The sequence below is a fragment of the Cydia pomonella genome, chromosome 5, assembly GCF_033807575.1.
Source record: "Cydia pomonella isolate Wapato2018A chromosome 5, ilCydPomo1, whole genome shotgun sequence".
NCBI classification, from domain to species: Eukaryota; Metazoa; Arthropoda; class Insecta; order Lepidoptera; family Tortricidae; genus Cydia; species Cydia pomonella.
In genome coordinates this window covers 7,600,202-7,733,861 of record NC_084707.1, presented here as the reverse complement: position 1 = coordinate 7,733,861, position 133,660 = coordinate 7,600,202, and the positions used below count along the sequence as shown (strand labels likewise).

The window sequence follows — 133,660 nt, the reverse complement described above, 5'->3', positions numbered from 1 at the left end:
TCTTAATATCTCACAACTTTCTTGCTCAACCGGCCCCTAAATTTCATTCCCTATCGCCCCCCTTTTTCGAATTACAGTCCACTCTCTCGCTATTGAACAATAATAAAATAATAATAAATAATTCAGCCTATATACGTCCCACTGCTGGGCACAGGCCTCCTCTCATGTGCGAGAGGGCTCGGGCTATAGTCCCCACGATAGCCCAATGCGGATTGGGGACTTCACATACACCTTTGAATTTCTTCGCAGATGTATGCAGGTTTCCTCACGATGTTTTCCTTCACCGAATAGCTAGTAGTGAATATCAAATAATATTCCGTACACAAGTTTTGAAAAACTCATTGGTACGAGACAGGATTTGAACCCGAGACCTCCTGATTGAAAGTCGGACGCAAAGAGTATAATATAATTTTATATGTGGTCGGACGTCATATCCGCTACATATTATGTTTACTATTAGAACCATAACTTTTTAAAGTTCGATCCGCTTTTCTATTGCGTGGATGGAAAGCCAGTGGTGGGTTATTTTTGGAATCTACGCTATTAGGAACTAGAAGCGTGTTTTAGACCAATTAATTGCTGCCATTTTGGGGTAATTAACTTCCTTACTCAAATCAGAAAACCCGTTTTTTTACTCAGGGAATTACGGTAATTACTTATTTTTCAGTTAAATAATGTTACATAGAAAAAATCTCTTGAGTTGAGGAAAATTATAGGCAGCTTATGATAGGCAGGGTTGTCATACGTCCCGTATACACGGGACTGTTCACATACTTAAGTGTCACGTCCCGAATTTTTACCTGTTCCGTTATTGTCCCGTAGGCCGTAAGTATATCAGTACCGCTGTAGAATATGATCACAATAAAATAATTCGGCGCTATACATGTACTTACTACTTAGTTTACTCTTTGATGGGGGCGCTTTTTACAAACTGGTGATACTTATAGATCTCTAAGAGTAAATAATATATTTATAGCGCCGCCATCCCTATATGTATACCTATTAGATACGAATAATTATGGCAACCCTAATGATAGGGGAACTAGATGGCGATTGATGCTGCACGGCCATACGTTTTGTGATAGTAGATCAAAGAGCATATAATCACTACGTGTAGTATATTATCCAACCTAAGAACTTAACAATGCTCAGCGCCATCTAGTTGGCAGCCAAATATAGGCCTACAATATTCTGTACGTTGTTCATCGATTTTATGTTTTCATTTTCTGATGATTTCACTTTCTAACAACTCGTATTTGTTAGAGAAAAAAACTGACAGCAACTACAAGTAGGTACTTATCGTAAATGATAAACAGTTTCTCTGAAAGTGCATATTCATATTCTATGCTATAGCCACCAACTTGTTTGGCAATTAATCTAATCCGAATATGTGTAGGAAGTAGCTCGTCCTCCTTTCTTCTGTTTGCACAATGCAACTTTAGGTGGTTCTGGTTATCAACTTATCACATTGGCGTCGCATCCGTGATTACACCGTGTGGAGAACTTCGTAGCTTTAGAATAGCACCTAAATAATATACATAAATAAAAACTATTTTACATGCACAAGTTAAGTATACTACGTAGGTAAATGCCGTTGTTGGGTCACATCGGCCTGTCTCAGTTGTCCTAGCATTTTTTCATACATTTATCATAATAATATTAATAATCTACTTTCAAATATCAAATCATTTATTTGCTAGAACACAGTCAAGTGTACAGAAGGTGGAGGTAAGGAAAACGATCATCGGACCCGACATCGGGACTGACTTCAGGCCCGATATTGGGAAGTGAGGATGTAATTGGCCCTTTATTACACTCATGGCCAAAGAATATAATACTCACTAGGAGCTCATGGCAGTAACTTTGGCAGTAACTGCCTTCGAACCAACTTCGAACGGTGAACGATCGGCCGCGACGTCGGCCCCGATATCGGGCCAAAGGATTGTTTTACGTTTCACGAACTATTTGTACATGGTTTACGGTCAACTGCAAAAATATCAAACATTAAACGTTTTTGGCAATTCGAGATAATTCGGTGCTGACGTCCGCCACGATCGTAAGGCCCGACTGCAGGATAAATGTAAAAAGCCCGTATGTAGCTAGGTCTGCTAGATACAACGCAGCTGATTAATTCCATCACCATGTTTCTAGATAATAAAATCGTTTACGTCTGGGATAGTGCAATACCGCGCAACTAACAAAGTCGTCAGATTTCGAAATTCAAACAATTTACAAGGTAATTGAACCTTACTGCATTTGTTAGTTCCGCGGTATTGCACTATCCCCGACGTTATGTGTTTGATATTTCTTGTAGCCTTGATTATTTATGCTCTTTGTCTAAGTTGGTGAACTCGATTTCTACCGCAATGATTTGATGTTTATATAACAGGCACCAGTTGCTTGTACGTCCAGCAATACATTTTTTTATTAGATTTCATGTTGGCCAACATAAGCAATCTATTTTTTTACAATACTTGAGAATCCAATACGCTAAGAAGTCTAAGAACCATACGATTATAAATGAAAAATATTATTTGTTGAACAAATATTAATAATTAATAACGTTAATCTCTATTTTTTTTGGCTGTGTTATAAACGTAAACAGCAAAGTTAAAATTATTCATAAATTGTGAACGTGGCTATAACAGTGTTGCTGCTAGAATTAATGTAATGAAAATGACAAGTGAAAAATATATTTTTTCTCTCAGGCAATACTCATTATGACATGAAAGCAAGATGGCGAGTTCATCTCCGGTTGGATAGTTCTTTCTATGTTATTTAACGTATTCGGTGTCATTTTCGATCTTCCCTTTTCTAGTAATTCGATAAATAAATTATTTATATAAATCTGTGAGTAGTGTAACTGTGTTTAAAGCCTTGTAAGTGGATAAAAAAAATATCGGTGTGCATCTAACCCACCTGAGGAATGCTGGATCTTTCAGTGATTTGTGATTTGGTCAGGTGTTTTCGTTTTAGTCAAAATTAAAATTTTGTTCTTGCGCAGTGAGTGCAGTTGCTGAGTTCAGATGTATTTCTGCCGTGGGGATGTTAGATGTCGGGACTGTTTCCAATGTTGGGAAACAAAAGCGTGAACTATTTGTTTTGGTGACTGTGATCAAATAAATTTAAGAAGGTTGGCCTGCGAGAGCCCCCGGCCACAGTGATGGCCTTCAGTGAGGTGAGTGTCTTGAAAAAATATGATAATAAATTCATTTTCTGTATAAGCTTTATACACTTTAACTTTGAAATCTAATTTATTTTTGGCTAAATATTTTGATTATTTTCTCTATATTTGGTGAAGACTGTCCTACTTAATGGTGTTAAGAAATGAATACTTCGTTCTGATTGCTTGCAAAATTTTAAATTTAAATACATTTCCATCTGACCCAAATGACTCCTCAGCTTTACTTAATTTATAATTGTATAGTGCAGTTAATTCCTTTTTTATAGAACAGGTTTACAGTAATATTCAAACTATTATTTCTAAGCAATGTAGTAGAATGAAATGGATGAGGTTAAGCAAATTAAAATACAGTTTACAGTATTATTAGTGCAAATAAGATTTACAGATTTCATTATGTATTATTTGCTGTGCTTTGTGAGTCTTTTCCTAAACCTGTTCTAACATAAACATGTGTGAGTACAAATAATAACAATGATGATGTTGACATGGCATTGATTTAGACTGTATTCGTTTTTTATCATGAAATAAATCTTTGTAATGACCATACCCGGAGAGACGGGGGCAATTTACAAATGTTTTGACAATAGTGCAAAGGCAAATGAAAGTTGAAAATCAGGCAGATATGTCTGCAAATCAAATCAATCATAATAAGTTAAATAATAATGCAGAATCAAACCCTAAATTGCCCAATCTGTCCTGGGTATGTTAAACACTGTCACATTTGAAGATGCTTTAGTGATTCTTATTAATTCATTTTAAAAGCATTAAATACTTTCCTTAATCCTTTCTGACCCATTAAATACAATTGTGCATTAGACTTAATATTGAATATTGATTAGCAATTTTTCAACCTGTTTGAGATATGTTGTTGTTGTGAAAAAGTATTTCATTACCTTGAACTAATTGCATTTACTTAAGATGTAGATTTGAGAATCTAGTTGAATTTATTTCTTAACTCATTTACTACCAGCTCTAGCTACACGCTACAAGCTTAGTTGATAATATGGTTTTTTTCCTATTCATAGCGAGAAGAACTCACCTAGCGGGTTGTTAACAGTCAATGTGTTAGTTTTCTCTTACAATATAATTGGTCATCAGCCGCCGCCGCTGCTTGCAGTTTTGTTGATATTATATGCATATTTATGTATATAATATACACATTTATGTCTATCTGCAATCCATTCCATATATTAGTATGGACTAGCGACCCACCCGGCTTCGCACGGGTATGTACTATACATATAAACCTTCCTCTTGAATCACTCTATCTATTAAAAAAACCATATCAAAATCCATTGCGTAGTTTTAAAGATCTAAGCATACATAGGGACAGACAGACAGCAAAACGTGACTTCGTTGTATGAATTAAGCATGCATGCATTCTGGCAGTCTGAAAGAGCTTAAACTTTTATTATAATGGAGATATGCACACATAATATTTTACCACAATCCCAATCCAATAAACTATCTAATATGTATATGAGGTATCTACCTTGGTCAGTTTTATTTCAAAATGATTTATTTAAATACTTTGTTTTATTTATATATATATAGGTCATGGCAATACTTTTTTATTTATTGACAATAAATACTTTTACAATTATATCTGTTTTCACATGAAATAGACTCTCCCCTAACACCTAATTTTCAACAATATTCACTGGAGATATGAATACTAGCCAGTAAATGAATAATCACATGTTTATTTGCTGAAATCTGTATCGATCGAAATTTTAACATTTATGTCATGCCACATTTTTATGTAAGCAATACCTCTTAACTTGTAATGACCCAAACATATATATACATGCAACAAATAGCGGCTTTATACTTTTTTGTCTATAGTAAATTATCTCAAAACATTTTAATAAGATCATGTTTAGTGGGGATCCAGAAGTAGGATGGGAAGCCACTGTACAAATTGAATAAAGGTTCACAGTTTAAAGTTTTTTAACTTAGACTAAGTCCTAATAGATAAGATAATAGGATAGATAGACATCATTAGGAATACTTAATAAATATATAGATACCTATTGAAAAGCCCAAAAAAAACGTACCTACATTTGCTAGGTACAAAATATATTGCAAGAAGTACTGATCACATCATTAAAGTCATGTCACTTATCTAAGATTTTTTCTTAGTCTATGGAACATTAAACCCTGCTACAAAGTACAAAGATGAAAAAAATATATTTCTTTCATAATTTACCATTAGGTGTGTAAAATTTGTAAAGCAAAATATTAGATTACATTGCGTTAGAACCCCTGTTTGAATCCCAAGGAGCCCTCCTTGGGATTCAAACCATTTATTATGGCATGCATAGTTGGAAACATACTGTTCCTACCTGTTGGGAGGTACCAACCTCAAAACATGTGTCGACTATGCCAAACCTTTAAAATATTCGGACCTACAGCTCAAAGCTTTCATAGGGTGATCAAAAAAACCCTGTAACTATCGTGCATTTTGCCAATCTTGTTTTATTAACTACCAATTTCGCTCGCCGCATTGTCATAAGGGCTCACGGCGTCCGACGGCGGCAGGGCAGGTTCAACATCCTCCGGGGGTATTGCACGTCTGCGTCGACTGCGCTTTGTATGCAATCTTTATCGCCGATCGCTAATCCGTTACAGCTCTTTTGGACGTCTTTCCCGTCAATGTTGCTTTAGAACCTGACTTGCATGAAACAAAGAAAACCGTTGATTGCTTTTTCAAAGACTGTTGTTGCGTGCGATTGTGGCGCCGTAGTGGCTATATGACATGATAGTTATTTGACAGTTTACATCTGTCCAATCAAATAAGTAGTTATTATATGTATGAGTTTGAAAATTGAAATATGGACCCACGAAAGCTCACATGTTTCTCACGTTGTGTGTCACTTGATTTTAATTATTCTACCCATTTTGCACATACATATCCTGTACTGGCATACAATATTGATATGTGGGTCAAAATTCTTTCCGTGGTCTTGTTTTTTGTCCCCAAAAAATGTGACGGTGTGTAGCTTTTTGTATGAGATGACTTTTTTTTTTCATGTGAATTAATCTTCAGCTAGAAAGACATTTAATAACACTCTACTTTATTTATGTATTTTATAGAAGACACAAATACAAGCGCGACAGAGTGGGCAGAAACAACCCAACGAAAAACATTTTGACACATAGTTATCAATTTCGGATATTATTTTTATGGAAAAGAATAAGAATTTATTTGGAATGGAATATTATATGGAATAGAATAAGAATATTAGTGATGTTTAAACTATTTAGGCCCTCAAAAACTGTTGTGTATAGAAAACATGGCGCTGACTTTGGTCTCCGAGTCAATGAGACTATCAAGTTCGTGACGGGACAAAAACATCACGCGTTTAGACAAAGTTACCAGTAAACTGTTACAAAAAAACCAAATATTGCTTAGCGGTAACGCAGGTGGAAACGGGTTTCTAAGCTTAGTTTTGACCTCACTCACCACTCGGCAATCCGACATCTCGGGTGCAAAATAAACCTCAATGGAGAATTCTCAGCATTTAATTACATGCCATTTAATTTCATGTAAACTTCCTCTTTGCACAGATAATAAAAGATTGCACAACCGGTTCAGTTTGGGATCGCGTCACGCAGCATGTCAGCAGTCATCGTCTGACGCAACAACCGTTATCAATTCACACGGTCTGTTTATTATTATGCAGCGACTACTTAGTGAGGTTATTTAGCTTTAGGTGAAACATCCTCGGCTTTCATAAGAATCGTTTAAGCCAGGTTCCCACGGTGCGATTGTTATTCCGGGCGAGTTGGGCGCTTCGTGCGTTGAGCGTTAGCCGTTTATTCCTATTGCTCGAGCGTACACGACTTGATCATTCAGGCAAACCGCTGTACATTTGCTTTCCGATTACGCAAAATTGTTACAGATCTCGAGGTAACAGTTGTACAGGTATGCGTTAGCTTTAGACTCGCCCGTGCTTTAAAAGCAATATGAATATTATAGGCTAACGTTACGTGAGTTGTGACGTTTTCGGAAGTCATCGTGACGGTAGATGGCAGCGATAGTCGGAGATCCTATGGGATATCAACCACTGTCAACCTGAAAAATGACAATAAGTTAAATAGGTCAATCAACTTTTATCTTGTTGTTGTTTCACCTTTGTCAACAATTTTGACGTGGTTTCTTAGAAGAATAGTTGTCATAAATTCTGCTACGCAGATAAGCATGTCCACTTCTACTTAAGTTATCTGTTAAGGTCCAATATGACGCGGAAACAGCTGTCCCGTTCCTTTTTATGAAGTGTTAGCGAGAGATAACGTACACGTACAGTAACTATCGCCTCGACACTTTGGAGTGCGAACTCTCCACTCGATTTACATAATCTAGACAAAGTATTCCATTTAACCCCGATAGTGACGGTCTGAGTTATTAAAAAAATCATATATTGTATTTTAATTTCAAATGATAATATCAGGTTATTTTTATTAAAGCGAACTTTAAGTGGAAAAGTAGCCGTGGTACCTACCGCAGTGCAGGCCCCGCTAATAACATATTTACCAAGCGTGCCAGTAATAGAGTTTAATAGCGCATCTTGTACTACATGTAGTCTGTTATTGATTGTATAGTACAATTATATCGACGGAGTAGCTAGTTCGTTTTCTGATTTATTTTTATTGCTATTTTTTACGAGTGTCTGTTGGGAAACCGAATTATGGGCAGTAAACGTTCTTTGGATAATAAAGGGCCGATCCGGATCCGAAACAATAAATAGGATCAAAGCAATCAGTAATTGGCAATTAAGAGAAGCGGCCGAGGCAGTAAGTAGACGGGCACATAAAAACCCTGCCTATACCATTGATATAAGTAAAAGGGGTAGATATGTGACGTTAATAGTTGACAAAACTAAAATCTGGTCCAGCACCCATACATTTGCAAATACTACACACCATTATAATGTACATGTGCACAACGAGCAACAAGGATAACCAAATATAGTTAACAGTGCTGCGCAAGCGAGACCCCTATATTTTGCGTATTCCTCGAGGTGCAACAGAGAAAAACTAATAACATTATACAAATGTGTAGGCGAGACGTACATACTTCTTACATTGTCGTCTTAAAGTGATATTAAGTCATTTCGATTTTTAAAAAATATCAATGATTTGATATTACCTAATCTTAGACCGTCTCTCTCAAGCAAATATCTGAGCGAGCGAGTTACACTGAGATTAATATCAAATTATTGACTATCATATTTTTAAAGCATGAAATTGACCCTCGTTTTTTACTTCTGAAACCCTGGTCGACTATTCACTATGTTCAACTAACGTGTCGCCTCGAGAAAACCAGTATAACGATATGATCTCAGTTGATAGGGATCTCGAGGTTTCAGGGTTTCACTTCTGATGGTTTTTCGGAAAAGACAGGTACGCTTGACAAGAGCCAATATTGTAATCACTGGTAATTCGTAGTTACTCCTGGTATTTTTATATTCCAATCGTTCACCGAGCGCACGACTCAAGAGACCAATATAAAAGTGTGAACCTTGTTTATTCATAGCTACGATACGTATACGGATTCACTTATATTGGACAAGTTGTAAGTCATGGGAATAAGCGCCTTCAACGTCGGTCTTTATTAGGTAGCGTCAGGAAACAAATATTTATAGAATATATACGAAATTAAAATAAATAGGCACTTTATTTATTTTATGGAAAACAATTATTTTTTCGCTAACACACTAAATAAAATATGTAAAACCGTATGTATTTTATATGTAAGACCGATAGTTTATCTATACAATTAAAAAAAAATATGCGTAGAGGGCGGTATAAAAAGGAAAATTATAATGTATGGAGAGAAAAAAATTGTATCAAAAACGAAACCGAACATCATTTTTAATTTTCACAATTCAACGCTAGGCATTTCCACTGCTGCAGCTCGTTTTAAAATAGAAACAAGTTAAAGTTTTTTCTCTAAACATAATAGTTTTAATTTTTTTAACGTTCATACTCATTTTTAGTTAAAAAAATTGCAAAAAGTTATATTTTTTTTAAATCATTCCCTATCGAAGGCGAAATTAGCAATGTCCCACTTTTCTCGATTTGAGACGGCAGCGTGCCCTTACATTAGAATGTTCAATTTAAAGTATTCGTTCTGATTTTCATCGTTTTCATTTTCATCACCTTAGTTGCTCTACAAAGAGGACAAATTAAAACAAATAGTCAAACGGTAAATACGTAGTTAGGGAGTTTCGTTCTGTTCATCATCAGCAGTTCCACTACACTAATTGCCAGTTTTTGGATGAAAATGCTTAATTTGTAGACAAAAACTACAAAAATCACTATATGTGTATAGTTTCTATTTTTCTCCTTGAGCTTCTACGGTTTATCGTCATATCTATTGTTTAAAAACCGCAAAGGCGCGTGCGACTATGAAAAAATGGTCAGGCCGCATAGGTAGCGTTTATTGAATTACTACTCTATTGAGCACGGAATAAGATTCATTATGAACTAATACAGAATTCTAACAGAATAGCTGTCTGATCTCTATTGGTGCGTCTAAGGTAGGCGACTAAACGCTCTCAAACCAGCTTAACTTGTGACACTGCGATCCGAAACAAAGATACGTATTCGAAGACCGCTTTCTCTGGTAATGCGAGCGCACGGCTAGCTAGCGCGAAGGAAGCAATGTTATGTTTCTCGAAGAGCAGGTAAAAAACAGCGCCGGATTTTCACTTTCCCATTGTTTTATTGTTTATTTAGAATTAGCCTGTTTAAAGTTTAAAATTAGCAAACAACTGTTTAAACAGTTGATTATAAAAATGAGTATATCTCGTTATTATTGTAATAACACAAACCCATTCTGTTAGATGTGTACCTACTATTTAAATAGTGTTATGTTTTATCTCTTTAAATTAAAGAACGTAAAACCACCTAAATATATTTGTGTGAAAATCCGGCCCTGTTTTTTACCTGCACTTCGAGAAACATAACATTGCTTCCTTGGCGCTAGCAAGCCGTGCGCTCGCATTACCAGTGCAAGCAAGGTCTTCGAATACGTATCTTTGTTTCGGATCGCAGTGTCACAAGTTAAGCTGGTTTGAGAGCGTTTAGTCGCCTACCTTAGACGCACCAATAGAGATCGGACAGCTATTCTGTTAGAATTCTGTATTAGTTCATAATGAATCTTATTCCGTGCTCAATAGAGTAGTAATTCAATAAACGCTACCTACGCGGCCTGACCATTTTTTCATAGTGGCACGCCCCTTTGCGGTTTTTAAACAATAGATAAGACGATAATCCGTAGAAGCTCACGGAGAAAAATAGAAACTATACCTATAAGATTTTAGGTAGTCCCTCAATTCTTCATGGATTCCATCATCAGACCTTTGAACCCGGGACGGGACCATCGGCTTCATAGGCAGGGTCACTGCCCACTAGGCCAGACCAGTCGTCAAACATTTTACTTGACAAATAGAGATGATTATTATTTATTTCTTTTGTTTATGATAAAAGGAAGTAAATAAATAAGTTAAATTTGATTGATTTAATATCTGTACTAAATATTTTTTACACAGTTTTCAACATACATAAATACATCTTAAAACTACACTATAACTCGCATATTAAAATTGTAAATCCAAGCTCTGGTTAAAAATGCTGTCCATAGTTTTCCTATTGTTGTTTGTACAATAGTCCATCAAAAATTACTAAATAGTACTTGTGTACACAATACTATTTAGTAATTTTTGATGGACTATTCCCGATGTTTGGGTTTCAAGTTAATGCAAGATATTGTTTTAAAAATACTATCAGAAAAACTGGATTTTTGGTTAACAACCGGTTATTCGTATATTAAAATAAAAACCGGTTACATTCTATAGTTTCAAGGAATAGGAGCACATGATTTAAAAAGTTGCATATTTATAAAAAATTTGCTGACTCTACAATGCATGAAGTGGGCATGCCTACTTGACACTCGGATAAACGTGTTTCTCACATGGGTAATACATTATTTAGCTGTCGCGCTCACTCATTAACAAGGAAATTTTAAATATTATTTAGTAAAAATTATGTTTTCAAATGTTATAACAGTACTTACGAATGAAAAGTGATACCGTGAGCTTTGTTTTTGTGCTTGGAGCTATTGAAGCACTGGAAAAAGGCGCAACACGGCATTCTTTGGCAATATTTTATCGAATTTGATGACAATGTTGACACTTCAGCGTCACCCGTACGACTAATTCAATATAGGTCCCGGAACCTATATTTTGTGGCTCACGATCGAGCGCCTGGTACCTCATCTACCCCTATTACGTACATCAATGGCCTATACTTACTTATTGACATTTCAAAAATAACTCTACGTAGGTACACACTTTGTTCGCCGATATTTATTCCATGCCATCGAGTACGCTCAATATACCGTGGTTTTATTGTCAGTATCTCTGATAAAACTAATTAGATTTTTACTGTGTGTACTTCCACTAAAAGCATCGGCATCACTATGTTAATAAACAAGTGATTGGACTCTTTCTAGTTCTTTTATAAAAAAAAAAACAAGACCCAGCTTAATCTGTGTAATGAAACTAAACACGTACCAGGTATACTTAGTTTCTAATTTCATTAAACTCCATTCACTCTATTGAGTTTATTTCTATTTATTGAAACTATTGGGAAAGCAATTGCCTAATTACAATGGAACCAATGGCAATGATAGAACAAGTGAGCAATTGGGTTGGGAATACAGAGGATACAATATTCAGTAGGTTTACTGTGTAGTAGCGTTTACTTGAAGTATTGCAGTATGCGGCAGTTATCTAAATGGGTCGTGGTTTCCTTGTAGGGCCTGTCACACGCTAGTGAGAGTGCTTCCGATATCAGTTGTAGCGTGAGACTAGATATTCAATATCAATTATACTAGTTCTTCCTTAGTACTCTATATTGAAGAGGGACTGTAGCCCAAAACGAAAGGAGCATGAGCTTAGCGTTTTTTTAAGGCGGGACTCTACCAGTGTGCGGCACAAGCCTTTTTGTACTGAATATGCTTGCGCTTACGCGTCTCTTACGCTTACGCGCCGTGTGCTGAGGGCCTTGCGCGTCTCTTACGCTTACGCTCCGTGTGATGAGGGCCGTTATACTCTTCCTTTATAATTTGCCACAAATACCTATTTACCTATGGTAACTACCCACATCCAGGCTTTAATTTGGAACATAAACACGCTAACTGAATGCGGGCCCGCCTCGAATGTTTGCATTGTGGGTACTAAACTTTAATGAAATTCCAAGTATTTAAACTCCGTATTTGAGAATTTGCCAAAGGCATTCCTTGCAAAGTGAACTTTACAGCTGGTTCGATGTTTAATCAATATTAAAATTCCAAAATACCTCCGACGTTGTTTCGTTAAATATTCTTTGTTCATGCTTACAACCCTTTGTTCAAACAACAGCGACGGTGATATACGCAACATGGTTTAGTTCGTACTAAAACCACAAAATTATGATTAATTTTCAATAATGCCAGCTTCCACACATTTCTATACTTCATGCTTCTTCATGCTTCAGACAGGTTTGCAATCTTAATAACTGGTACTAAACTCCCATTTTTAATTCTGTGGAATTCTGGCAGCTGACGTTACAGGGATAGTAAACATTTTTTACTGTACATTTTGTTGTCCATTATTTATTTAACTGAGAAACACATTAGCATGTTCAAGTTGAAATTGTTGAAAGCCGAACGAGTCATGACGTTAGCAGTTTTGCAGTTTGTTTGGGGGGATATTTGACAGCTGACGGTTAGAACTGAGTTTCTTTTTACAAAATTGCAACACTGGATTTATTATTCGCTGTACAAATATATATATATTAAATATATGTATATTAGCCATTTATTTCATCAAGCTGAAATTGCTGAGACGGGATAGTACAAAGCATAAAAAATATAATTTTAGACCAAAGGTTTATGATAATATATGAAAGTCATTAGAATGATACCTGTAAAAATTATTTTTTACCCCAGATATACTGTGATATATATTTATGTGTTTTTTTCCATAGGTGTACCTTGACAACTACTTATTGAAAAGAGCTGTCAAAAAAATCTCAGACATTTTAATCATATTTTTTTCAGGGAATTAAATATTAAATAAATCAGAGTTATACTCCTACTCATTCTTTGTAGCTATGATTTGGTTTGATTGCTCTACCTTATATAGTTTAGGAGAAAAACGACTTTGAAAAATGTGTCCATAAAATGACGTTTTTGACATTATCTCGGTGACGGTTCAAGATAGGGGGCTGAAAGTTAAGGTGTTTCTATATTATAAGATAGCCAACAAATGGCATTATAAAATCCGATATTCGTCACGGAATCCACTTCTCCTTCCTTAGCCTGCTAGAGCCTTTAAGGAATATTATTTACATCACCAGGAAACGTCAGAATTCATCGGAATTAAAAACGAGAGTTTAAGTCAATTAAAAACGTACGGCAACTCACTGACAGTGATAAGGTATCTTATCGATCTGGAAAGAATGCAAAGGCAAATACAAGAGACTGTAGAAAAATACAAAATCATAACTTATGTTGCGCCTTATCACATTTAGGCTATTTGTCGATTCAACATGAATCAAATCTTATTAAAAAAGGTATTATCAACCGCTTCCATTCTTGAAAGAAAATGTAAGTAAAGTTTCTCTTTTTATGATATTAAAAATATTTTTCCTGTGCCATCTCGACTTCAGTTTCATCGAAGTTGTTCCCGTCATTTTGTCGGTTACAAGAAAATCCCAGTTAGTCAGTCGTGCGCGCAAGGTCGTCGACCCGGACTTATCAACATCAAACTTGTAGTTAAGGTTCTCGCCCGTTTACTAACGTATTTGCATAGGAACCGCTCTTAGTTTTAAATATAAAAACAAACTAGATATTTAGATTTGGCTCTATGTATTTCGTTTGCGCTGCGCCGTTACGTTTCATTTAACTTTGGAGAGTATGTACATCTGGAGCATTCCACGGGCTGTCCCGTACGGACGCATTTATTTCCTGTGTTGCGACTTTTTTCGGCGTTTAAAGCAGGCGATTCTTTTTCTGTGCATATTTTTGACCATTAGTCAAAAGGAAGCTCTTGTACCTTCTTCAGGACATTCGCGTTTGTACGGGACAACGGTAGAAAATTTCGTGAAAATCTCATGTGCTATTTTTTCTTTTAATATACTTATGTTTAAATTAATGTTTATTAAAACAAAATGTAATATGTCCCTCTTATATTCTCATTCAAGTCCATAGCGGTCTGGCCCACTCCTTAAGCAACATAATACTCGTACTTATTAGGTTGTTTTTTGCTTTATAAATAATAAATAATGGGCATTCGTACACTCATTGACTAAACCTAGTAAGCTCAAGAAGGCTTGGGTTGTAATATCAGAATATATCTAGTACTTACTCGTACGGTTATTAAATACAAAAATATAATAAAATTGTACCAGCCTAATAGTCTGAAATATCAGAATTAAATAGATTGTTATAGTGATAGCTAAAGTGTTGAAATGCGAGTATATGTAATATAGTTTTGGATCTTTATAATTTATTTGATGCTGACATTGCTGACTGTGCGACTGTGAGTTCTAAAGAACTACTTAACTGTAACGTGACGTAACCTACCCACACAAGAACTTGATGTCGAGTCAACTCATAAGGAGTTGGATAATTCCAAAGAAACTGTTACGCATGTTTGTTTTACGTCGCGTCGGTAAATAATACTTCAGAAGTACAACCTTAATGTTGACTCTCCAGATAAAACATTTTTTCAAACAGCATGTTTGTTCTGTCTGTCGTTGGATTTTAAAGCCGTTATGTATATGTATGTATGCTTTATACAAAATATTCTTAAATATACATTCAATCAAGTAATACATATCTGTTCTGAAATCGGCATCAATTAATCTAGATACGCTAGATATTGTTTTCTAAATTTGTTGGTGGTACCAAAGCGAGGAGTTTATCATTTTCGTATCTAGAAAATTATGAGTGTACTCTAAAATCAAGTTATAAAAGGCCAGACCACCTATGGCCATAACATATAATTACGTCGAAGGGGTGCTGACCTGCAGCGAATGTGGCCGCACATTCGCTGCTAAGATTGGCTACGTCAGTCACCTGAGAGCGCACCAGCGACACTCTCAGCGGTAGAAAGCAGTTGCTGTGGCCGAAAACGGCTAGGAGACGATGATGTTATATTATAATTAAGAAAACATTTTAAATGTTAATTACATCGTGGGCTAATGTTTTTTAAATGGGCTTACTGCCCATGACAAAAATATTCTACAAATTCCATCTCCGTTCGTTGGCGGTGTTGATACTATTGATGCTATACAAATTGCTAATATTGAAATTAATGTAAGCATATCAGGCGGTGTACGCTGCAGTACCGCACAAGTAGCTCATATAATTGTATCGTTGATCTAACTGACAATCTATTACATTACCAACAAGGGGATTGTTTGTTTGCAATATAGAGATCAAATAATCACCTCTGACCTCGCTTCGTGATCTATGTGAACTGCGGGTCCGAGTGAAAGGAGTGGGCCAGTATCACCCAGCTAATAGCTAGGTTGTTAGAGTTAGAGCTACTATTGTGATGACGTACTACAAAATAAATGTTTCAAAGCATGTTTATACTACATATACAACACATACTAACTAACAACTATTTAAAATTAAAATACCAGAGTTATTAATCTATTTTTTTTTATCAGGACGTGTGATTGCAACGGTAAAAATGTTGATCTTCAAAGTAGCAAATACTGAGCTTACTTATTGGGAGCGTGCACGACTGTCACGCAACCTAGTGTCCGCAATTCTAGGGGAAAACGTCAATTCACTACATCTTATAAAACTACTCCAAAACTAAAAACTACTGAACGGATTTTCATACGACTTTCATCTATCAATAGAGTGATTCTTGAGGAAGGTTTAAGTATATAACTTGTTAAGGATTTGTGTAGATTGTTTGAAATATAACGATGTTGTCGGAAAAAATCACGCTGGCTAGGAGCTTTAATCGAAAACGCTGCCTAATCCGTTTGAGCTATAACAATACAATGTATGGTGGGGTTGTTGCTCATTCATAGGTCTACAAAAATGTCCGCGATGTTAAATGTCTATCTTTTAAGGATAACTTACAATATCAATTCTTAACTTCTAGAAAAAGATCACGTAATATGTGGCATTTGCAAAGCTATTTACATGGATACATTATTAACAATTATCAAAATAAATACGTTAGTTATATTAAGCTTTTCATACAGATTACAATGGTCCCTTACACCATACAATTTAAACAAATATTTCAGGAGTAATCGTAAATCAAAGTTTCATTTCGAGCCATATAATTGTACGAAATGTTAAAGACGCTATCCGCAGTTAGTTCAAATTTTTACCATCTTATGCGCTGGGATCGCTTTACTTACCCCCACCATGCACTTCGCACGGTCCCAATAACTCTTCTAAGCTAAAATTGTCAAACACAGCCGGTGGATTCAAGTTACCCAGGGCCCAAAGTAAACTTTGGCCCATGTGTTCACTACTAACTTTTGAGGTAGGTGAGGTTTGACGGTTTGAAACTGAGTGAGACCAACCTAAACCCGTAAACGGTGAAACATGAGTTAATAGGTAAAATTGCAAATATTAGACTAATATGGTTTTAAGGGGACCTAGTTACGTCTAATACAGGCACAGGGCAAAGGGGACCGACAGAATGATAAATGAAGCCAAATTATGCTTGATATGAGAGCCAAGCGAAGGGGAGGGCCAGACTGCTATGGTATTGAAATAGAATACAAAAGGAAAACATTATATCTTGTTGTAAATATTGTAATACCTTCAAATAGCAAAGATTTGATGATTTTGATAATATTTGCATAACGTATTATAGATATGAGTGAGTAGCCTTCCCTCCATGTGTTGCTTGGGAGAGGGAGTCAATATCCATTTTTATTGCTCTCCACTTCGCTTCGTTTTTGATATCTTTTTCAGAATGTATTATATACTTATTAAGCTTTCCAACTTTTCCAACGTACCTCATTTCGTGCCCAAGGTCCAGATCGGAGATCCAGAGGTATAGATATATATAGCCTCTGAATCTGAATCTTCGACCGAAATCGCTGACGTGACGTGAAAATACAATTTAAATTAATGCAAATATGATATTATAAAAATATGAATGCTATGCGGTAGACCTAAATACCACTGTGTTTATTCGGTTTGGACATTTTAATTTGTAAAATAGTAACGTTTCTATTTCGACACGCTTATAGCCAAATGTTTTATAAATAAACACGCGTCAACAAAATAAGGGCCAAATACTGTGAATTTTGTTATTGTGGCCAGGAGTTATTTGAATTCCAACTTAATGATAAGAGTATATATTTATGTCATGAAAAGATTTACGAATTTATTTACTTTCACGATTTACGAAAAACAAATCGTGTTGAAGTGATAACGTTTTGCGTTCGGTTGTTAAGTCGAATACGTTTAATTTGTTGTTTGTGAATGATTTTTCTGGCGATCAAAATAAGTACGAAACTTAACCGGATTTAACAGTAATCAAATATCATTAGATTAAGGATGTGCTGGCATAATTTTAATGGCTTTTTCTCAAAACTGTAAGTTTTCAGTAATGTCAAGCGATATGTTCTTAAAATCAAAATGCACAGCAATAATGATATGCTTCAAAAGCATGTTAGGTACTTACCTACAGAAAGTACGTCTCATGAATAAGGTTTTAAAGTGTTGAGAGAAATGAAGTATCATTGAAAAAAAAAAAAACATTTTTGATTTCAGAAGAGGTTTTTTTTTTGGGAAGGACGTTTAAATTAAGTACTATCACCTGCAATAACATGTTACTCTTCGAAGGCCGCAAAAATATGTGACACGCTATTAAGGCTCTACAAATAAGATCGTGTCAGATATATTCGCGGCCTTCGTTGTGTAACATATTATTGCAGCGTTAGCGAGCACTAAAAGCTTGCAAAGATTGATTTTGCTACACACAGTTAAAATTATTTCTTGATAGCAACTAAAGTAAACCAGAATTCATGCATCATTACTTTCCGAAGTAAACAAAAATGTTGCTTACGTGTTTTCCCCTAAGATGTGCAAGCTTCGTACCGGCTAAGAACGCTCGTTATTTCTCAGCGCTTTTAAGGAGTTCAGAAGTCTTTCATGTAAACGTTAATATTTTCACCCGAGTGATACCTAGCGGAAAGAGTATTTGCCTTGACAAAAGTTAAACGATCGTTCGCCATGACACGAGGCATCTAAGAAATGCCAAGCGAGGCAAGGCACTATCGACGTTGCCCTTAAATATTCATACACGACTGCTGAGGCCGCTCCATCAATATTAATAACCTACCGACGGTGATAGAAATGTGCTTCACTAATAAATTGCCCCCGTAACGGTTATATAATTTTATTTTAATCGTGTTCTCCTTAACTAATCGACGTGTGAGACATACTTATTTATTATAATTATATTTCAGCCCCCACCACTCTAACTAATTCTTGATTACATTAAATAGCTTTTTGAGAAGTATTTTCAATGGACAGTCAATATTTACTTATCATGCTTAGAATAAAAAGGTAATAGATGGATTGCCAGTGTATAGTGAAGGAATTTACGATTCGAAATCAAATGCTTCGATAAAAATGTCAAACCACTAAAATCTAAAAGTGATGGTCTAATCGTACTTATCAGAGTAACAATCAATACGTCGCTTTGAATACTCTTCCGTATACAATTTTATTTATTGGTAGATTATATTCGGATAACTTAATACTGATGCAACGACTAACTGTATTTGTAAGTGCAGGTTGTATTTAAAAGGTTATTATAGAGAAGGTCAAAAAGAACATTTACACTATCTGATATCTTATTTCTTTTCATAGATATTATCGTACCGATGCATGTGAACAAGATTATGCTATTAAAGACGATTAAACACATTCACATTCCTGACGTCGACAGATCGATAAGTAAGACTCGTATAACCGTGATATGAATCAACGTTACTCGATGATTCGCTTCCTCACTAATTAAGTAAATGTACCTACAACCTTCCTCAAACGGTAATAAAAACTTTGACCTTTAATGAAACAGCGTGCCGTGATTTATGGTGGCACTGATATTTATTTATAAGAGAGAATTTCCATAAATGCTGGTGTCGGTTTCATTCACATGCCTATGCGCCTTGTTAACGCAAGTGTTATATGAGTGGCATACACGAGTCCAACAATTACGCGAACCAAAAGCGGATTTCGAACTTACATAGAAATGTTTGTATAGTACATATTAAATATTGTTGGTGTTCTATAGAAAACATTTTAGTGTCGGCAGGAGTTGCATGTTTTAGTTCCACTTTTCCTATTCTATCACCAAATCTCCAGGTGCAAGCGTGAGGAGCGAATGCATCTTTTCACTTCCATGCTTCGGTATACTATTTATTCGCACAAAGCGATTTGCATGGCCTTTCTGAATACGAACTCTTATGAATTTTCCTTGACACCAGGATCTAGGTCTCTTCATAAATTATTACTAAATGTCAAACTAGGATCAATAATTGTTCAGTTGAAAAGCAAATATAAAATGTAACTTTGTAATAAAATGTTATAAAAACTTCACGGATCTTGAGAGCACAGTGAAACTAGTCACCGTGATCGCTTGACTTGCCAGCGTTGAGAATGCACGGCCTGAAACTGGCTTAACCATAGCCTGCGAGCCATAATGACGTTAGCAGCTAGGAACATGATCGATAATGTTTCGTCATTATGGGTAAACTTGGCACGAGAACTCGTCTCCGCGCGCGCTTGCTAAATAACTATTGCGACTTTGACGTCAGTGAAGCTTAGTATTAAAAAGCCATTTGTGGCCTGTCAAGTAATCGCTTAGCTAATGCGATCGGCTCGTGCTTGTTAAACTGCAATTATATTATCACTGAATAAACCAAGTCGTAGTTATACATTTGTTAGGGGAACGCCGTGAAGAGGTGGTTGAGGCGGTAAAGGTCCTCGAGCAGGAAGCAACCAAGATAGGTCTCAGGATCAATCAAGCAAAAACCGTATACCTTCACATGAAACGGTACAAAAACACGCGAGTTCGCCGTGACAGCCTTCATGTGGAGGGTTCCGTCTATCAGGGTGTTGACAAGTTCCGCTACCTCGGATGTACAGTCACCGATACAAACACCCGGGAGGAGGAGATTGCACTGCGTATTCAAAACGCACTACGATGTAGAGCAGTCCTCCATAAAGTGTTGGTGTCCAGGCTTCTCAGTAAGAGTACAAAACTAAGAATCTATAAAACCGTCATTCGGCCTATTCTCATGTACGGCTGTGAGGCCTGGACACTAACTCAAAAAGAGGAAAGTCAGCTCCTGATGGCGGAAAGAAAAGTGCTCAGGAAGATCCTGGGACCTGTCCGAAGTGACGACGGCTCCTGGAGGATCCGGAAAAATGCCGAGATCGAAGAGTTGGTGGCTGAGCCCAATATCATAGGCGTAACTAAATCCCACAGACTTCGCTGGCTCGGTCACCTACTCAGAATGGGGAAGGATCGCGTAGTCAAGGAAGCGTACTTGGGGCGACCAACCGGCCGTCGTCCGATCGGGCGCCCCAGGTACCGCTGGTGTGATGTCGTGGAGGCGGACCTGCGTCGGCTGAATGCCAATTCATGGCAGGAAACCGCGCTGGATCGGGACAGGTGGCGTTCTCTCGTTTCGGAGGCCAAGATTATTTTTGGATCGCTGAGCCAAAGCAGTTAGTTAGTTAGTAGTTATACATGGTGACATAATCAGAAGTAACAAGACGCGACGAAGAAGGAAAGCGACATCTAAAGTCGGTGTTAAATTTTGCAGCTCAAATGTAAAAACAAATAAATCCGAACACGTTACTTTATACTGATCGATCGACATTGTGTCAATCTCACTCCCCGTAGTCCCCGAACACGTGTACAGTGTAGTTCGCAGTGTTAATACTAACCGTTTATTTCGTAAACAAAAAACACGCTATACGACTAAATAAATAATGGTGCGGAAGTCATAGGGTAATTTTAAATTAATTAATATCGTTTTAACTAAATTATTCTAATGACAAACTTCTTTTGTTTCAGGTAATAATTGCAGATTAAAATGGCAATGGTTTAAAAATGACACCGACACTACACGCGTCTTAAACAACGACTTGGGAATGACAGGCTTGGATTTCTGTAATAGACATGACGACTGATTGATACCTGTAATTATCACGTAGAGATAATTGTGTTGCGTGTCCTTTAGGCCTTGGTCTTGGTACCTATTGTTTAGGTGTCTTGCACGCAACTTAGTACTTAGTTACTGTGTCCGACGGCTCTCGGGGCGTGGAATCGTTTCATTATAGTAAGAGTATTTCAGGTTATTAATTGAGGTATTTAGCTAACTAACAGAGACAAGTATAAGTTTCGTTCTTTCGGACTGGAGTTTGTTGTAGACTCGAGCACTTTATCAGTTCAAAATATATGATATAATTATAAACCCTTGAGGTGAATAAAATATTAATTTTTAATTAATTTTTATTTAATTTTTAATTACCGTCATAATCACAACCCGTATAAAAGGTAATATAAAATTAAATGGCCCTGAGATTTCACACTTTCCGTTACACAACAATCGCTTCATTTCCAAGCATCGCACATATTCAACTTACGAGTCTATTAGTTACTTACTCATCTCTGTAACTAAATATTACGTCGCTAGCTAGCTAAAACTGAACAATTAACTTGTAACTGCAATTAATACATTTTGCAAATGCTTTCATTAACACTAAGTAAGTGGCAACGATTCAAGTTTCCCTTTCGAATATTTATTATTTGCAACTCTGTTTCATCACGGCGTGGGTTTTAGACGTAATGTATGCTTATGACAGTATGGGTGTAAATTCACGCTGATTACAAGCAATGAGACGTCTATTCCAACCACTTACAGAGTGTACACGAGTCGTCACTGGAAGACCAGTATAAAACGCTCTCTGATAGCAAATAATAGTAAGTAATAGTAGTAAGGATAAGTTCGCCTTTGTTTGTACTAATGATGATTGTTTTTTGTCTGTTTTGTTTTCATTTTTGTACAAATATCTGGGAGATCGAGCTTTGCTCGGAAAACATATTGAAACTCAAAAATGCGCGTTTTCCTAGAGATAAGACCTAGCTAGATCGATTTTTCGCCCCCGAAAACCCCCACATAGCAAATTTCATCGAAATCGTTAGAGCTGTTTCCTAGATCCCCGAAATATACACACAAGAATTGCTCGTTAAAAGATATAAGATAATTTTTGTACAATAATGTGTTTTACTACTACCAAAGAGAATTTGAAATGGAGGTGTATTGTCAAAGAAAACTTTGTAATGACGGAAATTTAACAACAACCAAATAACAGCAATTATTGTAACTCATGGAATCATTTTATACATATGTTTAACTCGGAAGAAATAAATCATAATAAGTTATCTAAATATATCTCAACCAGTTTTGGAAATATAAATTAAGTTTTCAGCACTATCAGCGAATGAATGTTCCTTATTGGATAATCAGTTGTCACTGATATTGTTGCTAGATCAATAACTTTCTCTCCACAAAAAAATCATGTAACATTTAAGATAAGATAAGATAATCTTTGTAAGAGTCAAATACTCGTACAATTTTGTACAACAAACATACAAATTCCACATTACGTATGTAATTGGAATATAGGGACTGACCTTGGATATGCGAAACATTAATTATTTGCGATTTAGACGATTTTAACACTAAAAGTTAGAAAATACCATTTCCCTATGAGTGTGCGTATTTATACTACAATACTGGTTTTCCAGTGCATTCAACTCACCCGCTTTTGGCGATTTTAATAAATATCCAGCTCGTGTCGGTGGCAATATTGACATGTGTATTAACACTGCTTACTCGAAGTAAACACATGAAAACATACAAAATATTTTAGGTGCCATACTGTCCAGGCACCCTGTAGTGATTTAAACCCATTAAGCTCAGCGTGGTTTTTGCGTTTCATATGGAAATGTAGAACGCATTAAATAGAGTGAGTTGTAGTAGCAATCTGTAGTATTATTTTTACCTAGTCACATTTTCTTGTTCATAATAAAACCAGATTTACTATAACTACTGTTTAATCTTGTAGAAAGATACAATTGAGTTTGAGCGCAAGTACAGTCAGCAAAGTTGAGTTGGTAGTACCAAACGACTTCAAACATGTCACTTCCTAGAGCATATAAAAGGGATATTTTATTATTTTATCCTTTTTGAGTCGGTGTCTCTTTTTTCTTTTAAGTAATTTTTGGAACGAAATTCCTTAGTGGTCGGTGCGGACTTGGCAGCTAGGCGAAAATTATGGGATTTTTCTGTCACGGAAACTCGTCACGACCCTTTCTTAAATTCGCCTCAACGATTGAGAATGAGAAAGAATGAGAATGCGGATGAGGAAGACGGACACGAACAAAAACATGAAAATGATTTCCTCATATGTAGGGATTGCAAACCGGATTGATTTTCAATCCGGCCGGATCCGGCTGGATTTTGGCCATAATCCGGCCTGATCCGACCGGACCGGATCCGGTTTGGTATAGGGATATCAAAATTAATTAAATGACATATTTTTCTAGTTTTTTGCGTAATACGTATTCCTAAATCTATAATTTGAAGGTAATAAATAACTTCTTAACAATAAAATAACCCTTAGTAGTAAAAAGTGTGACCTTGTCAATATCACTTAAAAACCCAAATATGAAATCGGTCATTTATTATATATTCACAAGTGCTCAAATTTTCGTTTACATTTATAAATTTGATTAGTTTCCAAAGCCCGGTAATGGGATGTGGGGTGGGAATTGGAACTCCTTGAAATGACAAGTTTTCGTAACTGGTCCTTGATTGAATTCTTTGTAACGTTGACATCCATTCTAGTAAGAAAATAAGATATTTTACTATTAACCAAAATGATATTAAATTTTCCCTCATTTTTTGCCCAAGAAAGTAGTACTTTAGTACTTTTTTTTATTTACAGAAAAGTATATTGGTCAAATTATAGGGAATGGAACACGACTTACACGACACGACGATCTCATGTGAAAAATAATAGAGTGTAGAATTGGAATCCATCGCGGAAAGGGACTCCTTAAGAAAAGTTACATGGATGAAATAAAGAATTGGCTAGACGTAGAGTAGCATGTACCATTAAGGAAATTGCATAAGATTGGATGAAATTGTAAATACAAAAGATTCTCTCTCAAATTTGAATAGAAAATAAACAATATTTTATCATATATATATATAAACTCGAAGTAAACTAAAGATTATCAATGTTATCATTTCATTTCATACATTCATTTTCAATACAAACTTACAATCTTATATTCATTCACACATGTAACACATATTGATTAGCCCAGCTCTAGTCGGTTGAGTACTGCCGACTTAATCCTGCTCATTTGTTTATTTTTAATCTCCTATCACAACATTATGACACTCTTTTCTTCTCTTTAGCATAAATTACAAATGCCTTCCGTGGTATCTCCATCGTTTAATTTTTCCTTCTATTACAGTATTTATGTAATCGTCGTATCGTGCCACCAACATGAAAGGCAACTTCTGTTCCTAGTCATCGTCATAATAAATATATTTGTATTTAACTAAATTTAAACGTTTTCATTCGTTTTATGCTCTGTTCAAGTTCATACCTCTCATCCGTCGCCTTTTCCTCATCTAAACCGCACAGTGCGTGCTGTATTTAGGCGTTTTTTTTATTTGACCGGATCCGGTCCGGATCCGGTGATTTTTACCGGATCCGGTAGCTCCTGAAAAGTGCCGGATCCGGCCGGATTACCGGATCCGCCGGACCGGATTGCAATCCCTACTCATATGTGATGTGAAGAAGAAAAGTATGTGTCAACTTCTTTTCTTAACATCGTTCAACCGAGTGTTCCACGACACTCGCGCATGTTTTTGCCAAATAATATATATTTTTTTGTAGTTTTAGTAACTATTAAATTTAATGACAATAACCCATCAAGGGGCTTCTAATTAAACAAATTAACTGACGTGCAGTGATTAACCAGATTGACTAATTAGTTGCTTGTCATTACGCCATTAAACATGATTGAGTCAATCAAGGATCACGCGTGACGCCCCAGCCACTTTCCAAAATTGAGTTAATTTACCGACGCCATGGCGCGCCAGGGAATCCGCCTCGTAGATGAAAGATACAATAAGTTAATTCATTAACAAAGCAACCAAGGCTCGAGTGGTTCGAGTATCGCTTAAACAATTACGGGGCACTTGAATGGTCCGCGTTTATATGAGAGGTGAGTCTTGTGTCTCTGAGTTTTTGTTTTTACTTAATTGACTGTATAAACCTGTAAACGATAAAAAAATAGGTAATATAGGGACAAAGTGAAAATACAATGAATAATCTATGTACAATATTTAGGTAGATATTATATTCTTGCTATGATCAACTCATGTGTTACTTGCATAAAAACTTACGCTAATATATGATAGATAACTTACGGGTAATCTTTTAAAATATTATTCGGTGTATTTTTTTAATGTACACCGAGCTGCAAAATTGCATGGCCATTTTATTAATGGAATCCATTCATCAGGTGCATGTACTTATGCAGCTCGCTATTCAATATAACAAGCAACGAGGTGGTTCTAAGTAAAATATCCTTATTAGCGAATGAAGTGCAATTCATAGTCATAACATAACATATCAGATTATTATATTCTTGGCTGTCTAAAGGTATTATTGAATCGCCACCAGCACTAAGCGCTTAATAGTCAGTTGGCCTGAATTGAAAGAGATTTGATAGCTCGAAAGCAGGCTTATAACCGTCCATTAAAGTTATCTCTAATTGCCGTTGCTACCTGACCAGCCACGTTAAATGGGTCTCTTTTGCATAATAGCATCACATGATGCATGCGCAGTCATTATTCAGCTTTCAAGTGCAAGGTTAGTTGTCCTGTTACAAACATTTACATAACATGATCCGATATCTTTTATTTGAATACTTTTAGACTTTCGTCGCAGATAGAGTAGTATAAAGAAAACTTCCTGTTTGTCACCTATAGATAATTAGTTTGTGGTAGATCGACCATGAAGCACCTCATACAAGTAGTATAAGCACAGCCAGGTAGATATTCCTCTTCGGAAATATATTTCACTAACCCTTTCGTGTCGATCATGATATGAAAGAGCTGCTTTGATTCAAATATTTCAACAACTGTTCTTTCTTCACTATTTCAGTCAAAACAATAAAATAATTTGCCCTAACCACGCGCTCACGCACCCAGCGAGGTCAGGTTACACTGCAAACGCAATAATGTTTACTATGAAAACGTGATGTTTTCGCGTCGCCACCTCCGTGACGTAATATCCGCATTATTTATTTTGTACATTTTACTTTACAGCATGTTGCATTGTAGGTAAATACTGATTTTCTTTTAACTGTTTTAAAATATGTCTACCTCAATTACACTTTTTGCGTCACTTACAATGTGATGTCACGGGTCCAATTGGCAACTTGTAAATTCAAGATTTGACATATCCACTAGTTTTTGCGGGGGCGATTGTCGCGTGACGTGAAATAATTGTTTTAGTTTAGTTCATTGTATGTATGATCTAGGAAAAAAAATCCAGCTTTTATATTTACTTGTTTATATACAAAAATATACAAAGTTGCCGAATGGCAACAGTATGCGTTTAGTTAAAATTCTATTATTTCATGTTTATAAGAAGATAGTTACGATTTTATCTAAATACATTGGTTCACAGCCTATGGGAAAAGTATATTTCTGTGGCCCTAGTGAAAAAGGGTACAAGTCTCTGGCAGCGCTTATACACCTAAACTGCCAGAGACTTGTACCCTTTTTCACTAGGGCCACAGATTTATAACAAAGAAATAACGTTTTTTCACTGAAGAAATATATATAATACCGCTCCGCTAACTTTAGCAAAAACTACGTTACCGCCAACTCAAATGTCAATTTAAAAAAAAATGCGCAGATTTTAGTGTTGCCAGTTATTATTTTCCAAGACTACTACTTGAAGTTTGGTATAAAGGTGCGTTCAAGAACGTTAGACATTTGGCAACACTATGCATTTTAGGGTTAACGGCTCCAACACAACTTTCCTATTTAATGGTTGGGGAGCCCAAGAGCGGATTTTTGTAGTTACTCGAGCGCGTCAGATTAAGATGTTAGTGATGTCTTGCTACCCCGTGGAGTCTACCTTACCCACTTTTATTCATCTATGTTGATTCGTTGGTTGGTGGGGTTCAACAAATCCTTAAGCAGATTGTGGATTTGGTAATTTTAGTCCAAATTAATGCTGTTTATGTGCTATTACTAAATCGGACAATTATTTGTACGCATTTCCTTAATCTGACTGTTACAAAGAACATCGATCGTAGAACTTCTTGTCAGATTAAGGAAATGCGTATAATAATATAATAATAATTTTCAAATTAAGTTATAGAAAAATTAAAACATTAACTTTGGACGAAAAGTACAAATCCACAATCTACTTAACGATTTTGTAACCCTCCACCAACCCCCCGAAATGTAAAAAAAAATCTTTTCGTTTTCGGTTTCGTTTTCTGCTCGCTGCTCGCTTTAATTCCACTAGGTCTTTACAACGCTCAAGTAACTACACCTTCAGCATCGCCGGTGCCCAAGCTATAACGTATTTTTATTGATTGCTGAGTCAGTAGAGAGAACAACAGACAGTTTTTATCTACGAAAACACGAACTTGTTGGCTTATCCGTCGTAGCTAAAATTTATGTATTTGTATAGAATCATAAACTTTGTAATGAGCACACTGTCTTTTTTAAACAGTTTATTATGATCATACTTAGATACAAATTACGGTATTGTAAGTAAAATGTAATTAGGTAATGTAACCACTACATATGTAACCACTCATATGTAAAACTTTTATTTACGGCTGTTGTTGTCCTAAATATCAAAAAATAAATAAAAAATATGGAATTCTCTAAATAGAAAAGTTGAGTCATGAAATGCTGGGAGAGATAACTTATTCTCATTGTATGACGAGTATTTCTCGTTTCTGCTTCCAACCGCAGCCACTGTACTCGTAATACTTTACACGTCCATTTCAGCTGTAATACGTTTAAAGAATCCATTTTAAAGGTACCTTGTTCTAGCTGGAGTTGGAATCGTTTCTCACGTAGCTTCTTTTAGTTCCCTGGAAAACTTTCCTAACAAATATATCCTGTAGACGGAGGTCGTGAGTACGTAAGTTGCGGCAACCGATTTTCTTTTTCTCTTAGAAATAGCTCTTTTCAGAACATTGACACTTGCATTCGCTCCATACATGCTTGTTCACACTGAATAATCGAGGGCTCTTTACCCCGAACGTATTGGAAGAAGCAAAATTTTATTGCCATTCCGTTCTGTGATAGGGCTTTTCAGAGAGGGAATTTGCTGTATGGGATTTCACACTCCCACGTCAAAGCTTATTTTATCCTGCACGGTGCAACTTCTGTTTGAAATGTTGCGTGTGAGCGTGTCTTTTTTGCGTGTGCAAAAAACGTATAGCGTCCCATGACTTTTCAATTAAAGAAGAAACAGCATATCAAAATTCCGTTCGTTGTTCATATTTTTTCTTATAGCTCGTTTTCTATGCACACATAATATTGCTAAATAATACAACAAAAGCCTAAATATAATTATAATATTAATAAAAACAAAACATCAAAATTTCGAATGTATGTATAAACTAATGTCCCATTGCAAAATTTTAAATATTTTCACATTGTCAGAGAACGGATGTGCATTCTTTTAAATCTATGTCTGTTAGTATTAAGATTCATTTTAGTTTGATATCGTTTACTCAACACCAGTAATATTGTAGAAATTAATTTTAGAAGCGCGTTCAATTTAAAATTGACTTTTATATACAAAAATGAATTATCTCGTTCTTCCTATTCATTGTGGGTATAAAAAAGAAAAAATATGTTTATTCTCAGTTGAAGCTTGAATATATCTAAAGACGGTGACGTACGTTGGTAACATATTAGGTACGTAACTTACAAATGACTCATACCATTCTCAGTTTTACGATCAGACTATACTAGTATACTACCTTGTTTAGTTCCGTGACGTCGAACACAACCATAATCTTTGTCACATGCCGTTTTGCTAGCTCCGTAAATCTCCTCTTATAATACAGCCAGGGTCCTTTAATACGGGTAACCATTCTAACAAATGGACTGACACTATTCCAGTGTAAATGTGCCAGCGGGGAATATAAAGCTCGTGGAGTATTTCAGCGCATTGCCGTTGCTGAAAGTTTTCGCAATTTATTTGGCGGCAGCTTAGAAATAATTTTGGTTAATTGGGATTGGAACTTGAAACGGTATAAAATAGAGTAGGTAATTGAGTTGACTAGATAGATTTCTCGATGGAAAAAGCTTTTCCATTCGGTTCCATTATAAAGGTAGGGAACGCCATACCTAATATTACATATTCAAATGACGAATTTCCTTCTACAAAACAACCTCGGAGCAAAAGGTATCTTGAGGACCAATTAAAATTGATATATGAAGAGTTACTTTACTTAACGTCAAATTTGTATTCTTATCTGCTTAAGGAACGCTTCGCGTTCCATTTTCATTTACATCCGCGAGGGACGGGACAGGGTTGTTTCAAGAAGGTGAAAAGGGAAAGACCCTTATTATTCTGAATTATTTAATTAGGAGATCTTTGTAAAATACGCTACTTTTCAAATAAATTGTATATCTGCGCAAGTGAAATCTCTATCAAATTAGCAGACATTTCTGAAAGAATCATCATAAACATCCTTAACGGAGGAAATGTTCTCTCTGGAAAAACAGTTCATATTTTCTTCTTTCTTCCATGTTCTACTTTTCCGTCTATTAATGGTTAAAAAAATCTCTGTGTTATGTTTTGCAAAAAGTCCAATCCTTATTCTTTATTAAAAAAGGCTATTATTATTCCAGGCAATTGCCTGAACTGTCATGACAGAATGTCCATATTTGATCCTCCCATTTGTTTTATTTATTAAAAAATAGTTTCCTCAATTTAGTCAGTTGAAAATGTCCGCATAGAGTGGCACTACCGGTGCTGCGCCGGTCGGATATTGCGCTGTTATGGCGTCGTCGGCTCGCTTAATGCGTTTCCGATGTGACGCAAATGGGATGTTTTGCACGCCCTTGGACCATTCGGTTCCGTGCACAGGTGTATTAACTGCTAATCTCTTTGATACAAATGATACATAAACGTTTGGTGCGGTATTGTTATCTACTCCCGAATGCCTCCATTATTTCCCAGTGACAAGTAGTTTAGTGTCTAAATCCAACATGCATTTCTAAATAATAGATTTAGACTTAATTAATTTGATTAATTTGAGAAGGGTGTTTGGTATCTTGAAGGGAATAACGGAATTTCAACTCGCTGTAATTCAGAGAAGCATTACCACTGTCATGGTTTAAATATCCTGATTGTAAATCAAGTTTTGACGAAACCAAACGTCTACAAAGCCAAAAAATTTACAAAGTAGTAACGAAATCAAAAGAACAAAGTAGACTGCTTCTTGATTTAATTTCGTAGATCCGCATTGGTCCCATCTGATGCTGGTGCTCCCAATGCTTGAGTTGTATAACCAGTAATGGGATAGTGGGTTTATCTCCGTGAATAGCGAATTTTAAACCGAAGCTATAAATCCTAGACCCAATGCGTTTAGAGGATTTATGCGCCGTTGCTAGCACTCGCGGTAGCCACTAGTTGTGTTTACGTAGAGCTGATTCATGTCTGTTCAATACTGCGGTAGACATGCAAACGTTTTACATGCTTACTGTAAATTGATAGATAGATAAGGTCAGTCGGGGCAATCGCAACTACGTATTAGATAATTGTAACTACTTAAGAGGCCGTTATCGATTTTAGTCGCAAAAATGTCAAATTTATAGATTTAGTCGATGAAATTGTACACCTTTTGTTAACTATTAGAAATAACAAGTATTAGTTTCTATTCGCACGTCTTGTTATCTTTCATTTTAATGAAAAAATATTTTTTTTAAAACAGATCACTTAATTAGTAGGTAATGATTTTTTTCTGATGGACGTTTAGGACTCGCGTAAAGCTCCTGATTATAAAGTACTGATTTTAAAGCTCTTATTTGTAAATTTCGTTAAGTTTGGACTGCTAAAAATGGTGATTTTGTATTACGCTTATCCTGTACTTCAACTTTAATAAACTACATTTTTGTTATTATAAATTTGAAGTAGTGCAAATGAAAGTTAGACGAAATAAATTTTCTCCAGAAATTACTTCAAAATAAATGACTACTTCTCTGAAAAATCGACTTAATTTTAACGTAATTTTGATACTTAAACAATCAATTACATTTGCTGAACCTGTTCTTATACATCATTTTGTATAATTTACCACTATAATGTTTTGGTGAATTTTTAAAAATTGTCCCTTCTCGGCACATATTACCGGGGACACATGCTTGCGACCTCATTACTAAAAGGCAAGATGAAAAGACGTGATAGAAACCAATACTTGTTATTTAGATATTACGTAACAAAAGGTGTACAATTTCAACGACTAAATCTATCAATTTTACATTTTGCTCTAAAATCGTTACCGGGCTCTTAAGAAATATAGTTAGCGAATAAATCTGTAGTTGCAGTTGCCCTGGCTGACCCTACTATGACATTTATTTTAAACTTATTTCAACATTCATACGGTTGCGTGGTATATGAGAATGCCAACGCCCGCTGTGTCTGCTTTCTTATCAACCGCTACGCTACGTTAGATATACAAAATAATGTAGCAATGCAATATATCGTTCTTGTTTGACCCAGCCTGGCATAAATTCATTTAAAGTATTGTAAAGCATAATAATTAGCTATGCAAAGATAATGCGACAGGATAAAGTGTCACTACAGGTTGGGACAGTCATTGCTATGTAAGCTATGTTAAATAGTTTCAGATTTAATTTGAATCGCTTGAAAGTCCTTTTGTCTCAGTCCAGTCAAAGAACCAATCTTTGTTCTTACATATATTGTCTTGTCCCCGTTCTTTACACCTATTGTCGGCATTCGTTCGTCGTCGATTTTAGTCACGCGTAGGCATCGTCGCCTGTCGGTCGGATGGCTTTGTTTTTAATGCCACTTGGTCCTTGACATAAGCATAAAGTGAGAACGTTAAAAACCGTGTGATAGTGCTTTTATTCTGTACAAATGGTTGGAATATTTAAAAAGCAAGTGAATCGGGCCACCGCGCGTTTCACTTTAGGCTATAATCATAATTTGTCTTCGAATTGTATCTGGTACATTTCCACCTTAGCGTTAACCACTTGAGATACTTATCTCTCGATGCGACGGTGCAGAATGCGGAATAAAAGACACGGGCATACCACGCAGAATTCCTAAGTGAAACCCACGCAGACTTGCACACCTGTTGCGCACATTCGGAAGACGGCTCAATCCAGTGTATTTAACGTATTACATTTAATTTCTATTCCCCCTTTACAAAGGTAGTTTTGCGGGTCTCTGTATAAATATATAGGTTCCGTGTGATCGGTGCTTTTTAGTATTACAGGTTAAGCCCATAGAAGGATCTAACGGTCTATAAACTAAATGTATTTTTGTACGTGTTTTGCATCGAAAAATGACGCGCGGTTATGGCAGCGCGAGGTGTTGCCATATAGGCGTGGAATGTCAATGCTCCAGAAGGGCCGTATTCAGCGCACGGCGTAGAGAGGACGCGGACTCCTCAGGACACTCCACCCTGCTGTCGTCGCCGCTGTGTTCTACCTCGAATACTAATACGCCTTCCATTGTGCGTCAAATCCAAACGTTCGCCTTCGCGGCCCAACGAAAGTTTTGTAACGCCTTTGTCTTGCTGACTTTCGCGATCGCTAACTGGAACATTCTTTTGACGGATTGCCTGTAGCGTTCCGAATGAGTTTTTTGTGGAGACTCTTGACAGTTATTGATACCAACTTTTTTCGAACAAATAGTTTTACAAAGCTAGCAAAACCTCTATTCATGAGTACCTTGTCAAAAAGTTCGTAAGTACAGTACGTTCCCAGATATTTTATTCAGTAGAAGTATATTTAGCCGCTATGCGGAACGATGGCGCTGCCGGGGTTCGCTCGAATTTGCATAATTTGTAGATCGCTGGCGTGTGCGAGATGGCAAGGCAATAGGAATGCGTTGCGTTGCCATGAATATGCACTGCTGTTGTCAGAGCCGCGAGTTTCGATGGGTTGTGCGGCAGCGGCCGGCACCGCAGGCGGCTCGGCGGCTGGCTTCATATTATTCCCATTGATTACTAATCACAGACAAAGCAAACACTCATGAGAACCGGTATAACTGTGACTTGTAGATCATTAATAAATATGCGTAGTCGGGGAAAGCGGTTACACTGGTTCTTTTAAACCTTCAACTCGCCTGCACTCGATTAGCGATTTGAACAACACCTCTGCTGCACGCTCCGCTGGCGACCACGCCGCCCGCGCACTTCGACTGCCCCCGCGTTCCCTTGCGAAAAAATCATAATGCAATCACCAGGACGGCCGGTGTGGAACGCTCAACAACCACTCGCACCCAGCCAGTCTGCAATTCAATGCGTCGAAACTCACACGCCGTCCATCACGATGATGGCTTAGTCGGACCGGGAAACTGATTTCTCTTCAGGTGGCCGCTGAAGTGGAAATTGTCCGCGTGGTTATCGCCCCTGAAAACCGTTGGATACTCGACTTCAGTGACGTGTACTTTTACTTTTTGATCGTTTTGTACCGCCGCTTCGAAAACACTGGCTTGCACTTTCTCGCTTTACTGCTAATGTTAACATTTGCGTAATGCGATGTTCCACAATCGCCAAGGTTCGTTGTACTTATCGCGAAATATGTAAAACGGACCATAATACGGTGATTCGTTGACCGAGATTCTCCCAGAAAGTAATTTGTATAATAGTTGGCCAAATCACCTGGAGTTCATTAGCGGCCTTTATTGTTGGGACAATTGTCCATCAAAAACCAATTAATTCTTTACGCGTCTTGCCCGTGTCCGGTGGAGGTTGCTTTCGAGTGTTGTTGTTTTCGAGGTGTCTTTCTATCGCGAACAGTGGCCTGGTTCACTCGTTGCCCTATCGCCAATTGATGGTAGCCGATTACTGTGCGTTATCATTTAAGTGTTGATTTTATAAATGGAATTGTGTTGCTCAATTATCATCCATTAGTGATAACAAGCTAAATGAAATTTTAGGTTTTTAAAATAGATATTAGTGTGAATTCGTTGCCAGTGTGATGAGGTGATCTGTGTTTAGTGCTACCACTGTGCAAGTGAGACCTAGAAGTGTTTCTGAATATGTGGGGGGCGGCGGTATCCAATCCGCCGCATTATCATTATGTCCAGGGGCCGGGCGGGCCCATACCTCAGGGTGGACCGAATGGCCCCATGCTGCTGGGGCCCAATGGTTCCATGATGGCAGGCCCTAACGGACCAATGTTAGGACCTAGGCATTTGAGACCGCAATCCTCATACTCTCTACCTCATGGCAGCAATGGGCCTGGTCGGTGGGGTTGGTCGGGTAGTCATGCCTCGTCCTTCGACCGCAGGCAACTAAAAGTGCCTCCCCAACCTGCTAGACCAGCGCCCGTGCGCCCTGCTCAGGCTAGGCAAGGAACTGCTAACAATGTAAGTAGTCAATTATAACCACTACGAAACAGATTTCTTGTAAACTATGATAATTTCTAAAGTGTTTCACTTGACTGCAGCTATCTATTGCATTAATGTAGACTGCGTTACTGCGTATCGTGTCCTCGCACATGGCACTATATGCGTGCGCTGTGCTGTTTCGTATTGCCTTAATTTATTTCCTCGTCTCTCGCAACGCGTGTCGGATGTCTGCGCGTCACCCGACACGAACAAGTTTCTCTATTATCGATAAGTTACTTACTCAACTTCTTATCTTGCTTCTCGATTGTTTATTAATGTGCATTTTATTACAGCCGCTACAAGGCTGCTGTTACAATGATCACAGGTTTAATACAAATACAAATACAAATAATTTTATTGTTTGAATGTGAGTGGTTATAAATGGTGGTAGGGTTAGTATTTTGTTACATCACAATCAGCCAGAATTTGGCGTACAATACTTGGACTCTCAGTATGCATGTCATTAAAACCAATTAAGAATAAAAGTATAACAATGTCAGAATAAATAAATAAAAGTATTATATAAAAAAAATGCAATAATAATTATAAAAAAGAATAATAATAATAATAATAGGCAAATGTCATGCATATAGAAAAGTATCAAACAATTCATAATATTTAAATGTCAATAGCACTCAATAGTAATAAAATGGAATAACATTTTTTTTAAGCATTGGTGGATACAAAGTGTTCATTGACTGTGTAGAACATTTTTTGTAAACACCACTTAAATAATTTGCTTTTAAATCCTTGACAATCCAGGGATTTTAGGTCATTTGGCAAGTGGTTAAAGATTTTGACAGATATGAAAAGAACAGATTTTTTCAAAATGAGCAGAGTTATGACATGGGTAACTGATATTGAGTCCATGGAATTTAGAAGTTGACCTAGGGTTAGATTTCATAATTTTGTACTGACTAATATGAGTTTTCACAAAGAGACATGTTTCGTAAATGTACAACGTTGGCAAAGGAAGGACTTTTAATTTTTTGAACAACGGTCTACAAGAATCCATCGTTTTGGCGCCACAGACTGCTCTAACGCATTTTTTTTGTAATACGAACGCTTGTTGGGCAAGTTTGCTTGTTTAAGAGCGATCCGAGCTTTCTAAGGTTAACTGCAGATATTCAATCAAGGCATGCGGCTTCTGTATAACTACTATTATAAATAAATCAAGTGCGCTGAAGGCCGCAGCTATTTGCGATGAAAAATCCAAAGGTGTCCCGTGTATCACCAAGTAATTATCACGACTTTCATTACGATCAAAATTCGCGACATTCGCGTGCAGTTTAACTTTAGTCGCTTTAATTTTAATAGAACTGCCTTGTTAGAGTTTCTCACGAATCCCGTGCTTGTCCTCGTCAGCTTCAATGTTTACTTATTTACGTAATTCTTACAGAGGCTCGACAAAAAAAAACATGTATTCGTTGAGCACATTCCAATAGCCCTTTTATAGCGAGCCGGCGTAAGACGATTTCCTATATAGGGTAGGATCTAATGAATAGCAAATGCAGTCGTAACCGAGGCTGTTCTCTTTACGGAAAACGAATAAGCACAACTGAACACAAGGCGATTGAACTAAATATTGCCTTTCGTAGTCTACTATAAAGCACCTGACCAACTATGGAATTACATATTATTATCATAACTCTTGTTCTCACTGATGAAAATATTATATGTCAAAAAAATAAAAATCGGTCAATATTTAGAAGTGCACAACATCAGCAAATCAATCAATCAATCTCATATAACCTACAACTAACTCTACAACGGAGGGTAATAGAAAGAGGTTTAAGCGGCTAACATCAAAGTGGAGAGTAGTGTGTTACTAGAGATGGGTAGGGGTGAGTAACTACTGAGTATTTATTCAGTATTTACTCAAAACACCCGCGATAAATACTAGTATTTACTCATTTAGTTAAGTACAAACGATTGCTAATAAAATATTAAAAAAGTGAGATTTAAGAACTAATTTTTTTTTTAATGAAGAGTGTTAATGTATATTAACAATATTTACATAATAAAAGCATCTAGGACGCTTACTTTTTGAAAAAAAGTGTAATCATCACTGAGAGGCAATTTGTGATAATGCGTAGTTAACAATTTTGTTTTTAACAAGAAGGTATTTACTTTAAAAATATGGGAGTTCTATCGATGTTCTAGATACCTGCATGTCGCGCAAAAGTGCGTGTTTACGCTGCACTTACGACGTTATATAAACGGTTTTTTTTTTAAGAAAACTCAAAAATGGCTCTACTGATCATGCTCAAAAGTATTTTTAGTACTCTATTCTACGGCTAATCTCCCGATATTATTTCATATTTTTTGAACTTTGGTTTGCAAGTTAAATAAGGATAAACATTATTTCGGCCTTTAGAAACGGGTTTTGTCCTAAAGTATTTAATATATCCAAAAAAGTTTTTAGAAACTTTCAAGTTATTTTTGAGACCCATTTGATGACAATTAGTTACATGTATGGAGTGCCTATTTCTCACAATTTTGAGTACTTAATCCAGTAGCGGTTTACAAAATACACCTATATTTCGAATTTATATGCTCCTTTCTGCACTCTAAATAGTTTATACCCACCAATTTGGGTATAAACGAGTAAATACTGCTAAATTGATTAAATACTGACTGAGTATTTACTTGGTATTTATTCGTGAGTATTTACTCACTACCCATTAATACATTTTAAAATTAGTAGTTAACTAGGAATTTGGTCTTTTGATAAATGTTCTAAATAAGATTTTTCAGTAATTTTACCTGTTTCCAAAGGAAAAGTGCTTTTTCCACGTTTTAGACGCATAATCCAGTTTTGAAGAAACTCATCACAGACATTCGATTTTAGTATCAGTTCATTACATTTTGTTATTTTACATAACATAGTTAATTTTCGCGCAATGTATCGAGTTCCCACTTTACCTTTCAAATTTGTGCAATCTCTAAACGTAATTCGATTCCTTTGAAATTTGGAATAGATAGTTTTTAGTTTTGGGATACTCGATTGGTGAGCGAAGCCATGCAGGAAAAATATCACAACTTTTTTTTTATCCACACAGAAGTGAAACATTAACCAGTACCCCTAGTGTAAGTAATTTCGATTTCGAAACGTGACGTACGCGTTTGCGTTAAGTCTCATTTTGTATGGGTTTTTGAACAGCGCGCCAAGCGGGACGTTTTGGAAAGTCAAAAATCTCATACAAAATGACACTTAACGCAAACGCGTACGTCACGTTTCGCTGTCGAAAATATTTACACTAGGGGTACTGTATAGTTTTCATCTTGATTTTTTCTTACTGTTAGGTAAACTGTGCGTCGTGTTAAGGTCTATCATAACAAATCAAACCAAATTTTTACAGCTTGTAAAATTCTTAAGTAATATAATAGTTTTATAAAACTTTATACGTCTTCCTATATCATATGATAAAATGGATCTACATGGTAGAAGAGCCGACTGCAAAATTTCGTACCGACTTGATACCGCGATGAGATGCACAATGGTTTCTCATAAGTGATGCTAAGTCCGAATTCGATAGTCTGTCACGATAGAATTAGCATCATTTTTATGGGAAACCATTGTGCATTTCATCGCGGTATCAAGTCGGTACGAAATGTTGGGGTCAGCTCTCGAACCAATAGTAAAACTTCCGCCTTGCGCAACTATATTTACTTTATTAAGGATATGTGGATTTATATTAAATTAATGTTGGTAAGCCGACAAGATATCTTAATCTGGCTAATCCTACTTTAAATAATTGTAGGGCTCACAAACATTATTTTACTCAATCCGTATAGATTCTTGTTGGATGAAGTTGTTTATCTAGTCAGTGACGCACTGGATGTATAGATAAAGTTCTTATCCTTTATGGTTGTTGATTTTGTGATTGGCGATAAAATAAAACGTTACGCGACAGTAAATCAATAACCTTCTGAATAATGAAGTGTTGTGATATATTTAGCATGCATTGCATGAGAAAAAAATATATTGAGTATAGATTCATTTTTCTGTACTGAATTTATTCACATCCTATTTAACGTAAGATCTATACACCGTGTAATACAAGAAGAGTTGTCTTAATTCAACATAAAAAGTCACATAAACTGACGATACACGCTGAAACCGCACTGCTAAATTAGGAATGAGCAGTTACTGATGCCGAGATATGAATGTCAAACGTGTATTCCTAACCTTTCGCACATGACGTAGCTGTCTTTATCTTTAGCTAGAACTTGCGGTGCTATGCCAAAAAAATGAGGACCTTTCATTATTTTATAGACATGTCTTTTTCGTTACCAGTTTATATGGCTAACCATTTTACATCTGACTGTGGTTATACTAGTTAGTCAGTTGCGGTAATCTGACAGAGGGCTTATCGTACAAAAATAGGAACTTTATCGCACGCCTCTTATCTGACAATTAGATGGATACGCGTGGATTAGCAATATCGTGCATTCCGTTGCGATATTTCATTATAACCGTGGAATATTTACATTTGCTACATATTTTATGATATTATCGTACGTACGTTTACGTAGGTATGTTTTTTTGCTTTATTTCAGACGGGTAGAAACAATGTAAAAGCCCCTATCAACAACAAAAACAAGTGTCAATTTAGTGGCTCAGCGATACCTGACCTGATGCGTGTTTAAATACTCCATCTCTATATTATCCGTTTTGTTCAAAATAAACACTGCAAGTGCTCTATGCATATTATTCTGTAGTCATGTCCGCCTTTTCTGCGTGTTGTATGCCATTATTTCAATTGGCTTATCCTCTTATTAAATCATAACTGCCTACTTGAGTGGTGTGATTAATCGACCTTTTAACGTGAACAAATCGACTCGGTAGGTACCTATCTGTTTGCGTAACTTATTAATTCATTAATTTTATCTGTCACCGCACTGCAATTACTTCACGCACGATTACCTTTCTGCCGATTCGCAAATGTCAAATACTGCGAAATACCTAGTCGGGCCCAAATGTTATGGACCCATTTAAGCAAACTTTTTTGTATTGTTAAGATATTTTATTTTCAAGCTCTCTCTTATTGCTGTTAATATAAAAGTTTTCTTATTAAACTTATGAAAAACGAAACTGAGAGACCGAACGTTTTCGTCGCCATCTATATTCATCGATTAACATTTTTGTAATTCCACTCGCAAAATGTTCACAATTTTATGGTTTCCGTATTTAAATTTTGCTTCGTGCTAAATTCCCTTATCTAAAGGTTGTGCCTACGGAATTAGCTGCGACTTTTTGTAGCCCTCTCTAAAATTGCTCTCCCAAACTCAATAAGCCTTTTTGTTCGCGCCGCGATGAGCCGTTCACTTTATCATCCCCTTTAGGACCCTTTACGCGCGGAATTTTTAAGAGGATGTAATGATGTTACGTCCTTTCTCTTATATTATGCCCATTTTGCGCTCGGTCTACCCTCTGATTAAATTCTATCCCACTTCTATATTTTGACAAGCTTTCAACTATTGCTAAAGCTAACTTAACTATAAGTGAAATTCTACTGCGGGTGGACCACCACTTACGTGTTATGTCAAGGTTTTTATTTAAATTCTTCGTTAAGTTAAAGTTGTTACACTTGTTACCTCACAGCAAGATGTTTCTCATATTCTCATAATTATTGGCGTAGAGTTTTTAGAACGTCATATGATTGAAGAAGAATAACAATATGTTTTGTGCACTTGTAACAGGTTTTAGAGCAGAATTGGAAAGCAGAACATTCATGAAGTGACTGTGATGGATATTTGTTACGGACGATTTAAAAAGTAGAAAAACTGTTTTAACTTGCCTCAGCTAAGGAGGAATGCTTATTGATCATTCAGTTCGGTATTACCGTGCGTAATAGCGAATGCATGAGCTTGTTTTGTATTGTTGTTATAATCTAAAAATTATCGTTTACGGATTTTTTTTTATCTACTTATTGTCTGATTATATGCTTCCGTTTTTATGATAGAAAAGCTTCGGTTCCACATTTGCGTAATTTGAGAAATTATATGCGCCTCAGAAGTTTGGTTAAATATATTTTAGAGAGTTGCAAAGTGGAACTCAGCAAAATGGAACCCTGACCCCACCAAGGAACCATGTTGAATTAACAAATAGAAAGAGATTTTATACAATTAAGCCTTACTTTGTCGTAGGTCAAAGGTAGGTCAGGGTTTTATTTAGGCGGGTGAACTGTCAGTGAACATTTTATGGACTCTAGTTTTATTATTTTCGCCGCCATGCCGTTACGTGCTGCATCTAAATCAGTATGCGGCATCGGACTACGCGATTTAAAAGGCCAAAGATTCACGCCTCAATATGCACTAGCTGCATCCTCATCACCAGTCCGGTCACGTCTCCGCAACTGTGTCTCGTGCCTCTATCTCTATGCGCGCTCTATCTCGAAGCAATCTCGAAGCTACACGTGCTATGCCAACACTCTTTCAATAAGACAAAACAATATAATTTGCCCGGTTTGCTATAGGTAAATTTTATTATATTCGTTCGCACTTCGCAGTACACGATGCCAAGCTCTAACTTATATTATGGTTGTTTAGTTTCAATCATTATCATTTAGAAAAGGGGTTGGATTTAGAACATCAAGTTGTCACGTCTTTATGTTTTAGTATAATCCATATTTAGTAACAAATAGCTTTCTAGTTTAAGAAAGAGTAACTTTTGTGACCGTTACGCGACAACATTAGCGGCATTAGCCTATACATGAGTCGCAATCTATTATTTTCTATTTCGTTAACCTTATAAGGAAGTGTTTCGTTTTCTATTATACCAATCACTTATAGGAAACATTGAATTGAGTTAGTAACTTGAATATGTTATTGGGCTCATGCACGTATAGTTGTCTACATGTAGTGTTTACTACTTCTATTCTCGCGTGTCCTATTAATTCCGAGGAATGTTCACTTTCTACACTGCGCGTTCAATCAGCTTATCACTAGTACTTTTATGGGGTCTATTACCTTGTCGTGCGCGGACACTACAGTATACACATTTAATATGATTTTTCGTGCTATACACCTTGGTATAAGGATATTTTGCGTTCGGGACGCAAAATATCCTAGGGCTTAGTTTTTATCTCAAAAGTCATCCTTTCATCCCGTTTCATTTCACACCTTTGTGTAAAGTGGGGTGTGGGGGGAAGTCAGCTTCTTCGCTGAAGCTGAATTCCTGGTGTTAATACTGTTTAACTTTAGGTTTGAAGTCATGTTTGGTATTATTGTCAACGAAATCAAAGATGTAGACCATCCCAAATTTCATCTAAATCGGTTCACTGGTTATTGATTCCTCATTACAAACTTCCACCCCACTTTTCACACCCTTAAAATATGATTTCGATTATAAAACTGTCCATCCTATGTTCTGTCCTGGGACTCGAACAATCTTTATACCAAATTTCAATGAAATCGGATATCGAAAAACTTGACCACAAATTGAATCAACTTTCATTTTGTACTAAGTGGCCATGTCACTAAGACGCATAGTTTCCGAGATATAATGAAAAAATCTAAATATCGGACCTTCAAACCCGCCTTTCCCCCCGGCTCAAGAACTACGGTCGGGGACTTTTGATATATTCACCTCCTAACTATTTCAAACAAAGTTACGAAGTCAAAAATTGTGTTCCAAGCATTTCTCTATAACTTTTTGAGCATTCGTTGCCTGGCCTAGTTTTTTTCCACTTTCCACTTTCTATCCAGTTGTGCAGTGATTTTGTCAGTGTTGTAACTGTATCCATTTTTTTGTTGTATATTTATCATTAATTTCATTCTAATAAATAAACCTAGAATTATTAAAACATTTAATTGAAATATACTCGTAAACCTAAATTATATATTTGCATTATGATGTCATCCTTATTACTGTGTTCGTGAATAATGCATGATTTTCAAGTAGTTAAGTTGATAAATATCACGCAATTAATATCGACAAAATGATAACTGAATATTTTTGATACCAAACATATGAATATACATTTGTAGGCTCCTTTATTTTTCCTCCTAAAATGTTAATATATTGATAAGAGGCGCTTTCCTGTTTCCTGTATATTAAATATTGATAGGAGATCGAATGCCTATTTCAAACATTTGTCGCTATTCGTCGTTCGTTGTTCGACCTTTTTATTTCTAGACTGATGAGCGATTAACCCTATATTCTAAGTTGATGAAAAACGACGACAGCCTAAGATGTACATCACTGTTTAAGTAACAGCCCCTCCACTCACAGTCTTTCCAATCAGTACACTCTCTTCTATAATTTACCACGCCATAAACAATTTAACACAGATTAGTGTAGTGTGTAGTGTGCATTTGCATTAGAATGTACGTGGGATGTGCATGTGTTTACGTAAAAGCATCACGTAGACTAACGTTCGGCTGCATTGGCGCGCGGGCGCGGCAAAGCCTGAGACGTATCACTATTTCCCGCTGGATGGAGCATATAAGACTTCTCGCTCTCACTTAAATATTCAGGCTGCTAAAGAAACCTCGAAAATACAAAAAAAAAGTAAGTCTCATAGAAATTCAATATCAAGATCATCAGCCAAAATCATAGAACTAATAATCATTTTCCTTATTAGGATCAGACGTTAAAAAACACTATGAATCAATATGTGTGCATAGTTATAGTCGGTCTGTTTTTCAAGTAAGTTTCAAGATCAAGTACGCCATAGTAATTATATGGCGAACTCTTAAACTCAGAAATCGGACCGGCTATATCTATGCATAATAATAGGCCGCGAGGCGGATCGCTGCGTTCTACTCTGTTTTATTCTCCTATAGCTCAATCATTGTTCTTAAAGCTAAATATCAGTAGCCGTCGTATATTCTTCTTAGTGCATGGTCTAGCGGCAGGTAATGGATGTTCGGAGCCTTGACTCGTGCGGCAATGTCAGCTAAATGCCAAGAGGTCTCGCATTCAACTTTATGAGAATCTATATGACGCGATAGAGTAAAAATACACTGTGGAAACGACGGCTTATTCAGGAAAATACCAGCACTAGCGTCAGTTTTACTAAGCATGAAATGTTACTTACTAGCGAGCTAGCCACCCACTCCGACTTCGCACGAGTAACGCAAAACCTTAACATTTTATACACCTAAACCTACCTCAAGAATCACTTTATTGATAGGTGAAAACCACATGAAAATCCGTTCAGCAGTTTTTAAGTTTATCGCGATACATAGAGTCAGACCAAGCTAAGTGGGCAACGATTGTGATAGCCCAGCCTGTGCAAGTGTTAAGTAAACGTCATAACTTCATAGAAGTTTGACGTTTAAAATAGCCCTTTCACTGTCTGGACTGTCAAAATCGCTGCCAACTTATCTTGGTCTGACGTTACAGACAGACGCGGCGGGTGACTTTGTTTTATAGGCTATAGTGATTCCAGTAATTAGAGTAATACAATTCATAATTTTTTTTCGGACAAGGGCAAATTTTTTCAAATATGTTTGAAGTTTAGGCACTTTTATGCTTAAGTTATACCAAAATTAAATTATGTCCGATCTGATATATATATAGGTACGTCTAGTTCTACATCGGACTTACGTGACTATTAATTAATTTTAAGTAAAATGTCGCTTTATAAAAATTTCGGTCTAGATCGAGTACAAAATTATCTATAGTTGTATCAAACTTTAATACAAGTTAATTCACTAAAATTGATGGGGACCACAATAGGTATTTCACTTACATTGACATACAAAAATATGTGAAATATCCTGAAGGATTCCTGTTAAGAAGGGTAAAGATCAATCAGTTTATTTGGGATAAGAAAACTGTAAAGGCCTTCAATTATGTACTCTTACATTGAATGCAATGAAAGCTAGTTCTCTTTGTATAGAAAATATATAAAATTTATTCTAGTATTTGATATGTGTATGGATCAGTGATTATTGGGTACTTGGGTAGGTATTTATTAATCCATGTTTATAGCTTCCATCTCGTAATGTACACAAAATACACATTCATGTAAAAAGTTTTCGCATACCCTTTGATATGTTTCGCTTCAAAAAAAAAAACTCTCAATTATCCGCTTTGTCGTGTGTATGAATATTTAATACCGCTCCATGAATAAATCAATCACCGCTTCGAGCATCCTATTACGTAGAAAGAACCGTTACATGTACCAGTACGCGAGTGTTTATTGTATTCAACTCGAAGACAATTCAATAATGAAGATTGTCAATCTCCATACAAATCGCGTTCCTTGTCATTCTAGATGATGTCACCATTCCCCCGCCCATCGCTTTTTATGTTTTGCATTGCGCTTTGATCTCTGGTGGCCAATTCAACCTTACAATTTGATGTCATTTTGTCATGCCTGTGCCAATACAGCATGTACGGCCAAGTGCAAACGAAATGCACGTGGATTTAAGATGTTCAGCCCCTCCTCACCCCTGTCAAAGCGTCTTACTAAATTTGTATATTTGACCGAGCATTATCGAACGTCGCCGTTTCAGCTTAGGCAAAAATGCTTTCGTATGTCCGATGTTCTCTACAGGTCGCATTTCTAAACCGATTCTCGTGAATTTTTTTAAGCAGGTTCTATAGTTTCATAGATTTTTTTGTCAGTTCGTTTTTTGCAGTGTGGAAATAATAAGGTGGAAGTCAAAATAGTGGAAATTGGTACAAAGTACTTACGCTTTTAGGGGTCCATGGCGCTTGAGACTATTGTGGGTTCTCTGTAGTTTTCGTTTTTTAACTTATTTTTTATTAAGCTTATCGCGTGGTCTATTGCTTATAGAGCCACTAGTTATATATATATGTCTGCAGCAAAGATTAAGGACGTAGGTTTGTATTTAGACTACCAGTCTTTGTTATTTACGTGTCTCTGATTGAACTGCAAATGACTTAGCATTTGTTTAATTACGACGCATGATTTGCGTTGTGGCTTGTCTTGGTTGGAAATAAGCTTTGGATCTAATTGAAAATTAGTACCAATTTTCTTAGAATACACAATGCATAACGCTAACAAATTGCTGTGTTGGTTGTAATTTAATTTTCAACAAACTGTTATGCCAGTATGCGACCTAAATGTATTGAAGGTATCGCTGTCTGTTGCACCGCGCTCGGAACCCACACTAAATACATTATCTGCAGAAAGCTAATCTGTGGTAAACGTAGTCATGGCGTATATTCATAGAAACAACGATCAACACAATCACAAGGATACATTCGAAAGGTTTGCGTTTGCTAAGACGGTTTCTAGTCATTTAGGTGCTGGTTTAGTAAGCTCGGTAATAACATCAACGCAATCCTCTTACCTGACCCTGACACACTTCTGCCTTCTTATGTGTTAATTCTGTTTGTTTGAATGGATAGTTTAACAAATTCAATCAATTCAATTTCTTGTTTCCTTTCAGAAGGTCGATCCCGAGCTGATCTTCACGAAACAAGAGAAGATCGGCAAGGGCTCATTCGGCGAGGTGTTCAAAGGCGTCGACAACAGGACGCAGCAGGTGGTCGCCATAAAAATAATTGACTTGGAAGAAGCCGAAGATGAAATCGAAGACATACAGCAGGAAATCATGGTGCTGTCGCAGTGCGATAGCCCGTACGTCACTAAATACTATGGATCCTACTTGAAGGTAAGCCTAGCAAACTACTTATTCCTTATAACTATGATCTGCGTAAATCTTATCTGCTTTGCTTAAAGGTTGACTGGTAGATAATTAATTAACATTAAGTTAGTCTTTTGTACAATATGTTTTCCTATAAGAGGCTCTCTTAAATAAGAGTCGTATGGGCACTGTGAATGTCATCTCGCTTTGTGTGGTAGGTAAGGCACAGGACAGCGCATGTCATATCAGATCTAAAGCAGAGTCCAACTGGAGAAGTAGGTACCTCCACCTTACAGAAAACCGCAGTCAAAAAACACTAGAGCCTACTCATAGTGTTGTGTTCCTGCCGGTGAGTAAGGTTGCCACAGCTCAACGTGGGCGCGGAGTGTTAATAGGGTTGGCAACGCGCATGTAACTCCTCCGGAGTGGCATCAGGCATACATAGGCTACGGGGACTGCTTACTATCAGGCAGGCCCTATGCTTGTTGGCCACCGACGTAGTTTAAAAATAAATAAATAAGAAATTTGCCCTCAAGAGCAGTGATCAATTGGTTCAATTACACAAATTCTATCCTTTTCGAATATTCTATGCCATAGAGTCCGTCTAGGTTTTGCAGTCTTTGCACCGACTTTCGGCCTGACTCGAATAATGAGTTACGATAACGATACGTTCTGGTTTATATAGTTCTCATTTAGATATCGTTTGTACTCGTATGTCGTATAATTGACACAAGCAGCTCGATTCGGGCAACCAATGTCACTTTGACGTTAGAAATATCGTAGATAGATCTTATTGGGATCACAGCGGAATCGAAATAAACGTCAATTTTGACATGTCGTTTAGTATCGATCTTTTAAAAATCTTTCCATGATCTTAAACGTGTCTTAATCAATCCTCGAATCGGACACGATACAGTGTGGAAGTGTTATACTTAACGTCAAACTTTCATAGATATTTGATGTTAGTGGTGACACAAATATGTCATTGAAAAATCTGTGCGGACCTACCCTAGTTCGATTCTTTTTCGTCACACTATTGGTTCTGGGGTGTATTAGGGATACCGTTTACCTTTTCAGTCCAGCCAGCGCCTAGGAGAGCGATTCAGAGATTTGCTTGCACCATCGTAAACTCTTTAACTACCACTGTTTCGATATGCCCTTCACATCAATAACTAATTCGTTTTCTAAAACTGACTAAAGATTTGGTGTTTTATGTTACTTTTCCTAGTTTACGTGCCTATGAAATGGAAGTAGGTTTCCGTGTCTAGTGAAGTACATCGGATATTCAAAGTCCGTACCCGTGTTCATGGAGTCCGATAACATGTAAGTCTAGATTGCATCGCGAGACAAACCGCGTGGAATACATCAGGACTGTAATTTCCACAGTTTACTACTCAGAGATGAATCAGCATAATGCGGACTGCGTTTACGCGTAGTTTTTATGGATTTCGTGGTCACAGTTACTCTGGTTTAATTCATTTTAACCTGGTTTAAATAAGCAATGGGAATATGGAAGGCGTTATCGTGACGGTCTCGCTGCGTGCGGTATCAATCATTGTCTGGATAATGGGGTTGTATACGTTGAGGAACTAGCACTGATCAAACGTTCCGAATACGTCAATTTACGACCATTCGGGTTTGATGGGCTGTTTAAAGTAAGTATATGTACAACGCGTTTCGCTAGTATTGTGTATGCGCTATTTATTCCAATCAATACTACTGGTATTTTTTATGTATGAGACATAAACACATTACATCTGGTCAAACATACGGTACGTACTCGTATCGAGAAACTCCGTGGAGTGGAAATTCCTGTCCGTTTTCATTCAAGTGGTTTGTATTCTTTTTTTACTAATAATTACCAAATCGGTACGGTTGGTATTATCTATTGATCCATTTCAAGGATTAAACAATAAGTAATAGAAAATACGTGTCATCTAATTTGCATAGCTGTTGTTCATGACATTGTATCGCCTACTTTTGTGTTTGAAGAGCAACCTTGTTTAAGCATAGTTATTTTACTTATGCAACTTAATGTGTTTTTGACGTCTTTGTGATTTAAGACGATTTTTTTTTACCTGTATGCGTGCGTATGAAACGTGCGTGTATGATGTCCATTTCATAATAGTTTAAAGAACTTAACAACAAATAATAATTTAACTAAACAAAATTACTTTAGGTAGCCAATGAGAAGGCTCGTTAGTTAGTAAGATTTGCATATGACCTAAAATGTACACAGTTCCGTTTACGTCGGCACAATGCTGCCATAACGTAAACGTAACGATCCATTTGATTGCCAAGAAATTTGTAGCCAAGTTACCTCTGAGAACGTTCACCCGAACGCGTTTTCGTTTGCGTGCCATACTGGTGGAGTAAAACGGTGTCCGTCACGAACTCTTCGGGGTCAGAACACGACACAAACATGAACCGGTTGGACGTTTAGACCAACTACATTCACAAGGTGGGCTGCTATGTGCAATAGTCTACCGAGGTACTAAGCTTGCGCCTGAGGAGTACCAGAATAAGTCACGTAGTAAAATGTGTAACATTGATTTATAAAAGGGAATATACCTAAAAAAAAGATACAATTTTCTCTTTGATACATTTGAGTACCAAAATAATTTAAATATCTGGTGTATAAATAAATAATGCGTTGTTAAACGCAATTTAAAATAATACAACTCGCCGTAGAAATTTACAACATGACAGTCTTTGCTCCTCGAGTATGGTTTTAGGTTTTTAGACTTTTAGTAACATAGACATAGCCATAACATAGACCTGCCTCCTAGCGAAATTGAATGGACTGATTAAATGGTCAAAAAAACTTACAAATTTGGTACAATACTGGTTCGCTTACGTGTTCGATAAGCGATGAGAATAACAACTCTTGAGTTTACTAGATATACGTTTATCGCCAAATCTTACTAAGAAACATTTTGATGGGATAATTAGTTGGCTAATTTGGCTAATCGACTTTTAAGTAGACATTTCATTTATTTGAATGGTACATCACTTTGTGTAGACGGTAGGAGGAAATAATAATTATAACTCGCAATACTTGATCGTTATCCTGTATTTTGTGGTATCAAATTAATATATTGTGAAATATTCATGGAACTATTAAGTATTGTTACAGCTAATTAGTCACTTGGTAGCAACGAAGTTAACCAAGTGGCTCATTAGATGCATTCTTTTGAAATTTCAGACGTTTATTTTCGATTCACACAAAGGTAACTCCAGGAAGGTTAGGTTAGCCCATCAGCACAAGCTCGATGTGGTTACGTTTTCTACGGACTACATCAGAAATCAGCACCATGATACTGAATTTACGAATTTAATACCAAGTTTCAGTTCGGTCGCACACCGCGAGATGGTTAAAAGGGTCTAGCCGCAATCCTATAGTGAAACTGCCCCTGGCTTAAATGTATACCTTTCTTAGAAGCGTTAATTGGTCTTATTATAAGATATCATTTTACAATATTTCAAGCCTGGAATCCCCTTGGTTTGGATAAAAAAACAAAAATATATAAAATCTTTTTTAATTTTTCTAAGCTAAACTAATGGTTAGATTTCTTTGAAATTCGGATTATACATGGCACTAATAGCAATACATTTTCAAAAAAAAAATCAAGGTTCTAACTTATTTACAAAGCCCTAAAAAAATATTTTTTTTTGTTTAAAATTTTTTTTTTATTATTTACAAGAGGGCGACAACCTCAATTTTTAGGTATTTAATGCACAATACAATATTGTATGAAATATATTTTTTTCATAAAAATCCATTTGTGGCAACAAGGTTAAAATGTCTTACTAATGCAGGCCATTCGACTTAAGGCGTCTGTAGGTTACACATTGGGCCAACGTACTTGGCTCATTGTGTACTTCCGCCTTTACAACCATTTAGTAGGTATTAACGAGCAGCAGCTAGTCGAGCAGAAAAATTGTTTACACTAAGTATATATTTTTTAATGCAGTATTGCGTATTTCATAATTGGAATGTTTACGTAATAGTTGTTTACGTACAGCAATGGTAGATTACATACCGAGGCCAATAAAATAAGAAATGTCTCAGAACACATCGGACTCGCCCATGAAGGGTTCCCTACCATTTATGACGTATTAAAAAAACTACTTACTAGATCTCGTTCAACATTTTACCACTTTGGAAGTGTCTCTCGCACAAACTATTCAGTTTAGAAAAAAATGATATTACAAACCTCAATATCATTTTTGAAGACCTATCCATAGATACCCCACACGTATGGGTTTGATGGAGAAAAAAAAATATTTTATGACGTATGAAAAAAACTACTTACTAGATCTCGTTCAAACCAATTTTCGGTGGAAGTTTGCATGGTAATGTATGTCATATATTTTTTTTAGGTTTTTCATTCTGTTATTTTAGAAGTTACAGGGGGGGGGGACACATTTTTTCACTTTGGAAGTGTCTCTCGCGCAAACTATTCAGTTTAGAAAAAAATTATATTAGAAACCTAAATATCATTTTTGAAGACCTATCCGAGATGTCTATCGCCTATACCTCACACGTATGGGTGTGATGAAATTTTTGTTTTTTTAATTTAATGTCGTATTAAAAAAAACTACTTACTAGATCTCGTTCAAATCAATTTTCGGTGGAAGTTTGCATGGCAATGTATATCATATATTTTTTTTAGATTTTTCATTCTGTTATTTTAGAAGTTACGGGGGGGGGGACACATTTTACCACTTTGGAAGTGTCTCTCGCGCAAACTATTCATTTTAGAAAAAAATTATATTAGAAACCTCTATATCATTTTTGAAGACCTATCCATAGATACCCCACACGTATGGGTTTGATGAAAAAAGATTTTTTGAGTTTCAGTTCTAAGTATGGGGAACCCCCAAAATTTATTGTTTTTTTTTTCTATTTTTGTGTGAAAATCTTAATGCGGTTCATAGAATACATCTACTTACCAAGTTTGAACAGTATAGCTCTTATAGTTTCGGAAAAAAGTGGCTGTGACATAATCGGACAGACAGACGGACATGACGAATCTATAAGGGTTCCGTTTTTTGCCATTTGGCTACGGAACCCTAAAAATAAATCAAGGTTCTAACTTATTTACAAAGGCCTAAAAAATTTTTTTTTTTGTTTAAATTTTTTTTTTACTTATTTACAAGAGGGCGACAACCCCAATTTTTAGGTATTTAATGCACAATACAATATTGTATGAAAAATATTTTTTTCATAAAAATCCATCTGTGGCAACAAGATAAAAATGTCTTACTAATGCAGGCCATTCGACTTACGACCATTAATCATAAAATATAGATACATTCTCGGCATATGTCTAAGAAGGTATATAGATGCTTCATAAAGTATGATGGCGAAAAGAGGGGCATTTTTACCTTGTTGCCACAAATGGATTTTTATGAAAAAAAAATATTTCATACAATATTGTATTGTGCATTAAATACCTAAAAATTGAGGTTGTCGCCCTCTTCTAAATAATAATAAAAAAATTTAAACAAAAAAAAATATTTTTTTAGGCCTTTGTAAATAAGTTAGAACCTTGATTTTTTTTTTTGAAAATGTATTGCTATTAGTGCCATGTATAATCCGAATTTCAAAAAAATCTAACCATTAGTTTAGCTTAGAAAAATTAAAAAAGATTTTTTATATTTTTGTTTTTTTATCCAAACCAAGGGGATTCCAGGCTTGAAATATTGTAAAATGATATCTTATAATAAGACTAATTAACTCTTCTAAGAAAGGTATACATTTCAGCCAGGGGCAGTTTCACTATAGGATTGCGGCTAGACCCTTTAGCTAACATTCTAAATTCAAATTAAATAAATACGAGTTGTACAGTTGCCATCAGATACCTGTTCATATATTTGTTATAGCACCTTGGTCGCTCTGATACATCTGATGGCGACTGCACAACCGTAACTCTGTAAACATTTTAGACATATGGATTGTAATTAAGAAATCGACGGTTGTTAAGCAAACCTGATCATACCTAAACTTATGGAGTTCAGTTGGAAGCGGGACACCGACAACACATTAATCATACTCCGTTTTCATTCTTCATGCTTGACAAGATGAGTAAAGGCTCGTGGGCGGTAACGCAAACGAATTTACTAACAACAACACTGTCTAATAGCTACTTCAATTGTTTTCTGCTGATGTTTAGTTTTTCGCAGGCCATTCAAAAAAAATATTCATATTCCATTTATAGAGTTGAGAAAGAAATACGGGAACAATGAAAGCGATAAGAATTCAATTTCCGAAAGTACTATGTCATATTACATTTAAAAACCGAGAGTCTAGAATGTGTGGCGTTCTGCCGGGACAGATTGTCTGAACACTTATGATCAATGCCGGATTTAGAGGTCTGGAGGCCTCGGGCAATAAAGGACTGGAGGCCCCCTGGCCCCAAATTATTTTCCAAATAAAATAGTAAATTTTAAAAAGTCTATTGTGGGGGCCCCTCTTTTGTGGCGGCCCGGGGCTGTAGCCCCGGTTGCCCTCCCCTAAATCCGGCCCTGCTTATGATCGATACTCAGTTCTATATTATCCCACACTCTGAACAACACAAAGCTACGATTGTTTTGCGTTCGCTTACATCAGCAACGGACCAGTAAAGGATACAAAGAAAATTACTCCTTTGTCCTACTGATGAAAACTGGTATTCATTTTGTTCATTGTTTTTAATTACTTTTCATTTATTTTTCTTTTGCAACGGATACAAAATGAAGCCACCGCTATTATCATGGTGATCAAATGCAGTTATATTTACTTTCAGTGCCATTTTACTTGGAAATATTTCTCTGAGTAGAATTTCATTTCAAACACTTAAATTCTTTCGCGTACCGCTGTGCACTGTTTATAGTTCTGTTTAACTTTAATGCTTTTCTCTTTTATTCTTTTATGAATTTACAATTCTAAGAGGAACATGTTCAATATCCAAACTGTCTTTTTCGTTATTGGTTGCTATTTACCTACTCGTATGTTACAATTAGCCCCTACCAACTTTCAAAATTGCCTTTGTCCTAAAAATTTAACACACTAATCTAATTTAACATTTATTTCGTTTATTTTACCCAATGTATGAAGGAAAGATTGTCTGGAAGAGTTCGCTTCTTAGCGATAAGACCGCCTTTTAAGTGTTTTTTCATTTCCTGTCTATTTTTATCTGTATGGTGCACAATAAAGAATATTTACTTACTTATGAACCTGATCCCACGCCTGCTCGCGCAAGTGAATTAACACAGAAAAAAAAACAACAAAAAAAGTTGTGACAGTTTCGCTTTGATATGCGGAGCCAACTACTAAGCGTAATGGTTTGATGTGTTGCATTTCCCCGCTTTGTGCACCGGCGGCACTGCAAGTTGCTATTGCAATCTTGACATACTTTCCAATGATGTTGTTATGCGTACCTTGCAAAATACAATCTAGCATTTTAATGCCGTATCTACCTAAATTTGCAACATCTATACCTATGTATAATTTATTTATAGGTACCTAAAATTTTCATTATTAGGATCATTTGTGAAGGACAACGTGGCAATGATTGTTCCGTTCAGCCAAATAATCATAAAAGATTCTGAGTGATGTATTGTGATATTACATGATATTTAAATGAAATAAATATTATTTTTATTTCGTTATATAGGTAAAACATTTCAATTTTAAATTATTCTCCCTTACTTTTAGTTCTCACGACTTATATCGGCGTAGGATTCGTAGGAATAATGTGTAGGTGATACAAATTAATTGTCCGCAGAAAACTCGACCGAATTTCACCTTCCCATGCAAATGGAGTTTAGTTCTAATTTTTAAACTATGTGTTGGATTGTAATGAAACTTTGTACATACAATGACATGTCAATATCTAGTCGTGTAATTAGTTTATATAGCTCTGGTTTATAAAACAAACGAAATAGAGCAAAAACAAGTAGTAACCGACAAGCAGCAAGCAAATTCGTATTGTACGAAGGGTCGGCCTGAAAACCAGCGGTGTAGTAGGTAAGCCTGCTGCAACACATGCTGCGGTTCGCTCCTTTTTAGCATCATAATTTTAAAAGTTTTTTATATCTACATGTAAACATTAATTTGTGCCTATTTAAGTTTCATTTTAAGGCTTGTAATGTTTTGTAGCATTGCCTGTAAACATTTTTCAATGTGGTGTTAAATAAAAAAATACTATGTCTATGTCTAAGTTTTGTATGAAAAACTTAAATTCGCTGTATTTTTTAACTATGGTATCTGAAGCTACATAAACTAATTACACGACTATATACCTTATCCTATTGTCAGTAAAGTTTCAGAGCAATATAAATAGTCGTTTCAAAATGAGAGCGTAACTACGTTTGTATGGAGAACCGAGCTTCCTGGGGACCCTTAAGAGGCTCATTTTTGGGTACCTACGAATCGAAAATAAATACGTCGGCGTATTAGTGCGTTGATACACAAGTTAATAACAGATGGGGTGTGGGTCTCAGCGTCGGCTCACGATCATGTTTTTGGACTTTCCCTTCTTCAAATAGGCCAACTTGGCACATTTGTCACCTAAAATTAGCTTTACTGCAGAACTTTGTTGATAAACATTAGCGGTTGCAATGTAGACCCTAACTTTGAGTATAATGTAATATCCTGTTTGTGTTCCGTGAGCTTGTATTTGTTATAATAATTCCGGAACTGCTTTAGCAAAAGTACCTACACGACGAAGCTTTTCGTATTCAGTATAGTACGAAGTTTGAACAAATTGAGGTTTTTATGCGAAACTATAATGCCGTTTGCTTGAGTCATATGCCAAATAAATGCATTGTACATTTACGAAACTGGTAAAATTGTAACCAACATGGTATAAATTCTCTCATGTCGCATATCTATTGTATGCATGTGCGTCGATGACGAGTTGCGTGCCGTGATACAGATGTATGTGAACCAAGGACCTACGACAGGCCTTCGCAAGTTGTGTGCAGATAGCTTTATGTATGACCATGACTTCTGCATGACATTGTTTTAACGGCGGCTACTCGGGGCCGCTGCGCCCTTGGCGTGTGGTGTGTTTATTGGAATATAAAACTGATTAGACCATTTTCTGTTTGATCGGACTTACTATTTTTTGGACTGGCTATTTGGTTTGATGACATTTTAATGGTATTTCATGTCGATCTGAATTCAAATACCCCGACGGAGGTTACGCCGCTATAGGTATAACGTTTTAAAGCTACTTTACTATTTGTTAGAATTACCTTTATGCTGTAAATTTCAGCATTAGCAATTTGTTCCACGGGGAAAGTATTATGTACACTGAAAAAAATTTTTGATCATTTTAACTAAGATCTTGTTTATTAAAATCATGTATCTTGTCTCCATATGAGCCTGTCAAGATCATGACTACTGTGACAAAGAGAATTTAGTTAAAATGTTCTTAGTTCCGGCTATCAAGTACTGTTGTAGAATTAATAAACACTGATTAGTTAGTTTCATTAATTATCTTGTCCAGTATAAGCATTAAACCTTAATATATTAATAAAGTTCATTTGTAGATTCAAGTAATCGCACAGTTGTATTCAATTAGATAATAGTTAGATTTAACCAAGACGCTTAGTTGAGTTTATCTAAATAATGCTTGCTTTAAAGAAGGCCACTTGTTTACGTCAATTATTATGTTGTTATACGCAAGCATTAATCTTTATTATAACAACAAAATAATTTATAGAATCACTCAAGATCCTATAGCTTAATCAACTAAGATAAGAGTTATCCGAATAATGAAAGTGGTCCAATGTGTCAAGTAATCGCAGTTGTATTTAATGAGATAATAGTTGATTTAACCAAGACGCTTAGTTGAGTCTATCTAAATAATGCTTGCTTCAAAGAAGGCCACTTGTTTATGTCAATTATTATGTTGTTATACGTAAGCATTAAACTTTATAATAACAACAAAATAATTTATAGAATCACTCAAGATCCTATAGCTTCATCAACTAAGATAAAAGTTCATTCAACTAAGATCTAGGCTAGTTTGACTTTGAGGTTTGTTTGAATCTATTAAGAATGATTTGTTGATGTAGTCACGACAGGAAATAGATTCAATTAAGATCTTTTTCAAGGTAGTTGGTAGGTACTCATGACTACCTAACCGTCGTATGTACTAGGTGTATGCGAATCCATGTAACTTACATAGATATTTACTAAGTGTACACACAGTACACTATGCACTTAGTAAATGCCTATGTATGTTACATGAATTCGCTTACACTTGATAAAAACGACGATTTAGGTAGTCACCAATATACTACCTACCTTGAAAAAGTTCTTAATTGAATCCTTGTACCTAGGAAATTATAAAAAAAAATACATTACATAATTATTTCTTTATTTTTCTTTCTTTACAATACTTACTTACATTAATACCTAATAGGAGGACTCAACCTTAATGTTGTTTATTGTCATAAAAACCTTAGTTGTTTACCAACTAAGGTTTTTATGACAATAAATTTATTCTTTATTCTTGGCATTGGTCTTGGTGATAAAGAAGATGGTCCTGGGCTTTCTTCTCTGTTTCTTTTTTTTGTTGTCAAGGATCCTAATTGTTGGAACCGCCTCCTTCTGTTCAGTACCTTGAATAATAAAAAACACTGTGTGTCAGGCAAGCACAGAGTAAACTTTCGTTTAAGCACATGCTACGTAAGCACTTTTTGGATAAGCTTCGTGATTGATTTTTAGTAGGTATGATATTTTCTACAGGTACATAGAGAGTGAATATGTATATGTAAGTTTATTATACAACCTATTTAAGTTTATTTAACATAATATGTATAACATAGAATATTGTTGTTTTATTTCAATAATCTCTCTCACGTATTGTTCTTTAAAGCACCTTTAATTACTGTTTCTATTTAGTCCAATGGTTGACTGGTAGAGAATGCCTAAAGGCATTAAGTCCGCCGTTTGTACATTATTTGTAATACTTGTGCAATAAAGTTTAAATAAATAAATAAATAAATAAATAAGTATCTGGGACATTAGATACTGAAGCTTAGATTTATTTAATTGAGAACAAAATTAGATGAGTTTGGAGAACAAAATTAAAATTGACAAATTATTAATATATAACTACTATTTGCCTACTAATAAAATGGATAAAAATTAAAATTAACTAATTGTGAATTAAAACTAAACTCTAAAATAAATGTAAAAAGTAGGTACTTAAGTACATTAATTTTCAAGGACACAGGAACACTACCATGGTACAAAATATGCTTGAAAATCAGTGGTCATCCACCTACCTGATGTACGAGTTTGCCTCTTGCTTGAAGAACTGCGCCAGACGCAGTAGTACATGCAGGGATATAATACGTTGTGGTCCTTTCACCCGGAAAGAGTTCACTTATCAATTTTGTCCACTTGAAATAAATTTGACCAACTATTGGTGAATTTTTGTTCTCATTTAATATTTCTTTGGCAATCACAGACGCTAATAAATTTCTAGTAGCATCTCCATCTAAGCTACCGCCTTTATAAATCAGAAGTGAAGAAGTTTCGAGTGATTGTTTCAATAAATTTTCAAGTATCTGAAAGAAAATATTAGTAGGTAAGTAGGTACATAGGTATAAATTCAAAACAGAGATGGAATATTTTTTCACCTGTAGGTATGTAAACCTGTAATAAATCTATGTAGATAGATACATAATCCTATCCTACCCTATTAGGTAACTATTATTTTTTTTAAATTTAATATTATAAATGCAAAAGTTCCAACTAAGACGGGGACGGAGGCTAAAAGCTAATTATTAAAAGTATATCTGTACTACTTAAATGATCTGCTTAATATTTTATCATACATACCCCAGTTTGAGTTCCTTTTCCTAATTGTTGATGACTTGTTGTACTTGCAGTATTTTCTTTTGTCTCAGGGTTGTCTAATGGTATTACCTCTACAACACATTCAGATAGTTCGTCAGTTTCCTTCAAGCAATCAAACTGCAAGTTTGACAAATCCAGGCCCTGTAAACAATAATTCATAATAATAATTTGACTTAAGTCTAATAATACAATCCTAGTCTCACAGTCTCTGCCCCACTGCTGGGCAAAGTCCTCCCTCCCTCCTCATATTGATACCTACTTATTCTACATATCTAAGTAGGTAGCTATGTAAGCTACCGCCAAGTAGGTACCTAGTAGGTCAAAACAAACCAACAATCTGTTGCATGGTTGCGCTGGATAAGATGCTGACTGTACCTATCTAGATACCACCTAACTAATAGGTAAGTTGTCAATATAACATTTTACAAATAGGTACTTAGGTACCCAAACAAAATCACATAAAAAACTTACCGAAAAAGATGGTATACTAGTATCGTTTATTGGCAAAAACTCATTTTTCCACGAACGCCAACACCTTGTAAATAGCACCCTTGGTCCTGCCTGCGGAATAAGGTCCTTCAAGTCCTCTCGAGTCAGAGCCGATAACGCCTGGATTGTCATCCGCTGTTCTAAAAGCAAGTTTCATCATTTAACTTATGCTTTTACGTCAGTAAGTAAGTGCAAGTGGATGTGTGAAATGTATCGTAACAGAACAAGGTAGGTACATTTCATGAGTTACATTATGCCTGTTAAAACAACTTTTGATTTGGATCGTCACATATTTCTATGGTACTTACCTGTAAAAATTGGTACTAAGTCGTGTAGCTCCCAGGTCTTCAAAAGTTCGGCAACGTCATCCATTTCTGACTGGACCACAACAACACAAAATCACTATCAATACGTAAGTATCAGTAAGCGGATCACTAAATAGAGGCTTCAGGCTGCGCTCGCGTTGCCAGAGGCAGAACTCCACTTCACAATGCTCAGAGCTGTGGCGCTATTGAAGCGTCGCCGGAAAATGCGCGTGGCGGCAGACGGCAAGTCGAGACGCGCCGCGCGCGGGGGAAGGGAGACGCGTGGGGGGACTCGCTCTTATTAGTTTCAGTCAAATCTTATTTGAATCTACTAAGAAGATTGTTAGGTATAACGTACCTAGTTGAACACAACTATCACTTTATATGATTAAAATAACTTATTATAATTTGTAAATGCTATCATTATGTTTATTCAAACAATAACTTAATTATGTTTAATTTTATAATCAACATTGTTTATATACCACATAAATTATTTGCAGTAACATTGTAAATAATTAATACGACTAAATACTAAATAATTGGTGCTACTAAAGAAAATGGTAGATATTACATTTTGTCTTGTTTTGTTCTACTTCATAGCGTCTTTAATGTAACATATCCAGTTATTATTTTAACTTTGCGCCTCGTTAATATAATAGACATAAATGGTTAATGCATGCACAGAGTCTTTGCAAGTGTAAATTATAGAAAATAACTAATTTAACGAGTGTAGTGTATGAATTCAAAAAAGTATTAGTTGTGTTTATAAAAAGTTTTTATTACATCAACAATTTACTTGTGTGTAACTTCAAACATATTCAGGTTTCTGTTACAACTACATGGTTTTGGTTTCAGTAAACAATAATAAGGTCATTTCAATTATTTTAACGCCAACTAAGAGAAAATGCTACTTAGTTGGAGTTCATTTTTTTCAGTGTAAGGTTGCGGTAGTAGCGTAATCGAAATTAGGCTTGCGGTTAGATACAACTTTGTTTTTGTTCTTATATTACCATTTGCCGACAGCTATGCTCTCAAATCCATGCTTAGGTATGCCAAATCGGTTCATTTTAATGATAACAGCAGTGCCAGCACAAACTAATGCTGGTGCCAGTGGTGCCGTAGACTCGTAGGTACCTAACTTGCTGCTACGTCGTTAACGATATATTAGCCGGTTTATTACTTTGCGTGTTACGTTCGTAATCGAACTACTCTTACTATATCGAAGTTAGTCGATAATGAACGTCTTTGTATTATAATAGCGGGAAACTTCCGTCTATTGACGTCGCACCTTTATATGAACTTCATTTGCCGTTCCTGTCCCTGTCCCATTGTGACCCACCTCGACATCATTTGTTTTTTCTTGCAGAAATATTCCGTATTGTAAGTTACCTATTGTCTTTATTGCGTTTGTCATCACTTTCAATATTTTTTTTAACCAATTAACCTAAAAACCTCTAAATATTGGTTACACCATTAATTGTTATTTCACAATATTAAACAAAACAATGAATGTCGTAACAATTAATTTGCTTACATAAAATTCTAAACAGAGATCACTGCGGTCAAGTGAGTCACGTCTGAAAATATCGATACGGACAAAGTGCCAAAAATATGTATACACTACCTTAATATATGGGCAATAAGGTCATGTATATGTATGTACATAATACAAAATATTGGTACGAAGAAAGTGCCATAAATATGTATTTATGGCACTTTCTTCGTACCGATATTTTGAGACGTGACTGTAAATGATGACTGAAAACATTCATTGCGCCAAGATATGGTTTCATTTATTAAATGTAAAATGTTAGTCTGGACCCGGGTATGTCCTTAAACTACGTCCAAAAGAGAGATATGGACACTGTGAATGTCATCTCGCTTTGTGTAGTAGGGCACAGCACAGCGGAGGTCATTCCAGATCTAGAGCAGAGCCCAACTGGGGAAGTACTCCATAAAACCGCAGGAAAATAACACTAGCCCCTACTCGTAGTGTTGTGTTCCTGCCGGTGAGTAAGGTTGCCAGAGCTCAACAAGGGTGTGGAGTGTTAGGGTCGGCAAACCGCATGTAATTCTTCTGGAGTTGCCTGCGTCCATAGGCTACGGAGACTGCTTACCATCAGGAGGGCCGTATGCTTGTTTGCCACCGACGTAGTATAATAAAAACACAACAAACATAAATATAACACACACATACCTTAGATAAGTAACTAATACATAAGAAAGAAATCAAGGCAACTAACGATTTAACGCTTAACTAACTATAGAGAGATTATATACTAAAACCTTTTCCAAGTTAAGCCCATAAACGCTTGAATGAATTTCAACCAGTCTTAAATAACAAGAGCTTTTAGTGGGTAAAATTCTGAATGCGGATCCGCACAGAGGTGAAGGACGCTGGTGACTCACTAGGGTAGAGTCTCTACTTACTTTCATAAACTCCTATCTTGAAACTTGTATAGTTACAACAGCTACCTTGATTTGTGCTGCATAAAGTTCATATTTAATAACTTCGTGGACAACATATACGATTCTGGAAAAGTTGTAGGCCGGAATGCCGCGAATGCCTACATTTCCACGACGCTGCGTGACGCGACTCGAGTGTTCAACTACAAAACGCTAGATGCAATCCTTGGTATTTTATTAACAACATGCTACGTTTTTACCTCCATATATGCCTACAATTTTATTTTTGTGAGTCATCTCCGGTAATCTAAATTTAGATTAAAGATATGTTTGAATTTAATAAAAGGTATATTTAGTCCAATTTATCTTTTGCTGACCAAGATTATCAAGTCGAAGCATACTTAATTGAAATGAAACCGGTCAATGAACACATAATTAGATTAGGTTTGTGAACCACAATTTGTGCAATTCACGGTCACGTATTTGTACGATCACTAGGCCGCGTACAAGCTACAAAACACGGGAACTTTTGCGTAAACAAACGCATTAATTATACGGCCCATTTCCGTTAATTGCTTGGGATTTATTGAGGAAATAAATCGCCTTCTAGTTTTGTAATATTAGCGAAATTTATTATTTTGTCTCCTTACAAATTTCCTTTAGGTGAATGTCCCGGTGAAATAAATATTACCGCCGAGCGTTTGTGATTGTAACTGAAAATAACAACAGCTACTTTCATTAAAACGAATGTGGCATTTTATTTTCTATACACGAGATTTACGGTAAATGACCCTTTAGGGTCCTGCGATGACCATAAATTGCGCAAGGCCATAGCAGTAAACGCATTAGGGCTACCTTGACCTCCGCCTCTATGAACACCATCTATCAAGGTTCTGCCTTATTGATGTTCACAGCCATCCCATTACGCTGGGGCTCTATAATTGCGCCGGCGTAAACGGCGATTGTCTTCCTCCAATATTAAAGATAAAACAGATTACTTTTCGCCTTGAACAAGCTTTTTCTCTCCTTTCTTTGATCTGACTTACGGTATTCAGATAGCAGTAAATACATAATCTTTGTATAAGATCAAGGGATTTTTGGAAGAGTTTGGTTGACACGGGTTCAGTAATCTGGTGCTTTATTCCTTGGCTTGCCTGCAATGCGGGCCGGGACACGACCTGGGTGGGGCGGGTCCGCTTGTGAACTTGGAAGGTCAAGTTCCAAAAGTTCACGTTCCGCTTATTGGGTGTCTACGACAAACTCCTTTATTAAGTCAAAACTTTGTTCATATGTAATGGACGAGAACGTTAAAGAGTTTTATTCGAGCTAACTTTCTTGTTTGCTGTAAATTTGCTTATATGCAATTGCTAAAACTATAATGTTCCTTATCATGATATAAAATGCTTTTTTTAAGCTTATTAGTTATGTAGAATAGAGTACAAGTACCTACATTAAGTAATAAAACCACACATGACAATGTTTTGAAATTCTATGATAAAAAACATTCGAGATAATATTGTTTGAACAGAAATATTTCGATGTTATCTTGTGAATCTCTTCAAACGAGGTCACCTGATAGTAAATTCTTTGTTTTGAAAAACATCGCTACTTTAAAACGCAGCGCGGTTTTTCATTAATAGTATTGTATTATCCAGTGTTCATATGCGAACGGAGTCGGACTTTTAATTGGCCCTTATATCCGCGTGCAACGCCTCGCTACACATCCGATTCGTATACGAATCGCGCTTTACCTACATTATTATTTTATTTTCCTCCTTCCCTTTTGTGATAAATTAGCCATATATAAAATATTTGTTGTTTTCCTCGTGGGCTCGAGCCACGATTTTCTTCATTTGATTATTATTTTGTTCGTTCACAAGTGGTCAAGTCAAGAAGACACTTGAAGATTTTAGGGAGAATTGAGGAGATCTCGAAGGTATTTTCATTTCAAGTCAAATATTACATGATAATGAATTCAGACATCAGTTGTTATTGTACCTCGTAACGCTACCTGCAAAATCTTGTTAACCTCTTCTGAAACTATGCAAATGAGTGTTAACAAGTTGATTGACTCGAAGAGGGAAATTTCTAAACAGATGCACCCCTCGAGTCACCTGCCTTATCTTTATATTAAATCCATTATCACAATGATCGCTTCAACTCAAGGTTTTCGCCAAATTGGAGTCGACTCGACTCGCTCACCGCTTTTTATCAAATTACGTTTTGATTCAATCTCACCCTCCTCGTGAAAAGTGGTTTTTTTAATTTAAGAGATAGATATAAATGATTTTTTTTCGCTTGCCCGTCAAGCATTACGCATTTTTGGTTATCATAGTTTTACTCAAGAACCAGAATGCAGTAACTTTTGCAATAAATTGAAATGTATGTAATAATAATGTACCTATTAGTATAACCTTATTTCAGATAGAAAGAAGAAGAGAAAATTAAAAGCGATCGGCCCTAGGTCACTATATTCGGGCAAAAATCCCAACAGCCGAAGCGTACGGTACCCGAAAGGACAAGTGCCTCCCACTCCCACTTGATGATATCGAATCTTGCGATCGTCAATGCCTCAGTCCAAGTAAAGGAGGCCCGGAACATGTTGTCCGTATCAGTGTAGTAAATGTACGTTTCTAACAGTGAATACGCTTTATACGGCAAACAAGCCGAACAGCCGGGTCGTTAGCATTCATCGGTCCTGGGTCGGCGGGTTATGTGAGGATTACACGGCAAATGCACTAAGGATTACGACACGGATAATTTATCGCACCATAAGCACATCGGACTTTGGGTTATTAGCTTCTGTACTCAATACCTATCATCACGCTAATAAAGGTACACACTACAATTTGCAACTAAGCACAAGCTTATAGATCATGAATATCAATCATGATCATGGCACCTGTATTTCTCGGGTATGGTTTCGCTCAGCTATTGAGATGTTTAGTAAAACCTTCTGTAGGTTTATAAATAGTTATATCGCGTCTGTAATCTGTGCAGATAGTCCACGTTGTTTATCTTGACCTGGACACTTTGAATCGTATTAATCCCATAATTATGATTTGGAATTCAATACATTTAAAACATAATATGTTCGTAATTAACATGTTCAACGACAAATAGTGAGTAATTACTATAAACTACTCGGTGTAGTCGAATGTAAGTGCCAAGTTTAGTGCGCAATAAACTCATCGTAAAGCAGAGATGTTGGTGCACAGCGCATGTGAATGTGACGAAGCTTGTCGTATATTCCCTTTGCTTTACTGAGTAAATGGTTCAGGTGAAATAGTCTACTAGTGACCACGAAATCCGTTGCATCAACTATCAACCCAGACATGATGTTGAAAAGCTAAGTCTTATTGCTATTAATGCTATTATTGAAGGTTTATTTCTACTACTGGATCGCTCGCCGTCGGCAGAACGTTTATCCTCACACTTTGGAATCTAAATAGTCTAATCAGGCTGATACAGTATCCTATTAGAGGAAATTCCACCTGTAATTTCTACCTACCGTAAGAGTACACATTTTGAAAAGGATGGCAACGGGCATGTTATTCCCCTAGTATTCCAAGTTTCTATTCTACTAACCGCTAAGGCGGAATTTAAGCTTAGTCACCATAAAGTTAATTATATATTAGAGAACGCATTTACACTAGTGGTCAACGTGTGCCTGCTCTCGGTAAGCGATCGGAATGACATTTAAGCTGATAAACAAGATTACCGGTCGCGTCACAGATGCCGTGGATAATTCGAACCGAGGTACATGGCCTCAAGCAACGGACGGTTACTCGTTTAGATTGAGAACAAAGTTTCAAGACGATACGAGATTTTGAAGATGTAGACATGGGGCGACCAATAAAAATGCCAAATTTGTTGTCATAAAAACACTAATGTTTTGCAGTTAAATAATCACGGATAATAGCTGCTGGTTTTAACTTAAGTATTTACAATTACTGATTATATGTACGAGTATATTGACATTAAATAAATATCATTATCATCATCCTCGACCTTATCCCATTTATTTGGGGTCGGCCTTTGCTGTCCTTTTCCTCCATTCAGCACGGTTCTGTGCTACGTTTGCCTGTAGTTCTTGCAGGCTTTCATTCACCGTTGTCGACCAGGTGTCTGGTCTCCCGCGTCTCCGCGTCGTCGTTGGAATCGCCAATGCTATTTTGACAATGTAACGCACAACGCACTTACAACCCCTCTGGTGTTCCATGGGCGGCGGTAATCGTTTACCATCAGGTGATCCGTCTGCTCGTTTGCCTCCTCTACCATAAAAAAAGTGATCTGAAGGTCGCCTTTGTATGTGTCCGAACCACCCGCAGGCGTTTCAGTACTGGTTCCTGATCTTGCCTAGAAAGGTTACGCCCGCCGACCAGTGCAGCATGCGCATCTCTGTAGAAATTAAATAAATATATTAATTATAATTACATACCATTGATACATGTATTACGATTTTTAATTTTGTTAATAAGCGGGCCTCATTGGGATAGACTATTGTAAGAACAAAACAATTTTTGATGCGACCTTGAACTTGTACCTATCCTCATTTATTTAAAAAAAAAACACTATTCCCTTAAGAGCTCTTTCCCACTGACTTCCAGTTTTTGCGTGTACGGTTTTTTGCAGGATCCATTTTTATGTAGTATGTGTGCGGGGGCACCCTGCAAACAGAATGTTCGTGTGCACGTTACTATATTAGTGCGTATACTACCAAAACGGGATCCTGCAAAACACTGGTCGTCAGTGGGAAAGAGTTCTAACATTTTATGACTGCAACATGCTCTTCATGCTTGACTACTTCATCGAAGTATGTCCAAACCTTGTCAATCTTGTCATGGTCCCAATTAAATAAAATGTCGATCAACCTTTTCTTTGTTTGAGACCCATTTACCAGGGCAAATGGCGTTACTTCTTCAAATGTACCTTATTTTTAGGGTTCCGTACCTCGAAAGGAAAAAACGGAACTCTTATCTGTCAAGACCCATTTTCTCAGGAACGCGTGGAGGTATCAAGCTGGAATTTATATCAAATACTCAGGTCTACTGTCCCTTGGAGCTGTGAAAAAATCAAACTTCTAAGCCAACGCAATCAAAAGATAGAGCCGTCTATGCCGCAAATTTTCGACACTCGCAAGGGAATCAAAACCTACAGGGTACTCAGAATCTTGAAATTTGGTACGAAGCAAAGTTGTTGTAAGAACAACAATTCTTATAGCACAGATAAAGGAAAAATTGCGAAAACCGTAAATTGTTAGTGACATCATACAATAATATATACCTACAGGTTTGTACGGAACCCTCGGGGCGCGAGTCTGACTCACACTTGGCCGGTTTTTTTTATTGTAGCACATATGCGGCAGATCTTAAATATCACCTGCCTTTGCTAAATCTGTAAGAAGGCTTACGGAATTCAATCTAGAGCTATTACTTTCCTCCTATGTCAAATGAAAACCGCCCTGACCAAGTTCTTAACTCACTCAATTGTATATAATCCTCTATGGTGCCACGGTGTAGCTATGTAGAGGTCGTGCAAGATCCTGACGACCTGACGTGCCGTTTAATCTCATTACGGGTAGCTTCGAGGCTTCCTTAATAACTTAACCGCAGGCTTCTAGCCATTCCCATTGCCAAGCATTTGCACGAGTTTGCGTAGTACATAGAGTTCAAGGATAACCCCATCCGTAGTACATGCGTAGTAGTTGGGTACATGCAGTATAAGGGTAACCTTAAAATCAGAAACAAATATGCGTAATCGAAGACATGTTTACTGTTTTGCCAGACGCGATTGCTCGACGTGGCTTTCTTGAGCTGTCAAACTCTTGGGAAGCCCATTGTTAGATGAAACAGTGTAAGGACCTTTGATTATGTTACGGATTTCTGGGTCAATTTATGCTGGGGGCAAAAATCTTCTGAATTAAGTAGCTGGACACCATTCTACGTTTAATTGAATATTTTATCATAATTACTCCAATTTCGACCTACCCTAAGTGAGTTAACGAGGTTTCGTCAAATCTAATTTACTATTCTGCCTCACATTGCGTATTCAAATTTAAATTAATCTCGTGGAAACTTAAAATGGTTCCGAGTTTCCGACCAACAACGAGATCTTTGTCACCAGATGTATTGTTGTGTTACTGAAGATAATTTTTTTTAGTTTTTTTTTGTTCAGTCATGTTAATACTCTTTGCTACCATTGGGTCAAAAAAGAAGCAATCACGAAAATTAATTTTAACGAGATCGTTACAGGTTACCTTATTTAGCACTTTAGTATTAGTAGTTTGAGTGTTATCATTTATCATTATCGGCATGTCATGCCATAGTTGGACTGCTGCTATTAGCACTCATTAGTGTTAACTGGATAAACATACTGGACGGGGTCCTACCTATGCCTGGGAAACTTCGTGTGTGTGTCCTACTTAAAATGACTGGGATACTTGTAAGTGGAAGAAATAGTACTTTTGAAAGGAGAAAAAGCAGTAGACAAACTTTACGAGCCATATAGAGCCGATTACCATACGGGTAAATCACATCTTTGCGAAAAAAAATGATTAATTTGTTAATAATAACGAACCTAATGTCTATTACACAACACACACGTCACACACCCATATATATTTTGTCTTGAATATTCTGTCAACAAAAAAGATAAATAAAAACAAATTCAAATCTAAATTTCATTTACTGGGTTAGAATACTGCATAGTGCTGTTGAATAAATATCCCTGCCCGAATGCATTAGTGTTCTAGCTCTAGTTGACCTAATTTAATACTTGGTTTTGGTTCTTTTAGACTGTCAGTATTTAAGTGCTTTGCTATACTTTCAAATGGGGAAATACAAATCACTTTAACTAGAACCTTTTAAAGTTATGCATATTTTCATATCAGAGTTTTCTCCCGTTTAAGGTGAAGCGCACCAACAGTTTTGCAATCAGTGGAACGATGATACCTGAGATAGCAGAAAGATTAGAAAAGTTACACTTAGAAATGAACAAAGGAAACATTAAGTTATGTCGATTGTATTATAATTTCGCTATAAAACGAACCTCGGCTTCATTTAAAAATTGAGTTAAAAGAAGAGTTACACACGAATCTCACACGATTTTTTTTTTGTTGGAGAGTGTCTTCTTTCGTTATAGTCAGATTATTTACAGAATGGACAACTTGGAAGGGGCTAAGTATCTAAAAAGACGTGTTTATGATAAGAGGCCGATAAACCTTCAACAGTTAAAATAAAACATCCGGGGCACAGTCACAGCGAAAATGCGATGAAAAACGCGATAAAAAGAGTTCACATCTGCCATGTACCTAGAGGTGGCCATTTGGCAGACATTATTTTCCATTTGTAATTGCGAATGCCAACCCTTAATATTTTTTATATTTCATGGAGAAAATTTAAAAATAAAGTGTGAACTTCTAATATGCCCACCCTGTAGTTACAACACAATACAATCAATATCAATATAGTATCGTATCAACTCTAGTTTATACTTACTACATATTAAGCTGAAGTTACATAAATATCAACCTTACAAATAACGTAACAGACATTTTTTGTGATAATATTATATTTTAAAAACTTTTGAATCTTTCGCATGCTACATATCTACACATTTCATGGTTAATGCTGAGTGTATTTATTTATATTTACTACATATTTAATAAACGCACAAAAAATTACGAATCCATACTTGAGTACCTGAAAATTTAAACAGAGCCTGCTTTTTGGTTCACATCAGAAACAAAATGTGCCGAAAAAGGAGTTGACCAACTTTCACACCTCTTATATTCAAGCACTACCGATAAGGTCGGGCCCGTTAGATGACGACGTTAACTCTGCCTCGTTTTTTGCCCGCCGTCCAATCTGTAGAAATGAACTCGCATTCGCTCCGAGCAATTCAATTAATCTGACATTATATTACGTGACGTACGTGTCTATGTGAGCCGAGAAAATTATTTTTGCAGGTGGACAGGTTTCACTTTGATATTTAGGACAGCATTCCTTTTATAAAGATTAAATCAGTGTATAATCCGAATAAAAAAGGTAATAAGGTAAAGTAAAGATAATCTTTCACTCACAATTCCTTCCAATACGACGCGCACATACAAGAAATCCTTTACTGTCCATGCCGTTAAGTTATGGAACGAGATTCCGGTGTCCGTGAGGCAATCCCAATCTGTAGCATCACTCAAGGAGAAGCTTAAAAAATTGTGGCTTTCCGATACTTTGGTTACGACTTCCTAGTTCCATTGAGTACTTCTACTTTTTTAATTTCCTTTACTTATTTCCTTTACTTTTCTGGTTCGAATTCATATCTATTTATATTATATATTGATATTTATTTATTTTTATTTATATATATATTTATGCATTATTTTATAGTTATTTTTCTATCTATGTATATATGTATCAATGTGTATTCAAAACGTGCATTTCATTAATTTCAGTGATTGTACACTTTTGTTTGTGTTTGTCATTCATTCACCGTTACTTCTGTTTTACTCATTTCCTCAAAGGTTAACTGGAAGAGATCCCATACAGGGATAAGTTCGCCTTTGTTGTATTTAATTTACTCTGTAACTGTGTTTTTCGTGTTTTTATTTCTATGTACAATAAAGTATATGCATACATACATACATACATACATAAGAGTTTGAGATATTAATTTGTCAGTTTTTAAACAATAAAACAAATCCCCACCTACTAATTCGATTCGAAAAAAAAAAATCGATAGAATAACTGGAAAAGTCCTTGTAATAATATTTTATGTTGAGTCAATTCGAGTTCAAGTTCACGCGTAGAGTGTCAAACGATGTTTTTGTTTAAGATTCCCTTAAGTAAGCGCAGTGTTTCAAATATGTAAAGGTAACGCTTGTTTTGTAACATGCCGCACGTGTGTGGAGTTCGTTATCCTTTGCCGACCTTGCAGCTGCTATAAATTCAGTAAATTGGCCGTAGAAGGCGCGCATGCGTCACTGACGTTTTGCAGCGAATGTTCTTATACTTCTTGTGCGTTTATATGCGTAATCCATGGGACGAAACCGGATCGGCGCGCGCGCAGTGGCGCAAGGCGGCAAACTGATCCCACCTGCTGCCGGTACTAGTTTTTACTGATACTAAATAAGCTTCTTATATATACTGCCTTGCTCAATCGCTATTCCGAGTAGAGAACACGACTCCGAGTTTACTTTGTAATAAAAATAATAGTAAAGATCTCTATTTTTTTTTTTATCACTTAAGTCAATACGTGTCAAGCATTCGATCCGTCCATTTACGAAATACCTACTGATTGAATTTAGTCACAATATTCTAAATAAAATATGATGTTCCATGTCTTTATGCACATTGAGCATAAAGAAACCTTTAGGCATGGAACGCCACAAATGTTCAAGTTTATTATATGTTAGACGCAAGTGGGTCCTCTTAAAGAACCCTTGCAGCCCATATTCAATCTGCGGACAGATGTCGCGTAACCGTATATATTTTCTCGCCAATTCCTATTTTCGCAAGTCGTTTTCCTGTGGACGGCGGGACACAAGCAGGTGATTGAAAGGCGACGAATGTCCTCGGCGAGAATGATAAATTCCGTATTACGTGGACGCAGCTGACTGTCGGTTAGGAAAATTGGGAACGGGCTTCAACTTCCTTCCTTTATCGGTTCTTAGTTGATTACGTTTACTGTGGGTAATGGAACTACTATCGCTGACCATTGTGACCCGGGGCTTACCAGAATTTTGCTTACTCACTGAAAGGTCGACTTGAAATATGGTTTCTTATTCAAAAGTCAGCACGTTCGTTTCTGCATGAATTAACCGTGGAACACCTATTCAGGTCGGCGCGGGGTTATTTAACCCGGGGCGGGAGGCAATTAGGCCAAACCAATAAAACAACGCCATTAACGAGCGCGGGTCGTTCCTCCGTCGCTGATGCACTACCGACCGCCGTCCCATATTTAAACCTATTAATACTTTATGGGTTACCTTATAAAATGCATTTAACATTATGGTTTTAATTTCCTGTGCCATCTGCGGTTTGCCGATGACGAATTTTGAATTCAATTCCTTTCAATTTGTCATGATCTCTATAATGAAATTAAAGATCAATACGAACTGGGTTTACAAACATTCATTTTAGGAATATTGCAGGCAGTCTTAGCAGATAAACCTCAGGGATTAAGAGCAAACTGTGACAACACATAATAGTTTATTATCGTTAGTCTGGACGTTATCTCATGTTTATGACATAACAAAGCCCTCAGTGAGATGTCCACTGGAAGATTATGCGGTCTCGGAGCGCTGACGCCCCGGTGGACAGAGCCGTTGTTGCCGTCACCGATGTCAGAGTTAAGTGCCGCCGCTCGACGTATCCACACAAAGGCCGCTCTCTCCGCTTTGTTCCGCCTCTTTGTTTGATTTGACGGAGGCACAGTAAAAAACTTGAACTGACGGCCTGGAGACAACGTATGGCCTTTTTATTCAATATGCTGCTGCCTGAAAAACGGATATGTTTTACTGGATTTGATTAATGGTACCTTTTGTGTCAGCTAAAGGAATGGCAAGTGGAACATGAGATCTCGACCTTTCCGGGTTGCGGAGTTTGGAGATGAGCGTAAATGTCTATTTATTTAGGCCGCAATATTTACCTAAATTGTTTTATGTATTTTACAAAACGCTCTTAGGTGGATAAGCACATCACACGCCTCGACACACACTTCTCAAACAAGCGAAGGCAAACTTGTGCAGTATTCAGGAGGTGTTTATACATTAAATATAAATGTGCGCGCTTGATTAAAGTCTTCATTCACGCACTGACGTCGCAGATACTCGCTCTGATGGATCGTAGTGGTAATGTAATGATTATGAGGCTGACACGTCGCCGAGTCGCGGAAACGATTCATTGCCGTCGTCCCTCGGTCTCGTATGGGGACCGCGGCTATTTGCAACATGATCCGGTGCTGATGATGAAGTGTCGGTAGAGGGGTTCTTATATCCCGTTTGCTCTTCTTTGGCCTTCTACCTTTTTTAGCCATAAAAATAATAAATAGGTAGATTATGATTACCTAGGTGGAACACAGATTGTGTTTCTGGTGCGACAAACGAATCTTGAACATAGGTTTAGTTATGGCAAAGTTCTAAGAGGGAAATATTGTAAATGAGGGTTAAGTTTAAGTGTGCATTTTTTTAAATCATAGGTATTGATCAAACTCCTAATGGAAATGTTATGATATCCCTTGCAGTTTAACGATCGCTAGCCTAATGAGCAATAAAGTATTTTCGATGAGCACCAGATCAGTACGAGTAAATGGCATAATTAAATTATCTGTCTTTACCGATAGTCAAGCTTAAAGCTATTCAGAGTATTAAAAATCTCAAAATATTTGCTTGTATTTCCAGTGAAAATAGTAATGTAGTGCATTTATAATTACTTAAACTGTTTAAGTTGTGACGTCTAATGTCGAATGAAAAAATAAAACAGGTGCGACCACCATTGAAGCTAATTATATATTTAAACGACCAAGGCAGCTGGTTTCTTTTAATAGACTTTATTTATACAATGCACTTCAATCGGTATTGTAAACAAGTGCATCCACGCATATTGTTTTGTTCCACTCCCGATAAGAATGATAACATAGTAGGTATTATATTTGCTACTTAAATGGAGTTTAGTTTCATGTTCTAACATAAGATGTGCGTGGCACGATGAAATGATCTGCATTAATTACTTCAGATCAGAGATTGTTCAGATGTTTAAGTCATTGTTTTAATTTCACATACAATCACAATTTAAACAAAATGTATCATGTTGCAGCTTATCAAGACCTCGTTTTAATTATAAACTTCCTAAATTGATGCAACATGAAAGTATTTTGAATAATGAACTCGCGAAACATGCCGCAGAAATTAAACGGCCGACGACGTCGACGTTATCCGTGGCGAAGATGAAAGTTTTATCAGGAACAACTTCATTCATAAATAAACGAGGTAATGAGAAGTTTCACTCTTTTGTTCGATGAAAGTGAAAAACTGCTCCGCGACGCAATTTATGTTACACTCAAACTCAGGTGAAGATGTGCCCATTGTGCCCTGTCGAAGTTTCCTGACTTTCGGTTTACTAGAGAGGTTGATAAGTGCCTGCTTATAGATTCATTGCGTCTATAAGCAAAATATATTGTGGGGAAGATATTTTTGCGGATTCTCAGGACCTTTAATGAAGTTTTGCCCCGGTCTTGAAATCTTAATAATTTTTAAGGAAGATTAAGCGCGTTGTTGTTTTATGCGATAAACGCAGCGGTGAGCGCATTTTCATTTTTCATACATTCCGTTAACGCATGCGTTCAACGCTGCGTTTATCGCATAACACAACCGCGCGCTTTATTCGGAAAATTAAAAGCAAGTTGGCTTTTCTTAACCTTATTGAGCCAAAGTGACCGTTTCGCGCAATGACGAATTAGTGAGTTATAATAATAAGATGCTAACTGCATAGAAGAACTGAAATATAAAAACTGTGTAGAATTTCAGTTGAGAGTACCTTCTTTATAGAGCATTATAATGCAAACAAAGTAATCACTGTCACCAGAGTTCGACGACCTCGCTGTACGATTGACCGTCCCCGTCGCGATCTGATTGCCGGGCGATTTGCATGCGTTGCCCCAACTGCGCGTTGCGCGGACGCACCCATGCCCCGCCTAATTGCTACTATCGACCATTAAATGCGCTATACTTTCCAATTGTGTGTCTATAAATTACGGCATGCAATAAGTGTGCTATACTTATAACATGATATTTTTTTATGAATGATTCAAAAATTATGCGCATTTTCCCATACAAAAATGGCTGATTGCGGCTTTTAAAATGTTTTCAGATTCTATTTTTATTTTCAATTTATTAGAAAGCTTCACATGCTAAGTATAAAAGCCGCAATCAGCCATTTTTGTAAAACATGGCACTGGGTATATAGGTAATTAAATACATATTACAATTTGACAACTTTGAAAATAAATTAATTTTGGTTAAAATGTCAATTGCGTAAACTAATCTTAAATTATAGTATTCATTTTTGGCTTAAAAAAATCCTAATATCCTGAGAAACAATTGTCATGATTGACTTCTTGTCTACTCATTTTATTCGATCGCCATTCGATCGTCGGTATTATTGGTTGTACGTACCTACAGTTATTGTATATCTTTACCCATCACAGTACCTACAGTGGTGTTCCGGACATTTTGGAGGCGTGCGAGGACCCGAAGCCAACACTCAGAGGCCCTTTTGACACTTTAATGAGTAGTAAGGGGTACAACGAGCGGTTGCAGCCCTTGCTTGCCATTGCGTGTAATAGGAAGCACGCAGAGGCGTACCAGGCTGTAAAGACTATTGGAACTTGATGGAATCTAAAATGAACTGGGCTATTGGGTGAAAGCGATGGACTAAATACTGGGCTATGGGTTAAAAAACCGGTATTGTATTAATTATTAATATTTGACTCTACAAGTAATAATTACTTTCGTAGTTACATGAGAAAACTCCGAGATCAAAAATTACTATGTTTCTGTATTGTACAATTTTGAATAACTTACTAAACATTGACGTAAGCCAACAATGTATTAAATAAAAAAAATAAAATAAAATAAAATGCATTTATTTCAGACAAACATGGTCCATATTTTGTTAGTACATCTTAAGAATTAAAAGCTATGACTAAGGTTAACTTAAAAAATAAACTTAAATAACTATCTTAGGTACTAGAGATAAATGCAGAGAGGACCAGTGCCTTATCAGGCCACTGTCCCATCTGTCAGCCACGACGGTCAGGAGACTGTGGCGGCTGTCGCGCACCCTGCGGAGCGTCGCGGCGCAGCGCTTGCGCAGTGTCGCGTGGAATCCGTCCACATGTGCATCCGCGAACATGCCCGACGCACTGCAGTAGCGAGGCAGCCGCAACAGTACCCTGAACGCGTCATTATATTGTACGCGCATGGCGTTAAAAGCCTTTTGCGTGTACCGAGTCCACAGGCTGCAGGTGTACAGCGATGTACAGAATGCTCGAAATAATGTTATTTTAACTGGCGCTGTACACCGGCTGAACCTGCGAGCTATCATATTGGCCCTGACGGCCAAGGCCCTCCGCTCCCTCTCAATATCAGCGTCATCACGGAAATCGTCGGTTACCAAGTGCCCAAGGTATTTAAATGAGAAAACCCTTTTTAGTTGCATGCCATTCAAATGAATAGGTGGGATGTGTGATGGGCACTTGCTTCCCGCTTTGAAGACCATGTACTCGCTCTTCTTTACGTTATATTTAAGGTTATGCGTTAGGGCATATGACTCACACTTCTCAATAAGCAATCTCAAACCACCAACTGACGGGCTCAACAGTACCATGTCATCTGCATAGCTTATGTTATTGAAACAAACTCTATCTATATGACAGCCGACATGTGCACTGCTGAGCTCGCCGATTAAGGCATCGATATACAAATTGAAAAGTTTAGGTGAGGTCAGTCCCCCCTGCCGCACCCCGCACTCCAGACCGTACTCGTCCGACAAGACACTACCCCAGCGAACACAATTTCGCTGGCCAGCATACCAACACCTGAATATGCGTGTGAGTTCCTTAGGAAAATGCACTTCGTCAAGCTTATTCCAAAGTAGATCATAGTTAACAAGATCGAAGGCTTTGGAAAGATCGAGAAAACACGCATAAACAGGTGTCTTTCTGCGTGTGTAGTACTCAACAGCTTGCTTTAGACAAATGATGGCACTTTCGGTAGATAAACCGGCTCGAAAGCCGAACTGTGCATCATGTAATTTTATACATTTGTCCAATTGCACATTGAGCAAGCCGTCGAGCACCCTAGCTACAATTGTTGCTAGAGATATAGGCCTGTAGTTGGCCCTGTTGGATATATCACCCGTTTTATTTTTGACAATGGGCACAACAATGGTTTTGGTCAAATCAGATGGCAGGTACGAGTGACATATACAAAGGTCAAAAAACATTGCCAATACGCGGGGCAGGTGAGGACCAGCAAACAGCAGATGCTCGATACTTAAATGATCGTGACCGGGTGACTTTCCTCTCTTCATATCCTTTATTATTTTTCTTACGTCATCTGCACTGAAATGGATCTGAAAGTCACTCCCCTCCGATATCCCAATATCGAGCAACTGCCGCCGCACGTCCACGGGCGAGGAAGCGGGTTTAACGTATTGCGGTTTCAATTTAGATTAGGATTTTGTTGGCACTAAAATATCAAAACGCTTGTATCCATAATTAAAAGCTTTTAGCGTATCATCACTTTAACTGGCTATGTTTATCGTTGTTTTTACGCTGAAGAGTGCTGAAGTATCCTAAAAAACTAGTAATTTCGACCAAATTATCCAATCCAATATATACGGTGCCCGTGAGCATTGCGAGAGATATTCGTGATAATATTTAAAGACTAAAGATATTCGTGATAATATTTAAAGAGGAGGCTATGAATTTTATATATGGAGGCAATCCAACGCGGTAACGCAGCGAGTGTGATGGGCACCTTTGCGCCGGGAACAACTCGGGCCCCCGCGAGTCTTTGAGTAGTTTGTTAGTTTAGCTTAAGCTTAATTTATAATTAATGACATAATTATCTATTGACGTAATACAAGTGTATTGTTGACTATTGTAATCCTTGACATGTAATGTTCAAAACTAAAATGTCCTATAAACTTTTTGGAATTCGCCTAATTTCCGAGTTAAAGCCACTTACAAAAAAAAAAAAAAATCTTTTTATTGTTATTTAGTGCAAAACGCCTTTTTGATGGCGATATTGCCATTATGGGGCTAGACCAAATATCCTTATTGATAGATGTCAAAAAGTGATAAGTAACACTTTGCAAAAAATTGGTTTTACAAAATGATTATTTGAGTTACAGTTTTACAATTAGCGTTTACATTTCATGTACAAATTTTACATACAAAAAGTAAAAAAAAAAAACATTTTTTTTTGTGATATTGACCTAAACTCATATAAAAAAAAAAACTTATTTTGGCCTCAGAAATGCATGGTTAAAATCTATCGGGTTCCTCGTGGACACCTTGTAAATAAATAGTTCCTATTATTGTATTTTTAATTTCTAGAATTTAATCCAGCTTGGTTAAATCGGTCATCAGTCTTAGTGTCTTCGTGTTTAGGTTTCCTCTATTTTTAATGAAAAGTGTAACACATGTTACAATTTCAATCTCATAAAATTAAATACGTAACAAAGAGAATACTTATCTTCTGTCCAAAAGGCAATAGCTGATACAAAACGGTAGAGGTATTTGAAGTGTTATTCCAAATTCAATATTCTACCAACCCATGCGTCTTCCTTCGCTCTGGATCCACTACATACATTATGAGGCGGAAGCGATCTATATTGCAAACGTTCATACCTGCCCTACTATAAATGTGGCTGTTATGCCCGCTCTTGCTACAATAAAGCACGTTTTGAATTATTCTGTTCTGCCACACCATCTGCCCGTTTCATACACGGTATTCTACTTAGTTTCTAGGCACTGAAATTATAGTCCTTAAAGTTCTTCTAGACAGGGTCTTCATTTAAAACAGAACTTGTTTCAAATTAATCGATCGCTGAAACACATATCGTTTCGTCACTATATTTGTCATACAGTAAATCGATCACAATTCATTCCATTTCTACAGGATTATAACATTGTCAATACGTCGCGCATCCATTTCATTTTGTACAGTCACGTCTGAAAATATCGATACGAAAAAGTGCCAAAAATATGTATACACTATCTTAATATATGGGCAATAAAGTCGTGTAAACATATTTTTGGTAATTTTTTGTATCGATATTTTCAGATGTGACCGTACACAACGTCAAATTGTAATTTGAGAATTAACCATTTACCTTATCATATTATCCAGGGTTTTTCTTCTAAAGAAAAGTAGATCACAACAATCATATTTCCGCCACAGCCTCCCCTCTATTATCAACATTTCTATCATCAATTTCTGAGAAACTGCAACCAACTAAGTTACGTACAATTCATTTATAACCCGCAATCTGAAACTCCGAGGTTTCAAAATGCATTCGAAATAGATGGAATTGGATTCGAAATAGATGGCGTCGAAACCTCCACTTACAGATTTCCCAGGCAGCGACAAGCTCTGTTGATTTATCACGGGCGATTCAATAGTTCCCATCGTCGCGGCTGCCAGCTAAAAGCTTTAGTTTGGCATTTCGCTTTTGTACAGAAGTACAGATCGTATACAGTTGGCAAATGCATTTCTAGAAACCCGACATACATTCTCGCTCGCAGACGCCGAGTTGTCAGTAATGCGTTTTAAGAAACCAGATAACAGTCAGCGAGTCTTTCGTTTTATCTCTAAATTAAACACGGTTTTCATTCCCTTGTCCTTGACCTCACGCAATCAGGCCTTTTAAAGCAGGGCATGGGTAAAGTCAGGATTTTGTTTATAAAACTCATTAGTACACGGCTAAACCATTTTGCTTTCTCGTTACTTCGGTAAACAGTTTTAATTGAAACCGTGGTCCTGATTGCGACTCGTTCCCGACTAGTTTTTGTGGAGGATTAATTGTTTGAACTTTTTCGGTTAATTACTGGTTTGCGATTGTGCAAGCTCTCGTAACAGGATGCTTGTGACATAATAATTATCGCACGGATGCTTGACAAATACTACGTATACCGCAATGCTGCATATGTATAGTTGGAACTCATTACAGACTGGGCCTGTCTAAGCGTGGAATTTGAATGACAATGTATTTACTGCTTTCCTGTTAAATATAATTCATGAGATGTATTTATTAAAAACTTTTTTAAGCGTGAGTACGCGCTATGCGTCTTTCTAATGGACATCAAAACATAAATGAACTTCATAGTCTAATTTTCTGGCTGGATCCTTAAAGGCTGGGGTCTGATGCCTATAAAATAAAGGCATGGCAAAACCTACTTTTAAAAACCTTCTTAAAATGTACCCAACTCGTTAACTATTATATAGCCCACAAGACGCCCGTTTTCCGGAACCTTGTTATCCCGTATCTTCCTTTACCTTCGTGTTGTAAAAAAGTCTTGACTCTTGACCTATTAATATTTATTACAACATGTTATGTTAGTTAGTGTGGGTCAAATCTTGGAAGATAAATTTGACCCATGTCCCGATTTCTGATTGAGCTGAAATTTTGCATACATATGTAAATCGGATGACAATGCAATATTATGATGACATGGAGCTGATCTTCTGATGGAGACAGGAGTTGCATGGCCATGGGAACTCTAGTGATGAAACAACGCAAACAAATTGTGTTTGGGGTTGTTAGAATTGTCTCGATGAGTATTAGTTGCCTGTGGAAAGAAAAGTACAGTCAGCAATAAAAGCTTGTGCCAAATTTTTTTTTTTTACTAGACTTAAATCGACCGGGATATAAACCGTGATTAGTGATTACCTTTTATATTGTTTTTGAGCTCCCGATATTTCGACGCAATTACATGCATCTTGTTCACGGGTAACTGGAGATAGCGGGTGGGTGTCAAAGTTGTGTAGACCGCGCTCGGTTAAGTCTAGTGACACTATTCGTGAATCATTCAAAAATGTTAATTTATTTTTTTGCAAAAACATGTATTTTAGATAAATGACTTTTTTTTTTTTATAATCTACATATTTAAAAGGAGCCTTTATCAATGAGACATGTCGGCTCCGTTGGGCCTCTACATTACAGTTTCAATGTGTTACGAGTTGTCAAAAAAACTGTACACGAATTTCGCAGTTTTAGACAGCGGTTCCGCCAATATCGAGTGAAAAACCCCAATATCAGTTACTGCATAACCCCTAGCTTCAAATAGTTGCGCCCTCTTGTCTCGAGTCCGAATACATTCCATTAGGAAGTGCTGTACATCCTCGACAGAGCCGCAAATATCGCAGTTGTGCGACTCTGCTTTCCTCATCAGATGAGCAAACATATTTAATGGAATGTGACCGGACCGAAGCCTGTGAGCACGTACAATATTCGCCCGGTTTAAGTCAGCCACTTCCCACCAAGGTATCCGAGGAGGCTCACATTGGATGGTCTTGTACCATATTCCTTTTTCTTGCGATCTTGCATCAAAGAACTCCTTCCAGCGACCATACATTTTTCCTTTATACTGAGCGACTATTTCTAAGAAGTCTGGAGCAACATCAACCTCAGACCCCTCAGAAGCAGCCGCTGCCGCCAACCGGTCAGCCTCCTCGTTTCCCACCAAGCCGATATGTGACGGAACCCACTGTATTTTCAAACACCTTCCGCAATTTCGGAGCTTAGAGATTAGCATTAAGATTTTGTACGCCAGTGAAAAGCAACGTTCGCCTGAGGCACACCTGCTCAAATGTTGAATGGAACTTTTACCGTCCGTGAAAATTGCCACATTGGGATAGTTTTTATTTTCAACAAACACTAAAGCCTGATAAATCGCACAGAGTTCCGCGGTCATTATAGAAACTCCAGCTGAGATTTTATATTGTGCTCTTGTGGCACTAAATGGATCGAAAAAGGCAGCCCCTATTTTTTTATCGCACTTCGATGCATCAGTGAATATTCTATAAAAATTAATATATTTTCTATTCAGTTCTTGAACCACATCAATACGCAGAGCATTGGCGTCGTGTGTGTGTTTTGCACCAACAACAGATTCTAAGCCGCTGTGCAAGACTTCATGTAATTCAATTTTTGACACCCAAACATCTAATTGAAACATTGGTAAAGGGAATGACGGCTGAATATGCTCTACAGAGATTTCCTCATTTACGACAGCTAGCAAAGGTTTTTTCCTTGTCTTAGTCCAGTACCCTCTTTGGCATGAGGCCCGCAACTCCAGAATCTCATCAACCGTGGCGTTATCTGACCAGGTCAGTGATTTCAAACAAAACCTAGTGGCCAAGAACTATCTACGAAGATGCAATGGCACAAGACATAGTTCACTTTCCATAACGTGAATCGGTGTAGACCTGATAAAGCCTCCGATTACCCTTAGAGCTTGGTTTTGAATTTTTTCAAGCTTAAAGATGTGTCTGTTGGCGCTATTGTGAAAAAGTGCACTCGCGTAATCCAGTCTACTTCTAATCAAGGATATGTACAACCTCCGTAGGTGCTTAGGATGTATTCCCCAAGACGCGCCAGCTAAAGTTTTTAAAATGTTAAGGTATTTTTGAGATTTTTCAACCACATAATTAATATGCTCTCCCCATCGCAGGTGTTGGTCTAGCAATACACCTAAGTATTTAGTAGATTTATCAGAGCAAAGCGGTTGTCCTCGGATTAATAGGTTAACTTGTTGTTTTTTATCACCTTTGCTGAAAATACAAAACTTTGACTTACTAGCTGAGACCTCTAGTCCTAAACTGTCTAAAATTTTTAACATTGAGTTTAAACTATCTTGCATTAAGCAGACACTGTCATGTAAGTTCTTTTGCCTGACATATAGCACAAAGTCATCAGCATATTGGGAAATTGAGACATTGACTATGTCGGTACAAATCTGATATGTAGCAATGTTAAACAGAAGAGGGGAAAGTGGATCCCCTTGAGCTAGGCCCTTGTCTGTCCACCGCACCATAGAAAAACCGACCTCAGGGTCTCTTAGCAGAAGATGCCTCTCGCTCAAGAAGGCCCATAAATATCTACAAAAATTGCCCCCAACTCCTAAGGTATCTAGAATATAAACGACTTTAGAAACCGAAACATTGTTATATGCACCTTCAATGTCTAAAAAACAAGCTAGAGTACAAGTGTTTTTGGCAAAACCCACTTGTATGTGGGATATTAAGCGAGCTAGGCAGTCCATACAGGATAGACCTTTCCTAAAGCCAACGGTATTTCGGGATAGAATCTGGTTGTGTTCTATAAACCATTCCAGGCGTCTCGCTAGCATTGTGTGGAATATCTTAGATACACAGGACATCAAAGAAATCGGTCTTAGCTTCGAAGTGTTATCTTGACTTGACTTAGGAATAGGTACGACCTGGATAACTCTCCACTGCCTGGGCACCTCACCTGACACAAAAATCAAGTTATACAATTTAAGTAGAAATAACAATGCTTGTGATGGCAGATTGCATAACACAGCATACGTTATTCCGTCTACCCCTGGAGAAGATTTCTTATTTTTTAGACACCTTGTTAATTCTTCTAGCGAAAATTCTACCTCTAATTGTGGGTTCACAGATGTAAACGTCGGTGACTCCTGTCGCACGAAATCAGGCGTGAGAGAACGCAAGAGTTCGACTTTTTTTTCTTCAGATGCATCAACCCTAGAACGCTTATGACCTTTTATCCACTTCATACGATTCCACATGTCAGACGCAGAAGTAGTTTCATCTATACTTTGGCAGAACTCCCGCCAACTCGGCGCCTTAGCATTACGAATGAGGCGTTGTGCACCTGCAACCTTTACTTGCAGCAGTTTTAGATTATCAGGGGTCGGATTCCGTCTGAATTTTGCTAATGCTAGTCGCCTTTGAGCTACAGCCAAAGACAACGAGGCATTCCAATAGTTTTTGGGTTTGAAATTCCGTGTTGGGTCAGTACACGTTTTAATTACAGGAATATTAATAGTTAAGGACTTACTGACACCAGTCTCAAAGATGTCATAAGTAACTTGAACATCGTTTTGCGTAGGAATTGGCTGATTGGAGAGGTATTCTTTTAGGAATTCGCGAAAGCCAGGCCAATCCGCTTTTCTAAAATTTAATCTTTGCTCAAAGTGCCCGATATCCCGATAATCTAAACTAAACTTCAAAATTAGATGATCACTCCCTAAATGTTCATTCATAACCTGCCAGGTAAAATCAACAGCAATATCAGACGAGCAAAAGGTGATATCTGGAGCACTTTCCTGGAGTGACCCATTTACGAGTTTAACCCTTGTCGCATTTCCATCATTTAGAGATACAAAACCATGCTCGAGTGCTGAATCAAACAGCTGATTTCCTCTAACGTCACATTTATATGACCAGTTAGTATGATGGGCATTGAAGTCCCCAGCTACTAATGATTTATTTGAAAGAGCCGTGAATATTGAATCCCAGTTGAGTTGAGTTGTTCGCACTGATGAAGGGCAGTACAGTGATACAATGTTATTTAAAGAGGCACAGTTTAAAAGCTTAACACATACAATTTCAATACCAGGGTTATTTAAAGCAATGTGAAACGACTGGGCCTTAATGGAGTTATGTATAATGACCGCGACACCCCCATACGAGTCGAATCTATCATTACGAAATATAGTATAGGAGTTTATATTGAGTGTATAGTTACTATCAAGCCATGTTTCACTAACGAAAGCAATGTGAACCTATTCAATAGGGCTTCAAATTCAACTAACTTAGGCCTAATACTTTGCGAGTTCCATTGCATGAAATTCAATTTTGATTTTCTAAAGAAACTAGCCATTTACATTTGGAGAAAACAACTTAAAGAAATCTACGGAGTTGAAAATACTCATGAGCAGTACAACAAGTTCCTTAACTAAAATTTTAGCTATGAGGCTTATCTTATTGGTCCAGTTATCTTGAGACATAAGAATGGTTTTGACACCTTCAATAATTTGTGTAAAAACCGTGGAGCTCTCGTTGTTATCCCTAGCGGTAAAATCTTCGTTATTAGGGGACTTCAAGGGTGATGGGGATATGATTTGTCTTGGTTGCTGGGCCTCTTCCTGGCTTTTCACATTCTCGTTCTGTCGAATGTCTTGATCTGTCATCTCTTGTTGCAGTTGCGTATTATTCCTCAACTCTTGGGCTGCGCATGGTTCGACGGTGTCGTCGGAATTTTTATTTACTTTTTGTGATAGGACGGCGTCTCTATATGATTTTCCCACAATAACTGGTTTCGAAATAGGTGGCATTTCATGAGTCCTGGACTCTACACTTGGCATTTTCTTGTTCTCGCTATAGATCCACATTGCTTTTTTATAAGTACAGGCCTCGGATGCCATTATTCCCCGAATTTCTTTCTCTTTTAAGAAGACCGGACACGATTTGTTTAAGGCCAATGAATAAATGACTTTACAGCACATATGGTGCTACTTTACCGCACTATTGCGAAAATTTGCATATTACGTTACTGTGTCGAACTTTTAAAGGGCCATATGTACTGTAAAATGTTGTACGATACATGTGCGAATAGGTAATTCGCAACTCGTGTCGATTTAAAACACTCCCTTCGGTCGTGTTTTAATTTATCGCCACTAGTTTCTAATTTCCTATTTTTCGCTCTTTATCGTAATGTACTATTATAAGGCTCGTACAAACGTATCCTCACAAAGATGTGAAAGATAGTTAGCATAAAGATTTTCGGTCAACCGACGAACTCCAGTCCTCTGAATATGAAGTCGGGTGCGGCTGCGGCCAAACTAGATAAACTAAACGCACAATTTGTCTCATTGTTCATTGTTTTCTCTATCCATTGGCAATGCAAATGTGAACTATCATTAAACAAATCATTCACCCGCAACCGAAGGCAAAGGTTAGGCTCGTAATCTTATCGAACAGTTCGTTGCATTGTGTTTGCTGCATGAATCAGAGCGTTGTTTACCACTCACCGCAGTTGTCCTTTGACGACACATTTAGAAAGGTGCGCCCCAGTTCTCCAGGTTAACAATTACGCATTACAACACAATGGAGACGTAACTCTTACTAACGGTATTTTGCTTAGCGATGACACGAGTGTTTAATTACATTTCTGGTTGAGAACGGGTTAAATTTGCGTACTAATTCGAGTGACAAATACCCGCGTGCTGTAAGCTTAACTAATTTACATCCAAACTCATGATGTGTCGGTGAAGTTGCGACACATTACAAGTGAACTTAACACCGAAATGCGGGCGCTCGCTCGTGACTCACGCGACTCCAGCCTTGCTATTGTAACAACGTTTTCGCCTCGCCTCGCTTCGCAATTATTACGAAACGCAAAAGATCTCACAAATCGTTAACACGTATCTATATCGATCCGATAAAATAAACTATTCGGTTCTATCATCACAGGGTATTCCATTTGTTGTCGCTAAACGTAGACTAAACGGTGGTCTTTGTGTCGATTAAAATGGCTCTGAAAACCATTTTTCTGCAGATCGATATCGATAACTCACATATCTGCACTATTGAAGGTCATTTCTTCCACAGAACAACGGTCGTTTATTACTATAACGTTTCTTTGCACAACATTTGCAATATAGGTACCTTTTAACATATCGTTATCTCGTGGATCGTGTCTCACTCGGCGCGCGGCTGAATTTAGCCTGGGATGTAATCCTTGCCGCAAACTCGTACAGCCTCTATAACTAGCGAGACGTGTATATGAATTTATTTACGTAGGGATGCGATGCTCCGGCGGCCTCGCGACCTAAATCCACAGCCTCTCAAAACGGCTCTTTTTTCACCTCAAATATTTGTAATGGGGGAGCCAATCTGCCCACCGTAATTAACACAGGACATTGCGTTGAATGAATTAAAATGTATTCAATGTGTAAATGTAATCCATGTTACGGACCTAAGTCCTAATCTAACTGACTCAATCATAAATTTAGTTTTATATAAATAGATCATCGATTGGCTCGCTTTAGATAGACTCAACTAAAATATTGCTGGATAATCTCCTGTATCAGATAAAGATATGGCGAAATTGGGCCATTTGCTGCAAGTTGTGGTGCACAGTTCGTCAATAAGGAGTTCGCAATGTCATAAATCGCAGGTATGTATTTTATTTGTGCACTTGTATAGTCATAGTCTATCGATTTATTTGGAGCTGTATTCGATAGTGCTCAACTGAAAATAGTTGAGATATTTCCATCCGCTGCTCATGCACGGATGCAAGGCATTCACCACGGCCAGAGGATCAACGTTGAGGGGACAATTAATCAATGTGGCATAGATATGCCACTCAACAATCTCGTTTCAAACTTTGTCAGTCGATTCTCCATGATGGAAATAGCGCAAGGAAGTATTTTATCCACTAAAATATATTCTAATTAGTATCTGCCTTCTTCGTCTTGTGGAATGATGATGATGCTTGGTATGTAAAAACTATCCTATGTCCTTCACCGGGCTTAAAATATCTCCGTGTGAAATTTCATCTAAATCGGTTCAGCGGCTACGTACTATGTAAACGTAAAGAGGTAACGAACAGACAGGAAGACAGAGTTACATATTTTCACATTTGTGATATTAGTAGGGATACACGACTAATCTTCCTTTAACCTTCATACTCGTTGCTATAAATCTCTTGGATCTCAGACAAAGCAGATACCGTAAAGTTTTCATACTTACCTCGCCGCATTCCCGCGAGAATTTCCGGGGAATGAAGGGGTGCTAAAGCATTACATTTTTGGTAGGTTTAATTACTCGTCATCTAGTTAATCGTCTTGCCGTTCCATCCAATTTTCCGCTTTAGTTGGCACGGGTTTTATGTAGTTTTTGCAATGCTACGGGCGCGTGCTGTGTATACCGGTGGCAATCTAGGCAAATCCTATCCATTGTGCGCGGTGACAATGGTTCCGGTGCTAATTCAAGGACGGCGCACCATTGTCCCGCCGCTGCGCCTCGGGCTCCCGTGCGGTTTATACTGCCATTAGCTGTCCACGCTTATAGATTTATTTGTCTGGTTAGTGATTGTTTATTGTTTCGCCTTTGTTTGCTTCCATGTCGATTGGCATTTTCAAAGCTACCCCTTGAACAGTGTACACATCGAAGGCCTTTCTCATTGACTCATTTAACCGTTGCTGTAAATAATACCTCTATTGGGGATATTAACATCTTTAAACCTGTTATAATAATAATGGCGGTTATAATTATTGTAATAAAATAAGCCTACTTAGATTGTTTCGTGCATAAAACCATAATGATGACACATTTACTACTGCAATAAGGCAAAACAAGGTGCAAGAATGCTTGCTCGCTAATAAAACAAACAAGCAGCCAGAAACTGCCGAGTTATATCTGCAATGACATTTGCGCTAATGTCAACTGTATGTCTACACCTAGCCTCAAGATAGTCGTTGTGAGTAATACCGTCCCAGTTCCTGACAAACCCGGCTCTTCTCTGATAGCTCGAATATAAACCCAACCCTCGCATGGACGTGACAAATTACAGCCTGTCTTTGTAAACCCGTCTTGATTTATGACCGTGATAATAATTTCCGTGTTGAGGTAGGGCATCGGCCACTACGAATGAGGTCGCTATTGCCGCGGTGGCATTTGCCGTCTCTGATACAGCTCGGTTACGATACGACGGATAATGATGGTATTACGTGAGTGCTTTATGATGCCATGCTATAAACTTTTTCAACGATCGTTTTGCCTTTTAATGTATGCCACATTGCTAATATATTATTTGTGTCGTTAATTCGCATTAAAGGAAACTTAACCTCATTGAAAATAAAACTGTAAATGAATGATCCGAAAAATACTGAATACAATGACTTTTCAAGTATGCACAAAATGAATTTAATAATTTGCAAATGAAATGCGTTCTGAACTGAAAATAGTCTAAGGATGTATATTTATTTGCTGCTCAGCGTTGTTTTTCAGTTCCTAGTTTTCTACAGACATATTTATACACGTCAAATGATTTAATCGGGATGCGCAAATTTAGGGCTTGCAATATCGGACGGTTTCCAATTCCGGAACAGATTTTCGATGTTGGGTCTCAATTCCGGAATTGAAGTTCACCATATTTTTTATAAAAAAACAACAAAAAATGTGAAATTCAGATACGTTACGTTTATCAAAGAAAGTATTGTTTCAATGGAAATTAATTAGAAGTATTATTAATCGAAAAATATCAATAAATTGAGTAGTGCCGTCTTTGCACCCTTTATTTTAGCGTCTTATTATTATGGTCACTTTTATTCACTTCAATGATACGGCGTATTTATTAGGGGAAACTACGGATGAGCAAACCATTTGATGCCTAATTTATTGTTTATAACGATTATTTGTTCCTGACTTAAGGTTGTGTTCTATGTAATAAAGTATTTAACTATACCTATTACCTTCGTGCATTACCGACCAGTGTCCAAGCCTTATTAAGATTAAACGATGAGAAAAATAAACCCGGATTGCTTTTTATGAAGTGTAAAATAATAACTGTAATGTCTCATAGACTTAATGCAAAACATACTTAATCGTTACGCACTTCAAGTTTGCTTATTCCTTACAAGTTCCTAATTCAGAATATAATATTTGCTGCTACAGGATCCGAAATCTTTCATTAAAGAAACTTCTTTCCGAATTGTGAATGTAATATCCAAATATTTATAAATTATAATTCAAAAGTTTCGTGTAGATAGGATTCTGGATTCTGGGCAAGTAAATGTATGGCTTTGCTTTTTATACTTCGTTTTTTATCATTAGAAAAAAGGTAAACAATCTTGAAGTGTCTTTTAATCGAAAAATGCTTGTTGAAAATAAGTAACTTTTAATTATGAAAGCAAGATAATGTAAGTGATCGTATATCATTTATAATTGTTACGTATTTGCTGACTTATTTTTCAAAAGCATTTTTCAATAAAAATACATGTCAACACCGCTCACATTCTTTCTAATGCTAAAAACGAAGTCTAGCAAGTTAGTATCAAAAGTAAAATAAATCGATGGTTAAAGCGGCATGGTAATGCGTGCTGCTAGACTTCAGACTTTTATCAGCGACAGCTAATAACATCAGCATAGTGTAGTTTCTTAACGATTTTCAGTAGTAAACGTAATAAAATCGAATTAAAGTACTTAAATCCAATTCCGGAATTTTCGATATTCAGTGGTCTCAATTCCGGAAAATTGGTCCGAGATTCCGGAATATCGAAATTCCGGAATCTCTGATTGCAAGCCCTGTGCGCAATCACATTAATTGTAATAACAGATTTACGTTTAGGGACGTTTCTGGTTGAAAAAATGTTACTTACACTCACAGATTATATCCAGAATAAATCAGGATCTAATTATAGCCTGTTATTACAATCAGATTACGCCTCCAGGTGTCTTAATCTTAAACTCATCTTGGCATACGTGGTATACGATAAAGTTCGCAATAACTAAGTTACCGAGTAACCGAAACGACCGTTTCAACTAAAGGGCCGTTACTGTTAAGTTTCTCCTCGGATTCGGCAATAATTGCTCGTAGTCGTAACGCACACACTGCCGTGATTGGCTGGATTAGTATTCCGGGCGTTCGGTAAATCGTTATTTCACTTCGAGGCCAGTACACTAACTTTTCTGCAGCAATTCGATGTTTAATACATAGGTAAATGGAACTGTTGTCTTTTGAGACGAGGTTAATAAGTTAACTTGAGATAAAGAATGATTTTAAGTCATGTTTGACGATAATTTGATCAAGAATAACTAAATTTTAATTTTAATGAAATATCATCTTAGTTCATGTAAATACAATTCTTAAGCTAAATCGGAAGTGGAATTTAGTTGATGGTGTTGCGAAGTTAAGGGGTTTAAAGATCTAATACAATGATCCTGGGACATCACTTTCAAGTATTTGACCCGACCTCGAGGGTTAAACTATTAATCGGAGTTTTCAGAAAATAGTGTACCAAATTAGCGTGAGTTGTTAAGAAAAGTTAATCACTGTCAGTTTTGCGACGATAAGTAAGCATTAAATTTCATTAAAAACTTGGTTTTGGTGTTCATTTCATAAACTATAAGCGATATTACAAAGTAAAAAAAGCAAAAAGTATATATTTATGGGAATCAACTTTTTGCTATTATTTCATGCATAATTTATCGTCACAAAACTGACAGCGATAAACTTTCTTAACTACTCACGCTAATTGGGTACGCCATTTTCTGGAAACTACTAATAAATAATATAGAGATTACGCAACAGCAATTTTATTGATCCTGACAAATCGATATTTACACTTATGTATGTACATGCATAACAGGCTTATGCCTGTCATGTATTTATCTTGTCATGATTCGTTTCATAAAAATAAAGAGGAGGCTTTTACCCAAGTATCAATCCGTAGCAACCCTTTCTTCACACAGTTCTCTTGTTTCTAAGATTCGTTTCGCAGGCATCTTGTGCGTCCCAATTTACTTGGTTCGCGAAGCCGTACACCCAACTAATGGGAAAAGTTGCCCGACTCGAAATCGCGCTGGCGATGATAGCGCAACTCATTGCCAGGATATCGCTTACCATATAATAATGTCGGTGGAAATTACCAAATTAGTTTTGTTATGTCTGCAGCTGTGTTGTCATCCTTGCCGCACTTCTCTATTTAATTAAAAGGAAATTTGTCATATAAAGTTAGGAGATGTGTTGTGCTTTATCGATTACGGTCCGTATTTTACAATATTTATTTTTATTATTTATTTATTTATTTCTATGCTTGGTGGCGGGTCCTACGTAGTCTGTATTAAGGTCCGTTTTAGTTGTATAAACTACAACGTAAATGAAACGTGCGGACGGCTCGCGCACGCCCGCTCCTGTCGTGTGTGTGCATTATGCTTAATCATGAAATAAAGCCTGCGTAGAATACTTATACTTACCTACATTCAGCATGACTGATGAGGTTTAAATTATTACATTTTTGCTTATGTTCAAACTGCTTAAATTCTTATTGCATTTTTTGTTACAATTTAGCTACATCGTATTATCGTATACAATAAAAGTATTTATTTACCAGTGTAATAGAATTGCAGGTATATTTATAAATTGACTTATTGATTGTTTTCTGTTACAGGTAATTGAGTAAAATACAGCATAAACACGCAGTCGATGAATGAAGGTTGGTGGTAGAGTATGAGAACAAGTAGTACCTCGTAACCACTTGAGCAAATTGTAAATGTTTGTTTTGCTACGATAAGTTTTTTTACGACTGGTGGCCCAATGTGTTGTTATTATTACTGATTTCGATTAGTTTTGTTACTATTATGGTATATTATTTTTAATATTCACTGAACCTAATATCCACTTCCCAGGTAGAGGAATTAGCCATTAAATAAGCCATTTTACCTACGATATTTTATGAGTCAATTATAATATATGTATAAAAAATCTAGCAGTCATAGCTTTTGGTGACAAGTCTTATCTCTTAACCCTGTTATTTGTAAACGAGACCCTGCTTGAGAATAGCATTTATTTATTCGCGTTTTGCTTTAGTTTTTCTTATCTTCGTTATCTATTTTCTTTAGGAAGGCATCATCAAAGCCGTATTTTAGGAAAGAAAACATCGGACTACAGCGCCCTGTTAAAAAGAGTTTTTTATTAGGTAAATTGAGTCTCGGTCTCGGTCCGTCTTGTTTGCCTGTACCTACCGCACCAGCGTTTATTCAGTTCGTTGCTTCAGCTGAAGTGCATCGAGCACACTTAAATTGTTTACGTCTCCCTGCGTCGTTCTGCCGCGCTCATTTCTTTAAAGAACCTTATTTTACACTCCCTTTTCAACTCCGTAACTCCGTCAAAATGCCGTTTATAATGTTCCTTTTCTTTATGTAAGTTTTCTGCTTTGATTTTCTCATTTTGATGATTTTGGAGATTGTTATTGCAACTATGGCCCGATGGGTCGCCGTGAGCGGTTTGAAAAGTTATGATTGATATTCGTTTAAACACAGGCCTCGGCCGTCTCGAGCGATCGGACTCGCGGTTCGCTATGCAGATCGTGACGTGACAAGCCAGGCTCTATTTACTTATAGATACTAACTCTTATTGAAGCCCAAAATGTTGGACTAGGCATTATAATATAAACAGAATGATTTAGGATTACTTACCTCGTTGGTTACTAAATTCTGTTGATGTTCTGATGAAAATATACTAACGAAAGTTGAATAAACTATATATTAAAATGAAGTACACAAAATTAGGAATTACATATGACAATATCATTCAAAATGGCCTCCTCTGGCCTTGACACAGGCCCTCAAACGACGAGGTCAGTCATCAATAGCGGCACGCACGATTGTCATGTCTAATTCCGTCACTGTCTTAACTATGGCCCGCTTGAGGGAGTCAAGATTTGTGTTGGGTTTAGCACAGGCTTTCTCCTCAATAACCTGCCATATGGCATAATCCAGGGGGTTAAGGCCCGGGCTGGAAGACGGCCAGTCTTCGTGGGCAATAAAGTCAATTTTGTTCCTTCGAAACCAGGCTCGAGTTGTTTTTGCCTTATTTGCAGGAGCTGAGTCCTGTTGAAAGACCCATGGCTGGTTTTGAAATAGGGTGTGGCTTAAGGGCTTCACTATTGGTTCGAGAACGGTTTCCTGGTAAACCCAGTTTTCACACCTTTTTCACAGAAATGAACCTGTGTTAGCCCTGAGTACTGACACATCCAGCCAAATCATCACATAAGAGGGATGATGGCCTCGTTGCACTCTCGGAACAGCCGCAATCGCCTCTTGACTGTTTTTTGCATACACTCTGTCATTCTGGCGGTTATAACATTCTTCAATGGTAATTTTTTTTTATCTGTAAATAGTATTTTTCGGTGGCCATTTTGTGCGTACTGCTTCAATAGCACGCGACTTCTCTCTAGCCTCATAGTTTTTAATCGTCCATTAAGCAAATGAGCTTTTTGTCTGCGGTAAGCGTGTAGTTCAAGGTCTTCATTGATAACTTTTTTTAGGGAGCTTCTTTTCACAGACATCTGTATTGCCAACATCGTTTGCTTCCGGATCGGGTTTCTTGCAATTCTCGCCTTCACTGCCTTTATTAGAGCTGGGGTCCGAACGGTGCGTGGTCTTCCTGACCTCTTGCGGTCATCGAAGCTCTGAGTACTATTGTATCTATTAATTGTGCGATAAAGAAATTGTTTGTTGATTTTTAGGTTTTCAAGCAACTTCAAAATCATGTTTGGCGGGTGCCCACATTTGTGCAACGCAATTACTGCGATACGATTCTCTTTTAGGCCCCAATTCATTATAGATACGACGAGATAAGCGTTATGTGTGGTATATGACTATAGCTCACAAATCCACCACATTATGTAATTTTTTATTTTTTCGGTAGCATTTGTTTTAACGGAAATAAAGAGGTTGCAAATCGAGTAACAGAACTTAGTAACCAACTAGGTAGAGAATCGGCAAACATGGCAAGCTACTTAATAATTAACGCAAGATATTATGGTAATCCTTTGCTCTAAGGGCTTTCGTGAGAATTCATTAGCTACGTAAATCCGCTAGAGGTTATCGTTTTCCTAAATATTGGACATCTTATTATACTTTTGTGAGGTATAATCCAGGGGTCGCCAAACTTTTGAGAAGAAGAACCCACTGGGGTAGAAATTATCAATTTTAGGGATCCCAAAGAGCGGAAAATGTTGAATTTAAAGGTCCAAGATAGTAATCTATTAGGTAATAAATAGTAATTTATTAGGTGTGATTTATTTACATGAATAGAAGAGCCGCAATCATACCATCAACCATACCTTGCTCGCGAGCCGCGGTTTGCCGACCCCTGTTCTAATCCAAATGTAGAGGCAGCTGTCCTGTCTTTATTAATTTAGTTTACATTAATATACATTATATTTCTTAGTAAGAACTGAATGACTCAGCCAATGAAAATTGTGCAAAGTCCTATAAACCTAGTGTTGTTGTCTAAATAACACGATACCATATGCATAATGGTCGGGCACAGCGTGACTTGCTGGCCCCGTACTGTTTATTCAAGGAAAACCTTTAGTGCCACTGCCACAATGGGGGAGCCAAGGAGGTAATGGATTTTTTGAAAACTAATACATACAAGTATTAGCTACGTGTTTTTAGGTGTTTTTATATGTCGGAAATTAATTATTGTAAGATCAATTTTACTTTATCTGTGCTCTGTTACCATGAAAAGAATCTAATGCTGGAAACCGAAGGAAGCTGTGTAGACTCTGTAATAAAACGCCACAACCTTATTAAGTTATGGCTTTCTAAAGAGAAGGTAGGTATTTATTCCGGAAATTTCTATAGAAACGGATACTAATTTAAGTATCTGTAACATAAATAAATTATTTGCCTTCCCACGAACTTCTTCAACTTGTATAAAACTTTTGGTAACCAAGACAGACGCAAAAGTTAAGGTAAAAAGTGGAATGACAATAACTACGTACTAACAATGTTCATTACCTTTTCATTATCCAGACACGCATTCAACCTTAATTTTATTTTCATCCAAAAAATAGTCGGTAATCTTGGGGTTTTCATTTTCTCCGCTCCCTTATCCCGCCTGATATTTTTTTTCGTCAAAACTCCTTTACGACACATTCTCCGGCGGATTTGCGGAAATCCGGTAAAATTTATATTTATATAAAACTCCCTTTCAGTTTCACACGTTTATCTTATTCTGAATATTGTGCGGATTTGCCAGAAGTAGTTTACTTAGTTTATTATGTAAAAATATGGGTGTACACATCTTACTCAAAAATATGTCCCATAGCATCTTATTCCAGTGTAATAAGAGCGTAGTATAGTCAGCATCAATAGTAGCGGATGATACAACGCGCCAAAAGTATCTGATATTCCGGATAACTTTTCCAAATATGGATAAATCTCAAAAATTTACATTCAAAAGTATATCTTTTACCATCTTAATTGTTCTACATATTGAACCATCACATTTTGTTAAGCTGTTACAGAATGGTAGATACTTATGAAACCTTGTTTGATCCGGTACTTTTGATGCTGACTGTACCATATTTATGAGCCGATTCTTTCGATACATATTTTTGCACTTGACTGTACGTTAGTCCGTGACGTCCGTGTTTATGTTTGAAAAAATCATTCCTGGATCCTGCAGGAATACTCATATACTCGTATGTGTAAATATTATACAACTAGTCAACGGTAAGTAATCCTAATCACCAATCAACTACTAAAAATCTTTATCGTTATTCATTCTAATTAATTACATATTACACAACAAAACATTTTTCTTCTTATTTAGCATCTTATAACTCCTCAATTGTTCTTCTTATTCGTAGTCGTACTTGATAATAGGCGTAGCATATTTAAAGAATATTGTAGTCAGCATTATAAATAGTAACAATAAGCTTAAGATGTCTATCGACATCGACATATAATACCTATTCAAATAATTATACAGCTATTACAGTCAAGCGCAGAATCTGGTTAGACATGTTGACCGAAATCTAGTAAGGCATGCTTTTACAATGGCCTTGAAATTCCGAGGAAGTGTAACGAGTTGTTGGCAGTCCGTACACTGTATCTCGGAGTCATTACCATTGAGCCGAATACTGATGCCCGTTCAATCATTTGCCATTGCCAATTAACTTGTCGATCGCAATTTCATTTCAAATTGAGACATGATGATGTCCGCTCTGGGACGTGATGTCTTGTTAATTAATCATTTTGTTTATATCATCTGCGGGATGTTTATCCGCAGACTTCCTATGTATATATTTATTGTTACTTCCGTGTAATTAACACGTGTTGCCAGTACAGAGTTTATTGCTTTTTCTATTTCGTACATATTTATTATCAATCAATTCTTAAATGGATGAACTAAAAGCTTTGTCAGACAACTCGGTTTAGTTGAGATTTAAAGCTTCAAAAAGTTGAAATTTTCTGGAAAATTTAATAGGAAATTGAGGAGGGGAGAAGGAGGAGCTTTCATTTTGGATACGGAAAATGTCGCTCCCCATGAAATAACAAAACGTTCAATGTGAAAATTTCGCAACTTGTGCATGTAAACGATTTTTACCATAAAAAAAAACTTTATACAGTAATAACTCAACCATCGCAATTAATAAAATTGAACACATTCCAATAAAGCTATCTGACTTGCGAGGCTTCCTATGAACAAATCAGCAGTTCCTCAGTACTCAGTACACATCGCGGCCGTAGACCGCGGCTCGGTGTCGCCCCGTTATGTCGCTGCAGCACGCGACGGTGTTCCAACGGGATATGACGAGCAAATAAATATGATTTTTACAAACGGGCATCGAAGTTAAATATGCTTTATAATTACGAACAAACTGCTTAAAATTCTTATACGATAAAGATGCCTCTTATGAAAATGTATGTATATTTTAATTTGTGTATGATTTGAGGAAATATAAAAAACAAAATACATACACGATATTTATTTAGTCATCTGCAATATTTTACGGGATGAATATATAGGTCATACTGAGCGATTTTACTATGGGACCAACCCTGAAATCACAAAAAAACATTAGCTGTTTCATACATTTTGCCTGTCTGACCATAAGTTCCGAAGACCTTGACATTATCTATGGGAGAATAATTTTTTTTTTCGCGTTTGTGGGGTTGGTCCCATAGTAGAAGTTACTCAGTATGACCTATATATTTAGCCCGTAAATTATTGCAGGTGACTAAATAAACAGCCTGTATGATAAATACGGAACAACGAAAACAATCTGTCAGTAACTGTAGTAATAAAAAAAAACTTCATTGTAATTTAATGTAGCAAATAGACATTAGGCGTAATTTCTTAAAAACTGGAAATACAAGACATTCTTCTAAGAATTCAAATATTTACGAACTAGTTTGCAATAACTTCGTCAGGTAACCGTTAGGACACGAATCGTACAACAGGCACGCAATAAAAAACGGCAGGCACTGCTTCTGCTTAATATTATGCGGAACACAACATGTAATCTAAAACAATTCAGGTTGGGGCACCTTTATCGGACCATATATCTGATTTCAGTCATAATTCGGGCTACACACATGAATATCTTATTAACTACGCGGCTCCCGATGGGTAAGGGAAAGCTTGATGGCGGTTCTGTATATTTGCTTTCCTTTTGTGGATTAAATACTGACTAACATTCATTAAATAACTGGAATGAATAATTATCTGTTGTATGACAAAAAACATTCATAGAGGGACGTGGACGGGGCAGGCCCAGGCGGAGATGGTGGGATGACCTGGACAGCTTCCTGAACAACTGGCCGGAGGAAACACCAAATCGGGAATCGTGGAAATCAAGGGGAGAGGCCTTTGTCCAGCAGTGGGACACTCAAACAGGCTATAAAAAAAAAGACATTTTTTAATAACAGAACGATCCCGATATTGAACATATCAGGAAATAATAACAATATTACGTTATATCTACAAATGGTGGGGCAATCAATAAGTACGCAGTTCTTTGTAAAAAATAACCAAAACGATAATCAAAGATAAATAGCTATTTGTTCGAAAACAACATTGACAAAACGATTATCAAAATGTATTGCCTTAATTTAAATATTGATAACAACAACCGAAAACATTCATATTTCAAATTCATCACGCCTTGTGGTGATTCTGTTGAGTAAATTTAAACAGTATATCCTACGAGACTTAATATTTATATTACTGTACCGTTTTTATGCGGCTTTAAAGTTCTATCCACTCTCCACAGCTAAAGTCATTGAAACCACAGTTAAATTATCATGAAATTCCGATCAGCTTAGTGATAAAATTAGGATTATGATATCTTACACGTTATACAACATTTTCATTCAAGAAATGCCGTACAAAATTATGTGCGTTCTATGAAATGGCATTTGTATCGTTTCGTATGTAATACTTCTCATTTCTTTGGTTACTCTATTCTGTTCTCGAAATTACAATTTTACGCATGTATTAGCTAAAAAGGCTCATAAACGTAATTATGTTCCATTGTATTGTAACATCGTTAGAAAGTAAGCCGTTTCGTCATACTATATAAATATCTATTCATTGAAATAATGCGGTGAACGACAACGCTCAAAGAAAAGCTTCGTATGATTGCTAAGATGGTATGTATACCTACGAGTAATATACCTATACATAATACCGGTGACGCGTGGGAGCCTCATTGTGACGAACTTATTACGTTACTCGCTGGTGGAGCGACTGGGATGTGGAACAAACAAGTTTATTGACAAGGAGAATGATACGCCTTTGTAAGAATAATTATTTTATAAACAAAAATGGTTCCAAAGTTTTAAGATAAATACTTAAATGGTGTAGTTCTTACAGATAGACTAAAAAAATAAATTTCAGATTCGGTCAGAGCGTGTTCTTGACAAACGAAAGGATTCCTTAACCCGAGGTTATCTTACGCTATATCGTCCTCGGATTTCCACATGTATTTCATAGCGAATTGACTTGGTAGGGCCTTTTCCAACCGAATGCCGTATTACATTACTCGCACATTTGCATTCCCTCAATATCCGGAACCCTTCGTACGAGACTGCTGTCCTGTGTCACAATCCGATTAACATGACCTCGATTCATTCTAAGGACTTTAGAAATTAACTGCAATGTAATGTTGAAATTGAACGCAGATGTTTGATTTACGGTTTAACCTTTTCCATATAAATATACAATTTGATGTGACCGAATGTTTAATTTTGTAGAAAAAAAAAATGTTTCTGACCGAAACCGAAAAGCTAAAAACTATAACGTAAGTAGACTATAACAGTACTTACGGTAAGGTACATAAACATTTTCATCGAAATTAAATTCTGCAAAATAACACATTTTAGTAACGTATAAGCTATTCACCAACAAAGATATAAACCTGAAACTCAGATGGAGAATGGTTAAATGTTACGTGTTATCTGTATTTATGTATGGTGTCGAAGGCTGGACCATAAACAGAACCATCGAGGCAAAAATAAACGCTTTTGAAATGTGGCTCTACCGAAGAATGCTAAAAATATCATGGAGAGATCGAATAACCAATGTAGAAATTTTGCAAAGAATGAAGAAAAATTGGAACTTTTGGAAACAGTAAAGAAAAGAAAGATCTCATACTTTGGACATATATATCGTAACAATAAATATGTAATTCTAAGGAAAATAATAGAAGGCAAAATGGAGGGTAAAAGAAGTAGAGGAAGAAGGAAGCTAGCCTGGATGGATAACATTAAAAGCTGGACTCATATTAAGGACGCTGCCAACCTGTGCAGAATGGCAAAAGATAGAAATAAGTTCCGAGAGATGGTCGCCGACGTCAGATGATGGCACAACAAGAAGAAGAAGAGTAACGTATAATGTTACGGAATTGAAGAAAACCCTGATTAAAGTTTATATCACTGCTGCCAATATAAACTTTATTTGTCGTGTTGTAATGTATGACAGGCTGGTGTAACCGGAAAAGCGCGAAATAATTTATTAGATGTACTCGCGGATGACGCTCGTTCCAGACGTTTTTACTTCCCTGACGACTCAATAAATTCACAACATGTTGTTACACCACCAGCGATGAACTGAGAGTTACTAATGATAGCCAAGTAAGGGGGATACGACCCGTCGTTAAAAAAAATATTATTCGCAATGTAATTTTTAACGCTTTCTTGGGTTACTTTATAGGAGGATTCGAAAGCTGGAAATTTGATTCAAGGAACAACAAAACAATTCCCTTCTCAGAGGACACAGAATCATTACAAATATTGCTTTTCCTTTCATTACACTTGCTCGTAAAGGATATTATTCCATAATTTCCACAACACGCAGCCGTACAGGGGGTAATGGTGAAAGGAGTATTATCTGTTTTTAACCGACTTCAAGATTTCCAAAGGAGGTTCTCAATTCGGTTATATATTTTTTTGTTTAATGTTTGTCCTCCGTCATTTCTGATCCGATTTTGAAAATTATGTATATATACAGATTGATCCCCTTTTTGTTAGAACTCAGTTCTGATGATGGGATCCATGAGGAATCGAGGAGTTACCAAATGTTAAAGGCATGTATATAGTGATCTTAGTATTTTCATCAACAAATCAAGCATATGAACAAATTCATATGAAACATTACAGAATGACGTCACTCATCTACTTTTTTATATTTCTATCCTATTTATTATATAGAACTTGTGTTTAAAAATAACTGCTATATATCTATGTTTTTCTAATAATTATCTGGTGCTTTATTTCATGCATGGTGTGAAATAATTTATTTTAAATACAGTCGGTTACCAGTGAACCATAGGGCAAATGTGTCAAGGTGGGTGCAGTGACAAAATAAAAACATTTTACCTCCTTTTCTACATAATTAGGCGTAGGCTTCTTAATATCATTGTATGAAATCCAAAATCAACAATCATCATTCTTTCACCCGGTCTTTTCATTGAAGTCGTTTTTTTTTTCTTTGAAATTATTTCTTATAAAATTATGTTACTTCACAACAATAACAATTAAAATAAAACTGAACCAGGCAGTTTCTAAGTGTAAAAATTTAATACTTTTTAAGCGATAAACTAATTTTGCAATTACTACCGTACTAAATTCTTTATTTTACTAATTTTTTAATAAGCTATAATATTATATATTTAATATTATGCTTACCTATATGTAGGTACTTGTACACTATTTTTAACCATGGCCGAGCGGGTTGCCTTTGATTTTATCTTAGATATGTACTTTACAAAAAAAAACAGATGTTTAACCTGGATAATTTCTTAATTACGCCTTCAGTTTTATTTGAATCTGGTAAACAAATTTGACATCGTTTGAATTTGATATCGTTAAGTCGACAACTCCTCGTGCTATTTTGAAGGGTAAATTCTATATAAACGACCCGCCAAATCACGTTTTCGTTGACATAATTAAATATGTGTCCAGTAATGATGGCGCTCCTTAAGCGTTAGATAACACAAAGCTCTTCACGAGATTGGTAAACGTTATTATTTAGCATTTCGTGACATAGCATGTCTAATGTGCACATTTACACTTTCACTAAGCCGATGTCAGATACGGTGTATTATAAATTTATGCTAGCGATTGCGTTCTTAAGTACAGGGGCAGACACGTGCTAATATTGCGTTATAAATGAACACAATGGGGATTTGTTGCGACAACACACTCATCTTATACGTCGTTTACATTTGAATACGACTACAAACTCTTTGTACGCTAATTAAGGGCCACGAAAATTCTTCTCCAGAAGTACTTTTATTTGCCAGCCGAAGTCTTCAGCAAATTTAAATGAAACCATTTTAAAGCTGCATCTAGGTCTATTCAGCCATCTACGCTTATCACCTTACTGTGCCCTTCAGTCAATGGTCCTTAGAGGAGATTTTATGAGACCAGCCGCGTATATCCGGAGGTGCTGACTGTTTTATAGCCCGTTACAGTCTCGCGTAATAGCTCTCTGAAATGATATTAGGGAATTTCCCATTTTGGCATCCCCTTTTTCTCATCGCCTATATACACCCGAAGACTAAAAGAATCTCTTTCATGTAATATATTTTGCTATCATCAAATCTTTCTATACAAGCGCGATACGAGCGGACATCGTATGAATAATTTATTTAGTTATTATCACGTCTCTTTGTTTCTTTATTCTTTTATTTCGAAGCAAAGAAAGGAGCTATTTCCACAGCGCCTCTGACGACGCTGGCGGCGATGCGGCCTACTCAAAATGTTTGCTAGCAAACATCAGACTATCGCAACAAAGGCTCTTATCTGTTGGCAACGAAACCGTCACGCAAGGCTGCACGATGAGGGCCTATAATTTCATAACCCAGCACTAATGTAACTTTGAAACATTTCTTTTATTGACATCCAAGATGTTTTAGTGTACGTGCGTTTGTTACCTTGAAAAATTGCGAAACTTTGGCCCGTCGAGATAATAATCCATGAAACAAGATTCACCGATGCGTTCCAGTGAAAAAATGCTGCGTAAGAATTAGCAACTTTTATACAAACTTGATGGACAGCCTCATATTTCACAAGTTTAAAAAGTACCATTTGTGATCGCAGTAGCTTCATAAATCTTTGATACGAAATTGCTATGAAGCTCATGTTTTAGGCCATTTACTAAACGTAGTTAGTGGATTGGAGTCCCCCCAACTCCCAATAACAATAGGTTAGTAAAGGAACTTCGGCATTGAATTCGAATAATTTCGGCTGCACAACGTAAATTGTTACTGCTCGAGAAACATAGGTACCAACGTATCTACCTATATTTTATTGCAGATATTGAATTAGTATAGATAAAAACCTAGTTGTTCTCGTTTCTGAGGTTATTGGAGAGCGAATAGGATTGTGACTAATTCCAGCCGTTATAAGGGATTCCGCGGCTTCCCTTCGAACTGGCTGGGACCCCAGTGTCCTTATCTTTGCAATTTCGTACAATCCCCGCTTTACTCTTGAGTTTTCGTTTTGAAATGTATTCCGCTGTGAGGTTCTCCAAATTGAACTGCATTGAATTAATCCAACGTTGATTGAAAAGTTCGTGCCCGGGTTTTGGATTTTAAAGGAAAATAGAATTCCTGAAGGTATTTATTCGTCTTCAGGCTTTGGCTCCATTATCTCAAACATGTTTATGAATATCAATGACATCGTTAGCAGGCCTGTTTAGAAAGTAAATCGCAGAACGAAAAAATACTGTTAAATATGTAGGTCAACATGTGGAGCTCCCACGGATATTCGCGAATGGACAATAATCCATTTCGGCTTGTTTACGCTCACTGCAGGATATAAAACCCCTTTTGATGCCGTTTTTACCGGTGCACGGTGCCCTGCTATTCACAGTCGGGTTTATCCGCGGGCCTCATTAAAGGCCGTCTGACGTGGGTGATGTGAGGGCCATTACATTTGGAGAGATTTGGGCCCATCAAAAATGTATACGTGACACAAAATGCCTCACTAAATTTGTTTATTAAACTGTTTTCACAAGAGCTTTGGACGCGTTTGCCTTCGTTAAACACCGGAATTTCGTTTATATCTGTGTATTTAAATTTTAGAAAGGAAAACTAAATTCGATGCTAATATGCAGAATTCATTCCTTAATTACAAATTAATATTTTTATAATATACGGATTGTTATCACAATTGAATGGCAACTATACATAGTTATTTATAATTATTCAAATATTTATTATAACCATTAAGGAAAATATAGGTCTGCACTACGTTACAGGACCGATTACTTCAAACCTGACATGTTCCTAAAGATTTTTAGCCTTTTGGAACCAAGATTCGTAAATCTATACCTATTATATTCTAGTGGTGGTCGTTGATTCAACGAACTAGTTGATAAAACGTTCTTCGTTCGTCAACGAACGAAACGTTTTGTGTATCAGACTCAACTAGTTGACGACTTTAACGTCCAAACGTAATCGGAATGGAACGCTAAGCTAATGGCATGGCAGTATAGTTGAGATCAACATTCCTTTAATTCATTGATTAAATTCAACCCGATTCCTTTGACGCCAGTGCGAGCGAGAAGCAACGACGCAACAGCAAGGGCTCGAAAACGAGATGAATTAGTCGACGTTGAATAGTCGTTGACTGAAAGATACTTTCGTTGATCGACAATTCAACTGACTAGATTCCGTTGGCGCGAATACCTTTTTCTCTTCAGTTAAACTATACAACAAAACAAAAACCTAGTTGACAAAATCAACTAGTTTTTCAACTAGTTGACGTTTTCTAAAGTTAACGTTTCGTTTCGTTGAAGCGAAAACCGTCAACGACCCACCACTATTATATTCTACAATGTTAGTTACTTAATATTATTTAAAAACTGCACAGTGAACTATTTGAACAAAATCACGTAATAGCGAGCTTAATGCAATTTATACGGAACGTTTAATTGAAACAAAATCCGGAACACGACGGCTTTTTCAATTGCATTGTAAAATTGAACCAATTTACAAGGTAACAAACTTAAATTGGCCGCATAGCTGTTGTTTACAACTTACACTAGTCGGTAGCGGCCCAATCGTTCGGGAAATTATCGAGGCGAAGGAAGTTGTGCTCCGTCGTAGGGTTGTCATGGCAACGTTGCTTTGAATTAGGCGAATGATGAGCTCGCCCCCTCGACCTGTTCGATTCACGACGTGTATCAAGTGGGAACCCTGAAATCGAGTTGGTATTTGGGGACCTACTCAATTGAGTTTTTCAGTTATTGGGGTAAGTAGTGTAGCGCGATGGTAGAGAGGGTTGTTTTTCTGGTTGCTACTAGGTATATTACGAACGTGCAAAGTAGAATAAAATCTATATTGTAGAATCAGGTTCTGCTTTAAAGTCGTGTCTATCAGACTATCAGCTAACTCGTTAAAAACTTTTAATCCGCTTGCCATGTGAACTTCGCTCGTCCTTTCTTCGTCTTTAATAAAACTTACGTTTAGTTCTGTAATGAACTAAGTTATTATCTATTTGAATTTAGCCAAGGAAAGACAAAAAGATTTAAATGTTCTGTCTGTTGAACGTCTGCTTATTTAAAGTTATCTTTGCTAAACCTTATTTGAGTTCCCTCCAATTAATAGTGCAAGTTACTTGTTTCTCTTTTGAGGACGTCGCGACGGAGAGGTCTTTGACCGCCGCAGACGCCTCCCTGTCGTCATGACAACGAATACCTACGTGGTCCCTGCACGAGTTTGTGTAAAGGGCACGAGCTTGAAAAAGCTTATTATGAAAGCCTTTTACATACAACTTATAACCAGTTTTTATACCTCGTTGAAATTATGCTTTTAGTTCTGCGCTGCCAAAGGAACTATTGTTCCTTCGTTCGAGTTTTTAATAATATTATGTTTTTCGGTCCTTTTTCCACAGTTAATCATGAAATATATCTATGTTACGTGTCGGTACTACAGAGCCCTATCCAGATAAAAGCTAGTTTCATTAAGGTTAATTAATTTGCGGGTTTACATTTTCTAGACAACAAAGCCATGTTGTTCCTAGCTTAGCTATTTATCTTCCATGTTCTAATGCATAGAATTAGGTAGGTATTATTTAAATAAAAAATAAATAAATAAATATTATAGGACATTATTACACAAATTGACTAAGTCCCACAGTAAGCTCAATAAGGCTTGTGTTGAGGGTACTTAGACAACGATATATATAAATATTTATAAATACATAAATACATAGAAAACACCCATGACTCAGGTACAAATATCCATGCACATCACACGAATAAATGCCCTTACCAGGATTTGAACCCGGGACCATCAGCTTCGTAGGCAGGGTCACTACCCACTAGGCCAAACCGGTCGTCGAAATTTGCATTACGATATCTCACTATTACTTATGGTTCATACTGTAATTCTTTTTACCGTCATAAAATGATGAAGAGATGGAGAATTGTGTAAAAATATATGTAATATCTGTGCTAATTTTCTGGTTATTTTGGTTGTAAAATGGCATGGCGCTGTAACAAATTATCTAAATATAGCTGTCTACTAATGTACTTTTTAGGTTTTTTTTTATTATGGTTAAATTTACTCTTTGTTTATTTTTAGTAACGTCAAAATCGAGCAGTGTTTTCACCTAAAATATAAATAATAACTAACTTTATAATAGCATTCAAATACTTAATGAACGCCGATCGCTCTATCATAACAAAACAACTCAATTGTTGATGTTTGTTACAATTGTTAAATTGTAAACATTTGTTGTTATGACGCAGGCATCAAGGCACAAATACGCCTGACGGGAATTATTTATCTTGTCCTCGCCTAAAGTAACCAACGTTCTTCTATTTTATTAGTGGAGTTGACTGTGCGATGTATTATCACATGTTTATTGTTATTGCCTCCTGTCTGGCAAATTTTGTTAGGGCTGTCGGCACTAATGTCCCGTATGCTTGGTATATTCATTAAAGTGTTTCTGACGATTTTATGGTTAAAAGCAAAACCTTACTTCGATATTTCGAGTGCATGATAGATATAATATTATAGCTAATTTTAACTATGAAGCTTAATGTCATCACATAAATTATCACAAATATTTGCTTTTATCGGAATTTATTCCCAGAAAGGACATCCTTTGCAATTCACAACCAAACAAGATGCCACATCGTAAAAATATTGGTGTCTCCATGATAACGTAAAGCTTCCTCAGATATTTTTACCGCCTGAAAGTATTTTGTTAACGTTTCGAGGTAGGATCGTTAACGTTTGTCGAATTTGTTATTCTAAGTAGACATATATAGGTTAGAGAAGCTGTAGATGTACCACTCTGCCCCACTGCGTAATAAATGTGTACTTTATTGTGCTATATTACGGTGTACGTACAATAGAGTAAGAGTAGAAACTCCATAGTCGATTGCTTTTATTTTGGAATTGGTTTGGTTTCTCATAGCTTTTAGTTTGCAATGGTGGTTTTGTACTCTTAGTGACAGCTTGCAGTGCAGTTAACACTCTCACTCATCTACGTAAAATTGAATTCCATTGCTTCGTATCGATTTCAATATTTTAGTTTTGGTAGAGCAAAAATGTAGGCCGTGGTAGATAGAATATTCGATTTCTTCTTTTAAATGCCAGATTTCCTACGTTTTTACCCTTTAAAAATTATTTCCATGCTGTCTAGAAAATACAAACCCGAAACACTCATTCACGTTTTACTACTTTCATTCACGTTGCTATTTGTCTCAAAAGACCAAACAGGACGCGCAAAACGAACATACTAACTCACACTTTTTATTAATTAATTAATTAATTTATTTATTTATTGTTTACTAAGAATTTAATCTTTTTCCTATTCATTGATTAAAAACTTTTGACCTGTTCGCCTAGACCATAGATAAATATGTAGGTAAGCATAGAGTGCTCACTCCATACATTTATTACTTAATAATATTAAGTTGCATGGGAGGTATGGCAAAACGTATTGCTAATAAGTTTTTAAACTTGCATAAAACCTATATTTATTAGGATTAAATATTATTATAAATAAGTTTTCGCAAAGCTCGGCTAAAACTTCTTATAAATAGGTTTTTATCTTACTTATTTCTCTATGTTTAGACAGATGATCGACCCTGGCATCCCAGCACATGTACAAACTGATGGACCGTGAATGGGTCGCGCAGGATTCGCGCTCCGTTGCACCCATTGTCGTCTTCCGCAATGCATCGTGCCTCCATGCAACGTGCCCGTGTGATGATATTACCTAAATTATCTGCTAGGCTGTTCAGTTCAGTCTTGTTCTATAATTTAGCATAGTAGAACGAACGTAGATATCCGTCAGTCTAGGCAAATGAGCGACCCTGTCATCCCGACACATGTCCCAGTTGATGGACCGGCACCACCCATTGTCGTGATCTACGTTGCAACGTTGCTCTGCATGTATAACTGTGATGAAATTATCAATATTATCTGTTGGGACAAGTCTGTAGGTATTTTATTCAGGTCATTAGTTTTACTAATCCCGCTATCTCCCAAATATTATTAATTGGATAGTTTGTATGTTTGTTACCGTAATTTACTTCAACATTGCTGATACTCTACCAAACCGCTATCTATATCGAATTCCTAATAATGGGAAAAGGGTGAGTTAATAGAAATATGACATACACAGCTATTTGCTAGAGAATCGGGTCTCTATTGTTTTCCATAAAATTTTAAGTGATAATGTATTGTTTGTCCGCATTTTCGTTAGCCATAATTTAGTTTTTCTCAGAAACGTGTAACTCTTCAGGATTGCCATAAAACAAACTTAACCTAACCTGACCTATCTATAGGATAACCTAAGGAAATTCCTGAAAAGTTAACGGTTTCTGAGTTATGACTAATGATAATTTGACTATCATTACATTATGACTTTCAATAATTATGCCAAACAAAGGGATCCGTAGATAATCATTGTTTTTTCAAAGCCAGGCAATGTTTGGTATGGTAGGCAATATTGAAAACGGTACTTAAGGTATTTAGAAAAAAGCGGCCAAGTGCGAGTCGGACTCGCCCATTAAGGGTTCCGTACCATTTATGACGTATTAAAAAAACTACTTACTAGATCTGGTTCAAACCAATTTTCGGTGGAAGTTTCCATGGTAATGTATATCATATATTTTTTTTAGATTTTTCATTCTGTTATTTTAGAAGTTACAGGGGGGGGGGGGGGGGGGTAGCACATTTTTTCACTTTGGAAGTGTCTCTCGCGCAAACTATTCAGTTTAGAAAAAAATTATATTAGAAACCTTAATATCATTTTTGAAGACCTATCCCTAGATATCCCACACGTATGGGTTTCATGATTTTTTTTTTTTTAATTTTTATGACGTATTAAAAAAAAAACTACTTACTAGATCTCGTTCAAACCAATTTTCGGTGGAAGTTTGCATGACAATGTATATCATATATTTTTTTTAGATTTTTCATTCTGTTATTTTAGAAGTTACGGGGGGGGGGGGGACACACATTTTTCCACTTTGGAAGTGTCTCTCGCGCAAACTATTCAGTTTAGAAAAAAATGATATTAGAAACCTCAATATCATTTTTTAAAGACCTATCCATAGATACCCCACACGTATGGGTTTGATGAAAAAAGATTTTTTGAGTTTATTGTTATAACCCTCAAAATTTATTGTTTTTTTTTTCTATTTTTGTGTAAACATCTTAATGCGGTTCATAGAATACATCTACTTACCAAGTTTGGACACTATAGGTCTTATAGTTTCGGAAAAAAGTGGCTGTGACATAATCGGACAGACAGACGGACATGACGAATCTATAAGGGTTCCGTTTTTTGCCATTTGGCTACGGAACCCTAAAAACGGATGGACGGTATCGGCTGCAAATACACAGATAATGTATTATATTAATAGTTACGAGTAACCTGCATAATATATGTATAATACTTCTTCTCTAATATCTTCATATATAATATCTTATATCCCAGAAATCAACTTCGTTAAACGACTTCTACAGTGACGAAGTCGTCGAACTTTCTTAATATATTTAATGAAAGTTCCTTTAAAACGAGGAATATTTACTTATTATTTTGTAATCTTTAAACTATATGATTTTTTTTACAAACGTAGGGATTAGGTCGCTTTGTCAGATTTACATTTTAAACCCTGCGAAGCAGTGTGATTGATGATTTCGTTGCGTGCTAGGTAAAGGGTAGTTTCCTGAACGACATGTTTGCAGAATTAACCAGGAAATAACGTTCTACTCTTTTTAGTTATATAGGTAGACTGAGATTCATAGAAGCACAACGGGACATACGCGGTAACTTGACGCAATATAAGTATCAAATGTGCTTCCAAATAAAATGTTACATCGTTCCATTTTTTATCTCGTTAGATCAACAGGTACATAAATACCTACATATACATATCCATCGGTAAAATAATCTGTTGATTCCAATTCAAAAGTATACTGCTGAAATAACATTTTAACGAGTGTCGATTACATTATGTAACTGTTCATGAGCTTAATTTTCACTGAGGATAATCGTATCAAAATTCGGGAAATCGCATAATTAAATATTCCGTCCCGTCCAGTGTAAGCACGGATCTCATTCCATTCTGTGCCCATTGTTCGGAGCCACGACGTGAAACGTATGCCCATACATTATCTATTCATTTGGCCAATGATTGAGCATTTTTGAATATCACAGGGGATTGTGGAAAATGGGTTCACAAAACAGACTGCGGTTTATTTGTATTACATATTTGTGTTTGGTTGTTTGTCGAAAATACTGTTTATCGGAGCTCTCTCATCTAACTAAACTACTTTCATCTCAAGGTTGAACGGGGGCGTTCTGAATAAGGTTTCATTTAATTAACTTATTAGCATATGTATAGCCGGTATGGATACACAAGATAGAAAATAGTGAAAGCCTTTTATTTATAGACGTTTAGCTTTTAAGGGAAACTATGGCGATTAATTATTCAAAGCGTCAGTAATCGTAAGCTACGCATTCGGTTAAATTATTATTGTATCAGAAAGTTTGAATGTATTTTAGTACGGGTTAAAAGGACTGATTTTTTACATCCTGCATAAATTTAATGAAGAAAACCATCTCCTCTTTCCAGGGAACGAAACTATGGATTATAATGGAATATCTCGGTGGCGGGTCGGCGCTAGACCTGATGAAGGCGGGCAGCTTCGAGGAGATGCACATAGCAGTGATCCTCCGTGAAGTGCTGCGGGGGCTAGACTACTTGCACTCGGAGCGCAAGTTGCACCGGGACATCAAAGCGGCCAACGTGCTGCTGAGTGAGATGGGCGATGTCAAGCTGGCCGACTTCGGTAAGCTACATGTTTCATGTATTCTTCCTCTATTATGAGCGAGCTAGACCAGGAAGAGGGCTTCCTGGCGAGGTGCGGGGGCTGGGTTGCTTGCCATCGGAACGTAAATATTATATGAAACTAATATCTTCTTGCAGACATTTCCTATGTTTATCTAATCGTTGCATAAAAGTACCGAATGATATTCACTTACCTATTCGCTAGGTGCTCGATTGATGCTGTCCTCATTTTGTCGGCTTTTCTACGTAATATATTATGGAGTAAAATTAGTTTCAACGGCTGCCGCTAGTGCTAGCCTTAATGTTTGACATTCCATAAGATTATGTGTGTTTGTGACAATCAGCGCCACTTCTCCCTCCACTGACTTCGCACCTTGCCAATACTGTCGGGTTTTTTCAAGTTTGACAATAAATGTCGTACCATTGTCACATTTTCTAAAAAACATGGCGTATATGCCCAGTAAATTGGTTCATTAGAAGGAAGAATGTTTTTTTTTTTTGTCTCTCAATTGCTCAAACGTAGGTAGATCTCTTATAGGGTAGTTCGCCTTTGTGCTTTGCATATATTTAGTTTTTATTGTGATTTCTACTGTTTTATGTACCTATACTACCTGTACCTATTAATACAGTATTTACACACATACAAGAAAAGGAAGCCTTTCTCGGGGAGACGTTATAGGTACCTAACTTTATCCTGTGTACTGAGACCTATAAATGAGTCAGTATAGCTGGGCAGTGGACACGTGTAAAATGTAGGCCATGGGTTATATCTACTTATTATGAATATTGGTAAGTCTAGGGCTCTCCATGATTACTCATGCCTTATCGCAACGCGATAGCTTTGTTAGATACAGATATAAAATAATAAAGTATGACATCAGCCACATGGCTTATCAGAGTAAGAACAATTTTATATATTATTCCATGATTTGATTAACTAGATTTACTATGTAAATTTTATTTTTCTTGACATTTTATCTGTTTGCATGTTTTTATTTTTTATTTTCCTGACATATATTTTTCTAGCGTGTAAGCGAAATGGTGTAGTACTGTAAGCTTGCACTGTGTTAAATAAATAAATTAATTAATTTGTGGTACCATTTTAACAAGCTATCACTATTATCATATCAGCCTTTGCTTACATTACACATCGTTAGTTTTAACTGAAACGCTACTAATTCATACAAATCAAACACAATGCAAACTGAAATAACAGACGGCCGTCAAACACAATAGGCGGTGTAGTTTCGGCTTAATTTGATCGTTCGCTATGTGGAAAATGCTCGTCATTCCGATATGAAAATGCTTTGTTGGCTCGTTCGGGTCTGCAAAGTGACCAAAAACAAATATCCTGGACTCTGTTAGAAATAATTGTTGTATTATTGGTTTCTAAAATATTAGTAGGCGGCTGATTATAGAAGTATTAAAACTACTCAACTTCACAAAGGTCAGTTTTTCTGTTTTCTGTTTATATTATTGAAAATTTACTTAATTATATGGGAAAAATATAATAATAGGTAATATCCTTATCGTCGCGTTCCAGTAATATAAATATGAAGGATGTGGGTATCCCCAACTAGTAACTGCCGTGTTTTTCCCGTTAAAATTAAACATTATCATCCGAATCAGTATTAAAATAACACGTTAATTACCCTGGATCTGCGCCTAACTTTTAATTATGCTGTCTGAGTTCCTGATTCCACACGCAAATATTGAATCAATTTAATTAAATGGATAGTCAGTTTCGAATATGTCTCTTTCTGTGTGGATATAAAACAGAAGCGTGGATTCTGTGCGGACGAACCTAATTGATAATTGGGTATTGTAGCTCAGACAGGAGGGAAAATTCGATGTAATTTATTCAATTACACGTAATGATTGTAACGAGTCTACTAAATGTTTTATGTGTAAGGGCGTCACTCCAGAATTAGTACAATCAAATATTTGTCGGTAAGCAACACGGTTTGTAGGTCGATGCTTCCTTTGTTACGCCGCGCCAGCGGCACGATACTTTGAATAACATTATGTTATGATGTGACGTTTTACCTAATAGCCTCATAAATGGCTGCGCGATTTATCGTCCCAACGGGTTACATGATGAATACAACGGAATTTTTATCGTACATGATGATTAAATTCTGTATTTTAATTTGGTTTGCCTTATAATCACCTTTTTTTCATCGTGGTTTTATTGTAGATTATACTTATTAAGTAACCAATAAAATACGCATATTTGGTTTTATATAGAGCTTTTTTTTTAAATGGTGCTTGTCGATTAAACCTGTAAGCTGTAAAAAGCGACGTTTCTTAGGAATTGAAAAGGTAAATTAGTAAGTACTTAAAAATCTTTATAACCCTAATTGTCATATCATTATTATTCATTAATACTAAATTGGGTTTAACGGCTAAGTTATACGATTACAGTTCGTGTCAACCAACTCATCCACGATGACGCGCAGATTTGTCAAATCTAACCTTTAATAACATGACATCACGAGTCAAGGCACGCGTCTTAGTGAATGACAAGATCTAAATATTAAATACCCATTCGAGATCTGAGTATTCAGTATTTCCATTATTTTTGTACTTCTTTCTAAAACAGTGATCTTGCTTAAAGTGCCGTGGGTTCAGCAAGCAGAGTTTATGAAAAATCGTAGCGCTTTTTTAGATCATAATATGGTTGCCCAAAAATATGAACAGCCATCTCTCTAGTAACTTCATCGATTCGAAACCAGATTAAACAACTTTTGCTTGATAGAAAAATATTACGAATATAGGTCGAAAACGCACCATTAAAAATTTGTAAAATTTTTGCACTCATCGAACTCATCGATTCATTCTTTTTGTAAAAAAATACAATTTATTAACAATGATATCCGCGACCCCGGGAACGCGCGGCTGTGTTCAGTGTTTCGCGAGCTGCGACTTCAACTCACTACGCTTTAATTAACTTAAACACACGTTTTAAGAACGATTAAAACGTGTGTAATGGTTAAGAGAGATTTTACCACTTATTTTGGTATAGGCTTTTACACATACATAGGTTATTACAGTTTCTCTTTTTTAGAAATTATTTTCTTTCGAATCGCCCCTTCTTCGTTTTATAGAGATGTTACATTATAGAGCCGTAAATTTGAGTCCGCACATATTATCATGTCGTCCATACCATCTACATGGTAAGTGAAGCTATACGTTAGGGCGCCGGTTGGCGCTCGGCCAGCGCGCAATGTTTGAGCTGTGATGCTTCGTACCCGCTGGTACGGTAAAAATTAACAACCTCGCCTGTCTATATGCGAAAGTATGCTTGGATATTTCATACCAGATGGTCGCTCTAAAACGTAACTTTTCTTTGTAGTCATCAACATCTCTCACATAGCAATCACGGCATTGGGTTTAGGACTTACATACATATACCTGCATGCCTCGATTAATTTTTTTTTTTTTGTATTATAGGAAATGAATATTTGAGAGATCTTATAAGATTTTGAAGGAAAATAAACGTTAAGAGCAACCAAATCCTTAAGCCCCATTTAGACGGTTAAAGAACTTGCATGCGATGTTCGTTAGGTTACGGTATGTGGTCGTTGGACTGAATTCATCGTACTCTAGTTTGTAGTTAGCAGTGTATCGAATATTGCATGCAAGTTCCTGACCCGTCTATATGGGGCTCTTGTCAAAACGTAAATTTCAATTATTTAATGTAATTGTTCAACATTCCAGGTGTCGCCGGCCAACTAACCAACACGACCAGCAAACGGAACACATTCGTCGGTACGCCCTTCTGGATGGCGCCCGAGGTCATCAAACAGTCCTGTTACGACAGCAAAGCCGACATCTGGTCGCTCGGCATCACCGCCATAGAACTGGCCAAGGGCGAACCCCCAAACTCCGAACTCCATCCGATGAGGGTGCTCTTCTTGATCCCGAAAAACAATCCGCCGCAGCTGACGGGTAGTTACTCTAAGTCGTTTAAGGAGTTCGTCGAAGCGTGCCTGAACAAGGACCCGGAAAATGTGAGTTACGATATTGTTCTGTGTTGGCTAGTCGTTTGTACACGAGTGCGTTTACGATGAGGAAAATGAATTGAAAGATTAGGCTTAATTTGAGCTGGCTGTTATGTGTTATCCTTGCTAAATTAGGTACGATGTATTCATTTTACGTTCTACTTCGGAGAAGCTATAAATTGGCTATGAATAATTTCGATGCTCCATCACACCCGATAGTCTTTACTATTGCCAATTAATTTGTCTGATTGGGGCGTGCCTTTGTGCGATACGATACCGATAACAACAAATATTATGCGTTTCTCTTTACAGAGGCCAACGGCAAAAGAGTTATTAAAGTTCCAATTCATCAGAAAGGCTAAGAAGAACTCGTATCTAATGGACCTTATAGATAGGTATAAGAAGTGGAAAGCGCAGCGGAGCGAGGAAAGCGAGACCGAATCGGAAAATTCAGATTCGTAAGTATACATAACCTATTAATAGGAACAAGTTTTGACACGTAATAATGAACACATTTCGCAAACATTCATTCTATGAAGAACAAAAATCTGGAATGATTAGATAGCGTTCCAATCACTGGTCACTTTTATTAAATTCGGTGTATATAATTCTGGGTAGAGCAATCGTTAGATATTTACTTTTTTTTTCATAAGAATAGTCATAAAAACTCAACTACAACAATTTAATTAGGATATTCTGCAGTTCGGTACTGCAGAGTATTGCAAAAATATGTTCACCTAAAGCTCAATGTCTACCGCCCACATTACAAAGTGTTTAAAAATGTAACTGCTATAAACTCATTTTAATAGATTTACGACTTGTTATTACAAGCTTTTATTTAACTTGCCCTGTTAGTATGTTAGTTAGTGTGGGTCCCATCTTGGAAGATAAATTTGACCCACTTCCCGATTTCCGTTTGTATGCTGCTAATGCTGAAAATTTGCATACATAATTCGGGTGACAATGCAATATTATGGTAAGTACCAATATCTGATCTGATCTAATGATGGAGACAGGAGGTGGCCAGACGAACTCTTTGATGAAACAACGCAATCTCATTGTGTTTAGGTTTTTTGTTGTCTCGTTAAGTATTATTTGCCTGTGGCAAAAAAGTATAGTCAGCGATAAAAGTTTGTACCAAAAATGATATTTTTGGCAAAAACTTATTTTTCAATATAAGGGCAGGTGCCTATGTTATTCCCGCATGGCACAAAATGTTGGTAGATAGGACGCAAAACTGCAAAAGAACTGTATTGGGACCGTGCGAAGTGCATGGTGGGGGTAAGTAAAGCGATCCCAGCGCATAAGGTGGTAAAAATTAGAACTAACTGCGGATAGCCTCTTTAACATTTCGTACAAGTTTTATGGCTCGAAATGGAACTTTAATTTACGATTTATCCTGAAATATTCATTTAAATTGTATGGTGTAAGGGACATTGTAATCTGTATGAAATGCTTAATTTAACTTTACTAACGTATTTAATTTGATAATTATTAATAATGTATCCGTGTAAATAGCTTTGCAAATGGCCCCATATTACGTGATCTTTTTCTAGAAGTTAAGAATGGGTATAGTAAGTTATCCTTAAAAGATATACCTACATTTAACATTGCGGACTTTTTTGTAGACCTATGAATGAGCGACAACCCCACCATACATTGTGTTGTTATAGCTCTAACGGACTAGGCAGCGTTTTCGATTAAATCTCCTAGCCAGCATGTTTTTTTCCGACAACATCGTTATATTTCAACCAATTTACACAAAACCTTAACAAGTTATATACCTAAGCCTTCCTCAAGAATCACTCTATTGATAGATGAAAGTTGTATGAAAATCCGTTCAGTAGTTTTTAGTTTTGGAGTAGTTTTATAAGATGTAGTGAACTGACGTTTTCCCCTAGACTTGCGGACGCTAGGTTGCGTGACAGTCGTGCACATAGCGAATAACTTCAAACTCTATACATATTGAATTTATTTTAAAGATGAATTAAAATGAATACTCGAAAGCGACATTTATTGGCGCTATCTCCGAGATAAGCGTTCAAGATACCATTAATTTGCATAACGCATATAAGAAACCATTTTTATTATACGAGTTTAGGAAGGTCATATGTAATCCGTTTGTTAGTTGGCTGTTTCATCATAAAACCTTTACTGTATCACACGTTTGTCAATACTTAGGTAGGTACAACTATGTAATAGATGCAAAAGCGACAAACATGATTTATATGGTGTCGACTTTACCAATCTTTAGTTAAGCCCAACATTTATCCACAGCGCTCGTCAAATCGGCTCTCGTGAAATAGGTACAACCTTCGAATGAGGAGTTCGCCTGTGTATATTATAGATTTTTACTCGAGGGCCACGAAACACACGCTCAGAACGTCAAGCGCACACGTTCGACACCGACGCCACAAACGTACGGCTAAAGCTCGAGGCGCGCGTTCCGGGACCGATACATTAGAAGGCTGTCGCGAGGGCATTATTTTGTTTACCGATACTTATACTATGTGCAAACCAATCTGACGAAGGAGGTCGTAAAACTTCTCATTCACGCTACTGTTGTCATGGCAAGAGTGAGAGCAATAGTGATATGACCTCGGTCCTCAGTTTAGTTTGCGGATAGTGTAGTATCTACTTGGATGTTGCAGAGAGGAGAGCCGCGCGGGGTCGGGCGAGGCGGACGAGCCGTGGATCATGACGGTGCGCGGCGGCGCGGCCGCGCGAGCCATCCAGCACCCCGACCTCGACAACAAGCGCCGCCTCACAGCTATCGACAGCAGAGAGAACGGTATGTGTAGTAGTGTCCCCAGGTGTAGCAGGGAGGACACCCCGCCGGGTCGGGCGAGGCGGACGAGCCGTGGATCATGACGGTGCGCGGCGGCGCGGCCGCGCGAGCCATCCAGCACCCCGACCTCGACAACAAGCGCCGCCTCACAGCTATCGACAGCAGAGAGAACGGTATGTGTAGTAGTGTCCCCAGGTGTAGCAGGGAGGACACCCCGCCGGGTCGGGCGAGGCGGACGAGCCGTGGATCATGACGGTGCGCGGCGGCGCGGCCGCGCGAGCCATCCAGCACCCCGACCTCGACAACAAGCGCCGCCTCACCGCCATCGACAGCAGAGAGAACGGTATGTGTAGTAGTGTCCCCAGGTGTAGCAGGGAGGACACCCCGCCGGGTCGGGCGAGGCGGACGAGCCGTGGATCATGACGGTGCGCGGCGGCGCGGCCGCGCGAGCCATCCAGCACCCCGACCTCGACAACAAGCGCCGCCTCACAGCTATCGACAGCAGAGAGAACGGTATGTGTAGTAGTGTCCCCAGGTGTAGCAGGGAGGACACCCCGCCGGGTCGGGCGAGGCGGACGAGCCGTGGATCATGACGGTGCGCGGCGGCGCGGCCGCGCGAGCCATCCAGCACCCCGACCTCGACAACAAGCGCCGCCTCACAGCTATCGACAGCAGAGAGAACGGTATGTGTAGTAGTGTCCCCAGGTGTAGCAGGGAGGACACCCCGCCGGGTCGGGCGAGGCGGACGAGCCGTGGATCATGACGGTGCGCGGCGGCGCGGCCGCGCGAGCCATCCAGCACCCCGACCTCGACAACAAGCGCCGCCTCACCGCCATCGACAGCAGAGAGAACGGTATGTGTAGTAGTGTCCCCAGGTGTAGCAGGGAGGACACCCCGCCGGGTCGGGCGAGGCGCATTTTGTGGCAGTTAATTATTTTTACGTTTTTCTGATACAGTATAGTTTTTTGTAATTTATCTCGTTTGTGTTTACGAATTTCTATTTCAAATATATTATAAGCTGAACGACCTATTAACTAGGTTACGTTAGCACAACAATAGTCCACTCGCCATGTCTTCTGCGGCCAATTCATTATACCACTTCAGCACGGCTAGCACATGACGGGCGCGACAGTCGACAGGCGAGAAAATGCCGCGACATAGAGCTTTCTCGCGAATCGGTAGCATAAGACGCGCGCGACAACCCGCTGTCTCGCGGACAAATGTCAAAGCGACATAATTTTGTCGTTTGACAGTTCCACGCGGGATACTCTCGAAACTCGTAGCACAAGTGCACTATGGGAGAGAAAATATCCCGCGTTTCAACGTCAAAAGGAGAGAAACTGTCTTCGAGGCTAGAGGGTCGCGAGAAGCATATTTTGTCGAAGTTTTGTTGACTTTGGTCCTAAAAGAAAGTTAATTTTCTATATTTTGTATTTATTTCATACTACAGCAATTTTCTGTGTAATTTTAATATGAATCCTGAGTTTTCTGATTTGTCCGTTAGCTAGGTAGGTAAGGTGTAGGTACGTGGTATTGCTTTATAACATACCTATTAAGATACCTATATCTATATCATGCCGGTAATAACAAAATGATTGTATTTTTTCACATTTACTTGTTGTTTCTCTTAAGTTAAATGAAAACCTGACAGAAAAATTAAAAGCCTAAGATTGTGCCACTACATCAATAAAGCAAACAGTTTGATGGCGAATTGACTGGAGGGTGATTAATAGAAATTACTTTGTGGAAATCCGTATTAATTGATACAAAAATATTACTTCGCTAATCCACGAAATAATTAAGTGCTAGTCAATCAGTGCTAACCCGTTACACTTACACGCGTGTTTTTCCAGTCAATGCATGCAACCTACCACCTAAAAAATATATACGCAAATAGTTAAATAAACCACCACCTAAGTACAAAAACTCGTCACGTGCTTCAATTGATTGTGGGATATAAACCGCGGTCTTGGGGTTTAATTATAGGTGTATCCGGGTACTAATGATTTATAATATGTGTACAAAAACGCACCACCTAGAGAGGATGGGAGAGGATCGTGCTGTGAGAAGAGTGTATGTGGTGCACCCAGGTGGAAAACGTCCGTCTGGGCGTCCCAGATACCGCTGGAGTGACGAAGTCCTAAAAGACCTGTTCGCCCTCGGAATACCAACTGGCGTGAAGTGGCGCAGGATAGGGCAGAGTGGCGCTCTCTTGCGTCAGAGGCCAAGATCTTGTTTGGGTCACTGAGCGAGTGAAGTAGTAGTATAGTAGTACAAAAACGCAATGTATTTTAAAACTTTGGAGAAAGCCTTCAGATTGGGTAAGGTAACCTACACCTACTGTACTTAGGTACCTATTACTTACCCTAAGTAGGTGTCTAAGTACACTTTTGTTACTATATGCATTATTTTATTATACGCAGATAATAAAATAATGCAAAATAATGAATCTGGCAGCCCAACTCAACCTCCACCTTACAAAAGGCCACGGCCGTAATACGAGTATTCTGTAGTTACCACCCTAATGTACGATTCCCACCGACTGGCTGAAGTCAGGCCGCACCGGAGCGCATTTTTAATGTGCCTATATATTATATATCGCAGAAGCGATAGAATCCGTCCGGAGGCGTCTCCGCGTCCGCGAGCAGCCGACCGGCTTGCGGCCACATAAATGTGAAATGCGATCCGACTCCGCCCGTTCGGTGGAAGTCGTAGTAGTCGTACTTAAAACTAAATATCTAAAAGAGGTCAGAGTAAATGAAATAACTTAATGTTTTTGTGTATTTGCAATATGAGAAAACTTAAAAAACTAACGCTGCATCCATAGATCGCTAAAATACAAAACACGCAAAAATAACTCATTGTTTTAAACATTCGAGTGTCGTTGTATGGAGTAGGTTCCCAACTTGAGCCCTTCTATGTCCTCCGTGGCAGGATGGCTGCGCCCAGCAGCAGCATGCTTAGGTATAGGCGCCGTGTTTGATGACAGACTTGTGCATGTCATCAATCTATCTTCAAAGCCACAACTAGCCTGCCACAAGGAAGATATGTTGGGGATTATCATGAGATCTTCAGTCTTCTTTGTAAAGATGGTAGCTTATTTGCCAACACTTTCGGGTAGTCTCAATTATCTTAAAAAAACACCAATCATTCGTAAGGAGTGGTATTTAATTATTAGGTAGGTAATTATCTTTAGATATAATAATGTACTCCAACTTGTAACGACAAAGCGAATCAAATTATGATTGACATATTGACATTTCCGACTTCAAAATAATATTTGCTATTTCTTTAATCTTAATACTGCGAGAAGGAGACAAAGTTATCGTGACTAGGGACGTTCCGTTTCTAAAGCTGACTATTCATTATTTTTTCCGATTATGTTAGTACCGATTCAGTGTTGCCACGAAAGAAAAGTTTGTTCCAAGTATAAATGGCCACACTGGCTAAGTCGCGCGCGGGATGGCTCTCTCGCGTGGAATTCTTTTCTCGATCTGCCAACTTATGCTACCAAAATCGAGAAACTGACAGGTCGAGATAGAAATTTGTGACACGCGACTGTTCTTTCTCGCGGCGCGAGTTATCCCGCGTGTAATCATGTGCTAGCCGTGCTGTTCGGTTTCAGGGTATAAAACGGGCCTAGCTGCGTTTTTTTGGTGCTTCGTCAATGATTTGACTTGTGCTCACAAGATTCACCCTGAGCCACTCCGTTCTGTGAGCGAGACCGTATCGATAACCGTTAAGCGCTAATCACCTCATGAGCGCGAATCCATCGAGTCGCCTCGCGGACCGGTTCAATGATTCTGTACATCATTTTAAATATAGCACCTACCTTTTGCGTCGCGAAAAGAAAAAATAAAAGATATAACTCACAACGTGGCGTGTTTGCTTGCAGCGATCCCGGCGCCCGCGGTGGCGGCGGCGCCCAAGCAGAACGGCGCGCCGCCCGCGCGCGAGGACGACGCCAAGCCGCACAACAACAACTCCGTCGACAAGCAGCCGGTCAGCACTTACCGCCTAGTTTAGCCGTCAATCCTGCATTTAATATCTGGAATATAATAACAGATATTAGACTGGAGTTGAAATCATCTTAATATCGCTTGTGTTGGAGATCTGTCTTGAATCGTTGTTTTATGGAGCGTGCTCGTTCCATCATCCATTCACCTTGGTCCACATACCTTTGACGTCACATATTACATTTGTATATTTATTACAGCAAATTAAGGTCCACATTTATTATGTTACAACTTTCTTTGTAAAGAAAACCGCTAGACGAGTACGTTTTAGGCCGCGAACTAGACGCACGCCCGACGCGACTCTCAAAATGTATATATCATGGCCAAGGGGCTATTTCATAATAAAATACAAGCGAATACCATTACTGATTTTACATACAAAATAAACAATAGTATTCACTTGTATCTTATTATTCAATAGGCCCCTGATTTTAGAATTGATCATTCGATTATGTGGCAATCATTTCTTGTCTTTTAATTATTTATATAAGAATTCAAGTCGTTTATTAAATTACTAGTATATTATATTATCTCTGACACTTAGAGACTTTTACATCTCTAAACAATTTTAGTATTTGTTGTTTGTATTTTTTATCATAGTTTTTTTTTGTGTATTTCGACATCATGTAAAAGTGCCCCTGTGGCCTATTTGCCGAATAAATGTTTGATGTTTTTTGATGTTTCATGAAATGAGCACTTGGCCACATCATGGAAAAAAGCGTGCGTCCAGTCCGCGGCCTTAGATGGCTACTGAGTCAGCTTAAATTTACTTTCAAAGAACAAATTGTAGGTAATTTTTTTAAGGTTTCTCTTTTACCATTATCGTTACATACTTGTTACAGCCGCGACAGTCTCCAGTAGCCGTGGCTGTGACGGAGCCGCGAGCGGCCAAGGAGCGTGAACGTAGCGACCGAGACCGCGACCGCGGTGACCGCAACGACCGCAACGACCGCAATGACCGCAATGACCGGGACCGCGACCGCGACCGTCCCGAGCGCCAGGACCACGAGCCCGCGCAGCGCGACCATCTAGCCTATAACAAAGTTGTAAGTGACCATTGACATTAGGCCAGCACACCGGCTGCCGGCTGTGTGCGCTAAAATGTTGAAGCCGTGTATGCAAGTGGGGTGCCGTCAACGGCTTTAGTTGTCACTCGTTGTGCCAACGTGAAGACCAATTCTGGTGCGACCCAACGGTGATTGTCCTTACTGATATGGCAGCAACGGATAGAACAATGAGCTTTGAGATGTGCCATTGGTATTTTCGGCTTAATAGGTACTAGACTTAAATTGACCGGGATATGGACCGCTTGAGCTCAAAAACAATATAAAAGCTAATCACTGTCATTCAAAACTGTTAATAGGTAAGGTATCGTAAAACCACCCAACTATAATCCAAAGCTCCCAACTATGGTCCACAAATAAACTCATTTTTTATCGTTCAGGTGTGTATTTTACTATATTTTTGTAGTTCTAAGGCAAAGTATGTTTATAAATGGAAGGTAAAACTAGGAGTAAACCAAAAGGAACATTGTGGTATAGATACTTAATTTCCCTTTGAACTTGTGGACCATAGTTGCAGTATTGGACTATAAATAAATAAATATAAATAAATAAATATTATAGGACATAATTACACAAATTGAATAAGTCCCACAGTAAGCTCAATAAGGCTTGTGTTGAGGGTACTTAGACAACGATATATATAATATATAAACATTTATAAATACTTAAATACATAGGAAAACACCCATGACTCAGGAACAAATATCCATGCTCATCACACGAATAAATGCCCTTACCAGGATTTGAACCCGGGACCATCGGCTTCATAGGCAGGGTCACTACCCACTAGGCCAGACCGGTCGTCAAACTATAGTTGGGTAGTTTTACGGTACTATAATTTTTTGTAGCAATACAGTCGCGAAACTGTTGTTAATCTTGTTTAAATTTCATACCCAACACAGGTTGCCAATACATGCATATATTATATATTTTACTTTTCACATAGCCAAAATGAAAAGTATAGCGTTCAACTCGAATGTCCATTTCAACTTCGAATTTTTGGAAAATAACTCAAGTGCATTTGGTGACTGTAAGCCTTGGTTTACAATCTACGATATGCTAGCAATGCTAGCTCAGTGGTGTAGTACACTATAATTGCCTTTTTAATGAAACAACGTTATAACGTAATTATTTTATTTACGTTTCAGGCTTTGGACCACAGAGGAGCGAATAGCGAGGAAAAAGTCAAAAAGCATCAGGCATATTTGCACCAACTTATTTACCCGCTACTAAACGAGGTAAGTTAAAGTTCTATTCGGATGTATTATATTTAAGCAAATGCACATTTCTAGGATATTTTACGTGGTTATTGTTTTCTGTTACTGTGCGTAAGCAAAACAAAAGTGAATCGAAGTAGTTACATTATTTTAAAGAGCCTAATTTATACAGGCTGATTAGGCGGACAGAGTGTGGACACACAGAGCGAGCATACGCGCGAGGCAATTTCCTCGCGCACAAACCGGCCAGCGAAACGAGAAATTTACGTCTCACGTATGTTCGCTCTGTGTGGACCCGCCTATTCACGAGACGTGAGCAGGCCTAACTCTACGCATTCAGTAAACGTTAACAGATCGCTGATCATCATATTTAAGTAAAATAATCATACCTTTATCCTGTTTTAACTTTATGTTCGTGGTCTTACAACAGCAAATTCTGTAAACCGGTTTTCTGATAGGATGTTTATAATTGTCAGCTATCGCGGAAGCACGGCGCGGGCAGCGCGGCGGCCATCGAGGAGCTGCGCCGCGCCTTCGAGCAGGCCGAGCGCGGCGCGCCGCACCTCACGCGCGCCTTCGTGCAGCAGGTCGGATTATATGTCACTTGCGAGAAATATCACATTACAAGGGAGTGTTTTAAATCGACACTGGTTGCGAATTACCTTTTCGCACGTGTATCGTGCAACGTTTTACAGTATATATGGCTCTTTAAAGTTTCGACATATGCACGGAAAGTGCTCATTCAGTAGTACCATATGTATTGTAAAAAATATTTTTTCACAATTTTCAATTGTAGCTTAATGCTGGATGACTTCGTGTCTTCGATACCTAACCTGTTAAAAAATGACAATATGGCGGACGAATGTTTGAAATGTCATGGTATTTAAGAATAGTTAAGCTTAAAATTTAGTTTTTTCTTCGTGTGATGAATAACATTGTATGTAACTCCGGGGGTAAGAATATTTCAAACTCGGGTCTTTAATTTATAATTTATTTATCATTTGCTGTAGAATTAGTCAAATTGTTTATAGAAAAAATTAGTTTTGCAAGAAACAATAGTAAAAAAATATTTGTTGACAATTGCAGGTTGTGCAGAGGGTGGCCACGCAGACGCACGCGCCCGCGCCGTCGCACCACAACACGCAGCAGTGGATGAGGTAGGTCAGGTAATACCACTACTTTTCTTACTCTCTCTTACTGACTGACTTAGTCTAAATCTCAACTTAACTTGCTTTTTATTTTAACCATTCGTCTAATGATAAGAAAATATTAGGTCTAGTGGTTAATGGTACCAGTGATCATTGTTAAATCTAAAAGCTAGTTTGGTGATTCAACGTAAGTGCTAAGTATTTTAATTTACGGCGACATAAATTTAATCATCCGTGCAGGTACCGTCCCGCGCTGACAATATTTAGACTGGCATGATTTGTTTCAGGGATCTATAATATTCCGCCGGGGCCGGAGCCGCGCCGGCGCCCCCGCGCCTGGACAAGCCTTCGTCTCCCGCCGAGCCGGCGCCTGCCCGCGGCGCCCGAGGGGCCTCACCAACTCGCAATGCCATACTCGATGTTCACCCCGGACGCTCCCGGCCGTACATATTTTATATTGCGTTATTCATGTAAATAGCGAGTTTCGTCTCCTCCCGTTTGTGTGCGGTGGGCGGAGTCCGGGCGCGGTGTCGGCGGTGCCGAAGTCGACTTCGGTTCGTGGTTCGCGTCCTAGTGAAAGTGTTCCCTATTTATATTGTATCGTCACCGTTTTCTTTGTTAGTCGTAAAAGTTAGGGCGCACGTTTTGGTTGTCGCGGTTCGTTTGTGTGGTGGCTAGTATAATTTGCGCGGCCGGCCGTCGGATGCCCGCGTTAGTTTGGTGTTGAAGCTTTTGACTTGTAGATATTCGCGGGGAGCCGATTCGACACACTTCGCCAATATTTTGCCATAATTTTCTAAATTTAATATATTTTTTACTAACGCGAGTCGATTTTTGTGGAGTCCGATTTGAGTGATCGGTCGTCAAAATTCTAACATATTTATATACGCTTTAGGAGTAATGTTTTAAATCTTGGTGTAGAACATTTCCTTAGTGTCATTCCAGACAAAAGACAATGTTGTCAGCATTTATAGTTTACGTTTGGGCTCGCGGTTCGAGTCCGATTCTTCCCGTGTACTCGATGCGACTCATCCTTTTCTCGAAAACGTTTATTAAAATTCGGTAGTTTAGTTTCGAAAGGTAGTTTTAGTTGTGTACTCGGTTACTTAACGTTTTGGGATAAAATAGTGACTAATATGGTGTTCAAAAAGTGCGCGGAACCTCTCTCGCGGCCACAAGGCGACGGCACGGCGTCGAGAGACGAGTATTTTGTGGAAATAAAAGTATTCAGACACCAATGACCATGCGGTGTCGACATAAAAATGTAAAAAAAATGCTTAATATGCGACAATATTTAGCGATCGGGAGTAAATAGAATATATAATGAAGACTACAAAACAATTATTATCGCTGTGTAAAAATGTAAACCTACGAATAATGTGTAAATTGTGTAGTATAATATAAAGAAAGCTGTTTTATGAAGTGTTCTTATAAGCGTACGGAGAGTAGTTAATGTCTTTCCAATGACTACTGCGGGCGGCGGCGCGGTCCGGGGCCGCGCGGTGTCCATATACTCTGGCAAGGCAACTTAGTCAATAGAAAAAAGGACAAAATTCTAAATTTGTATGTGAGATCGATCTATCGTGCCTACATTTTTTAAATTGATAATGTTGGCTTGCTCTAGTATATATATATACTATACAAGCCACATGTGTTGCAGACCACATACGGGTCCCGGTCCGGACCCGCGCAGCCGCCGAGCGTCGCGTTGTATAATTTTGTTTTGCCATGTGAGTACGAGACGAACATGGATCGCGTTGATTTCTACGACGGAGGATCAAAAATTATTTTTCCACTTGATTGTATAATGGTAAAGCGTGTAGTGTTAGAGTTGGGCGATAATTGTTGATTATTGATTAAATTAGATGTTCGTGGCATTGGATCGTAGTACTGACGCGGCTGACATCTCTAGGAGGGGAGGCGAGCACGCTTAGCGAACACGGGCGAGTTGGCTCGGGCGAACCAAATAAATGCACTTACACATATTCCGTACTCCGAGATCACATTACAGTGCTTCGACGGAGAACTCAACTCGCCCGCGAACAACCAATGGAAATACACTGCATGCGCTCCGTTTCATGAAAGATTCTAACCTTGATTATGGGCGGAAACCTCTTTTTAACTCCTTTTATTAGAAATGGAGCTCCGTTTGTGTAACGATCTTTCATGAAACGAGGATTGTAGTCTCGTTACAGAGTCGCTAAAGCCTCACCCGGCCCCGAAGCCGTTAAAGGAATGTAGTTATTGTTAAAAGGTTGCAGAAAGCTAAGATCGCGTTCGGTTCATGGGTATTTGTGATCATTATTGCATAGTTAATAAAATAAAATCTACATTATTATAGTATTATGAAAATTCTGTAATAAAACCGGTAGTATTTAACTGTGTAGTCGCGCCGCGTCGCGCGGCCTCCCACATGTGTAACCTTTAGAATGTGCAGGAATGTTTCGCATCTTTCAGTTATTTTATTAAGTAACTCGTTAATTACGAGGTTGAAAATGAAATAGTCCGCAGCCGGGCTGTTACATATATTTATCGAGCACATCTCCAGTATAAATGTTGACTTCCGACTACGATTAGTTGTAACGAAGTTGGAAGTGAAGTGCACTGGCTGCGCAGTCCGCGCGGCGCGCGCCCACTCGCACCGAGTCCCGCGCCGGTACCATTAGTGTAATGGTCAATTAATGTTACTGCGCCTGTCATTCTAACACGTTTATGTAGGAAACAAATTTGACTCTGAAAATAAAAGAAGTTATTTAATTTTGGAACATTTGTTTTATTTTATTATCTTGTTATGCCAAAATCTCACACATGCTCCCGATGCTACAAAACATAGACGATACTAAAGGTAATTTACCTTACTACCTTAATATATAGGGAATAAAGTCGTGTATACATATTTTTGGCACTTTTTTCGTATCGATATTTTCAGACGTGACCGTATTAGAATTGTAAGCGGGAGTTTTTAGAAAATAGTGTACCCAATTAGCGTGATTTGTTAAGAAAAGCTAATGTTAGTTTTGTGGATTTGGCGACTAATGTCGACATGGAAAAATGACGCGGTATAAAAATGTCGTGAAATGCTTTATAAAAATGACAAAGTATTTTAAGGTCAAGAAATAAAAATGACGATATTTAAAAGTGACAAAGTATTATAAGGTCGAGGAATAAAAATGTCGAAATATAATTTAGTTAAAGCACAAAAACGACGGAAGTATAAAATCTGCGAAATGCCCTCACCCAACCGGTGCGGAGTCTCCAAACTTTTTTTAGCAAAGAGCCACATTACACCTTTGAAAATCTCACGCGGGCCACACGACATGGTCGATCACGGAATCTTTTTTTGTCTCGGCCACTGTCGTCGGGGCATGCGTGTATTTACTGAAGAGGTCTCGTGGGCCGAATCATGAGTTTTTCTGCGAGTAGGATTAGACTGGCTCGCGGGCCATATCCAGCCCATGGGCCGTAGTTTGAAGACTCCTGCTCCTGCTCCTGCTCCTGCTCCTTCTCTTATGTACAAACTACGCGATAAGGATCTTCATCAATAGACAGACGGACAAAATAATACGTAACTTCAACGGGTTTTTACAAGTCTTTCGGTTCAAAAACTACAGAATGAGTATCTTGTAGTATTTAGAACTCGTAATGACAATATTTTCTGTCGTTAGATTTCTGTGTAATTATCACCATACCTCGAACTCGAGGCTGCAAAACTGTAGCATTTACACATTAGGGTTGATGCATATACCTATTAGACGGAGAGCTGGTAGACATTTTGGAGTAGGTCCTTGAGGCAAGCTGGAAATTTGCCTAATGATTCTCCTATCATACCCTAACTCGGCACTGCAACCCATAAGGGTTTGTTTGTTTGTTGGGTTAAACTATAAAGTTTTAAAGATTTTTTTGGGCCCCAAAACTTTTCCAATACTCGTCGACTTTAATAAACTTGTTAAACCAAACTAGAATCGCATACCTTTCACTGTGACGTTACGAATTACTTTTTTACGAAACGCTTTAGTGAACTATAATGAATTTGATCAATCTCGTCTCGCCGCGGTCAAGAGGACAAAACCAGAGGATAGAACAAAAGCCATCAACGAGCTTCTCTTTCAGTATATACTACGATCCTAATTTTGTTTATTTATTTACTTGTATACAATTGTGATATAATCAAGCTTTCAATCTCGTACCTTACTTAGGCCACTCAGCACTAATTACAAGCTACTTAATAAATAAATAAATCTTTTATTTCAGACCAAGTTGATCCATAGCTTGCTAGTTACAGAGGTCGATTTGACTTCTATTCTAATTTCAGTCGAGATGCCTTTTTGTTCGAATGAAACGTCAATTGCTACAATTTTGACATATCTCGCATGATACGTCGGTAATAGGCCCCCGACTCTAGTTTGTCAGTGAATTAAAAAAAAACTCAAAAAAGTAGCGGAAAAAACCTCGCGTAATTTGTGCACAAGCCCTTATTATTCAGATGTTAGCGATTTGATGAGGGATTTAGATGATGAACCTGAGGAAGATTTAAACGATGACACGGCTGATATTACTCCTGTTTTGGAAGAAGAGCGCCGAACCAATGTATTTAGATAAAAGCGTAACTATCTTGTTATAAACATTGAATAATAAAATGTTTACTAAACGCATACTGTTGCCATTTGGCAACTATGTTTATTTTGGTAAACAAACAAGTAAATATAATAGCTGGATTTATGATTTATTTTTCTTAGATCATACATCTAATGAACTAAACAAAAAAATATTGCATTTAAGGGTTAAACGGCGTGCGTGCAAGTTTAGTTACAATGCGGACTATTGAGGCTAGATCTGATACAGCCGACCTATCAAATACCGCAATGTAGATAATGAAATTTGTATGTGAGTTCTCGCACCACCCCGTCTAAATGAGCCCTTAGGGAAACTATACTCACAACACACACACACACACTTTGTCAGTAGAAAAAGGCGCGAAATTCAAATTTTCCATGGGAAGTCAATCCTATGCGTCTATATTTTTTTAAATCTGCTGCTTTTTTCTACAGGCACTGGGCGTGCCATAGTAGGTATATATTCTACCGTATATATATTATTGGGAGCAGTCTGGTTTCCTCACGACTATCTACTACAAATGGACGAAAAATCTGGTAGTAAGCAATTATAATTTCCCTATCCTTAGCTATAATAAACTGGATCAATTTCAAAGAACCTACATTCTACATGTACCTACTATATAGATAGTTGAGAATCCATATCATAAAAACTTAGATAACGTTACTTTAACATCATGTAAATTACCTTTTGTACCTTCTATCAACGTATCTAGGGCGTGAGTCAATAGGTTCGACAACTTTGGACTACTTTAAACTGTTACATATCAATGACCCTTTTAAACTGATAAGTTGTTCTACGTGTAAGTAAAATAATATAAAAGTTCTCGTTTTAACCCTTTCAAAGCGCACGTCCAAAACGTGGTGCTATAGAGAAAAAAATACGAACCATGGTGCCCGCGACGCGTGATGCTAATTCTACGCTAAGTTGGTATTGATTTGCCTGAGACAACTCGTACATAGCGTGAAAACTTATATTAGTAGAGCCAATATAGTAGATAAGATTTTTTTATATATCAATGTATTTTGTTATTTACCTAACTGAAATAAAATTTTGGTTTTAATTGAATAATAAACGTGGACAGTACTTATTTATAGAATTTTAGACCATAACATTATAAATAAATAAATAATAAGTTGTATTGTTTTATCATGTTGTTACATGTAAAAAAAGAAATAAAAGTGATTTTTTAAAATTTGGGTTCACCATATACAGTAGCATGGTTAACTGCGTCATTACCCAGCTGTGGACCGCTGTCCTGCGTCAGACGATCGGGTGCATATGTTAATTTCACCGGTACGGGGCCTGCATTCAGCGACAACCAAGCAAATAATTACTTTCAATTCAACTTGAAACTCAACAGAGCCTCTCGTCGCTCGTCAACAAGACTTATGTCCATTGACTATCCGATGTGAGCTCGAGTCTCGCCCGAGACGGTGATTTTATTGACCGAGTGAAGCAAAGGTCTCCGTTGCAGCTTGGGCTAAAATGCTTTCGTATGTCCGGATGTTCTCCACTATAGGTTGCAATTCTCAACTAATTTTCGCGATGCGATAATGCGATTTTGCTCACTGTTTTTAAGCAGCAGACATGATTTTCTGACTTTATTTGAACTTAACAGATTAAACATCAAAGGTACTAAATCCTGGCGTAATAAAAATAATTGTACCTTAGCGTTTTTTCTTAAAAATGAAATCGATAACTTGATAAATAATAACGCCTGCAAAATTGTAATAGCAAGCAAATTATAAAATGAGTAAAACTTGGAAACCACAAATAAAATGACTCGTATTATAATTGAATATGAAGGTACAAAAAACGTACAAAAATTTGGCTTTTATAGAATTTATCAATAACCACGGGAACATAGCGTAATAAAGTAAACCATTCTGACTGTCAGGATGGCGGGTGTACTGTTTTTTGATGATAACTTTACATACCGTGAGGTACAATTTTTTTTAATGGAGGTACTAAATAGTACAAATTAGGTACAAAAATATGGTATGCTTTTCAATTATTTTTATTTAGGTACACCCGCCATACAGAATAAAAAACGGAAACATTAACCCCTTACGATATACATAATTTGTATATTGGCAAATTAAAATACGGTTCATTACCTATTATTTAGGTAAGATAAGGTATATCATTTATTTGTGTGAATTAGGGTAGTTAATGGGTGTTACATAGTTTTTATTGATCACATAATTTAGCCAAATAACGGTATAGCCAAACAATGTCAAATTTTAACAGCCTTAAACACTAATTTAAGCTTAAATTATACCATATTATTAGGTATCAATTAAATTTCAAGCGATTAAATAATTTGCTTCGAATCAGGAGTTTGATCTCCTGTTTTGAAACACTATACAGTGTTTTATGTAGTAGATACCCCTGTAATGGAACAGGAACCGGTAATGGGACACAAAACCAGAAATTTTGTAAAATAAGTAACTAAAACTAGTTTATAAGCACTGGCAACATTTTACCATAAAAAAGAGTCATAGAGCTTCTTAAGTGATGTTGATGTTTCATTAAATTTGCTTTTTTCTTAAGAAATTGGCGCCAAGCCAAAAGTTGTCGTGGAACTGAAAAATAATCAGTAAGAATTCTTAACAACTCCGCTAAGAGAGGCGAGTACGTACATACCTCCTATGATGGGACAATCTTATACAATGATGCTTGCCATGCCGTATTTTCATGTTTTAAGAATACATAAGTAAAATGTAGTTAAGAAACAAGTCAACTATAATAAAATTTCACGTTTGTGGCAGTATGGTATGATAGTCAGCAGCATTACTGCAGCAGTATTGCAACGCGACATTACTTCTGGCCGCATTTCTGAGGCAGTAATGCAGTCGGCAGTCATGTCGCGCTGCAATGCAAGTAATGCTGGTGCAGTCTGAATATGAACGGTACCTTAAGGTCTTGTTTAGACTTACATTGCGGACTATTGAGGATATAGTACATTGAATTCTGCTGACCGATGAAATACCGCAATGTAATGAATCTATTTATTGAATTGTGGAATCAAATACATTTATTTTAAAATTAATATCGTTGTCCCTATTCTCATTCTAATATTTCAGCTCGCTAGGGTCATGTTCTCATGTCCCATTATAGGGGACCCATCACTGGTTCCTTTCCATTACCGTGGTTCCATTACTGGAGCTTTGTGGTCCATGACTGGAGATAAAAAAACATAGTTTTGATTTGTTGATTATGTGGAAACGCGTGGAAGTATCTTTTGCACAATACGCCTGAAACGACGAATAGGAAATTCAACTTTTAACACGCTAAGGAGTAGAATTTTTACATGTATCAGGGAAATGTCACAAATACTACAAATTTGCTCTTAAATGTCCCATGACTGGTGCCGTTACCCTAGTTAAGTTTGAGTCAGTATTGAATCAACTTTAATCTAAATTGAGTCAGCGGTTATTGATTTCCCATACAAAACTTCCACCCCCCTTTTCACACTCTTAAGGGATGCTTTTTGGGAACAATCCTATGTCCTTTCCCGGGACTCAAACTATCTCTGTACCAAATTAAATTAATACGAGTATCTGCAACTAGGTATATGAAAAGAATGTTAAATGAGGTCAGCTAATGACGAACCGCAACAAAACTGGCCAAACCGCAGGCATTACTAGGAATAAGTAGCATACGAACAATGCGATTGGCGGCCACAGACACAAAACAGCAACTTCACCTACATAGTAAGTTCCTATTTTAAAAGGGCTAGAGTCGGACCAAGTTAATTTTGCACAGGCTTTGCAACGAAAAAATGTATAACACAATTATACCTACATCCAGAAATTACGGCGAGACTGGATATTAAACGCTTTACTCCTCACAACCAGAAATTGATAACAATTTGGGTACGTTCGGCCCCTATTTCTTCAACGTGCCAATTATTGTCACCTGACTATTTGTCGTACATAGTTGGACCCATGCTGGACCAACAAGTACCTAAGTGTAAATTGACGCTACGTAGGTACCTAGGTACTGTTCTTACTTACTAATCCGGAAATGTACAGCCAATTGTCAGTGTCAGGTGTGAATTGTAAGCGTGGTAAAAGAGTATGGTCTCTCTTAGAAATCATCATCATCATTCGCTTGCCCTTATCCCATTAATTTGGGGTCGGCGCAGCATGTCTTTTCCTTCCATATCTTTCTGTCACCCGTCATCTCATCGTTCACTCGCGTTCGTTTCATATTGTCATCTCCAGTGATCGGAACTATGGGAGTAAAACTTTAACAAAACTTATCAAGGGGACGT

General features: G+C 37.3%; 2 protein-coding genes across 2 annotated transcripts; one reads left to right on the top strand and one right to left on the bottom strand.

Annotated features, from left to right (window-relative positions):
* The first annotated feature begins 33,899 nt into the window (after positions 1-33,899).
* Positions 33,900-127,529, top strand: LOC133518216 (uncharacterized). The gene is made up of 15 exons (XM_061851846.1): positions 33,900-34,955; positions 46,353-46,577; positions 110,312-110,528; positions 114,248-114,540; positions 114,844-114,989; positions 117,183-117,399; positions 117,524-117,662; positions 117,698-117,885; positions 118,031-118,172; positions 121,215-121,321; positions 122,178-122,381; positions 123,548-123,637; positions 124,093-124,203; positions 124,703-124,773; positions 125,052-127,529. The coding sequence occupies exons 1-15, from the start codon at positions 34,626-34,628 to the stop codon at positions 125,059-125,061; spliced, it is 2,490 nt and encodes an 829-aa protein (XP_061707830.1). The 5' UTR covers positions 33,900-34,625; the 3' UTR covers positions 125,062-127,529.
* LOC133517614 (uncharacterized) lies at positions 56,923-60,157 on the bottom strand. The gene is made up of 5 exons (XM_061850958.1): positions 59,214-60,157; positions 58,888-59,045; positions 58,399-58,557; positions 57,840-58,124; positions 56,923-57,170 (listed from the first exon to the last, which is right to left on the bottom strand). The coding sequence occupies exons 1-5, from the start codon at positions 59,275-59,277 to the stop codon at positions 57,000-57,002; spliced, it is 837 nt and encodes a 278-aa protein (XP_061706942.1). The 5' UTR covers positions 59,278-60,157; the 3' UTR covers positions 56,923-56,999.
* Positions 127,530-133,660: the final 6,131 nt, after the last annotated feature.

Coding starts and splice junctions, on each gene's coding strand:
- LOC133517614 (XM_061850958.1), bottom strand. CDS start 59,277: ATGGATGACGTTGCCGAACTTTTGAAGACCTGGGAGCTACACGACTTA. Junction 58,125..58,398: donor GAAAAGGAACTCAAACTGGG/GTATGTATGATA, acceptor ATTTTCTTTCAG/ATACTTGAAAATTTATTGAA. Junction 57,171..57,839: donor GAGGCAAACTCGTACATCAG/GTAGGTGGATGA, acceptor TTATTATTCAAG/GTACTGAACAGAAGGAGGCG.
- LOC133518216 (XM_061851846.1), top strand. CDS start 34,626: ATGTGGGGGGCGGCGGTATCCAATCCGCCGCATTATCATTATGTCCAG. Junction 114,541..114,843: donor TGAACAAGGACCCGGAAAAT/GTGAGTTACGAT, acceptor TTCTCTTTACAG/AGGCCAACGGCAAAAGAGTT. Junction 118,173..121,214: donor CATCGACAGCAGAGAGAACG/GTATGTGTAGTA, acceptor GTTTGCTTGCAG/CGATCCCGGCGCCCGCGGTG.